The sequence below is a fragment of the Clarias gariepinus genome, chromosome 22, assembly GCF_024256425.1.
Source record: "Clarias gariepinus isolate MV-2021 ecotype Netherlands chromosome 22, CGAR_prim_01v2, whole genome shotgun sequence".
Taxonomy (NCBI): Eukaryota; Metazoa; Chordata; class Actinopteri; order Siluriformes; family Clariidae; genus Clarias; species Clarias gariepinus.
In genome coordinates, this window is record NC_071121.1 from 5,622,017 (window position 1) to 5,766,195 (window position 144,179).

A 144,179-nucleotide genomic window follows, 5' to 3' on the forward strand; every position below is an offset into this window, starting at 1 on the left:
ATATGTGCATTTTATGAGTTCTGCATTTTGTGCCGTCATTCCGATGTCTGAAGTCGTGTAAATAAACCTCATAAGCGGTTTAAAGTTGCTTTAAAAGTCACTCAAAAAGTCACTTTTTTTAAATCACTGAGTAACTTTCATGATGTTTCATTTCCACACAATGTGTTTTATGTCTTCACTTTTCCCTTTTATCAAGAATATATATCTTATTTTACAAGCTTTTTGGTTGCATAGATACTTATATATATATATATTAATCATTTATGTTTTTTATAGGTAATTTTGGTTGGTTTTTGTTTAACAATCTTTTTTTTTTCATTAACAGAAACCGGTTCCCCCTAAACCTGAGCCCAAACCCAAAAAAGCTGCAGTTAAGGTACCAGAAGAAACACACACACACACACACACACACACACACACACATGATTCTGTTTCAAATCATTTGCATGTGTTTTGCATGCAGCCATGTTGGATGTACAGTATGTAAACAAATCCCCAAAAAATGTAATTTATATGAATAAATACAATAAATAAATAATATATATAGTATAATAAATAAATACAAAAATAAATCAGTTAATTAAAAAAGGTTATGCCTGTTTTTGTGTTACTTTCGGTACAAGTTAAGTTTAATTTTATTGACCGTCAGAGTCAATAAAATTATTGTGTTTTATTTAAACCGATCGTCTCTCATTCACACAAATCCTTTTGACAAATCCCGACGATTCTTTCAGGATTTGATACACACTATTTGTTCCCCTCCCTCCCCACAACATGATTCCTTCTGTGATATTTTCTTGTTTCTTTATTTATTAAATTTTTTTTTTCCGTGTGGGTGGGGGGGATTTTCCCAGCTTTTCTCCCTAATTTAGTCGTGTCCAGTTGCTTTCTTCCTAATTTGAGAGCCAAACAGTTATGTAATCAGATGTGGTAGTTGCGCCATCGCCATGATTACAGCTATAAGGAAACTTTTTTACATAAAAATTTTACGTCTGGCATCGAGAAAAAGCCCCAATCCAAAGTCAAATCCTTCAACGCCAAACAATTACGTCTAACATCCTGTAGATGTTTAAACCTACGTTTATTATAGGGTTACATTTTTTAATTAACTGCGGTGAACCTTAGGTTACTTAAGTTGTTGGCAATACAACAAGCCAACCCCCATACCCCCCTCCTCCTCAGCTCTGACTCCAGCTCCTGGTCGGGTGTGTCGAACTCCTTAGCCGTGCTCTGAGCTCGGAACATAAAAGTTAAGCTTGAAGAGTTTTATTCAGGAGAAAATCAGTGGGTCTCAGACTGTGATCGTTACTGCTGAGGTGTGAGTGCAAGAGTTTTGGGTGTATTTGCTTACAGGAAGGAAAAGAAACTCACTAGTGCGTTGTGAAAAAGGAGTAAAGACTCAGAGAGGAAGCTTGCTAAAGCTGCTGAACGGATACTAGGTAGAGATAAGGTTAATTGGAGCTTAGGTCGCATTCACATCACCGAGCTGAAGTCACACAGTTCTGATTTTTTTAGGGGTGTCTGAATGCACTAATCTGATGTTTTGCAGATCGGATCTAAATTGCGTTAGATATGTGATAATCATGTGACTTGAGTGAGAACGGGCAGATCGGAATCCATGTGACATCAGCAGCAGCGCCAGGATTTCGTAGCATTACTAGCAACAGCTTCTAAAACAGCTAAAGCGAAGCGTCTGGCTTTCCTCCTTCTTCTGGATTTCAACAAATACAGTCGGCTAAACTGCTTGCTGTCCTCCAAGGCAAAAACCCCATGCAGATTTTTGCTAAAGTCGCATCCGTTGTGCGAAATGAACCAGCCGTCACACTAATATGACGCGTTTTATACCAGATGGCATGAGCAAAGACGTATCGATGTGCTGGTGTGGGCTGTTTTGGAGGACAGATGCATCCACATGTGGATTAGATAAAAATCACTTGTAGTTGTAAATCGTCATGACGTAATCTGACCGATCAAAAAAAAATCTGAATTGCACAATGTGGTGTAATATGAACACAGCCCTAGAATGCACCAGCCTCTCCAACAAGTCAGATTCATACACTGTATATTCTTTAAAACTTGCACACAGATACGTGTCAGCAACTCGGCATAGGTCAATGACGATGAAAAAAAGTGCTTACATAGAAGACTTTCTGGGGAGACTTTTATCCCACGGGGAGACTTCAAACCGTGTATCTGGGTTTTTGGATATGTCAGGTAGAACAAAGGTTATCATTACTTTTATAAAGGGTCAATTTTACAACTACCAGAATATGGGAATTAAGTTACAAAAATTTAGAACTTTCAAAAACAGCATATTATTATTATTATTGTTATTATTATTATTAATATTATTATTATTATTGGTGATAAAAACAACTGAACACAATTATAGAAACACGTGATTGTGTGTATTTGTGCTATTTCTGTACCTTTGTGACCCAGTTTCGAATTTTCCGCTGGGTTGTGTTTAGGAAAGTTAAGAACTAAAATTCAGTTCATCATGTTGCCTATTTTGTGCTAAAAAAAAAACAGTCAGTCTATACTGCACAATCCTTTGCCTTATATATGTTTATTTTAAAAAATAAAAGAAAAATAATGGCTAAAATGCTCTGAGCTTTAAGGGCTACTACGCTGCATGTGGTTACCTGAGTGGGATTCAAAACCATTTTGATCACCATGGAGACTACTGCTGAGGCTAATAACTCTACTGTGTTGTAAATAATGAGCACAGGAGCGGGGGGGGGGAAGTCCTCCATGTAAAAAATATAAACATTAATTCAACAAGAAGTAGAAAGAAAAAAAACTAGCATGGGCAGTACAAGGGTGTCATGAGTGTATTTTAGTTCAGAATAGCTTTTTTCGAGGTCGTGTGTTGCAACATTTTATCAGAGTGATTCTAACTTTCAAAGACAAAATTTTTTAAATAATTCCTAAGCATATACAGTACACTGGGAAAAGGTTTAAACTGTTTAGTTGTTGTGGTAAATTCCAACTCTGGTTAAATGTGGATCGAGTACGTGGACGTTTCACTGTGTGTATATGACTGTTAGAAAATGTTTCCAGATCTAAAAGCAAAATGTTTCATATTTTCATATGTTCGAATAATTTAAACACATTTAATTTAAAGTAAACTATTTATAAAAAAATATATTTTAACTTGCAAATAGGTTACAATTTAAACAAGACCCTATTTGCATGGAAACAAATTCCAGAGACTCAGCTGAGGCACTTTTGCCCACTTTGGGGCATTTATTTTTAGAAATTTGTTCAGATAATTTAGTTCAAAGTTGCATAATTGAAAAGGTTAATTGTGTTTGCCTTAATTTGCATTTAATGAAATGTTTTAAACCTAGTTAATATGCGAAGATTAAAATACTTGTGTGTGCGATTATGTATATAAAAATAAAATAAAATCAATGACAAGGGAGTATCAATGACAAGGGAGTTTCCTTCCTGTCATGCGCCCCAGTGTGAAGCACTGATCTGAAGATGATTACTTTTCCATAACAGCATGCCCTGACCTAAAGTTAAACCTCGATATACCATTTCTACCCCTTATGAATTTTTGCAAGCTTGTTCAGTCTGTAAAAGAAAGCTGTTTGGAAAGAGTTGACCCACGATACCAATGTTGCTTTTGGCGTGCTTTCAAAAGACTTTTCACGCGTCTTTTTTTCTTTTTTGGAATGAAAAAAAAAAAGAATGATCTGCATTATTTCTTACTGGAAAATTTAGCGAAATATCGCCTTAAGAACTTGTCTTAATTAAACATGAATTAAATTTGTATACCGAGGTATAATTATTTCTGACCAATCAGAATCCTGCGCTCAGGAAAATCATCGAGTTTTATCAGTAGATGTGTGTTGCAGTGAGGCCGTGGCTGCCAAGTCAAACCACTCATGTTTGTTTGGTGTTTGCAGAAGGCATCTGACGACAAAGCGGTGAAAGGAAAGAAGGGCGGAGCCAAAGGCAAGAAGGAGGAGAAAGATGCGGTGCCCACTGAGAATGGCGAGACCAAACCAGAGGGGGTGAGAGAGAGAGTTTTACATTCTTCTTCTTATTATTATTATTATTATTTTATAGCATGATTTATTTTTAAGTTTTGGATGTTGGAAATGATTATTCAAAGGACATATTTGTTTTGTAGAAGCCCTCTGGTTTGATTCCATGACTGGGGTGCCACTGCTATGATATAACATTTATTAGTAATATTAGGTAACAGATGTTAATGGTTAATACTGCGAAGAATATTACAGCTTATAATGTAATCGACAATTATGCATGTGACACAACTGTGAACTAACGTTAGCTTAGCTATCCTTCCTAGCCAGTAGGGATGTGTACGAAAATAATAAGTTCTACAAATAGTTAACAATTAGTGGAAATTAATCGCACACTCATAAGGATGTTTTAAAAATATGTACAGCGCCATCTATTGAATTTTACGTGTTTACTCGAAATGAAGGTGTGTTAAGTAGATTTCACTTGTATACTCATAAGTGCATATTAAAAAACATACATGAATTTTAAGATGAACTAATTATTTTTTTCGAAGGTTTATTTATTTATTTATTTTTTTATCAAATATGGGCGTTTCCATTTAAATTTAAGTAGCATATCTTTACTTCACGTGGGTCAATTCAAAAAAACATCTTGATGTTACTAATCTTACGTCCCCTCAAATTTTTATTTCACAAATATCTTCAATGTACAGACACGCCAATTTTACAGTTTTATTATATGGATAAATGAGCTGCTTAGTTTTTACTGAACATCTTTCAGAATCAGCCACAGTCTTTTTGTCACATCTGCTTCTTTGTTCAAGCAGCAAAACACAGAAGCTTTTTTCCCTTTGTTTTTTTACATAATATGCTACTTTCTTTTTTTGCCTACAGATATTTTCCTCTAAGATACTTTTTTTTTTTGCTGGAAAACTAAAGTTTAGAAATTACTTTTTTTTGTTCTGTTTTGTTTTGCTGACTTAATAATGAAGACATTAACAAAAAAAGACATGTATGACAAAGTTTGACTAAAAACTTTCGTAAAGTTCTGCAACTTTAAAATTTATTAAAAAAAAATTGATTTTCACACAAATGCATCATGATATATAACTGAATCGAGTTACCTCCCTGTCACTACTAGACAGGCTTCAGCTTATTCAAAGAGTCGGGTAACGATACACAGTCCATGTCCCCTTCAGCCAGCTTTATTTTCATGGTGAGCTCTGTTACAAAACTGATCGCTGCTGTTATAAAAGACTTCCAGTAAAAAAAAAAAAAAAAAAAGACCAATAGTGCGTTTGCTTAGTGTTGATTTACAACAAAGGTGACAGACTTTAAACCAATTTTAAATGTATACATAAAAAATAAATGGCAATCAGAATGGATTCATTATTTAAAGAATAAACTACATGAAATAAATCACAATATTGGAACAAAACATACATTTCCTTTTAATAATCGTTGGGATCAAGTCATCTATACAAAAGGCAGCATAGGACACTCAAAAGTCACACATTTTATTATCAAGAGAAAATTCACCACACTGTTCAAACCTTCTGTCCGTCAAACATATTTTTTTATTTGATTGTAATTCTTTTAATCCTGTGAGGATCTTTTTTTATTTGGTTGACCGTGTTGTTTTATTTCTGTTATTCTGTTAAATTCTTTTTCTGTTGAAATCCAAAATCCATATTTACTTTTAAAGTTCTTGGAAAAAAATTTATCTTAAAAACCTTATCTAGTTTGAATACTGTATAACAAAAACTGACTCTCGCCATGAATATAGCTGTAGAAGCTGGCATGGCGTTAATAAAGAAAGAAAGAAAGAAAAACAACAAAGGTGAATAAGAAAATCCCCCAAAAGTGCCTAAAAGCTTTAGAAGTCGACAAGGCCAAAATAATTAACAAAAATTCCCTCTAGCTAGTCCTGGGGTGAAATACCTAATGCTGCACCAAAAGAAAAGAAACAGAAATACAAACCATTACCTTCACTCCCTAACTAACACAACCAGGCATGAATTTTCTACCAAGCCACAATATACAAAATTATAAATCAAAGTCACCAAAATTAAGCAAGGGGTCAGACACAGTTTCTCTTTCACAACAGTTACAGTGTAAACAGTAAGTAAAGGCAGCGCTGTAGTCTGAGGGGCCCAAGTAGGTCTCTGGGGCTGCGTTCCATTCCGAAGTGCACTTTATAGGGTCCCTCGACAAAGGCTACGTTTACACTGCAGGTCTCGTTGCCCAAGTCTGCTTTGTTGGCTATATCTGATTTTTTGGACCGTCTGTTTTCTTTCAACTATGACTCATATCCGATACACGTGTTTACACTTGCCATGCCATCTGAAACATCACGCATACTTAAAGGGAGGTTCTTGCACTACACACTAGCCAAGATAGACGAAGGTGAAGTATGCTTGACACTCTGCGATATATGCAAAGTTCACGAAATGTCACCATGGTTTTAAAACGGAGGAGGGGAAAAAACGGCATAATTGGAGCCTGCGCATATGCTTCATTCACCAAATACTGATTTCTTAATTTTATTTAGCCCTAATAAGCATTAAAAGGGGGGGGGGCTGGGTGCTTTTCCTTTTTCATGTCACCTGCGATGTTATAATTCCACATGCGCTTGTGGAGAATAACATTACGTCATTAAACCGCAAAGAAGTCGCAGTTTTAATGACGTACAGAACGCAATGCCTCAGGAAATCCGATTTCTCTGTTTACACGACAGTCACATTAGCACATATCTGATTTATATCTGATTTATTTCCACATATGATGGAGGCCTGAAACCGATCTTGAAATATTGGAATGCATGCGTTTTTTTCCTGTTTACACGGACATATAACATATCCGATATGTGTCACATATGATCGGAATTGGGTCGCGTTTACCTGACAGTGTAAATGTAGCCAAAACGTCACCATTCAGAACACCCTGCAGCGCAGACGTCACTTCCTTCGTGCGTTACCATGGTGACATAAGCATCTCGGATACCTGTGGCTGCTGGTGTGCCGGGAATTTCACACTTCGGACATTAAATATTAAATATTTATTAAAAACAAAAACTGATACCATTATAAAACATGCTATTGAAACATATAACTTGTAAAAAAAAATCATTGTTTTTTTTTTAGAATATTAATAACAGTAAAAATAATAATAATAGATTAAAGATTTTTATCTTTAGAGTTTTTTCTTCTTTTTTTAAGTTTCCTAACCTATATAATACAAGGGATTTATTGATAAATGATTGTGTCCTATTAATATGATATCCTACATAATTTATGAGGTCTTTAAAAAAATAAGTTTTGTGCGTACATGTCTGATGCTTTCTCAAAAATCTGGAATATTCCATAAGTCACATGTTGACCAGAGGTCTCTGAATGAGAAATCCTCTAATTACGCTATAAACTGGTAGTGAATTAAGAATAAAAAAAAAAAAAAAACATTAGCATTCGTTCAAATGTTCTTAGATTCCTTAGAATGAATTCTGATTTTTAAACACATTTTAAAAAATCTCAGCCCTGTTGCTTAAAATACATCCAATTTCAGCAGAGACATAAAAATAGAAAAATTTTTATTTAGATTATCGCATTAGACAGGTTAAACTATTTTTCATATTGTTTGTCTTTAAAAGATTCATAAGCTACTGCACCACAGTCTTGGAAACACCCTGTGCATCAGTGTTAAACATCGAAACAGCACGTTAAACATTAAAAGGCATGTGTGTCATCAGTAGTTTTGCGACTTTCTGCAACAGCATTAACCAACGTCTTTTAAATCTAGATTAGGAATAAACCCAGTTCTAATCTGTCTGCCTTTCTGCTCAAGCAGCAGCATGAATATTTACTTTTCTTTAGCATACCCTCTGTCTAACTTTCATTTCCCTAACCCCTTTCTCTCATTGGAAACACACACACACACACACACACACTCGTAGATTTCCATCTCTCGTTCGTCTGTCACCGTGTCAGCCCCGAGAAGTCCCTCCGCCATCCTGCTGTCCGTCACAGGACAGAAGAAGACTGTGAGAGTAAAGGGTACGAGAGCGTGAAAAGTGGCAATGCAGTGTGTCTGTGTGTTCAGCTGTAAATCTCTAAATATGTGTGAGGTGCACTGGAGAAATTTCATATAGTTAGTTGGAACTAAGTCTTAGTTCTTTTTTCTTTGATCCTTTTTTTTGCTTTTCTGTTTTTCTTTTTTCATTAAAATTTGCTTTACATAATCCCTGAGGTACCGATGAAAAATTGGTGCTTCAGACTTCTGTAACTGTTGAACACAAGTGCAGTGTTATATCAGCAGGAAAAATAGTTTGGGTGATTACTTTCTTTGTAAAGTTTGTCACTTTGTAGAAAATTATAAAATGGTGATTAACAAAAAAATAATGATTAAAATTTAGTTAAAACTTAAAATAATCTAATTTGGGGTAATATTATACCATAAGTTTTGTTAATGTAATAAATTTGTTACTTTTTTATAATCTTTGTAAAATATTAATTGAATTATAAACCGATAAGAAGTAGATTGGTTACTGTTAAAACGTGCTTAAAAATACATTTTAACAGTAAACAATCTACTTCTTTTGCACAGTATACAGTACTGTGCAAAAGTCAGGCACCATATTATATGCTGTACCAATTTTGTTATATGTTTGCATAATTATGTTATATGTATGTCTGCATAATTATGTTCAAAATGATTTAGTATTTCCATATATAACGTAAAAGTTAATAATTAAATAATGAGTGTGACAAAGTTACCAGAACTCATTCTTCAGCAAGCTCAGTAAAACCTAACAACTGTTTTCTTATAAAGCTGCACAAATCTGTGTCTAAAACTCCTGATTTTAAGCAATGAGTTTTTACTCTAAACATTGACAGTTTATTTTATTATTCTTTATAAAAGTTTCTTTTATTCAGAAATGTTTTCGAAGGCATATTTTGAAAAAGAATACAATATAGTCTTTATAATATATATTGTATATTATATATTATATACTATATATTTATAATTTATAGTATTTTACAGTACTAAAGTAAAATAGTTTTTACTATATAGGATTTACTGATCTTGCTGGAGAATATGAGTTCTTCTGGTAACTTTGTCACACTCGCTCCTTTCTATTTTTTTGCAAATCCCAGGAGCGTACATTAGGTTTTTTGTTTCCGTCTGAAAATTGGTCTGTCTTATACTATATATTTTTTCTTTACAGCCATGCATATATTCTTCTGTAATGTTATTTATTTATTAATTTTTAAGTTAATTTTTATATGGAAATACTGAATGATTTTGTACATAATTATGGAGACATGATAAACATGTATAACAAAATTGGTACAGCATATAATATGGTGCCTAAGACTTTTGCACAGTACTGTTCATACAGTATTTGCACACACACAAACACAAGTTTGGGATCACTTGCAAATTCCTTTGTTTTTGTTTAGTAATTTATTTCCTACATTCTACAACAACACTGGGGATTTCAATTAGGTAATTATATAACAACAACAACAGTCAGTTGTTTTTTTAAGACACAGAGGTCAGCCTTTCTGGAATAGTCCTTAAAAGAACAGTTTTATCAAGTGTGATTGCAAAACCCATTAAGCTCCATGATGAAACTGTCTCTCATGAATACCTTCCCAGAAAATCAAAACCAAAACGTTACCTCTGCTGCAGAGAAGTTCATTTAGAGTCACCAGCCTCAGAAATCATCAATTAACATCACCTCAGATTAAAGCTGTTATGAAGCTTCACAGAGCAGAAGTAGCAGATACATCTCAATATTAACTGTTCAAATGAGATTATTACATTTTTTGAATAAACGCCTTCAGCGTTGTTTTACAGTGTAGAAAGAAATAAAAATCAGGATCGCCCATAGAGTTAGAAAGTGATCTCAAACACCATTAGGCGTTCTATGTTGGAAGGAATATGTAAATAACTTTCCATAATTATCTTCTATCAGGATATTCTTCCTATCAGGTTTCTTTAGATATGCAGACTTTTGACTGTGGCGTAAGTCATTCAGGCAGTTTAATACCACATCACCAAGGAAATATGTTTGCATACAGAGTCATATAACAGCTAATCGGCCATTTCATAACGTGTATAAATCGTAAATAAACCAGCTGCTGATGTTGGGAAGATCCAAAATGAATGTCGGTTTGTTCTTTATCCATCGCAGGGTCTGTTTTGGTGTAATAGAAGGTTGTATTATTTTATAATAAATGAAAAGGTCTGTCAGTGTTAATGGTTATAGCAGTGCTTTGCTGTGTATTCACATGTCACACCGCTGTCACATGTCCAAGCCAGCCTAATTATACCGTGTGTTGATTATTCATTTAGATGAAGATTTATTTAGATGTTGGCCAATACTTTTCTGATAATGGTTTTATTTTAGAAATGAAAATGAGATCAGTGCATGACTGGAATTAACACAATAGCTCGGTACTAAAAGAAACATGCTCAATATTCTCTGGAGGCCAAAAGCAGTCGGTTAACAAAGACGTGCTAAAACGCATAATGTTTTTTTTTTTTTTTTTTTTTTTAACAAGGCTACTGAAGTTCTTTCCATATAGCACTCATTTCCTGTGTTGTATTTAGAAGAATTTAAAAGTTACCTTTTATCATATGCGATGTAATCAAGATGCATTAAAAAGAAGCTACTAAGAATTAGATTGCTATTCTCATCGAGTTAATGTTTAAGACTCAATATTTTTAAGACTTATTAGACGATCTTTTGTTGACTCCTACTTAGGCTTTTCTCAAAATTTCTCTTTGCAGCATGTGTGAAGCTTAGTGGAAATGAGCACTAACACCCAGGACATTCTCTCTTTAAACCTTCCCCAGTTTGCTAAAGTGACCTTTATTTGAAAAGTAATGTTTGATATTTATTTTTTGCATGCAGTAGAGGTGTACAGGAGAACTGTGATTTTTGGCTCCTAAGAATCGGTCGCAGGAGTGGGTGGTTTCACTATCAAGTTGAAAACATGCTGTGTTTTAAATATTGTGAAACAAAGAAAAGTAGAGTTTATTAATATAATTAATCTGGGAGCGTATTGAAAGACATATAGGGGATTTATGCAACTTTAGTAAATGCTTTCTCCTGATGAGGGTTACTGTTGTTTAAGTAACTAACTGATTTAAATTTGGAAAAGTTTATGCAGATATACTTTGGGTAAGAATGGTCTGAATCGCATTTGGGGCAGATACCATTGGTTGTGATTCCTTCAGCGATTGGTGGAAATGTAGAACGAATTTCTATAAGTCATGAGGGCCATCTGCCAGAATTCCTTCAGGAGTGAATGGGATTGGACAGAATTCCTCCAGGAGTGAATGGGATTAGATCAAATTTCTCCAGGAGTGAATGGGATCGGACAGAATTCCTCCAGGAGTGAATGGGATTAGATCAAATTTCTCCGGGAGTGAATGGGATCGGACAGAATTCCTCCAGGAGTGAATGGGATCGGACAGAATTCCTTCAGGAGCGAATGGGATCGGACAGAATTCCTCCAGGAGCGAATGGGATTAGACGGAATTCCTCCAGGAATCCCTTTAAGAGTTGAAGGAATTGGTCAGAATTCCACCGGGAGTGTTCAGGATTGGTTATAATTCACTTAGGTGTAAGTGGGATTGGTCAGAATTCCTTCAGGAGCCAGTAGGATTCCTCAGAATTCATCTAAGAGTGTGCAGGATTTGGCGGAATTCCTTCAGAGGGAAATGGGATTATCAGAATTCCCTTTGGGAGTGTGCAGGATTGATTAGAATTCCCTCAGGAGTGAGTAAGATTGGTTCGAATTTCTTCAGGCGTAATTGCGATTGGTTAGAATTTTTTCAGGAGTAAGTGCGGTTTGTTAGAATCCTGCTTTGAATACAGGGTCAAAGTTTAAGCTGACTAGTATTTAACTTTTTTATCATTTTATTCTTTTTGTTTTTGTAGCTAACGTAAAGTTTTATATGTAAGTGAGTGTATCAGTGCGTCTTCTTTCCTACGTTTGTCTGCAAGACATTGTGCAGTAATGAAGTACTAACCCGTGTGGTTTTGGTTTAACAGGATTAACAACTAACTGTTGCATTTTTTTTTTTTACAGCAGGAAGATTCAATGCAATAAAGTGCAATAAAATGATCCCTCTCTTTTTTTTTCTTCCCCCCCATCTTGCTTCTCTGTTCAGGAATCCGCGACAACTGAAGCCGAGGCAGACGCTAAGGAGTGACTCTAGTTGGTTTTCTGGGCAACGGAAAAGACATTTTTTTATTCTTTATTGAGTATTTTGTAAGATGCTAACTTTTTTTAGACTTGTCATTGTAGATTTACTTAGCAAGCTCACACTCCTCCCAGAAGTCCCTGTTTTACTCTGTTATCACCAGTTCGGATTGATCTGTCCTTAAAAAAAAAAAAAAAAAAGGAAGAAGAAGAAAAAAAAATATTTTTATTTAATTTTTTTGTTCTTAAATATGTTTCACCAGCAGCAGCAGCAGCAGCCATATCAGCTCATAAGATTTTAGTCAGTCGGAAACCTGCGTCCTACATCCCCTCTAGTAACGTAACAACACGTGCTTGATGTTTGTACCACGTTGAATGAGTCATCTGGACACTCAGTCTCATGAGTTTAGTGTGTGTGTTTTGAGTCTTCTGGTTTTTTTTTTTTCTTTTTTCTTTTTCAATTATAATCTCTTGTATAATGTATAATAATAACGTCACTTAGTGACAAAGATTGAACAATTACGTTCCCAAATTATTTTTAATTCTCTTCAATGGGCAGATTGGGACTCATGGACATTTTTGATTCCCCAATAAAAAAAAAGGAAAAAAAATTGAACGTGAATATGACCTATAACGAAACGGCACATAACCAATAGCAATAAACGCAGGGTGCTGAGAGTGACGTTCGTTCTGAAACTGAACCCGACATGTTTCTGAAGATCCGCCTGCCTGGCTGGTTTGGGATATTGTCTGTGAAAATGTTTTCAAATAAAACCATAAAAGAAAAAGAGGAAAAAAAAGTGTTTGCATGTGTGTGTGCGTGTCTGGGGTTGCTGGTGGTAATAATAAACCTTTACGCTAAATAATAATAATTGCTTGTATAAAAGCACAATGTTTGTGTTTAGAGATTTAACCTAATGGAAAACTGGTTGGGATTTGACCAGCAGCAACAAAGGCCTTTCTTGTTTTTTTTTTTATATAGGTTTCTCTATATATAACACAGGGACACGACTCCAAACTGTCACTTACACACTTACACACACACACACACTAAATACAACTGCTGATGTCAGGAAATGAAAAGTCAGCAGTGGTACAAAGGGATGTGAAAACAAGGGGGGGTTTAAAGGCCTGGTTCATGTTGGTTGGCCATGAAATCAGCCAATAAACTCTTTTCTCTGTAAAGCATCGGAAACAGAGCTGCATTTACTTTGGCTGTGTTTAATTAATGTTTAAGAGGAATATAATATAGCAGGGGTGTGGTTATAAAAAGCAAGGAATTAAATAGTCCTGGGTGTTTAAGGGTTTAATTAAATAATAGTTAAAATGTTTATATACTGTACAATATAGATTTTTTTAATGGTAATTGTGTATAGTAAAGTTTTGTTTTTTTTAGCATTTTTGGAAGGAGTTAGAGCTTTCTAAAAATGACAGATAAAACTTAAACCAGTATTTTCTACCACAGGAAAAAAAAAAGATTTTGCCATTTATTGTTAACCTGACAAGATGACTAAAAGGTAACTTAAATGAACCTTTCCCCTTCAAACATAACTGTAAATCAGTACAAGTATAATGGGTCATATTATTAGTAATCTGTTGTGGCTAACAGGAAAAAAAACAGTACAATACAGGCTGTTATTGTAAAATAATCAATCGCACCAATAATAACTTAAGGATTGTCATGATAACTAAGCTTCAGGGCAGGCCTTATGGCCCCTCCCATTTCCTAAAACCCAAAATGTTTTATTTCACAATATATTCACCGATATTAATAGTGCATTTTTATCTTCTGTGCTCTGTGTCTTCAGATCACATAGGCCCAGTTTCAAATCCCCTAGGAGGAGTATATGAAATTCCCAATAATATACCCAAAACAAGTGACTTCCTTTTGAGTAGAGCCCATGACATATGCGAAGGTTGTTCAGCTTAATAAGCTCTTAATGTGTACTGGGTATCATGTGCATACATGCAAGTGTGTATGAGCTACAGTACACCTGGACAAAATCTTGTGTGAGGGTCCCATGCCATGCCTGGGGTCCCAGACTCTCAGACATCCTAATGGCAGCATATTCCAACCTGTGGGCTCATGTTCATGACTTTTTGAGCATGTTAAGACACAGATGGTGGAGAAAAGAAAATCCTTGGAAGGAAAAGAGGGCCCTTCAGACTATGACAATATAGGGCTGATGTCATAGTGCTTGAGCCCTAAATAATAATAATAATAATAATTGTAGTATAATTCAGTATATGTTAAACAGTGGCATTGTTAAATTGTATGACCCAAAATATACTAAAAAAGGTCATAGCCATAATGTGATAACCTGGTCAGTACATTCACCACGTCAGCTGACTTCAATTTATTGCCACATAACATAGCTGAGCCTAGACCTGATGCAACCCCAGATCATAACACTGTCTCCAAAGGCTTGTACGGTGTACACTAGGCATGATGAGTGAATCACTTCATGCGCTTCCACATGACTTTTTCCATCGCTCTAAAGTAAAATCTATGGTCTCTAGCAAATTTAAAGTGGTCTAAGTGGTTTTCTTATGGCCACACAGCTGTTTAGTCTCAATCCTTTTCATCATGCATGTGGAAATGTTCTCCCTTTTTTTTTTTTTTTACCATGCATTTTTTACTAAGCGTTTATGTTTTTTCTGACCACATTTCTTCCGTGATAGAAAGATCAAAACTGTCCTTACAGGTTTTAATAATGTGTTGGACAGTTCCTTAAACTAATTCCAGTAATTTCATATCTTTCAGATCTACTTAATTATCATAATAATTTGCCCCTCTTAACCCAGCAGTGCATTTCTCACTACCCTGTTCTAATATTTATGATGAACATGTTGGCTCACTTGCTTTTAAACCATTATGTGTTGTGTAATAAGGATGCATGCTGGGATGCATTCTCAGTGATGTTCCAGGAGGCTGTGGGTCTTTCAAATATTTTACTATCGGACAACCTCACCCACGTGCCCCAGCTGGTATGATCGGTCCCCAGAAGCAGTAGACCGCTTGCCTGCTCTCTTAATCTAGAGCCACTTTATGTCATTCTCTGCATTTCAATAGTACATTTTATGGCCCTTGTTCGTTTCCACCCCGACTAGCTGTGTCAGGACTTTAGAGAGTAAGTGGCCTGCAATCCCCAGCAGTCTCTACTGGTTTACAGCTAGTGTTTCAGGCCTGGTTCTTAAATCGCTCCACCAACTCTTAAAACTTAAAACAGATGCCTCCATAAGGTCTCTCCTCAGCACTTCTACCATGATTACAGTACCTGTCTGGGGCCTACTCTTGGTTTCCAATTAGCAGCGGACGCAAGGAAACACGTTGCTAGTCTTGTATGTGAGGAAGGCTTTTTTCCTGCCTTGACAAAAGTGATGTTGCCTACTGCCGGATGTTGTTTACAGTCAGTGTTGATGGCTGAGGGTACTATCTCAGCAACAGCTTTGAGCACCTGGTTGTGCTGGCAGTGATAGCAGCTTTAACCAAGGCCCTTTGGCAGCTGCTTAGAATGTGCTCTGGCGATCACCTTTCACAACACTTTAGATTCTTTAGAGTGTTTGGATTTTCCATACTGGGGAGCCTCTCTTGTTTATGACATTATAAGTTACTCAGAAAGGCTGCTCACTATGAGTTGCAGGATGTTGCCTCTGCTATTTCAGGCCATGTTGCTAAGTCTATAGGGAAAACCAAGCCACCTGTGCAGGTACCTGATGATTTCTCTCTCCAGGGACAGAGTTGTTATGGGGACCTCATAAACTAGCAGTGGACACAGAATCTTGCGGAGGTTGGTGTGCTGGTGATTTTAAGTATTAACTTTTCTGATAGGCCTGACTTCTGATAGGCCCTTGGTAAATTGCCTCAGTTATCAAGGTCTTTAAGGTTGAAGCCTTCAGTCTTTCTAAGATTTTTACCAGCTGCTTAGAAATAGCGGGAATAGAGACACCAGATAGTGGAAGGTGTATTTTTGTCCACCACCTTTCCCTTTTTCAGCACCAAGGACCTAGATTTGCAGGGTTTAGACCTCATCCTTGTCCATTAGATTCTCTAGGCCTTGGAGGATTCACCTGTTGGCAGGTACTGTTGTCGTGATGGTTGGGTCATCCATAACGGGTCTTGTTGTGGGTTGCCACACAACAGACTTTAAATGCAGGCCTCTGCACTCATCACGAAGGGCAAAAAGCATAACAGACATCCCCTGTCCAGTGCTATTTCTGTGTATCATGGTCACGTAATCATTGGTGAATTCCAACAAAAGAATGATCAGATGTTCTCTTTACTTCCACATGCTTCTCAAAGTGATATGACAGCACCAATTTGCTCCAAGCAGCTGGTAACGGCAGGAAACCCCCCCGGTACAGATGTTTTTTGAAATACCCATTGTGGAGGACAAAATCAGGCAGGTGATGTAAGAAGACAGTGAAAAATATCTTGTCTTCCACACTGAGAAGTTGCACATAGAGTAACTGCTGTATGTGTTTTGAGTTCTCCTCCTTGGGGAATCCAGACTCCATCTGCAAACTTGCAATGATTTGTGACATTTCCACTTAGAAAAAAAGCACTCTTTGAACTTCCAGAATTGGAAGTGGATCTTGCAACTCTAATCACCACCTGAACCTTCTTTATGCTAGGCTCTTTCAGCTCCCAACTTCAGGGGTGGAAGACTAATAAGAGCCTTATGTAATTCAGGCATTTGGTCTCTATCTGGGTCACTTAAGGCGTTCTTTAGGAGGTGATCGACTTCCTCTGGAGAGGCAAAAATGATGACTATTCTTGTCCCAAGACAATGTTTCACAAAGCTGAAAGGGTTAATGAAGAAAGAAGGAAGATTGTTTTTTTCCCTGTTATCTGTGTCACTAGTTTTTCGGAGCATTAACTGCTTCTTTTGTGTGATACTTTTTGACTACTAGTCACACTCTTATGTTGTTGTCTAAGCATCCATAACTCTTGAGGCAGATATTTTATCTAAGTGGCTCCATGGTCCTTGGTGTGGGAGGTCATTTACCAGATTGTTCTTCTCAGCATAGCCAAGTTTCTGTGTTTGGAGTTTATTAAGCATCTTTTGATCAGTCAAAACCAGAATTATTTATCCACCTGGAAACCATTAGTACATTTATTTCTAGCGACTTTTTGCATCGATCAGTCTTCCTGTTTCACTACGGTCATGCCTCTTTGATATGCAAAGCTTTCTAGTGTATCTGCACTTTTTTTTTTTTTTTTGCAAGGAATTAACTTCCGTGCCTTACCTAGTCATAATGTGAAACTGTAACTGCAGTCGTTTTAAGTTACTTGAAGAAACTGAGACCTGAAACCTTCTTTTGGAATTAGTGTTAGTTCCTGAGTGCAAGAGATATTACAGGGTTAAATGAAAATAAAGATGTCCCAATGTGCAAATAAAGGCCTCGAAACACCAGTTTACCAGGAAAACGCGAGTGTGGTGTATAATGTGTAACGAGGGTTGCTTCCAATTCGCTTATTCATAGAATTTGGTTTTCTCAGTGGTTAAAAGCGTAGGCATTGTGGAAACTACAATGGAACACAGTTTATTATTAAAACTTTGTACCATAGCATTATTAAATTCTCAAATCAGATTGGTTAAATATGATTGATCGTTCTTTTACATTAACTCACGTCTTTGTTATGGTTTTCTATAGTAACAGGCTCCATATTATCCATTATAACAATTTTTTATTTTACAAGGTTGTGCTTTCGACTGCTCTCATTAAGGGGTCACCGTAGCAGACCAGATTTGCACATTTAAATGGGCACTGGTTTTACTCCAGATGCCCTTCCTGACACATAACATGTCCAAAGTCCAAAGACATATATTGAGGCAGCACCAACCCAGATAGCACAAGACTCCGAACCGGATCCACAACGTATATTATGTGGACCAGAGACGAATCTGAATTGGAGTCGTCTGCTATCTGGGAAGGATGTTCTGCATCCAGTGGCTGGGTTTGGGCTCTGGCTGGGAATTAAACCCGACCTTCCGCATGGTAGCTGAATGGAATCATTACAGCTGTTATAACATGTTAACGTTGTTATATGTATATACATGGTGTTAAAAGAACAGGATCCACCACACTGTGCTGTAATATGACCCCATGTTACAGTTTGAAGCATGACTTCATATTGCATCTAAGCAACAGTAAAAAAAATAAAATAAAGCCTTTACATAGTTGGCTTGGTAACCTTTGACCTTTATTTGGCCTCTGCACTTTGGAGTGCTTCTGACCTCCAGTGGCTGTGCAAAGCTACTACAAATCACTACTTTCATGGAAAAAAAAAAAAAACAGTTTCGGATTGACTTGAATGAATTTCTCTAGAAGAGAAAGAATTTTTTAGAAAAAAAACCTTGTTGTGTGATATACAGTAAATGATAAAAGTGTGATCTGTATTCCTTTATTTTGATTTAAACAGTTGTATAGGATCTAAAAAATCTTTTATTGTCACACTAACACACTTTTTGAAGATCCTACCATGAACCTAATTTCTGAAAAAGTTTACTCTATTCACGTATATTTTATGACAAAAGATGTATAAAAAGATACAAATTATGTAGCAAAAAGAATTGATAGAACTTAGTACCTTTGTTTCTGACATCGTACGGTCCATGAAGTCTTTCGACAACTCTCTGTATCTGATCATGTCTCCTAACAGTCCTGTCGGGATGACACACCCCCGCTAGTGCATCCCTTATTCGTCTCGAGCACTAAACAATACTGTGACTTAGGCAGACCTTCACTGAAGAATGATGTAATACTTATATCAGGAGTGAAACTCAGTTCGGAGTCTGAGCAAGAGATATTTACATCCATGCCCATATGAGACAACGTAAAAATGAAACAAGAGCTTTCCTTCCTCTTTAGTCGAGCAGGCCTGACTTTCCACACACATCACCCGTACTTTTGACCTGAATTATAACTGAAATCAGACCAGAAGCCAGATTTGTAGAGAAACAGAGACATCAAAATAGTGGCTCTGAGTGAAGACAGTTCAATTATTCCAGAAGTAACACAGACAACAAGGGAGGTGGATTTGATTAGAATGTCTGGCCATAACGACCTATACGGAAAACACAAGGTGTGCTTGTGAGTTGTCAAATTGAATGTAATAACATGGTGGCAGAATGTACTCTACTATGTAAAAGACATGCATTGCAAGACATTGAAGTTTGGATCTCAGTTTTTTTTTCAATTCCTTGTAGATGAAGGCACAAATCTAAACGACATTTACAGAAGACTTTACGCATAGTACAGTGATGAGAATTTTTTTTACGGTGACAGTAAAATATTTATACAGTGCCAAAATTTTAAAGAAGGCCGTGATCATGATCATAAATGATGAATGGGATAGATTTTTTGCCTACTTGCGAAAGAGACACATCTGTCTGTGGGAACTTTACACACAATCATTCACCAACACCATGTTCACATTACAGGAATGCCTCTGGGAGTTATTGCCACATCCCCCATAGAGTCCGGACCTCGCTCCAAGCCATTTCCACATGTTTGGGCCATTAAAGGAGTTCCTGGGAGGCCAGCCTTTCAGGCGTAAAGCAGACAGTCTGATCCAGCTCTAGCATACTGAGAAAACTTACTACCTTGATGGTATTCAAGCACTAGTGAAACACTGGGATAAGTGCATTAGCGTAGCAGCGAATGACAGAGAGAAATAAAAGGAGTTTTTCCGCTCATAACTTTTCTGTTATTCTTTTCGATCAAAAGTCCCAGTTTGACTTGAACAAAAACACTTTTATTGAGCAGATTTACCCTACAATTGTGACAATCAAGCTAAAGTAAGTTACAATTACAAGATATTACTTTTATCTTGCAACTATGAGGTGTTTTTTTAATAGTTACATAATTACACGGGTAATATGTCACAGTTGTGACTTATTCACTTATTAACCCAAGTCCAAATGTTCAGTTGAAATGAAATGGCTTAACATGCTATTAATACAAGGCAATAAGATTCATTTTAGGTAGCTGGTTATCTACTATTATAATGTAGTAGCTTTATAACATATGTAATAACATGTAAAACCTTGAATCTAACAGCATTGTTTTTCTCAGGCCAAGTGCACACAGATGAGTAGATGACTTTCAGTAGATGACTTTTAATCCTTTTTCTTCTAATTACATGTGTTTTACTTAAAAATATTTTTATTAAGCGATATACTTTAAAATAAATGACTAAATAATGAGCTGGAACATTTATGAGTTGATTAACCAGATGAATTTTTTTACGCTGCTAAATCTTTCTAATATTTAAAGTCGGGTGTCATTCTATGGTCAATAAGAAAGTGTCTGATTATTTGAATATCTGGATTATAAAATGAATTTGTTTTGTGGTAGTATTTGGCTTTGGAATTTTTCCTTTAGCAACAAAATGTTGGAAAATACCTATATGAGATACACTACTACATTGTCAGAATTTACTTTTTTATTTATTTATATGAAAATAGTGTTAGACATGCATCATGTCTGTTCTCATCATTTTGGACCATTGCACATTTACTTTTTTTTTACCAGTGTGGACCCCAAGGGGTCTGTATAGCAGCAATGTTGCAGTATGGAAATCAGAACATTTGATATAAAAATTATAATAATAATTGTTGAGTTTAATTATAATTAATTATTTATTATATGGGTGATTATTATAATAATTAATTCAGAAACAGAGGATCAGATGATCAGATTAATAGTTAATAACACTATAACACACACACACACACACACACACACATAAAAACATGGAGCTTGGGAATTTCAACAGTCTATTTTTTAGCATTCAACTCTTAATCCCAATATTAATCTATACTTAATATGTAATAAAATAATATATTTTTAGAGATGACACACTTCTGTTTTCCTTTTGTGGTGCTGATGTTGGAAATAAAATGTGTAAAACACATAATTGTAACAACACTCAAAAGCATCTATCTATCTATCTATCTATCTATCTATCTATCTATCTATCTATCTAATAGAATTGTATTTTTAATTGTAAAACAAATTTTACTTCCTAACAATACTTTATGATTACACCAAATGTGGTTGTATATATCATTATACTAAGTTATTACTATTAGTTTATGATACTATTATGATTACTATTAAGTGACAGCATGGCAGCTTGTCGTTAGCACGGTCAGCCCACACCTACTGGCAGGGTTGGGGGGGGGGGTTGTTTCACACCTCTGCTCAGTGCACTTGCATGTTCTCCCCATGCTTGGTTGGTTTCCTCCTGAGACTCCAGTTTCCTCCCACAGTACTAAGACATGTCTTGCAGTTTGATTGGTGTTTCCATATTGCCCGTAATGTGTGACTGGGTGCGTGTGTACCTGCATGCACCTTGTGCCCTGAGTTCATTGGAATAGGCTCTCACATGATAAGCAGCGTGGAATATGTATGGAGGAAGGTGTTCTTAAAATCTCATTTTTTTCAATACAATGAATATGGAACAGTAGTTTCCGTCTCTGACAGAGTCAGTAGTTTATTTTTGCTAATTAAAAATGTATTACTATCTGGAAATTACAACACAGTAACATTTTTTTTTAAATATATGTTAATTAGACAATATATTACATTTCACTTGGATTGAATAAATTTAATCCCAACATCAATAACTAAAAAAAAGTCACAATATAGAGAGAGAAAAAAGGAAAGAGAAAAGGGGAAAAAATATCTAAATTTATACTAAACCCTACTGTATCAAATTGTTAAAGATTTTAGGAATTGTTTGTATCGTATGTAAAATATAATGTATGTATGCAAATGTAAATGGTGGTTTAAATGAATTGATTGTGATTCCAGAAAGTTTGAAAATCTCTGCAGTACACATCCTACTACATCCTATTATTTCTCCGGTGTACCGAGAAAACTTTGTACCTTGATGATTTTCAAGCACTAGTAAAACACTGGGAAAAGTGCATTAGTGTAGCAGGGGATTATGTAGAGAAATAAAGGTAGTTTATACTTTCATAGCTCTGACTATTATTCTGTATAATCAAACGGCCCAGTTTTACTTAAACACCCCTCGTATTAACCCCTCAGATTTACCTTGCAATTGTGACAGTCAAGCTAGTCAAGCGAATTAAATGCTGATGTATTCAATTGTTGAAGATTTCAAGAATTTGAAAAGGGTGTGCAGGATTGATTTTGAACTTAGATGAGATTGCAAAAAAGTTTGAACACCCCAGAAACACACATCGTACCACATCCTATCATGGTTCCGGCATACCGAGAAAACTTTCTACCTTGTTAGTATCCAAGCACTAGTGAAACCCTGGGATAAGTGCATTAGTGTAGCAAGGGCATTACTGTATATAGAGAAATAAAGTTTATACTCTCATAACTGAATATATGTTATTTTGTGCAATCAAAAGTACTGGGCTAGTCAAGCAAACTAAATGCTGATGTATTAAATCGATAAAGATTTCAGGAATTGTATGTAGCATCTGTAAATTGACGATAGTTTAAATTAACTGATTGTATTTAAACAGGGTTTGTGAGATTGATTTTGCACTTAGACAAGAATGCAAAAAAGTTTGAACACTCCTGCAACACACATCCTACCTGACTGTTTTAACACATGAACACATATCGATATTGCATACTTAAACCCAGATGTGGTGTTTCGTCCAGATGTTTGAGGAAATCACTAGCTGTGCATTTTTGTTTTGTGGGAAAAGATTTCTGCTATTAAACCCCTTGATGATCTTATATATATATATATATATATATATATATAAAGCTGCTGGGTAATCAACATCCTGTCCAGTATTTTCCCTAATTTACACTGACACAGTAGTAGGATTAATATGAATGACAGAGTAAGTGCTGAGGTCAGACATCTTGATCCATTGTGTGTATGAAAAACATCTCGTCTGTGCTCTTTGTCTAAGTCGTCCATGTTTTTTTTTTTTTTGTGTGTGTGTGTGTCTATTAGACGTGGATTCGTGTAAGTGACGAGCTTTAATTCATTACATCCCCCGTGTTTTACTACCCTTCCCCCATTTTACTGCCTGTTCCCATTTAGGAGAGAAATGGAGGAGAGGAAAATGGATGTTATGGATGTTATGCAACCTAAAAAACAGTTTTTACAGCAAAAAACGTATGCAATGTGAATAAAAAAGGAATAGTTTTAATGTCAAAGAGCATGACAGTAATGTAAAGTGGGGATTTTTGGTTAAAGACGACAACATGGCAGGCAGTCCTGTCGAACAAGGAAGCAACGTCAGAATGGAATTTAGTTTTTTTTTTTTTTTGTTAAAAAAAGGTCATAAATATTTAACAAAAAAAAAATTAAAACTGACTAAAACTTGATCTTATGGTATAATACATCTGTTAGTCCGTCCGTGTTTGTTAGCATTTTAGCTAAACGCTGCCTGGTGATATTGCTGCGCCGTGCACGCGAGTGAGTGAGAGCACGCGAGCTCGCGCGAGAGGGTGAGCGCGAGCTCGCGCTATTACATCGAAACGGAACCTAATAACGCGTTATAAATTTTAACCAAGGGTACTCCAAGCTATCGAGACGGAACCCAGTGAAAACCAGGATGAAATGCAGCACACGTAGGGGGAACGAAAGATCGGGAACTATATGTCGCGAACGCGCACGGAGACAACGCGTCGGGACTACTTTACCCTGTGTGAGTGTGTGTGTGTGTGAATGGAGGCGCAGCTCTTCCTGGTGGTGGCGAACAAACACTGACAACTACAGGGCGGCCAGCGGCACGGCACGGCCACACACACATACACACACACACACCTTCTCCTTCGCCCTAAACCGACACCAAAAACATGGCTGGTGACAGCAAACACACCGCGCAGTTGAAATCCGGTGAGTAGAAATGTGTCGTCGAAAGATTTTTTTTGTTATACACACACACAGACAGAAACACAAGGCGCCCTTCTTCAAAGCTAATGTTGCTACATTTGTATCTGTATGTATCCTTCCCTCTTCCTCGCGCAGAGCTCTACTTCCTAATAGCCCGGTTTTTAGAAGCTGGACCGTGCCAGGACTCGGCAGAGGTGCGCGGGTTTTATCATTTAACATTATTCTGTACATCCTTAGAAGGAAATCTGACACAATCCTGCGTTTTTGTGTCTTTTACAGACCCTGATTCGGGAGGTTCAGGAGAAGGAGGTAAGCTAGACAAGGCGACTTGGCGTTACATCGTACATACACTGCGCTGTAGTTTCCCTTCATCAGTCGCTCATATTTTTTAAATAAATATTTCAATTAAAAATCCTTACCTTGACCTTGTTAGAATGCAACCCGAGTTGAATAACACTCTTTCCCCCCCTTTTTTTTAGCTTTTACCCAAAAGGATAGATTGGACTGGAAAGGAACACCCTGGGAGTTACGAAAATTTGGTAAGGCATGCCCTATAACTGAGAAAAAGTTTTTGGAGAGCAAAATAAGAAATTGAATTTCCCGCAATTTTTAAATCAGGAAGAAAAAAAATCATCCCCCACTATATATCTGAGAAAAAAAAACAACAACCCCGAAGCAGAGAGAAAACTGAACACCCTGAAGTCTCGTGCTCGGGGTTTTCCTGACAGCTCTATGGATTAGGATTAGGATTATACACCGGAGTTGGGGAAATGTCTTAGAAATAAAGGTACGTCATGAGCTGCATGTGAGGACAGATAGTGGTGGGAGGGAGTGCAGCAGTTTGTGTATGTGTGTGTGAGAAAGAGAGAGACCGAGTGTGTGTGTGTAAGTGTGTGTGAGCTGGGCGGGATATGGAGGCGCCCTGCTTCATGCAATAAAACCACAGACAGTGTAAAACACACACGATTTATTTTATTTACTATCCAGTTTTTTGGGACAGGAGTTTACCAAAAAGAAAAAAACAACAACAAAACAAGCATAATAAGAGAAGGTAAAAAAAATGCGATTTTCTTTCTTTTTTTTTTTGTTCGGATTGAGAGATGGTGATGGGATTACCGGAGGACTTTTCTAATTGAAGGTAAAATCAGATCTGATCTAAATATCGATTAGAGGATTAATTGATGATGATTATAATTTAAAATGAATGATAGGAATAAACGAGTCGCTGAGACGTCGTAATGCTTTCAAGATAACTGCGGATCATGCTAAAAAATATTTAAAAATAATAATAAAAAAAGTTTAAGGTTTTAATCGCCCCCCCCACACACACACCCCGCCCCCCTCCTCGTTTGTAGCCACCCCCCCTCCTTCTCTCTCGGAGTATGAGTTACGTAACTGCCCCGACTCAGCACACACTGCTTCAGTCTCATGGAGGCGTGTTGTTCACGTCGTATCCACTTTTCTCTCGAGTTTATACCCCAAATATGTTTTTTTTTCTTTCACTTTATTATCCGCGTCCCAAACCGCGCAGTCAGTATATGACAATAGAACACCGCCTGTGGTTGCCGAGGCAACGCCGTTGAGTAAGACTGTAGACGTTTATTAAAAAGCGGGTCTAAACAGAGAGCGCGCGCCTAAACGGGCTATTATTTAATGACGCGGTTTAATAGTAGTCTGAGGAGAGGAGGCGCGCGTGATCGGAGCCTCGCGCTCCTCCTCGCGCGCGAGTGTGTGTGTGTCTGTATTCGCGCGCGCGCCGAGGCTGCGGCTGTAGCTCGCTCGCTTGGCCGCCTCGCAGCGCCTGATTCCCGGCGAGGACTCGGAGTCACCACCGCCGCCATCACCGTCAGCCAGGCTCGAGTGAGATTACTGAAGCTCGGCCATTAAACCACCTGCTGTGGGCGCTCTTTATTTATCTCTATTTATAAAAAAGATAATAATAATAATTGGAAGACAGTGGAGTTTATATTATATTATTAGATTAATATTAGATTTTGAATTTCGTGCATGGATAAATAATAATAATAATAATAATAATAATAATTACAGCAACAATAACTATATAGTTTCTCTGTTATTACTGCTACTACTACAAAATAGCATAACAATAATAAAAAATACAATAATAAATTAATAACCAGAATTATCAAAATCCCTTAATAACCCTTTAGTACTCTTCCTACTAAAGAAAAGTATACAGCCCAATACACTCAAGCAACAACAACAACAAAAAATGCAGTATAATACAAAGTAGTATATAAAAATTGACAAATTTTGTACAAGAACATTAAATATCACATCACTGTTAATATGCTATTTTAAAGTAGGAGTATTTAATGTCATTGTAGGCAATATGGCAAAATATGAAATTATTCTACAGTATACTGTATGTATCAATTTAAGTCTGCATTCAAATCTACAATAACCCAGGAAGCAAATTGCATTTTTTTTTGCATTTATTTAAGAAGGCCTGGGTTCAGTACCCAAATTCCAATACCCAAACTTCAGCCACTGGATGCAGTGCCGGTCCCAAGCCCAGACAAAAATGGGAGGGTTGCGTCAGGGAGGGCTGCCGAAAGACTAACAACAACTACTAATAATAGTAACAGTAGTAATAATAACAACACCAATAATAATAAATAATGAATAATAATAACAGAAATAATAGGCTACTAATCATCATCATCATTGTAATCACCCCTTTTTGTTAACTATTATATACACGAAATTAGTGCAACTTCTAAAACAGTGCAATTTGAAGAAACTATCAAAAACCTATTAATTAAAAATAAAATAAAACCCTGAGACAGCAAAACACAGACAGGCAGCTTGTGTATGGCACAGTAATAATATTGGACACGTGTACAGTAATTCTAAATATAAAATAAATAGAGAGACAGACATTATTAGTAGATTAGCAAGTCAGTGATGTGGCTGCAGAGACAGATTATTTCTCCAGCCATGACTTAGTGCACTTATCATGTAGTGAAATTATGATTGGTCTGTTTATAATTACACTAGCCCATGTAATGAAAAGGTAGTAAGTTAACGAATGATAGTAATGCTCAGTAATATTACTACTGTACTACTAATATCGATAATGATAAACATCAACATCATCATCTACTTAATGGCATTGTACTACTATTGACATTGTAATTACTATTACTACTACTATAATGATAATGATCATCAACATAAATACTAAGTGGCATTGTACTGCTATTACTCGTAGTAATACTACTAGTATTACTACTATTACTAATAATCATCATCACTTAATTGCATTTCCGCCCTTTTACTAACCATCATCGCAATCCCAACTTAATCTCAACTATCACTCAGTAACACTTATATTAACAATGATAACCATCTTCGTCATTATCACTTAAGGGCATGTTGTTACTACTAATCACCATCATGGTAATCACCACTTAAGGCCATTTACTCAGTGATACTATTAATAATAATAATAATAATAATAATAATAATAATATCATCATCAGTACTCAATTACATTGTACTACTATTTTTCACAATAATATTACTACTATTACTACTTTTAATAGCAACAATTTCATTATTCATATTAAACTGTCACAATAGCAGAACAAAAGCGGGGATAATAAAATATACTTATGTTAATTAACAATAATATATATTAATTAACAATAATTAATACACTGTGACATCACTTGTGATGAACTTCAACAATGGAACAGTCCGGTAAATAACACTAAAATAATTTTGTGATTTTTATACTAAAATTATATTAAAACAACTTTTTATTTTAATCACACTTTTCCCTAAGCCTGAATCATAAATTAAGGGTTCATGATTTTTATTGTTATTATTGTTTATTATTATTATCATTATTACTGCAGGACTCATTCGTCTCCATGTCATCTGATCACACGGTGATTTTATTTTACGGCACGCCAGCATAAGTGGGTTTAAGCCACAAATCATGCACAGTGTTCGTGTGAGCGGGTGTGGGTGTGCGTTTGGTTCATTGTGCATGCATGGTTATTTGTTGCCGTGTTTAAGTGTGTGTGTGGGAGAGAGATAGAGAGCGAGAGAGGAAAAAGAAAGGGGGCCTGTCTTGTGTCGCCCAATAGGACGCCGCTAAATGCAATTAAAGTCTCATTAATTGGTAGCTGGGCATGTGAAGAGGCTGCTGATCAGTGAGATAAAGAGCAGCGTGGACTATGAGGCACTACAGAAAGCGTCCTCTGTCCTCCTTCATCACCCGATTGGACTGATGTGTAAAGTCTCACATTCCCCTAAGCCTGGATTAACTCGCAGTCGAAAAAAACTTAAAATTCCTAGAGTCAACATATTAAGATCAGTCACATGTGTGTAATGTAGGCTTACGTCCTGTTTTCATAGTCCATGTTTTTTTGCTAAATGTTTGTTAATCGTTATTAATTGAAAGGTTTTGGTTAAAATTTAAATTTGGATTGGTAATGCCATTGTAAGGATGAATATGTGTGGGACAGATATTTAGAATGTAGAAGACTTTTGTTTCTGTGGTATACAAGCATGTCTTTAATGTGTACATCTGTATATGCATGTGGTTATGTGTGTGTGTGTGTGTGTGTGTGTGTGTAGGTGAAACTGTATAAACACACTACTCCAGATCATCTGTTGCGAGTCTGTGAGCGAGTCGGTCCTCTTTTGGAAAGAGAGGTTCCTGCCAGCGTGCCAGGAGTCAACTCGCTGCTGGGAGTGGGGCGCCAGTCTCTGCTCCGTACCAACAAGAGTGAGCTTAATTTCTTTTAACTAACACACACACACACACACACACACACACACACACACACACAAATGTCTTACTATCCTGGTGAGGACTGCATTAGCAGCTGATTAATGTTTTTCTATGAGCATTTAGTTGTTCTCATGGGGATCTACCAAATGTCAAGTCAGGTACTTTCCTTTTTGGGAAAGTTTGGTTCTCACCAAGATATAAAAAAACTGTTTTCTGTCCTTTTAAGGCCAATTATGTGTGTGATTAAATGCAACAAGGTTTAACTTTAAGAGTTGATTATTATTCCTTTTCGTTATTATTCTGTATAAATATTATATATTATTATGATGTTAGATTTTACTAGAAGTAGGTCATACAGTCTAATCTACTTAACGTATCTGTACAGATACAACACTCGTTTGAGTCAAACCAGGACTTGTGATAATTTCTTGTGCGTGAAGGTGTAAAATCGATTGACATTTACAGAAGACTTTAATCACAGTACGGTGATGAGACTCTTAGCCGCAGGAAAACATTTGAACGTCGCAAACATTTTAAAGGCGGCCATACGTCCGTGAACGACGAACCCAGCCGAGGTAGCTCGGAGCCCACTGCAGTCGTTTTCAGCGAGAGATCGAACGCCTCATTCTTGAAAAAACTCGTCTTATGGAAACTGTACACACACAATCGTTCACACCCGCCACTTGCACATTACAGGAACTCGGCTGGGAGCAATTTCCGCATCCACTGTACAGTCCTGGCCTCGCTCCAAGACGTTTTCACACATGTTTGGTACCATCAAAGGAGTTCCTGGGAGGCCAGCTTTTCAGACTGGGATTAGTTCTGAGGATTTTATGAGGAAATAAAGGGAGTTTTTACTCTCATAACTGTGTTCTGTTATTCGGCACAATAAAAAAGTCCCGGTTTGACTTGTTGTATAAATAGTTGGCAAAAAAAGGGAGAAAAATAGACAAATGATGTAATTAAAAGGAACAAAGAGATAATAACATGTATTTTGGTGTAGATATAATTAATGGATTAAAAAAACAGCTAAGCACACTGTTTTCTTTTTTTCTTTTAAAATAAAAGACTTTTTATTTTTAGAGTGTGTGAATGCTTGTTGGAATTTATAGGCATTTAAAAAAAAATTAAATCACATTTTATCCAACTGAACAAGACAGCCAGCAGCGAAATTGTCTTTTAAGAAGCCGGTCCAGCTTACAGGATGGTACATCACAGCGGAGAACTTTCTCATGCCGTGTGTGTTTGTTGACACTGCCGTGTGTATGTGTATGTTGACAGGTTGTAAGCACGTGGTATGGAAGGGTTCAGCCCTCGCAGCCCTGCACTCTGGCAGGCCACCCGAGCCGCCAGTCATCTACGGAAGCCCGCCCAACATCGGTAAGCCCTTCTCTTATTGGCTGGAGTCAAACTCACTGTGAGAAATGTAAAGTCACAGATTTAGTTTCAGCGAACAGCACAATAAGTGAGCGCTGCACGTTACTGTATATTCGTCATTTACAAAAATTAATTTAGTGAAAATATTAGCTTTGTATAATAGCAATGCTTTCCCAAGATGCATTTTTATTATTATAAATATGTAATAATTATATAAAAGAAATGTAACACTGAAATTCTGTCATAAATGAGTTTGTCCCACAGGGAAAACAGTGCTGCTCTGTTCAGCCCTTCTCTCTCTCTTTCTCTCTCTCTCTCTCTCTCTCTCTCTCAGCCGAAGAGAAAACGCAGGGAGTTTTTATTGCAGTAGCGATTAGTCAGTCTCGCAGGCAGAAGACTAAAAATTACACAATGGCCTTTAGATAGCAGGTCAACTTTATGTTTATTTGTAAAAATAGTTTTCGTGCTTATCTGGTTTTAAGGGTAGCATGGTAGGATGGTTGTCTCTGTGTGTCGCCTGTCAATCAGAGTGGCAGTAACCAATCACAGGCAACAAGGAAACATCTAATATACCTGATGAACCAAATGCCTTCAGTCATGTACGGGGGAAGAGGGCAGATTTGGCTCGTTATGGTGTGTAAGCAGCAGGTTGAACAAAAGGTGTGTGTTGGAGGGGGAGCATGTTAACCTTTACCCTGTCTGGTTAGTGAAGCCAGTGTGTTAGTGGAGAGCTGGCTAGAGGGTGTGAATTATATTGCTGTTTAAAGTAATGCCGCAGGGCTGTCATGTTAGCCGCCAGTAGTGATTCACGGGTCATGGATTTTTCATACCCGCACCCACACCGACCCTGGATCAAAGAGGTGGTCAATGACAGATAAAAAAAAAATAAAATAAAAAACTGCATATACAGAAGTCCTGCCGGTGTGTGTCGACGCTTTAGAAATCAAACTGTGCATTTGGGTTTTTGGATATGTCACTTAGAACCAAAGTTATTATTAGTGTGTAAATTTTATGGGAATGATGTCGCAGAAATATCGAAGTCACCAAATGCCCCTATTGTAATTGATCAAAGAAATAACGGAAAACAATAATTACAACACGGGATTATATCGATCTGTGCTATTGCTTTGTCTGTGTGATCTATTTTTAATTCCTCTGCTCAGTCATGTTTGTAAAGTTGGTTAAACTAAACTAAAACTAATTTCATCACATTGCTCAGGTTGTGCTGAAAAAAAGAATATGTCACTTGGTAGTACACAATGTAATGTAAATATTAAAACATAGTAATGCAAACAAAAATGTTTAAAAATGCTCTGAGCTTTAAGGGCTAATATGCGCAAATCAAGCACCAGCTCCACCAGCAAGAAAAAGACATGATGTACATTATTAGCACTGGACTGACTAATAGGACGGAGGAGCGCACTGACAGCAGACAGCGAGGGAGAGAGGGATCACTTTACTCCTTGTCCCTGCTCTCAGAAGAGGGAGAATCTAATGGAAATGGAAAAATAAAAGAATAACCAGCTCCCTCTTTATGATAAAAACATAAGAGTCTTGGCGCGGCGGTGTACGCGCATTGTTAAACAAAAGCTACTCATATCATGTAGGGGGGAAAGTGAGCCTTTAATAATAAATCTACCTGTGCATGTGGTGTGTGTAGTGAGAGATTGAAGACAAGAGAATGACTCAAGAAAGGAAAAGAAAGCAGAAAGTGATTTTTTTTACCCTCTGTGCATTCATTAATAATTAGGCCCACCCACCTGCAACCCGCAATATTTTACTCTAAAAAGCAAACCTGCCCGACGGGACGGTATTTTCACGGGTCACTAGCAGCCAGGGATCCAATGTATGCTAAAAAATGATCATGGAGTATTTGTCTAAGAAAGGAATATGACCTTAAAGTAAATAAATAAATGATCAGTGTTCAGTTGGTCTGGATCAGAGCGCCGATTTGAAACGAGCTGATGACGATGACATTAAAGATATTAGCAGAATACATCTGAACAATGTGGGGGTGTGTATCCATAAAAGCAAAGCCTGAGTGTTTCTTTTGTCCGCCGCTCAATCCGAGGAGAAATCGTCAACAGATTTGTCACCTCCATATACACACACTTTGCTGCGAATCACTGCCTGGCATCATTCCTCCCCGAAATGTCGCGCAAGCTCTTTCGGTGTCAAAACACCGCGCTCGTGCTATTTGTTCAAAGATCCTTCAGACGGAGCGCGTCAGGATTCGTTCCTGCCTGTTCCGCTCCAATCACCGACACGATCTTATCGGTATAAACCAAACACACACGTCAGGTGTAATAGCTCTGGAAAGCTGCCAGGTCATTACATTAAGCCTAAATGAAAATAATAATAGGAACAGTATGTTGATACTAGATGTTATTAGTCATTAATGAATAAATAATCATATTAGCTGTTATCAGTTAAATGTTTAGCTCAGACGATGCTGATTAATTTTCTAAAACAGCAGTTCTGAGAGTAGTTCTGTTAATGCGCTTGTGGTAATAGGCCTTATTTTTTTCATGCAGTAACTTGCATGAAATACAGTCTGTATGTTGAGATAAAAAAACTGGGATTTTTATAGTAAACTTTTTTTGCTGTTTTATTTAGTTTTTTTTTGGACGGAGTCTTTAGTGTCAGCTCTTAGGTCGCATGTTTGAATCTTTAGGAAGGTTTTTGTTTGCCATTGGGGTTTCTTGGAAAGAATTGTTTGTCTTAATAACTTACGAAGAAATCAAGAAAGCGAGAAGCTGGTGATGAAAGAGCTGTTTATAGATGATGAAATGGAAGCGATAACAGGAACTGACTAGTTTTGCGGATAATTACAAAGCATTAAATGTATATATAAATAGATAAAAACAAGTAAGAAGCTTTTTTTAATTAGAAATTGTAAGTGTTACATTGTCAATATAAAAATCTGTGTATAAAAATGTAGCAGCAAAGACACACCAGGATGTTCGTTCATCGGAAAATAATCAATTTCGGGATCGTTTACAGTACTGCGACGTACCTCCACCTACCGATGAAATGAATAGTATATTAATTTTAATCTAAATTATTTTGCTTCTTAGGTTAATTCACGTATAGCTACACTAAACAACAAAAAAAAAAAAACCGCGCATTTACTGTCAGTTTGAGTTTTGAGACTTTGGAGGCATTTAAGGTGTTAAAACACCGCAGTTTCTATATAATCCTACAGGTGGTACACTCTAAAGTATTCACACATTTTCATCCTGTGTGGTAGGAGTGAATTATTTGGTGCATTTTTTAGAAATAATAATTACGGGGGTTGACAAAGATACGTGCCGCATAGTTAAATGTAGCTTTTTGTTGTAATTTAATTTCGGAAGTTAAATGCTAAACTCTTGTATTTGAAGTTAGATTGTACTGTTCAAACACTGCGCTTGGTTTTTAAGTAAGAAAACTGTCCAAATTATAAGGAAAAAGCTACATTTAATTAATTCTTAAACTTGAGGGTGATTCCCTTCCCTAATGATCAATTGTGATTTTTTTTGGACCTGGCTAACAACAGACATAAATGAGGTTGTATTTAGATTTTGCATTTACACGTACTTATTATAACAGATAAGCTGTCCTTTTTTTTCTCAATTTTGGAAGCACTCGTGTTTTTGAAACAGAATCATTTCTGTTGATCTAAAAGTGCAATCAAATCATTTTGTTCCTAAATTGGCTTCATTATATAGATAAATACTTGTCATTGTCATTTTAGCCATCTGTTCCTCTGTCTGTGTGTGTGTGTGTGTGTGTGTGTGTGTGTAGTGGAAACAGCTTACAGCCGGAAGCTGAATGGTTCGTACTGTTTGGGTCAGCTTGTCCCCACAGCTGTTTACTCGCACATGAAGATGCACAAGAGGATTCTGGGACATCTGTCCTCGGTGTACTGCGTCGCCTTCGACCGGACGGGCCGCCGCATCTTCACAGTAAGTGTGTGTTTGTGTGGGTGTGTATGCAAAACACAAATAAAGGAGATGAAGGGAAACCGGGTTATTTATTGATTTGCATATTTTCCCACCCTGCCGTATGCGCTGTTCCTCGCGGCGTCTCAGAGCTAAAGCGTTTTCTGTAGCGGACTTTTAAAACGTAGCGCTCCATCCAGATATGGAATTTCTACGAGAGGACTCTAGCTACATAATATCCCAGGTTGCTCTTGATTTCTTTCAATTGTGTGTGCGCACATGTGTGTGTCTGCCTGTGGGAGAGAGGGAGAGACAGAGAGACAGAGAAGGACTCCCTTCACATTTTCCAACCACAAATGTTCTACTGGACCAAGGACAGGAAAGTAAATCAGCCAATGGAGAATATGATAAACTTAGTTGTCTACTTACAGTGGTTTGTATTTGCACTTAGCTAGGATAATCAGCAACCTTCATATCACGCTTATGCGATATCACAACACTGAAAACTATGGAAGCAAAATAGTCTCATTAGTAATTCCGACAAAAGACACGATGCACACATGCGTATCCCAATTCATATGTGTGGAACCCAATTCACGTGCAAGGAAAAAGTATATATTCACAAAAAAACAACTCAGGTACACAAAATAAATATATATATTATGAAAATTCGTAGATGTACAACTGTGTACAAAATTTTTTAATGTTTAAAATTCACGAGTGTATCATGGACTGTGAATGAGAAAATCGTCTTTCCCGTGTGAATCACCTGGATTTGTGTGTGTGTATTTTTGAGACTTTGCTGGCAGCAACGTGGGTCATTAGCCAGTCAGATGCGACCTCACCATTCGACCAATCACAGCCCTCCATGAGCAGCACTCAAGTAGCTCAGCTCCGGACTTTTTTTTATATTTATATTTGTCTGATCCACTGACGCTGTATGAGGTTGCTTAGATTTGTTATAATATCTTCTGGAATATGTATCATTTCATCCAGGGCACTAATAACCACCAGCTCCTGTCTGCAAATGAACTGTAGGTAGTTAATGTTGAGTGGCTGTCTCTCCAAGAGATGAACCAAACCAACATGAAATCGTTGAAGAATGTACTGCTGGAGAGATTTTTGAATTATTAAAAGAAAAGATATATTTCACTGTACAGACAGTAAGTTATACCGTTTAAAATAAATGTTTTGAATCATGCTGCATATCTTGTTCAAACCACATCAACATACAGTAGTTGCTACATAAAGTACAACATGTTATATGTTTTTATTGCTGTAAGTTTAAACGGACCAAACACCAGTTTAGAAAGTCATAATGAATCATCAATTGCATCAGTCACATGCTATTTTTACTATGCTGAGTGTTTGCTTTGTTTCATTTGAAAATGAAAAACTGCGACAAATACGTAATGTGTTTATAAAGATGATAAAGTGGTTAGCTGTGTTATTTCCAGCGAAGTTCATTAATGAAACATTATGAAATAAATGTATAACTTACGCGTACATCCTGTTCTTGGTTTGAGTTGGTAAAACTTACTCACACTTAAAGTGACCTGCCAACAAAGACTGCAGGGATATTCACACACGAAAGACGATTTTCACATAAACAATCCTTGATACACTCGTGAATGTTAAACATTTAAAAATTTTGTACAGTTGTACATCTGTTAATTGTGTTTTGCATTTGTGAAACGTATATTATGAATATACTGTATATATATATATATATATATATATATATATATTTTTTTTTTTTTTTTTTTTTTTGTTTATTTTGTGCATGTGAGTTGTTTTAGTTTTTTTCGTGCACGTGAATTGGGTTCCACGCATGTGAATTGGGATACGCATGTGTGCATCGTGTCTTTTGTGTGAATTATTAACAAGACTATTTTGCTTCCATGGAAAACCTTCCCTGAGTAGGACACACGATTTCTGCTTTCATATTCAAAAAAGAATCTTACCAGCTCGCCTTCACTGGCCTTCAGTCATATTATTGCAAATGTCAGGTGTATTTTTTATTTTTTTTTACACGATGACAGACACAGTACCAAAATTTTTGTTTCAATGCCAGTACCATCATAAATTTTAAATAATCTACGATATCTTGTCTCTGAGCCAGAGGCACTAGCCAGTTTTTACTTCCAGTGGCAGTTAAACTGTATGAATCTTCCCTGAAAAAAATGGCCATAATTATATATTTTCTCCTGATATGTACCTACATATAAAATACACACATTTATTTAGATTTATTAACAGTTTTACCACTTCTCACATGCAACCTTCTCTGTACAATTACTAGTGATGGTGGGGGAAAATCGATTCAGTTATGAAATCGTGATTCTTTCATATGGCGATTTACACATTGCCACTCTGACTTTAATATTGATTTTTTTTAAAACAATTTTTACATTTATAATAAAGATAAAACGGTCGATCGGCCAGTGACCGAGCTGAATGGCGCAACAGAAACACATTTTTAAGGTGTTACTTTATGAAAAACAGCGCGAATTAATCTCATTATACAACATTACACCAGTCTCAGAGTTCAAATTCGTCGAAATTCGCATTCGTTAAAATCTCTGGGTGAAAAGTTGCATGCTCTCGCGTTGCTCACAGTTACTCAACCTGCACGTTCCCTGTCAAGTTAAGTTTTAAGACTTTTTAAGCATTTAAGGCGGTAAAGCGTTGTTGTTTCTTTATAACCCTACAGGTTGTACACTCTAAACTGTTCACACACTGGTAGGAGTGAATTATTTGCTAATTTTGTTTAAAAATAATAATTACGGCGGATGACAGAGATCTGTGCTGCTCAGTAACGATGTAGCTTTTAATTTAATTTATTTTTAAGTTAAATGTTGAATTCTGGTATTTGAAGTAAAACTAATGTTATAAGAAGCGAGCTACATTTAATCAATCTTGAAACTTTTTTTGAAGGTTTAAAATTGTAACAAAATTGTGGAAAAGTCTAATATCAAATCGGGATCATATAAAATCATGATATTTATAGAATCACAGTGTTAATCGAATCTGCACCGAGGTGTCGTTATAATATCATCAGGAATTGACTGGTGATTCCCATCCGTAATTTGCCTTGCTATAGTTGTTCACTTTATGACTGTTAGTACTTTACAATGAATTTACAAAGAGTCTTACTTCTCACTCTCTACCCTAGGCTATTATCATTCGTAATATTTGTCTTTCCATTTCACTTCACGTTCACTCCGCTGTATAACACAGCTTTAAACCCCAATCCTCATTTTTACATTTTTCATTTTTTGCTAGCTTTTTCCTATAATTGCAGTCATGTCGAAGTGGTTCCTTTCTTCCTTTCCTTCTTTTTCAAACAGTGAACAACTATAACAAGGCAAAGCAAGTTCCCTCTGGGATTAATAAAGTTCGTTGGATCTTGAATTTTTTGAGACTTTGTGAAGTTGAAAGAATATTTTAGAAAAACTTCTGGTGATAAATGTGTTACAGCAGATGAGCCTAATTAGTTTATACGACACTGCACCTGAAAAAACATAATGCTGAGACTGATCAATAATCCTGGACTGGATTAAGCCAAATTGTCTGAAGATTTTTTAAATTACTTGAGTTTTATTTCTGGCAGCACAGTGACGTAATGGTTAGCCACATGACCGAACACATCCGGGGTCGAGGGTTCGAGTCCCCCCTCAGGTCTCTGTGTGGAGTTTGCATGTTTGGCTAATTGACGTTTCCAAATTGCCCCAAGTATCTGAGTGAGTGTGTTTGCTTGTGAGTCAGTGTGGATACAGTGAATACCCTGCCTCGTGACCTGAGTCCTCTGGGAAAGGCTCGAGACCTCCAGTGACCCTGTACAGGACAAGCGGGATAGAGAAGGAGTAAATGAGAGAGTTTTATTTCTGTTTACCTATATATAGTATGGAGATAAATATTTTCTGTATCCATTCTGTATCCTAACACTGCAATATGGTAGATATTACTTTTGTTTTTGTTGAATCTTACTCAGTTTTCTAAGTTGTGCATTTTTTAGACACTCCCTAACTATGTGACTTGTGTTTAACAGATTAGATTTAGCAGGGTTTAGAGGAAGAAAATGTACAAATGTTTCATTGTATTTATTTTCACTGCAAAGTAAGAAAATATAAAAGCTATATAAGAAAAGGAAGATACAGAAGAGAGAAGCTCAAATTATATTCCAATATTAAACCAATACTACCACACTTTAAAACAACTTGTGCACAGTGATGATGCTGTGATTGGGCACTCACAGTTTTTGACCCCTTCATAACTGAAATACCAGTACAGCATACGAACGTCCCACCTTCCTAAAAAACTGAAGTTTGCCTCAACACGCAAAGCATTTTAAGCATACGCTCGAATGAACTGAGCCCTGGCTTGTGCCTACGTTTTGCATAAGTTGTGTGCACATCCGGGAAAAAGCCAAGCTAAGTGATTTTATATATATATATATATATTTATTGTGTTTTTCATTTTGTAATAAAAGCAAGGACAGTAGCAAGAAGAAAAGGAAGCCACTTTCAGTTTAGTTTTTAAAGCACTAAGTCATAAACAAAGACTAAGTGAAGTTTAATGTCTATTTTTCAAAATATCTCATTTAATTCACGTGTCTTTTCTAAATGTTTTGATTGTTTTAAAACGCAAAAATTGTTGGAAGTGTTGGAAATTGGTAATATTGGCCATATTTTTGATTGGTTGAAATAGATGATCTGCATTTACATAATTTCGTATAGGGGAAAAAAAAAACCGGTTGTCCCTGACTTACAAACAAGTTCCATTCCGGGAGCACGTTCGTAAGTCCGATTTGTTCTGAAGTCAGACATAGTGAGTCTTAGACGCCTTTGGTACAAATATACAATGTAAAGCATACCAATCCACTTAACATAATATGTCCCCACACCGCTATCATGTGGCCAAAAACCATGACCTCGCCTTAGAAAATTTATCTCACACGTGTTGTCCCTGCACCATCAAATTGAGAGTGGAATTCCGGATGTCATTTTGTCACAGAGTTGTCTTCCACTGTATTGGACTGTGAACACTGTTTTGTTAAGGATTTTCCACAATTAAGGATTATTCACCATCAGGACAGTTTTACAGGACAGACATTTTCTGTCGTTGTGCTCCCACACCGCTTCATTGAAACTGGTGAGGCCGACTCATTTCTCCCCCACATGCACACACATACAATATACCAGATTTTGGATATTTTACACATTCACTTACACTATATTGAAAATATTATTTAGAATTGTGAATATTGGTATCTGGTGCCTTGCAGTGTCTATTTTTTTTTTTTTTTGTACAAAACATGTGAGTTTGTATGCCGAGGTACTGCTGTATCCCCATATTTTACTTTGGGTCTCCTTTTTGTGGTGGCCATCTCTTTAAGTCTAGTCCATAAACAACAACAACAACAACAACAAAAAAAAAACAGTGCTCTGGCTTCTTTTGCGATACTTGCAGCTCAGCGCTTTTTGCGGTTCATATTACAAACATCAGTCAGGGTTTTTCCCCTGTTACATCAGACACTCATCACTGCTGTCAAAGTCCTATTAGACAAACATCCATAGTAAAAGTATGAATTATTTTAAATAATTGCTGGTATAGTGCTGTTTTCTTTTAGTGCTTTTTAAGTACTGGTACTGTATACCATGCATATCTCAAATGAATGATTTGAGGATGAACATTTAGTCAGGCCCAACATTGGGTATTCTTGCTATGTGAGTTTCTAGAGTAGCAGTCAGAACAAACACAAATACCTTTTACTCAATTCATAGAAGAGGAACGGAAGACGTGTTTGTTAGCAACAGTGGTTCAGTTTGCCTTTTGCCGACTTTACCTAGGGCAACATTGACGTGGCAATTCACAAGCTTTGTGGTTTCTGGTTGTCGAGTGGTACAGCTGGGGTTTCTCCCAGTTACAGGTTCAAAGTTCGAGCATCTATTCTGTATCTTCACTGCTTCCTAGAAAGACTTAGGACCATGTAAGTAATAGTGTAATAGTGATGTAAATTGCTGGTGCATTGTTATTGAATATCATTTGGTAGGTGGATCTGCAAGCAAGTGGACGTTATGCTGCATTTGACGTCTCTGAAACAGGAGCTCAGAGCTCAGAACGGTGTCATTTTTGCACCACAAGTGCTTGCATGTTTGTTTTTAGTTACTGTGGTTAGTCATGCAGATGTTCCTCCTTAAAACCACAAGGGTGAAGGTTTGGTAAGCAAATAAGGCTCCGTCGTTATTGAAGTTAAGTAATTACAGGGTAAATATAGAGTATTTAAACTTGATATGTTCTTGATAGTTGGTTTTGTTGGTAATGCTTTGAGGACACGTTTTGATCTGATGTCACTCCCTGAATTTAGAGGAACTCATAGTTGACGAGATTAACCCGAGTTTCTGGGTCAGAATTCCATGTCAAAGGGATGTTTCTTTTGGATTTGGTTAGTTAAAGCTCAGGAATTTAGAGTTATGACCTCTAGATGAGTGTGGAATTATTTTTGTCGATTCTCCAAATATTTTAGCTACTATTTGGATTAATATGTGTTTTGTGATTGGCACTGGGTAAATGAAGTCAGAAGCAGAGGTCAAATCATCAGACATTTCCTGTCTGGTCCACGTTAAAGCTCCAAGTGTGCTTCCCGGTCCAGTGTTATGGTTATGGAAATCTAAGAGTCCAGACTGAAAGGGAAGTACGAGCAAGTTATCTGCGTTAATCACTAAGCCCTTATGTCCCACTATGAACTAATAGATGCTTAATTTTTTTTTAAGTTTAGACAGCAGCGCTTCATCTTTTAAATTTCTCAACAACTTTAATTATCGCATCGTGCTCCTGTGCTAATCAAGTTCCTCCAGGTTTGCGTGCTAATAACAGGATCATGTCAGATAACTGCAGCTGAGAGAGCAGTTGAAACGAAAATGAAATAGCAGTGTCGGTGGTTGATATTTGTAGTACCTCGATTGCATTAACTGGCACAGAGAGCTGGTTCGGCCTGTAGATGGATGTGATGTGATTTGCGTTGCAGGGGGAATATTATTCCATGCACGTATTTATTCTCCAGCACCGTCATCCGATCAAAAACCGAAGGAAGAAAGGTGTACATATCCATTACCGTTATACTTTATTGTCCTTTTAATACATCATGAGCGTTTTTTCGACTCGTTTGTCCAGACTGTTGTCACATTCGCAGTTATTTCTTGTCAGAAGATTGGCTGTGAGGAACAAAGATTTTTATTCATCTTATAGGAAAGAAATTTGCCAGTGATCAACTTTTTGTATCGTTTTTATTTAAGTTAGATTCTGTGAGCACTCCAGTTACTGCTAAGCTTGGATTGTGTACACCGTCCCTGCACCACAATTATAGGTGTTATAGAAAACTAATCAACACCTTGTGATGAATCAGATTTATAATTTTTTTTTAAAAGATAAAAATCTATTTTTCCAGGCTGAGTTTCAAATATTAGTTATGAAGTTGCTGTTTGCACATGATGTTATTTTGCTTGAAAATGACCGGCACTGCGTAATATAACCTTTAACCTGCTCACGCGTTTGTTCTTCCTCCGAGAGCGCGTCGTTACTCGTCGTTACTCCTCGCTGCGCATGCTCTCGGGTTCCATTTTCTCCTGCAATAGTTTTTAAATAACCAAAAATGGCTGAACTGCAAAAGATTACTCCCACCCAGCTCTCCCTCCCTCCCTGCTCTCCTTTCCTCCACTTCAATGTCTTTCTCCTTCTCTCTCCTGGTGCTTGCTCAGTGTGTGTGTGTGTGTGTGTGTGTTTGTGTGTGTGTGGTGTGTTTTGTGTGTGTGTGTGTGGGGGGGGTGTCTTTCTGTGTCCATTGTGGAGCAGTGTTTCTTTTGTAGCTCTTGAAGCAATGCAAGAATAAGATCATCATTATCATCGTCTCCTCCGTATCGCAGCGCTGTAAGCGAGCATGGCATTGGCATTCAGCATGTGTGTAACATGCGTCTTCGGGAATGCGCCCTGGCCCCTCATCTCTTACGGATAGCGACGTAACTCCTAACGCGCCGTGCATATAAAGCACGGACTAGCAGTCTGGAATTACAGTTTCACAAATGAGTGAAATGACAGAGTGTTGTTGTTGTTGTTTTTTTCCAGCAGTATTAAAGAGGAAGTGAAGTTGTAGCCTGTGTCGTGTGTTGGAATTTAGATTGCATTGTTTAAATGTCTTTTTCAAATGAGGAAAAAGCTGCTGGAGTGGTTCTCCTTTTTTAAGACGTCTTGCATGATGTCATGGGAAATGATTGTTCATCCAGATGACCTCATTATAAGTTTTGAATCCCACAGTGGTTAACTGTAGTGGACACTTTGGCAAGGTTTCTAGGAATTTTTAAAAAAGAAACAAAAGGTGTAAATTTTAAAGATGCTAAACCTGAACAACAGGAAGTTGAGATTTTCTTAGAATGATCAGGCATTGTATTCCTAATGAACAAATTCCGATTAAATTTGGAGATTATGGCAATCTGAATAAAATTACGTTTTATATATGAAATATTATATATTATATATATATTATATTATATATATATTTAAGTGAACCACCATTAAACACAAGAGAAAAATGAAGAGCAAGGCCTAATATTATTGATATTTCAATAATTAAAAACCTTCAATAGCGACACCCTCACGTCTTTCTAATTTATTAGCTATGGCTGTGTAGGTCAAAAGATGAGATTTCGGAGAAGATAGATGGCACTGATGACGTTTCTTCTATACAGCAGTCCACTCCCTTACTCTGGTGTGGTTGGCTTCCATATCTTATCCTGAGCCTGGAACGATTGTGTTTCACTGATTAAAATGAACCAGACTTTGGGGGTTCCTAATGTGAAAACACCTTTAGTGACACCAGTCAGCCTTCACGCATGTGTTTGGACTGTGAACAAAACCCCAATTACCCGAGGTCTAAATTCACATTCTCTCTCAAAGAAGTTAATATTTTATGTAATGATTGTTTTTAATCAGTTTAGTCTTGCCAATTCGTACCCACTCACTAAATTTAAGGTTTATTCTTAATAAGCAAGCCGGAGGTGAAGTTGGCAGTGAAAATCTCCCGAAGGAAGAAACCTTGAGAGGAACCAGACTCAAAAGAGAACCCATCCTCATGCGGGTGATACCAGAGGGTGTGACTTTAAATCATTTCTTTCTGTGCTGTAAAGTCAAGATGTCCAATTGTTTAGGCAGGAAAATATTTATTTACGAAATAGTTTGAAGATGATGTATATTTTGTAGAAGTCATCCACTCTTCACTCGAGTATAAAACTGTTTGTTGCTGCAATCGCAGTGTTTAAAGTAGTTTTGTCAGTTGTAGTTTTAAGCTGCTGTAGGAAAAGTGTTTGAATCATTTGCAGTCCAATACCATCTTCACGGACTCCGAGTGTATCTTTACGCAGGCCACATGGGCCATCCTCAGCAGCAGTGAGCGCTCTACCAAGTGATGAGAAGTAGAGCATCAAGAAGGATCAGGCAGGTCTGGAGAACAGAAGGGGTCAGGATCTCTCAGGAGTGCTGTGTGTAGCCTGACAGAGAGAGCGGTGTTATTTATTACACTCAGTGGCATAGAATAGTTAAAGGCAGGGTGCATTTTGAGTTCAAGACCAGACTCCAGCAGTAGGGTAGCTCTAATCAGGGTTTTTAGGCTTGTCACTGATCTCCGAGCACAGAAATCGGCATCGCAGATACCAATCACTGATCAGGGGTGTGTAGGGGTTTATTGCGATCTTCCATTTAAAAGTGTTCTATTTATTGTGTAGTATTGTTTATTTATTTACTATTTATAGCAGTAAAAATATGTGTTAAATTAATGAGCAATGCAGAAATATTATTAAGATTTAAGAAAGCATCATAAATGTTTAACTTTTATCTATATGAAGGCAACATATTTCATTATCTTATTATTATTTTATGTAGATTATAAAGAGATTTAAACCAATAGAATAGCCTATGCTCGACTAAACAGCTAAAAGATTTCTTAAGTAGCATCAGGAGACTCTTACACACGCCGAAAAGCTGATCTAAAATGTGACTGTTGTACTCACTAGTTATAACGTTCAGCACATGGGACAAGGAAGCGTCAATGAATAACAAATTGAAACTCTGCACTGAACATGTTTTAAATAAACACAGACCGTCACTTTGCATTTGGTGAACCAATCATGGCTAATCATTAGAAAGCAGCGAGGGCAAGCAATTTTTTATAAATATATTTTTATACAATGTATTCTTTATAAATATCAAAAAGAGACAATCTATTCCTCGTATCATCCAGAATGTGTGCAGTCATGCTGAATAGTCGCTCACTGTTGGCCCGCATACATGGAGCGGTAAGGTGAACCCGGGCTGGGAAACACTCTTTATTTCTCTCTGCATTATTATTTTTCTGATAGTTGGTTTAGTCTTTTCACTCTCTGCGCAAGCTTTTTGAGCACTTCTGTTAGAGGTGGTTGTTTGTGTGAGGGTTGACTTATAAGAGTTAATCGCTGCCATACTCAAATTTTTCATTAGTGGCTAATAAGGTTAGTTGTTAAAGCTTTTAGCAGATGTTCCTCCATGTGCTTTTGAAAAAAATGCATATCTTTTTAGGAGACTGATGGCATATTTTGCATCATCAAAATAGTATTAGTTGATGTGGTTGGCCAGTCAGAGACAACTGATCAGTAAAAAGTTAGGTGATTATCGTCCGGTCGAACTGGGAATAGCTACGGTAGTCTAACGACAAAAGAACTAGAAAGAAACACAAAAATGAGGAAGTCCTGGCAAGTAGTCAGCCAACAACTCTGTCAACAAAAGTGAACTCATCACAATTTGTACAATATCCAAACCATACTGGTTTACCATAACACACTACGCCCAAGAGTCCCCAAATCTGCTGATTTAGAACTTCTGCTACAGTCTTCGTTATACAAAGTACAAACAAATAGACTGCACCTACTGATTGAACTAGACATGGTGGATCATAAAGGACCAAATAATTGCTGCAGCACAAGACTTTATAGAACAATAGTAGTGTTTTAAAATCAGTGAACCCAGTACAGTGTGAATACGATAGGGGTGATGTGTTCATATCTTATGGTTCTGGTAAGGACTCTTGCTGGTGCATTTTAGACTAAATGGAGTCTGTTTATGCTCCTGCTGGTTGTATTTTTGCAGGATTCAGTCTCAGAAATGGCTTGCAACTTCTTCGTTTTACCACCCGCTACATTATGCCATTGTGCTTATTTTGTATGAGTGCCATAAAGCATCAGAATTAATCAGAATTACTTGACCATGAAGAACATCAGTCATAGTGTCAGAACCGTGCGACACTTAAAGGCTTTCATACTGGTGGAGACTCCTTTAAACTGCAGAGTGATCAGGTTTGGGCAGGGCATTTGCTGAGCAGCTCTTTACTCTGTTGCAGGGTTCAGACGACTGCCTGGTGAAGATGTGGGCCACAGATGATGGGAGATTGCTAGCCACACTGCGGGGTCACGCTGCAGAAATCTCAGACATGGCAGTGAACTACGAGAACACGTTGCTGGCAGCTGGAAGCTGTGATAAGATGATCAGAGTGTGGTGTCTACAGACATGCGCTCCACTAGCCGTGTTAGAGGGACACGCGGCCTCTATAACATCACTACAGGTACGCACACACATTAACTCGCAGACACAGACACACACTTCCAGGCAATAATATCTCATGATATAGATTTTATTTCACCATATTGCTCAGCCATACCATACATACACACACTCTTTCTGTGTGTGTGTGTAGTTCTCTCCTCTTTGCAGCGGTAATAAGAGGTTTCTCTCCTCCACCGGCGCTGATGGAACAATCTGCTTCTGGCAGTGGGACGCTCGGACGCTCAAATTTGGGTGAGCGCTCTTTATTCACTTTCCGTCAAGAGTCACAAGTACGTGACCCACATGTCTCTGGCTCATTCTCATACACACTAATTTTTCATTCTCATTTTCACGTAATGTCATCACGTAACAGAGTGTGTGTTTACGCACCCATGCAGGCCACGACCCAGCAAATTTACAGAACGGCCCAGACCAGGTGTACAGATGATCTGCTCATCATTCAGCGCAGGTAGGCCACGGCAACAGCCCTCGTGTCTGTCCTTCTTTCTGCCCTTCCCTGTCCTAGTGTGTGTCATCCCTGACAGACAGTTCATGATAAATATGCATGCAGCATTCCATACATAAGAATAAAGTGTAGAAAACTAACACGAGTCAAGGTATTGGTCATGTTTATATTTGCTTAATAAGCCATATTTACACCTCTCTTTGGTCCCTACTGGACTTTGGAAGAACAGTTTAGCAAATTTGCACAGTGTTTATATGCCAGGAACGATAAAAATATATTAAACATTATGTAGATGGCACGGTGGTGTAGTGGTTAGAACTTTCGCCTTGCACCTCCAGGGTCTGGGTTTGATTCCAGACCAAGCTCGATTCCCCTCTCTGTGTGCATGGGGTTTGCATGTTCTCCCCTTGCTTGGTGGGTTTCTTCCGTGTACTCCGGTTTCCATCCACAGTCCAAAGATATGCAGGTTAGGCTAATTGGCATTCCCAATTGTCTGTAGTGTGTAAATGACTGTGTGAGTGAGTGTATGTGCGTGTCCCCTGCGATGGATTGGCACCTTGTCCAGGATGTACTCCGCCTTGTGCTCTAAGTCTCCTGTGATAGGCTCCAGGTCCCCCGACCCTAAGTACAGGATAAAATGGTATAGAAGATAAGTGAGTGAGTAAACACTACGTGATTATGCAAGTATAGGAAGTCCCTGACTTAAGAATATTCGAGTGACGAATTTCCACGGATACAAACCGACCACGGTTCTACTACTGGTTCATTTATTTCAGTTCAGTTATTTGTCCGGTAGCTCAGTGATAGAAAATGTCTGTCCTGTAAAACTGTCTTGATTGTAAATAATCCTAATTTTGGAAACAGAGTTAACAGTCCAATACAGTGGAAAACAGCTCTGAGACAAAATGGTGTCTGGGATTCCCCTCACTATTGTAAGGCACAGAGACAACACTGTTACATTTATGTGAGATGAACTTCCTTATGTGCGATTATGGTTTTTGGCCACATGATGGCAGTGTGGGGAAAGGGTACAGAGATTTAATCAAGTGCATTGGTATGATTTGCATTGTATATTCGTGTGAAAGGCTTACAACACTCACTTTGTCGGATTTAAAGACAAATCAGACTTACGACGTGCTCCCGGAACGGAGATATTATATCGTAATATATATAGCATTTTCATGCACGAATTTCAGATACAAGGTAAAGTTTATGTTTTACATTGCTTGTCACTGTATACTACTCTCAGACTGACTTACTGATAAATCACAAATAACACAGCTGTGCAGATATATATATACTCGTTGTCTTTTTATATAGTTTTTGTCAGGAGCATTCCTATGACGATTAAAATGTCGGGTGACAAAACGTGTGAAAAAAATAAAAATAAATACCGGTTTTACACAGTGAAATTCCTTTGTTGATGTAAAATGTTCTATAGGGATATTATAGTTTAGAAAATAATATATAAATACATAAATAAATCACCTGGGAAATTCTCCTCTTCTGTGTGAAGACCTTTGCACCCAATATTGACATTGCAGGGGCAGCATAACACATGTAACGGAAAGTATTGCTATCTGCCCTCTTCCACATACTTAGGCAGTAGGTTTTGGAATCACACATAGATATATATGATAGATGTATCATGTCAGTCTACAGATTTAGGGTTAACAAAATTATATTGTATGCAGTATTAATAATAATAATAATAGTAATAATCTGCTCAAATCATAATAGTCTGCTTTCTGACTGTAAAGCAGACCAACAGGACATCATATTTCTGATGAATCTAAAGCTGCATTCACACCACAGGTAAAATTGGCCCAAATCAGATTTTTTGGTTATTCAGATCTGATATTTGCCATAACTGCAAATATTGGTCCAGACACAGGTGTGATTTTTTTATTTATTTATTTTTTACATTTTTTGCGGTCAGAATCAGAATTCATGCATGGTTTTATGTGATTCCATATGGCAGCCATGGGAGAAACTGCCTGATGTAAATAACGTAAGGATGCAAACCAAAGACGTGACCAACTTGTCTTTTTTACAGTGTGCTTAATGTATCACACTGGTCAGTTTAGAAGCTTAATGTCAGATGCCTGCTGTCTGGCTGAAAAAAAAAATCTGAAAACATTTAATGCATTATTAAAACATGAAGGTTTAGTGCTGAACCATCAACTCTGTGGAAGAAATGTGGTCAAAAAAAAGAAAAAAATCATTAGAGATCTTGTAAATACTGGGTGAAGTTGCATCATAAAATTGAACAGTTGAAGTATGAAATATTTAATAGTGAAACTAAGAGCATTTCCACACACACACACACACGCACACACACACACACACACTGTAATGTGTGGTCATGAGGAATCTACTTGTTAGTGAGACTAATCAGAAAAAAAAGGCTTCAGTTTGCTAGGGAGCATAAAAATTGGACTTTAAAACAGATGAAGCGATGCACACATCATGCATAGTGTCCACTGTACAAGCCTCTGGAGGTAGTGTTATCTTCTGGGGTTGCTTAAGTTGCTCAGGTCTAGACTCAGCAATGTTATGTGGCAATAAAATGAAGTCAGCTGACGACCTGAATGTACTGAATTACCAGGTTATCAGATCTATGCAGTTTTACTTTCCTGATAACACAGGCAGACATATTCCAGAAATTAAATTGTGTAAGAGTGGTTCTGGGAGCATGAGGAATTAGTTCCACACATGAACTGGACACCACATTGTGCGCCACTGCCAAAACTAAAGGCGCTCGAACGAAATATTAGAGAGTGCAAAATTTTTTGGCCAGGCAATTTTTAAGAATTTGGAGTAAGACAGACTTTTATTTCATTGTGTTGTCACGTGTCCAATCATCACACAGTCTCTTATTGCAGATTTAAATTTGCTTCGTTCAGCCCTGGCCTTACTTATACTATATTGAAGTATCAATTGATTGATTAATTGATTAAAACAAATCTGACCAATGAAGTTAGCAACATCAGTATTCTTTAATCTTATTTAACAACTCAATTATCAAATCCAGATTTTTTTAAACATTAAAAAACTATTTTAAAAAATCTAAAAAATCAAAATTAAATTTTAATATAAATGCGTGATTTTTAAACTCGGGGTTGAATTGTAAAATGTAAATTTTGGACCACTGAAGTGAAACTGAGACTTGAGATTTAAATTGGTTTATTCAAAACAAATACTTCTAATAATTTAGGGTCACTACAGTTTACAGGTTTAAACACAGACTGTGTTGCTACTTCACAAGATAAATTGATTATTTAACGGTGAGATTCAAAGCCTGGTTTTTAAAGTCATTTATTTCTGTACTGTGCATTTAGTGGTGTTTAAATTTCATTAACAATTCAGTAGCATTTAAACAACTTAAGTCTTATATTTGTTTTGCATGCAAGTAAAACATGATGCAGTGCAGCAAAAGTTATGAAAAGTCCCTTCCCATGTTGGTATAAATAGCATTTTTGTACCAGAGAGGGCAAAATTTCTTTACATTTTAATGTTTATGAATAGTTTTAATTTCATGTGGGTGTTTCCTTTATTTTATTTTCATGGTTAGTGAATCAGTTCTGTTCATGGTTTTAATATGAACACGATCGGACACAGATGTACCGGATACACGATTTCCTCTGGATAAGTAAATTCGTTATATCAGAGTTATATAATTCTCATTTGTATGTGCAAGGCATATTGATACTTATATAAAGCTCTATGCAAGTGACCTGAAGGTTGTGAGTTCAATATGTAAGCCACTGAAGGACCTTCAGCTGCTAAGCTTCATGCTTGGACTGGATTTTGCCTCACTTATGAGTTGCTTTGCATTACGTGTCAGCTAATGGATTAAATGTAATGTAATGTAATATAACAAAATCTAAATATAGTAATAACTCCTGTGTTTCAGGTGGAATGTTTTTGGCCACAGGCAGCACTGATCACATTATCAGAGTTTACTACTTTGGTGGAGATCAGCCAGAGAAGATAGCCGAGCTGGAGTCGCACACTGTGAGTGTAGTCTATGTGTGTGTGTGTGTTTGAAATAAAGACACTGTTTTTTTTTTTTACAGACTGGTTGTAATGCTCTCTTCATGTTTGGATCACTCTTTTGCAGGATAAAGTCGACAGCATCCAGTTCTCACATGGAGGAGACAGGTGAGATGAGTGTGTGTCTCAGTGTGAGTGTGACTGTGTGTGTGGGCATGTCTGTGTTAACTGTTAAAGGAATTTGAGCTCTGATTAAAATCACCGACAGGCTCTGATGTCACGAACTGATGTCAGCAAAAAGAAGCGAAAGAAAGACATTCAAAGCCTCATGCCAACACCTACACAAGCACATGTGTGGTTTTAAATAACCGCGTACTCAAACCCACACATCTAGACACGCATGAGCATTTACAGTGCTCCCCTTGTGAATTTTCCGTAAAGCACAATGCAAATGAGATCCTATTTCTCTCCGAGGATCTCTGTGTATTTCCCTCTGTCACATTCATTTTAATGAGGGGAAGTCTGCCAGAGGGGGAAGCTGAGAAAAACAGAACGAGGGATGAGGGCAGAGTGGGAGAGGTATAAACACCGCACAGGGGTATTATAAATAAATAGACTTACTTGCCTAAGGATTGTTTTTAAGAAGGCAAGGAGGAGTTGGTACAAAATAACTTGAAGGAAGTAAGGGAAAGGTGGAGCCGAACAAAAAGCTCCTTATTCGTCTTCTAGGAGTCAGTAAATTAATGAAAATGCTATGTTCCTGGAAAAGGAATAAGCCAAACAATAGCAGAATGTGGAAATATTATATGCACATTGTGGTGAAAGTCTGAGCTTGGAATGATTTTTTTGAGCATTTGAGCTACAAAATGAGAAAAAAAAAAACTTGGACACACGGTTTAAGCCCAGTTACCACTTTCAAAGTTTTTGCTACGAATCACTACAGTTTAAAAACCGTGACTTGCCGTGCCTCCGACACCATCTCATGTCATTAACTGTGGCGTTGTAACAAAGCACCAAGGCAGAGCTAAGTCGAAATACGGTGGTGCTACCGTATGATTTGATTTGATAAATCCACAGATAACGTATATATATATACATACACACCCAGGATTGAAAAAAAGGATTGAAATATTTCAGTTTATGTAATGAATTTAAATTAGGGTATTTCAAATTCATTACATGGAAACTGAAATATAATTTCAATACTTTATTTTTATTTTTATGATGATTATAGCTTACAGCTCATGAAAAACAAAAATCCAGTATTTAAAAATTTTAGAATGTTTCCTACGATACAGAATTTCTGAAAATTTATATTTACTTATGCACTTGATACCTAATTTGGAGCTTCTTTAGCACAACTTAGTGCATCAATTCGGCATTGCATAGGGGCGATCAGTCTGTAACACTGCTGAGGCATTACTGAAGACCAGGTTGCTCTGATAGCAGCCTTCAGCTCGTCTGTATTGTTGGGTCCGGTGTTTCCCATCTTCCTCTTAAACATTATGCTATAGACTCTGTAGGGAGTCCGGTCAGGCAAGTTTTTTGGCCAATCAAACACAGTAATATCATGACCAGCAAACCAGTTAGTTGTCGTTTTGGCACTGTGAGTAGGTGCTAAGTCCTGCTGGAAAGGACATCGGTATCTTCATAAAGCTTCTCAGTAGAATTTGGTAGACGGCTTCTTTAACTTTAAACTTGATAAAACAGTGGACCATGACCAGCAGATGACATGGAACCACTTTACACATTTCACACTGGGCTTCGAGCAACCTGGATTTTCTGCCTCTCAGAGTTGCTTGATAGTAGGAATGCAACAGTTGTAGCCCCTTTCCTGAAGACATCTGTGAAAAAGATTATCAATAAAAAATAAATTAAGGAATAAAATAAGAAATAAAAATATAGAAATATATATGCTATGAATTACAATTTTGTAACAATTGATCCCAATGTCCTCATGAACGGTACTGGTTTTACATCACAGTTTACAAAAATTACAGAAGAAATATTGAAGTTGACCCACCAGCGATATCTTCCTGACACTTAAACCGCCTTGCTGTCACATAATATTGCCTCTTAACGGCTGCCTACAATTTGCCTGTGAAGGGCCATAAATGATTATGGGTAGCTTACGGAAACAAACCCACGTTACACCTACATATCATAAAAATGCCTAGCCCCTGCCAGCAAGCAGCCGATCGCTATGGGTCACCCCGCACCCACCCATAAGCCATGATCTTAACTTACATCTATCCATGTCTAATTATGATTTGTTAAATTGTATGGATCTGTAGGAAAAGCTGTAAAAGTGGAAAGTGTGCTGTAATCAATCAGAGATATTACTTTAGCTTGAGCGGTGACTTTTTCATGGAAAACCTCTGAGCACCACTTGCTTAATGTGAGCCTCGATTCTTAAACAGATCTGCAAACAGTTCAGGAAACTTTTTTTATCTGCATGGAGGAGACAGCATCTTAATCCAAGACATTCTTCATGTCACACGGTGAATTTTATAAGGATCAAATTATGTTGTTAAAGTTAGCTGTAAACAGATGAGAGCTTGGTCAGCGTATCCTTTAAAGCAGAACTGCTTTTACTCTTTGCATACATTAGCATGCATTGGAAATGGACCGTCTAGCTAAATATCAGTGACTAAGAAAACATTACTGTGGGTAATAACACAACCTCCGGAGTGTTCTATTAAGCGATGCGAATCCAGACTAGTTTACACGTTCATGGTGTGTATGTGCAGGTTTGTGAGTGGGAGTAGAGACGGGACAGCGCGGATATGGCAGCTGCAGCAACAGGACTGGAGAAGCATCCTGCTGGACATGGCCACTAAACTGCCAGGGTAACACACATCTCCATACACATCTCCGTTATTATTCAATGTTTGTTTTTACATGATTTAATTCAATAAAATATTATAGCGTTGTAAGAAAATAAAGAACAACAGAGCGGTGTGGTGAAGCAGAACAGTCACTGTTACCTCCTCAATTGAATTTTCCAATTAAAGAATAAAATTAATTTATTTCTCCTTTCACTTATCACTTTGCCAGTACAGTGGCACCTCGGCATACGAACGCCCCACCTCACGGATTCTTTGACTAGAACTAAAATGTCTCAAGAAATTTGCCTTAACATACATAGCATTTTTGGTATGCGAGCAAACAAACCGCTTACGTTGCACGTACACCGGGGAGCCGTTCAAACTTGTTTGCGTCATTAAAAAACTAAGCAAAGCGAGATTGCATACTTTTTATGGTTGGGTTTTTAGCATTTTAAGATTTAGTGAAGACAAGAGGAATCATAAAAGAAGCTTAAGTCAGGTTTAATATCTATTTGTGTAAATTTTGTACATGTTTCTTAATGTTTTGATTGTTTTTATATACGTGAAAATATGATAAAAGCGTTTGAAATTGGTAATGTTTTTGGGTGGCTGGAACGGATTATCTGCATTAACATTATTTCCTATGGGAAAATGTGTTTCGCAATACCAAATTTTACTTCAAAGAACTCGCCTCCAGAACAGATTAAATTTGTATGCTGAGGTACAGCTATAGTTTTAATAGACTATAATATAATGTATATTTTATAATATAATAATTTGTGGAGATAAGGCGAAAAAGTTTATTCTTTTGTGTGGCAATTCATGTATCTTTTTTTTAAATAAATAAAAAATAAATATATATATATATATATTTTTTTTTTTTTATAAATAAAAAATAAATATATATATATATATATATATTTTTTTTATTGATATATGCTTGCATTTGAGATAGTAAAATGTTGCAGTTCTTTTATAATTCTCAAGTTCTACAAAATCTGAAAAAAAAAAGAAAATGCATACAATATATAGAATCGGGATATTTATAAAATCTGATATTTACAGAATTGCAATACAGATTGAATCAGCACATAGGTATTGGGATAATATCGTATCGGATAGTGTTTGGGGATTCCCATACCTAATTAGTAAACATATTTTGATGTTATTTGTAATTTTCTCGTGATGGTGAGTTTAAAAAAAAAAAGCTGTTAATTCCTTAGCTTTCTTTGTGTGTGGTGTATTTTATTCTTGTGGTTTAAAATCCCACCCCACAGATGGATTGACACTTTCTGTCATGTTTATTTTATCATCTTGTTGTTTTGTTTTTTATCTGTTAGGAAGTATAACCCTCCACCTCTGGAGGACAAAGTGACCAAACTCAAGGTCACCATGGTGGCTTGGAATCGCCATGACAACATGGTCATCACCGCCGCCAACAACCTGACCCTGAAAGTGTGGAACTCGTACACGGGCAACCTCATCCACATCCTCATGGTAAGAACGCCGCTTCAGTGTCAGCTTGTGTGATTAGTCGTTCCAGCGTCAGCTTTTTATCATCATCATCATCATCATCATTATCCATTAACCTTCATGTTCAGTCAGAATGACCCCTCGTGCTAGACGATGCTTCTGTAGGAGCGCATTAAACTGGCTCAGGTTGTATTAATGAACAGGAACATGTTTGTTATTACAGCAAAGTAGTACAGTCTTTTTATTTATTACTCCCAGTAATTCAGTTACTTGAATCAGACAGATCGTCCGTTGTGGCTGACTCAGTGTCTCTGCAATTATTTCAGCTATTTAGCAGATTTTCACTGAGAAAGAGGAGTGTTTTCATAGTATATCATCTAATTTAACCAGTCTAATTCTATTAGTGATTAAATAGTATTTAAAGGTGACTGGACAATCCTGAGACTCTGTCTGTTTGACTAGTTTCGGAAAAGCAGCTGCAAAACCAAGTATAAATATTTCACATTAGTGTATGGCTATAAATAAGACGATCATGAAACTGTGACAACAGAGTACTGCGGTGGGCCACAACAGGTTAGTGGTTAGCACCGTCGCTTCGCACCTCCAGGGTTGGGGGTTCAAATCTCATCTCCGGTCTGCGTGCATGAAGTTTGCGTGTTCTCGCAATGATTGATGGGTTTCCTTTCACAGTTCAAAGACAAACACGCAGTGTAGGTTGAATGGTGTTTCCACATAGCCCGTAGTGTGCAAGTGTGTGTGTGCGTATGTGTGTGACCTTGGACAGGGACAGTGATAGTATTGCTGTAACATTTAAACATATCTGTAACATTTCACTAGAGAAAAAAAAACTACGTAAAAGTAGGAAAAAGGAAACAAAAGACAAGGAGAGAGACTGTTCATCACACTGCCTCACCTGTCTAGTGGGACGGCTAAACTTGCATTTCCGAGCATGGCTTTTTAAAGAAAATGTCAGCGAGCGTGTTCGAAAGGACGTATCTCTTTTCAGCTTCGAATGATACTTAAGGAATAACACACTGTGGGTAGTGTTATTGGAATATAATCCATGACAGGGTGGTGTCAGTTTATACCTGAGGCATGACTGTATAACTGTGCAGAAGCAGCGGCAACACAAGAGGCATTGTTCACACACTCGCACAACTGCGTATCTTATTGTAGATCTATAGAATTAAACGTGACAGTGACTAGATGGTACGTCAGCACCAAAACATCCCAGTCCATCTGGTTCCCAATTCGAAATGTAAAACGTTTTAAACTGATTTCATCCACAGCAATATTGCACACACCCTCATCCTCTGGAGCTCTGGTTATCTTCCCTCTGTGATTTGAGACACAATACTGGTTTGTTTCAGAAAGGTAGACCGACAGGGAAATCTACCCATTTTATAGTTAAAGTTCTGTGCTTAGTGTTGCATGTCAGGATAGAGAAGAGACTAAAATTGCACATACACTCTGCATTTAAACGTGGCTTGTTTAAACAGTAGCATGAAACCTGTCATCATAATCAGAGCGATGGACGGATAAAATAAATAAATCAACAAGTGACCATGTAATAGCATGACCCCCGGTTCGGCAACCCCTGTATTTATTAATCAGCCAGGCTTTTATAAGCAAGGACTTTTTTTTTTTTTTGGTAAGTGGACCTTTACTTTAGTTGAATGGCTTCCGATTGGATGTTGAATGAATTTGTCTTGCCAAAAATAAAAAAGATAATACGGCTTATTGTGGTTGTGCAATGAATGAGATTTTATTTTTAATGATGATTTTTAAATTCTAAGGATTATATAAGGGCAATTCCATGCGAAGGTCATCCTTGGTCAACAATGGGGAAAAAAGTTGGCAATTACCAGAGGTGGAAAGTAATGAATTACGTTTACTCGCGTTACTGTAATTTATTATTTTTTTTGTGTACTTCTACTTTTTTCCCCTCGATTTTCTAACTAATTTAGTCGTATCCAATTCCTCCCGGTCACTAGAGGGCTCTCACATTAAGGCTACTACTACCACTCAGTCCGGAGGTTCTAAAGAAGACTATCACGTGTTTCCTCTGAAACATGTGATGCCAGCCGACCGCGTCTGTTCGAATTGCTCACTCACGCACCATTGGGGGCGGCGTAACACACTAAGAGGACAGCGCTATCTGCTCCTTCTGCTTGCGCAAGATCACAAACACTCCTGATTGATTGTAGAGCCGTGATTAATGTGGGAGCACTAAGTAACTCTCATCCCTCTCCTCGGCCAATCAGCTCTCTTTAGAGACCTCCGGCTGTGAGAGGTTACAGCGTCACTCTAAACAAACCCCTGGCCATATTTAAGCGACCACTTTGATTTCAAGCGCAAAAAAAAGCGACAGCTTTATTATGCAAAGGTGTTCCTTCAATTAAAAACAACTAGTTTAAAATTCATATACGTTTGTCATTTGTCAACTACACTAGAATCCCCCATCCCACCCCTGCTGTTATAAAAAGTAACTTAAAGTTAATTTTTAATGAGCTACTTTTTACTTTTACTTGAGTAGATTTTTTGACTGGTAACTTTACATGTACTTCAGTAAAATTTCACTGAAGTAACAGTACTTTTACTTGGAGTACAAAAGTTTATTACTCTTTCCACCTCTGGCAAATACGTACAGTGGCAAATACGTACTAAAATGCTCCATCTGCTTGTACTAAATAAACCGTTATTTAAGCACTAAAGTCTAATGCTTAGCATCAAAAATAACAAGTAGGCTGAAAAATTATGAAAAATACAAAGAAAAAGAAAGAAAAATTACTAGAGCGAAAAGGGCAAGGAAAATATATACGTGTTATCAATTATTCACAATTTAATAATTAATTATACTTAGGTTTTTTTTCCCCCTCATAATTACAGTCCATACTAATAAATAAATAAATATACTTGCTCACTGTTTCTTAAAAATCCATCTGGGAGAATGAGCCATTCGCAGTCGATTAACTAGTAGCAGACCATTCCCTCTCGCGTTTCCGCTCTTGCACCTGTTTATTCTTCTAGTGCGAGAGCGGTGTACTGAAAGGCAGTAAATGCAACCGATGCCAGCTGCCGTAAAAGAAACAAGAAGGGCGTATTGGCGAAAGGGTGAAAAGACTTCTTTTTTAAAACTCCAGGAGGATTAACTCGTTGACCTTAACCGGCACGGATCTGTGTCGGCAACATACTACCCAGCCATTGCATGCAGTGCCAGTCCCACGCCCGGATAAAATGGGTGGGTTGTGTCAGGTAGGGCATCCGGCGTAAAATCTGTGCCAAGGTTGTGTGCGGAGTGTATGGTTTGCTGTGGCGACCCCGTGATGGGAGCACCCGAAAGAAAACTTATTTAAAAAATCGAAATATTGTGTTAACGGTCGTAAGTATTTATTGTTTGTTGAACTCTGGTACAAGTGTAAAGTTTTCCGCAGTCATCTTCACAAAATTTAGAGCGTGTAGAAAACCTGTACAGAAAAGTGTGTAGAAAAGTCTGCTTATTTAATGGAACATCCATAGCTCTAATAAAACGCTAGATATTTTCATGAGGTATGTGATTATATGAATTTTGTGGATTTGTTTAAATTAATTTACTGCTACTAAGCTTGTCCAGCTTTTTTGCCAGTAGGAGTCCAAATGTCATATCCATAACACTGGAATTGCCTGAAAATAATAATAATCATAAAAAACAATTGAGATTAAACAATTATTGTGCCCCATTCCGTTTCACAATAATGTTCTCATTTTGTGTTATAGCCTAAACCCAGCACATCCATTTGCTTTACAGCGCTGTGCTTTCGACCCTCACTAAAAGCCCAAGCTCACTCTCAGCCAGCTGGGTTTTTTTCCTATTACTGTTTTAAATGTTTTAAATTCTATTTAGTTTAATTAAAGCATAACACTTGTAAAGTCAATAGGTTCATTTATACAGACCTTAATATTGAACTAATAATCAAAATAAGAGCTCGATTAGATTAAAACCACATCATGTGAGCACGGAACAGTCTGACCCGGTCTGGCCCGATCGGAACGAATTTTCAATCAGAGTAAAAGTGATGGTGTGTTAACCTTTTGATTATCCGTTTAGTAGGTCCTGTAAATATTAGCCATGGGAACGCCTGATCTGATTGTTTGTTTCTTGGTGAAATAAATATATTCTTCCTGTGCAGGTTTGGCCCAATTTTGCTTCCATTTATAGTCAGTGAACTCAACTCTCTCTCTGTTTATTTCAGATTTTCATTCACTGAATCTCTGGCTAATGAAGGGGCGCTGATTCGCTCACACTTCACACATAGTATAGCATCTAACTAATCATAGCTGAGACTGAATTCTTGTAACCTGTCGTAACGCAGATGCTGGAATTTATCAGAAAATATATAAAGACTAACCTATTCTTAAGGTTGGAGAAAAAAAATCTTCTTCTTCTGTAGTATTAACACACATGGCAGTTTGGGAATCTTAGCCTAATTTGTATGTTTTGGGATTATGGGAGGAAACCCGGAGGAAACACAACAAACACAGGGAGAACATTCAAACACCGAGGCAGGAATCGTATCCTGAACCCTGAAGATGTAAGGCAACAGTGCTAACCACTTTGCCACTGTGACGCATTTATCAGGTCTACTGTATATGTCCGTGTGAACAGTTATGCTGGAATTTTCTAATCAAAATGATTTCAAACATTTTGAAGAAATATTGTCCATGCAAATATAGCTCCTGGATAATCGTCTTAAATTATTAAATTTTATTTGTATAGCACTTTTAACATTTGTCATTATCGTAAAGCAGGTTTACACAGTCAAAAGTAATTACGGAAGTTTATATAAAATGTCAGTGTGTTATGAATCAAAATGATTAGATAGTCACTAATCATCATCAATGATCATCTTCTCGATTTTAACCAAATTTGAACCAAAATCAGCATTTTTGTCATAATTAAGCAGCCCTACAGCACGTTAGAACAAAACCAAGTCAGGTCTTACTACATGACTGGACAGTGCTCTTTTTCCCTATGATAAGCTGGTGAAGTTAATGTGTGCCTACAGTGCTGAATAAATTCCCTTAATGGAGTTTGATGTTAGTAGTTATCACTGTGCGTAAACCACACTGAAAGACAGCAGGTGCCTCCTACAAGTATTACATTATTATCTGTTCACCAACACCACATTATTACCTCTGGCTGCCAGGTCCACTTAAACCGGCAATAAAAATGAAAGTCACAGGCCATGGTTATAATCTGGACTAAACAGAATCAAGACCTGACATCATAAATTAAATGCTTGGGCTCATGGTTACATCCTGTATCCATGGATCACACCAATACAGTCTGCGATTATGTTTTTATCGTGTCAGCACACTACAGAGTCATAAGTGTACAGCTCAGATCAGCAGTAAGACACCTGCACATCTCTGTAAGGGTGAAATATGATCACTTGGGCATGGTGTAGCCGGGGATTTTGGCAAACACACCACAATCTGTTTTTATGGACTTGCGTTTGAGCTTTTTAATCCTTAAATTGATCTCATTTAACAGTAATTTACATTTCAGATTTTTAATAAACAGAGGTGTGTATAGACAAGGAGAAGATTTGAGAGTGATGTAATATGAGGATACTTAAGATCTTTTCATCAAGCAGGACACAATCTGATATTTAATTTGTCAGTAGTTTGCTTAAATCAAGATGAATGTCTGTCTAAAATTTTAGGCAAAAAAAGGAAACCAGAATCAGAAACCCACACTAAAATGGCAAAACCTTATAAATCAATGTGATCTCGTATAAATACACTGAAGGAGATGAGGGTTAACAGGAAGCAGGTGAGTTTCAGAAAAAAAAAGATAAAGAGAGGGAGCGCGAGAGCGAGAGAGAAAACCTGGACTGGATTGTGGTGATAAGGTTCTACTGTGATTGTTTTAGAACTTTGGTTGCATTCCTTAAAATTCCTATCGCAGTGTGACAAACATTTCAAACATGTGAATGGTGCAGTTAGAGCTGCGTGATTAATCGTTATTATCGATTAATTCGAATTTATGGTTTAAGTCAATGTTGAAAAATTATTATTATTTTTTTTTACAATTTCACTTTGGTATGGCACCGCGAGCTTCCGTAGTTCTGCCTCGATGGAAGGATATTTCTGATGTTGTGTCGTGTTATATCGCTAAAGACAATATGCATTGTAACATGCCACAGGGCACGTCTCAAGCCTGCTGCAGTGCACAGTTCAATTCAATTCAATTTTATTTTATTTATATAGCGCTTTTAACAAAGGTCATTGTCAGCTTCACAAAAATGAAAGAAATTCATAAAATAATAAATAATAATAATAATAATTAAACATAATAATAATAAATTGTGTATGTGTGAGAAAAATGTGTCTAGATAATAATGAGATGAATGAATGAAACGTCTCTGATGAGCAAGCTAAGGGTGACGGCGACAGTGGCAAGGAAAAACTCCCTGAGATATCAATAGGAAGAAACCTTGACAGGCTGGTGTTCCTTTGCTAAAAACATGTAAAATGCTGTCAGGCATTTGTTTTTATTTAGCATGTAAGTTGCGTGTGGTTTACACTTTATTAATCCCAAAAGGAGGTATGTACAGTATGTTGTACTGATAACTGTTTTTCTAAAATAACAAGAAACCCTGTTAGTGAAAGTAAGCTTGAACTTTTAGTCCAAATCTGCAGTTCATGTTTGGTTTTATTGTGTTGCTTAAACAAACAAAAAAAATCCTATACCCTCTAGTGTTTTATTTATTTTTATAAAATAAATGGAATTTTGTTTTAAAAAATCGGAGATTCAACCTATAAGGCATATCGCCCAGCTCTAGATGCAGTACGTTGCTCAGGTACAATTTTTTAAGTAAATATCCTATGACATTGTATGATTGTGCTGTTCTCAGGGCCACGAGGATGAGGTGTTCGTGTTGGAGCCACACCCCTTTGACCCCAGAGTGCTTTTCTCCGCTGGCCACGATGGCAACGCTATTGTATGGGATTTGGCACGAGGAGTAAAAATACGCTCGTACTTTAACATGGTAAGCACACTCTATTGTCGGCTTCTCTTTATACACCGCATTCTTGTTTCTTTTCTTTCCTTCCCTACCCTCTTATTATTCAGTATGTTCCAATGTTAAACATGTTAAATGTAAAGGTAGTATTTCCTGTATTCAGTTCAGGTTTTGGATATGTAGATGGAACACACTGTCTGGCCAAAAAAAAAAAAAATTTAACACACACTGATATTTTTTCTGGACCGCCTTAAGCATTGATTATTGCATGTTTTCATTGCGGTATTTTTTCAACATCCTTCGGCAACATCACATTTATTTTGGACAGAGTGAGCTGATATTAAACCACGGCTTTGTATTGCTGATGGCGGAGTGGAACCACTCTATGAAATCTTCTCCATCACGTCAAGTATGGGATTAAAGTCAGGATTCTTTAGTGGCCACATTTTCATGTGTGAAAATGATTTCTCATGCTCCCAGAACCACAGTTTCACAATCTGGAGTCCTGAAATATATCTGTACCATCAGGGAAGAAAAACTCCGTAGATGTGATAAACTGGTCATTCAGTGCATTCAGGTCGTCAACTGACTTCATTTTATTGCCACATAACATTGCTGAGTCTAGACCTGAGCAACAGATCATAAGACTCTCTCCAGAGGCTTATACAAGGGGCACTATGCATGATGTGGGCATCGCGCCATGCACTTCCCTTTTTACCCTGATGCGCCAATCACTCTGGAATTGGGTCAATCAGACTGGACTCACCACACCACTGATCTTTTTCCATCGCTATAAAGTCCAATCTTTATGCACCCTAGCAAAGTGAAGCCTTTTTTTCTGATGAGTCTCACTAATGAATGGACAGTCTCACTTCCTCATGGACACACAGCTGTTTAGTCCCAATCCTGTAAGCTTTCATCACATTATGTGTCTGGAAATGTTCTTATCTTCACTATTAAGCATAGTTATTGTTTCTACTGTCTGTTGTTTATGATGTAACTTCACCCAGATTTTAATCATATTTAAAATCATATTTCTAATCATATTTCTTCTGTGTCGTTGACAATTCACCAATATCCCTCCCGATTTTAATGTGTTGGACAGTTCTTAACTCAATTCCGGTCATTTTAGAAAACTTCTTAGTTGTTTTCTTTGCATGATGCAGGCCAATTATAATTTGACTCTTTTAAAACACATTAAAAAAATTCTTCTGAACATGGAATCCAGACTGTGACTTTTTTTTTGGACAGTGTATATAGCTTTTAAATTCCCCGTTTCATAACAGCATGTGGCACTTCAACTGTCTCTTTTTTTTGGCTAGCTTAATTTTGTATTTGAGTGATTTTACTACTAAACCACCTTAGAACATTTTTTTGTACTTTGTTAAAACTGTACTGAAGATTTACTTCCTTTAAATCATAAACAGCCCTTGTACATGCTGTGTGTTTGATGTGTGTTGGTTTCAGATCGAGGGTCAGGGGCACGGTGCGCTGTTCGACTGTAAGTGTTCTCCAGATGGCCAGCACTTCGCCTGTACGGATTCTCACGGACACCTGCTCATCTTTGGCTTTGGTTCCAGCAGCAGATACGACAAGGTACTGGACTTTATTTGAACGCATTGCTCTTTTTACATTGATCTAGTTTCCAGTCTCTCTCTCTCACTCTCTCGTTCCTGCCTCTTTATCTAAGTGTAGCTGGCAGGGAAAATGTTGGGAAGTACAACAATTTAATATTTAAACAGAACGATCCTGCCTACCCCTACATTGATAACAAAATCTATTCATTAGCTTTTCTGCTAGATTCTAAAGAACTATAAAGGAAAGTTTTAAATTAGGTAATCAGCATCACCCACACCAGTCACCGTGTCATCACCTGGGGTAAAAGTCACTTGCTGAAATTAAATATGAGCCTCATCATTGTCTCATCATTGCACTGGAAATAATCACTGATTAATTCGGTCTGTTCTGATAAGTAAATTTCCTGGCTTTTTTCTTTGTTAAATCGTTTAAACATTTTTTAAGCTCTTCTGTGTTTTGATGATGTGACAGCGCAGGAGAAACCCAGACAGCCAGAATCTGATTACAAGCTGAACTGATTATCCAAATTCCAGTTTTGTTTCAGAACTTTTTAACAACTTTTTCAAAGCCTGTCTAAGGATGTCACACTTAGCAGTAGGAATGTTAAAGATTGATTAATATCCAATTAACTGCCATTAAAAATGTAAACGATTAATAAAATAAGTCTGTTAACCTATACTGTTTTTCATAATACTTCTCTGTAGCTCACATATCTCTTAATTTGTACACCTCAAGAGGGTGCACAAACTGCAAGAGGGTTTTTACCACCGTGTTTTTCAAATATAATATGATTTAAAAAAGAAATTAAAAAGGAAGTAAAAATACTTCCAATTTATGGTTTCATATAGCACAGCCTTGGATTGCGAGTAACCTGGTTTACGAGCGTTCCGCAAGTTGAGAAAAATTTCTAATCAGTTTTGGCTTGGCTTGATAAAAGAGCGAATCTTGATATACAAGTACCAAGTATCATCGAGTATCATGTGGCACGCATGCACTTTTAGTTTTAACGCCGAGCGTCACGTGATCACAACTAAGCCAATAGGTTCCTCTCTCGCGCGCGCTGCGAAATGGTGGTTAATCATCTTCCATAATCGGTCTCAGTGCGTGTGTATCACTCGTATAGTCAACATCCATGTACGCGTGTACTGTTTACTATAACACTCTAACTACGTGTGTGCGCATAAAGCATCTTTTATTTTGTATGTGTGTGTCTGTGTGTGTAGGATGACTTTTATATACATACTGTACACACACCAGTTTACCAAATAGAGATTCAAAGGCACGCTTGTGTATGGGTCTTAATCACTATAGCCACGATTCTTTTCAAAGGTAAAATGCAGGTTAATTTTTATTTAATTTTTTTTACTTTATATTTTATCTGAATTATTTTTATCTGAATATTTTTTGGTTGTGGAATGAATTGTTTGCATTTCATTATTTGTTATTGGGAAAATTTGCTTTGCTATACGAGTGTTTTAATATTCAAGCACACTTCTGGAACGAATTATACTCACAATCCAAGGTTCCACTGTATATGCAGCTGATTGCACTTTTCCATCTGAGCCCCACACATCGTATCGTGCACAATACCATGGAGTAAAGTGCTATCCTCCACTTCCTCCTGCATGAGCTCACAGACACCCATAATTGGTTAGTTGATGTAGTTGATGTGGGAGTGCCAGCATGCCCATATTACCTGAGAATTGAATTTCCAATTATGGGCGATCCATGGTTTCTTAAAGCTGCAGCATAAACATATATTTATTTATTTATTTTTCTTTCGCTGCTTGCCAGAATTCAGTTCTTCCCAGACCACCTAAGCATTTCTGATTCCTCATTTTTTAAATAATGTGCACCCTCACACTGCTCTGTATTTGTATATTAATAAACAGTTGTTTCTTTTCATTTAAAACTCCAGCATTCAAGACCGCTGTTCTAATTTCAAGCTTCGCTCAATGCACCAGTCAGTGTTCTGTGAAGTCTGGATACTTGGATCTGTTCAGTTCTGAGTGGCTCTGTTTGTTGTTCACGTACGCTGATCTCCGCTCCAGATAGCGGACCAGATGTTCTTCCACACCGATTACCGGCCGCTGATCCGTGACGCCCACAACTACGTGTTGGACGAGCAGACGCAGCAGGCCCCCCACCTCATGCCCCCGCCCTTCCTGGTGGACGTGGACGGGAACCCACATCCTCCTCGATTTCAGCGCCTGGTGCCTGGGCGTGAAAACTGCAGAGAGGAGCAGCTCATCCCTCAGATGGGTCTGACGTCATCAGGTAGAGTACACACAAGCAAGCACGTGTGACAGCATAGGGTTAGACATGAAAATGGATATGTGCAGCAGTATGAGGTATTAGTTTTTTTTATTTCACATAATGTTTGGTGTGATCAAGCAGGGGCCTGTAGATATATTAGTCTAAATTGAAACACTGGTATATTTAGAGATTATATACATACATATTATATCTAATAATGATTGAGATTTCTTTTTAAAAAGCTATATGGCTAAAGAAAGCATGGTGTGTGTTATATAACTCTTTTAAGTACAGTATATAAGTACTTTCCTCTCTATGGCTGTCCGTCTACCCCCTCCCTTCCCTCTCTTTTCCTCTTGCTGTTTTAGGATTAAATCAGGTGTTGAGTCAGCAAGCAGCAGAAGGCTCCAGTCCCCTTGACAGTATAATCCAAAGACTGCAGCAGGAGCAGGACCAGAGACTAGGCTCAGACTTCAGAGCTGCCCGAGGTCAACACAGTGCTTAACAAACATGTTCTCTGTGTTTTAACTATATGAATATTTAACTTAGAGACGTGTTGTGTCTATATGTATGTGTACAGGGTCTGTGAGCTCCCCTACAGAAGTGTCGTCTCCCCCGAACGTGGGTTTGAGGCGCAGCGGTCAGATCGAGGGGGTCAGGCAGATGCACAGCAACGCTCCTCGTAGCGAGATGGCCACCGAGACTGACCTGGTAGCCTGGAGCAGACGGGTACTGGTGCCTGAACTCTCACTGGGAACCGCCAGGTATAATTTCTTTAAGTATTTAGGCATTTAAAATAATTAGGGAATGGTAGCTCAGGTGGCTAAGGCTCTAGGTTGTTGATTTGCGGATCTGTAGATCCAGGTTTGAGCTCTGCCCCCCCTACTACCCAGACCACTGGATGCAGTGCTGGTCCCAAGCCCGGTTATAAAAATGGGAGAGTTGCGCCAGGATGGGAACCCGACATAAAAAACCTGCGCGGAACAGAAGGTCCGCTTTGGCAACCCCTTGACAGGAACAGTTGGAAAAAGTTTTAAAACAATTATTTAGTTTGGTTCAACGGCCTTGATTTAGTTTATCTGCATATCAAATGATATGTATAATAAAGTAGGCTTTTTGTTGTAAAATACGACTTATATCACATAAGGAAAATGAACTTTAAAACTTAATCAAGCCCACACTCTTGCCTCAGGGGAAAAAAAAAAATCAGCAGAGGCTATAGGGTTTAAAAAAAGCTTCACCTAAGCATACATTTTCATCCGCAGCTTTTGTTCTGTTATGTAATAAGAGTCTGAGTAGATCAAATGAACATTGCCATTAAGTTTCAATAACTGTACTTTTATTATGTTGAATGTTTTAATCTGTAACCTTAAAGCACATTTTATATATATAGTGCTTTATTGAGAATGCATCATCATCATCATCATATCAAGACACATCTTTAAATATGGTCTGTTATTACACCTCTGAAAGTTTAGTTTCTACCAACACTAAAACACAGGCCACAGATCATCAGAGAGTGCCAATTCATTCATATGCTCGGTGTGACATAAAGAAAGAGTTGCGTGGCCCAGGATGAGAATTAATGCACATTATTTATATATACATTTAAACAAATGGATAATCTCCTAAACATAAACTGCCCTATGTAATCCTTTGATTTGTTAGTGAAATGTTTCCCAGTAGCTAAAAGATTATGTGTTTCTGTGTGCAGTAAGCAAGAGATCTGGAGGACGGCTCGAGGAGAGGAGGAGATGAATGTGTACAGGTCAGAGAGGAGGAGACGCAGTGTACACAGCCAGTACCACAGAGAGAACAGGGTACAAACACACACATATATACACACATATACACACACGCACACACACATATGCACACATGCTGCAATTTCACTTATAAATTGGGGTCAAAGGGTGTGTGTTAAGGTCTGAATTTTTCAAAGCAGCACGCAACAGAGAACACGGTGGAGGAGGGGCGCCGTCACCAAGGCAACCAGCACAACTACCACACGCGGCTGGCCGTGGAAGAGACGAGCCGTCAGAGCGAGGCCAACGAGGAGGAGCCTAGTGCTTCAGAGGTATACACACACACACACACACGCACCAATTACAGTTACTGTAAGATGTATTCAGTTTATATTTTAACTTGAAGGATTTAAATAACTGTATCATTATTTAAATGGCTGAATGTTTAATCAATAACTGGAATGTTTATTTATTAAAAAAACGTGTATAACATGAGAAACCGCTTGATGTAAAAGACCAGAAAGTTGTTTAGTATGCACTATAATTTTTCATGAACCTTTCTGAAGGGTGTACTTAGTCGCATGACTAAGTAAAGCGAAGTTGACTTTGATTAAATAGACAAGTTTGCACAGGCCAGCACTATGAATGATAGCCATTATGTCATTTTTATGCACTACACATAAATTTGCGTATATTTACTTTTTTGCAGTACTTGAGCTTTTATCTGTCTACATCATATAAAATCAGCTGGAGTCGAATCGAAGGTTTAATTCCTGCCTTGGGTCTGTGTGCATGGAGTTTCCTCTGGGTACCTTAGTTCAAAGTCATGCAGAGTAGATTAATTGGTGTTCCCAAATATGTGTGTATCTGGGGGGTGGCTTATGGTTAAAAAGGCAGTACATAATAAGACCAATGATACAAGCAAAGATAAACAGCAGAAACACTGCAAACAAGAGCTCAAAGTAAACAAAGCTCTGACTAAGAGACCAAAATGTCAAATCTTCACAACCAGGCATAAAAACACTGGGAAATAAATATGCAAACTGAAGGTAAAAAAAAAAAAAGAAGCTACAAGTGATTACAATCGGGCGTACCATGCAGTGACAAGACGAGGGCAAATACAGGACAGAAACCGAAAGCGAAACAAAAAGTCACATGGACCTTGTTGCCATGGGAACCGCGGCACGATTTGTGGTGCCAGGGTTGTTCCAAGTAAAAGATTACATCATAGCTTTATTTTATATATATTAAAATGTCTGTACACTTCATTGTGCATAAAAAAACAAATAACAATAGTTAAATGTAATAGTTTTAATACACATTAATCATTTTCCTATTTCTAAGATGTGCTGGTGCTTCGTGTGCGCTCTGTGTGTGTGAGATCACCCGGCATAGACAGCGCTCCACTCACCAGATTTACACTCACACACATAATTCAACCTTCTTTAAGCGTGCACGTGTGTGACATGTATTTCTGTGGATTTGAACAATGGAAGATCTTTTTGCTTGATTTTTTTTATTAAACGATTTTTATATCAGCTGTATCGTCTACAGCTGAATGTGTTTGTTTAGCCGTCTATTTATTTAAATTGATTTTTAAATGGATTTATGAATGTATTTATTTGAATATTCAGTAAGACATTTAGTTATGTATTTAATAATGTATGCAAATGTTAATTTGTCTTTGTATTTATTTCAGCATTAGTTAGTAATTATCTTTTCATTTATTTCATTTTTTTATTAACACACCTGTTTATTATTTAAATGATCTATTTTTGTCATCATTTATTTATTTATTGCAATAGGCATTGCATAATTTGCATGAAATTGCATTATCATATAAAAACGTTTTTTTCTAAAAAAAAAAAAAGAAAAGAAAAATGAAACCTGTTTGATGCTTTCGAGTCAAGTTGCCTGAAAAAGAAAAGTCACTTTTTTCTTTTCGATCACCTGCATTAGACATAAAGACAATGGAAACTCAATTATTAATAATAATTATTGAAATGATTATTGTGTATTTATATTTATATTTATATTGTTTTTACTCATACAAATTTATGATTTGTTAGTTCTAAATTAAGGTCATAAAAAACCTACGCTGTTCTACAGTGTCAGTCGGCTGCAAGCGGAAACATGCTACAGACTTTTTCTAAGCTGGTACATTTTACCGAGATAATTATTTCTCCTTAATCGAGACATTAATGTTTCATATAATTGCAGATACCAGTTTATGATTCCCCCGTCATTTTAGCCGCACCTGCACAAAGCTTTTTTTCCTCTGCCGAGTCCTTGTTAATCTGCTGAGTCAGCGGTGCTCATTAATGTCCTTTTAAATGACAGTGAATCTTCATGTCGTTTATCAGGGTGAGGCAGACGTGCGTCCTCCCAGCAGAGAGTCTTCCGATGAAGAGAGAGAGGAGAAGGAGCCCTGGCCTGATGATCACAGCAGCTCCAGGTACCTTATAGGCCATCAGATCTCTCGCATACAACAAAAAGTACCATTTTTTTTCGAGATTCTTGAACAGTTGGAGTTGGAGTTAACTTATATCTGCAAGTGGAGTCATGATGGTGATGGTGATAGAATTCCAGAAATGTGTAGAAAAGGTTTTGTATGTATGTGCCAAGGTTCCCTTCAGCCATAAGATAAGGTTTACTTTTTTAATGCCAGACATTCCGGTTCTACCTCTTTTATAGCACCACAATAATTTTGGACATGGTGACCTTGTCAGAATACCTCCCAACTTATCAGCATGAGAAAGCTGGATGCTGCGTCCCACCATTTGGACATGATCAGAGTAAGCTCAGTGTTACTGTAGCAGCTGATCAGAAATGGGTTGTCAACTGGATCCAACAGCTGGATCCAAAAGCCTTACAAACAGAAACATGTCTGTGTCTCAGCTAGATTAGTCTTATTAAAAGTGGTGTTCTGGCAGAGAGTTGTAGTCCCCATAATTAGGCTTTCTCTACACGTTGGAAAACAGTGTGGTGCTGCAGAGGCACAGGTAGTGATTCATGAGCTATCTGTATAAATAAAAGAAAGGTTTTGTTTGTACATTGGTCAGAACTCTGAGCTCTGATGTTTTTACGTTTCATACATTTGGAGGACCTAAAACCAGTCTCAGGAAATTTTCTGTCTGTCTGTATTTCTATTTGTCCTGCCTGATTTGGTCACAGCATCACACAAAACTAGCTGAACAGAATTTAATAAAACTTTGGCACCATTTTGGTATTCGCCTTAAATTAAACCTGTGCCATAAATGAAATCAAAATGTTAAGTAGAAGTGAAGTTATGAGCAGTTTCGTGCCAGATTACAGCCAGAAATTCTGACAGCACACTGCACGTACAATAAACTGGGGGCGCGTCTTAAATCCACCACTATACAGAATTTAATGAAACTTTTTCAGTACTTAGAAAGTTCAACCTGCAATGTAACTGAAATCAAAATGTTGAGTTAAAGATATGTTAAGAACAGTTATTTGCAGAATTTAATAATCTACTTTAAAGTAATCTACTAATGCGCTACTTGCTCAATGTAAACAAACACCTGCACCAATAGATATTAATTAGAAAATCTAAACTGAATATCTGTACTGGGATTAGTTCATATTTTTAACACTGAAATGGTATAAGTGAAATTTAACGAGTCAAAAGACAACACTTCATCATTATCCAAGCTACTTTTTACGATTTCTCATCTGGGAATTACTCTCTGATTACCATGAAGTGTATTTGTGTGACGACGAAAGAAGTTCACTTAATGTAAACAAGGCGTAAGATATTTAACCTTAACAAAATTCTATTTCTTTGTATTAATAAGCTAGACAGAGAGTTCTGTGGTACAGAAAGACAGACAGACATGTACGTGGGTTTCAACTAAAAATAATAATATTACTGATTACATTAAAGCTCATCAGATTATTTTGGACTTTAACCATTTAACTATTTCTGCAAACACTTTTCCTATAGACGATGGTTACTTCCGGTTATTTTTTTACTTAAAATATCCCATTTTAACATTTAGTTTCGATCAACATTAAGTCATCCCTTTGTGTGTGTGTCGATGCACGTGTGTCTCCGTTTTAGTGACTACTCCAGCGACTACTCGGACTGGACGGCGGATGCGGGCATTAATCTAGAGCCACCCAAGAAGACAACTGTGAAAAAGAAGAAGAAGACCGCCAGCAGCTCTGAGGAGGACGGAGAGAAGAAAAAAGAGAAAGACGCCAAGAAAGAGAGGAGGAAAGAGAAGCAAGACAAAGATGGAGCACTACCAAAGAAGAAAAAGCCAAAGGAGAAGAGGAAGGTAGGAATGGGTTTGTCAGTTGAGTCAGGAGAATAGTTATGCTGATAAGACTTCTGATTTTGGAGTAAGTATACTTTAAGTATATGACCTTGTGCCTGTGTGTTTTTTTATAGAGATTACCTGAGTTACAGGAACAGGGTCTGACTCTAGAGGAGTGGCTGCCCTCTGACTGGATCACAGACACAGTGCCACGGAGATGCCCCTTCACCCCTCAGATGGGCGATGAGGTACTTTATACACACATGCACACCTTCACTGGGTGAGAGTGTAAGATTTATTAAAACATTTTCTCTAGATTTAAAGGGAGATGAAAATACTTGAGGTCAGTAATAAAGGCATCAGTCGACTAGTCTGTGAATCTCCTCGAATGCTTACAGTTCACGCTTCTTTATTTTATTTCACCGTACGTTTAATGAACGGACAAAGATTTTGTAAGCTTACTGTATATGATGTAAGGATGCTCACGTGTCGTGTCTGCACAGGTGTATTATTTCCGGCAAGGTCACGAGGCGTATGTGGAGATGGCGAAAAAAAACAAGATCTTCAGCATCAACCCTAAGAAGCAGCCTTGGCACAAGATGGAGCTGAGGGTACGGCTTTCACACGTACACCTGAATCTAAAAAAGATTAACGTATTTTGTGTACGTAAATGATGTACTAATCTGTGTGTTTATGTTGGTGTACAGGAGCAGGAGCTGATGAAGATAGTCGGTATTAAGTATGAGGTGGGTTTGCCCACTCTGTGCTGTCTGAAGCTGGCCTTCTTGGACCCAGACACGGGCAAACTGACGGGCGGCTCCTTCTCCATGAAGTGAGTGAAGAGTGTTGCACGACTTACGCTCACTCCCTCAAAGCCGTTTCTCCTTTTCAAGCTTTCGAAAATCTTCTAAACGACTGCTTTGGCTTACACACGCCTTGCTTCACAGATACCATGACATGCCAGATGTCATCGATTTCCTGGTTCTCCGTCAGCAGTTTGACAACGCAAGGCAGCGCCAGTGGATGATAGGTTTGTGTTACAGTGCATCTAAATATTTGGATTTCTCAGTGAATATATCTGTGTGTGTTTAAATCCAAGTGTTTGTTGGTGTTTTAGGTGATCGATTCCGCAGCGTGATCGATGATGCCTGGTGGTTTGGTACGATCGACAGTCAGGAGCCGTACCAGACGGAATATCCTGACAGTCTCTTCCAGTGTTATAACGTTTGGTCAGTATATACGCTAAATATTTGGTTTATACTTACAGTACTGGTGCAAAAGTTTGAACCAGTTGATTAATATACTGGTGATGCTGAATGCTGAGTGGTTGGAACAGACGAGGGGAAAAAAGGTCACTGCTGAAGTCTTGCTGTATTGCGATTATGTATGTATCACGATTTTAGAAATTTGATCTAAATTGTTCTACATTTTGTTGCAATTCAACAAACTTGAACAAGTAAGTTGCTCCAAACACACCAGGTGCTGTGCTGCCTGCTAATGTGAGAACAGTTCAATACTTAGGCCACCTGTAGGATTATAGAGGAACTGCAACATTTTTCCATCTCAAAAGCATCAAATACAGAGGAGCCCAAAAAATGAATACAGACTTCAACAGTTGTTATCTATGCGATGATTTTAAACTCAGATTGAATTATGGCAGCAATGTGTAGAATTATAGATTCCTCTAAAAATGTCAGTTGTTCCACCATCATTGATGTGATCATGTGATCATCAGAAGAGAGGCATATATATATATATATATATATATATATATATATAGTAGTACATGTTGAAGTACGGCCTTAAACTCAGTAATGGCTGTCTGGCGCCTATTTAATCGGTTCAACTCGGGGGCAACTCGGAATGTTTGAAGCTCCAAATACTGAGGGGCACATTGTACGTTGTTTTGGTCAGATTGCTTCATCCTAGTAGGAGTTATTACAGAATATTCAGGGCCTATATATAGGGCTGGGCGATTTGGCCTAAAATCAAAATCTCGATTAATTGAACATTTTAACTCGATTACGATTAATGAACGATTATTTTATTTATTTATTTTTTGCCCTCATAACACGTGATTGTGCTTTAAGTGTTGAAACAAACTGGTGGTGTTACCTTTTGGCGTCGAAACTGTTTTTCTACAGTATCTACATCTGACTTTTCAGTGTCATCCTTACTGAAGCCAAAATGTGTCCAAATAACGGAGACTGCATTTTTCTTTGGTACAAGCTTCTCTTGTTGCTCAGTTGTTTCAGTGTTTAAGCTCTCCATGCTCGACATGTTGGCGAAATAACATAACGGAGCGGGGTCACGTGACTCCACACGCAGTAATGTTTTTAAAGGGAAAGTAATCGAAATAATCGACCTGGAAAAATTTAATCGATTATAGGTTCTAATTGTCGATTTCGATTACTTTTCGATTAATCGCCCAGCCCTACCTATATATCCATTCTATCAGTGGCATACTGGTTATCACTGTCTTCCCAGACCTTCATGGTGAGGGGTTTGAATTTCACCTCCAGTCTGCATATGAGAGCTTTGCGTGTTTGTGTTGCATGTCCGGTAGATATGTTCATTTCCAACAATTCAAGGACATGTTCAGTATCCTATTTTCCTATAGTGTATGCTTGCGCACGAGTGTTTCGGCACCCCATTCAGGGTGTAGCACCATGACCCTACACTTCACGGATGGATGGATAATAATGTATAATTTTTGGCTGTATCACTTACTTTGATTGGGCTGTAGGCCATGATGAAATGCTATCATTAAGGATATTAAGTAGTTTAGCACGCTGCTAGCAATAATCATGTGTTACTGAGGTATGACCAAATGTTAGACTCTATATTTTAAGATGCGAAATCTAAATCTATCCTGTATAAAATCTCTAAGCATACGTAACATGTGAGATACAGTTAGAATAAATGTAGATGTGTGTGTACTTGTGTGCTTTGCAGTTGGGATAACGGTGACACAGAAAAGATGAGCCCCTGGGATATGGAAGAGATACCTAATGAAGGTACACACACGCGCTTTACACACGGTACAAGATATATATTTAATATCACTTTTACGGTTTCATGAAATATACTTTGTTGCGTGTGAATGAACACATTGATGACGTAATATTCAGACCAGGGTTATGTTTTAGATTTAAAGTTTTAGTACTGGTTTCGATTGGACATCCTTGTCTCATGCTTCCTGTCTCCCGCCCTCTTTATAGCAGCGTTTCCTGAAGTCTTGGGTCAGAGCGTGCCGTTGACCGCAGAGGAACACAAGGCCTTACTCTATCGTTCTCTGGATGGAGAGTGGGGCTCAGGGACACGTGACGAAGAGTGCCAACGCATCATCACTGGCATCGACCAACTGATCACATTGGGTAAAGCACTCTTATTACCTGGTGGTACTGGGATTTTATTTAAACTGTATACAGAGAGCATTTGTTAAACGGGGTGCAAAGTATTGGTTAAAATCAATACAAGTAAATAATTACAAAATTATTATTATTATTATTTGTTCTTCACAGTGGATCAAAGAAATATTTCAATTCATTCATCAGTTAAAAGAAAGAAGAAACTAGGATTTTTTCTAAATAAAATACATGAAAAACAGTAGCCGCATAGGGTTATTATTACTCAATCTGCTTACAGCTTTCACTTTCGCTAAAAGTATTAGACCCACAAATTAACTAAATAAGTTTAATGAAAGCTACAGCCTTTATAAAGCGTTGCTTGATAATTACATATCAGCGCTGTCGGCTTGAAATGACAATTTTTTTCTTTTTCTTTTTATAAATCATAAGTGGTTTTGGTCAACCTTTATGTGTGTTAAAGAATTTTATAGATAATTAAAGAATAAGAAGTATTAAGAGCTTGTGATTAAATATTGTAACTCCACTGAATCCTTCCTACTTTCCAAAAGGTTTTTTTTTTATTCTTGAAAAGGTAATGGTTTTGGACATGCAAGGTTTTTCTCCTGACTGTTACAAAATGCCACATCATATCTGTTTTTGGTTAATAAATTAATTGTTAATGTGCAAATGTTACTTGACAGCATGGTAGCATAGTGGCTAACAATGTAGCCTCGGACCTTCAGGGTTGTAGGTTCGAGGCCCCCGCCCTTCCAGTGCTTGTTAAGTTTCCTCTGGGTACACCAGTTTCCTCCCACAGTCAAAAGACATCCAGAGTAGGATAATTGGTGTATCCAAATTTTCAAGAGTGAGTGTATGAGTGTGTGTGCTTGTTTCCTGTGATGGACTGGCACCCCATCCACCTAATGCCCCGAGTCCTCTGGGATAGGCTCCAGGCCCCCACCGAACATGTATAGGATAAGTGGTGTGGAGAACGAGTCAGTGAATGAGAGAAATTTACTTATTTGTGTTTATGCGAAACATTTATACATTTATAGAAATTTAAAGTGGTAATGAGGGGCAGGGGTAACTCAGTGGTTAAGGCGTTGGACTACGGCCCAAGGTTAAACCCCAGCACCATATTGCCACTGTTGGGCCCTTGAGCAAGGCCCTCAACCCTCAACTGATCAGGTGTATAGTAAGATAAAATGTAAGTCACTCTGGATAAGGCTGTCTGCCAAATGCCATAAATGTAATTCATAGCTGGTGCTTTATGACTTAAAGTGACCTGTAATTTTTTAGTTATTAGACATCTCTAAGGGAAACAAATAAAAATTAAATAGGTCTACCTCCATAATTATGACAGACGCTCATCTGTCAGCACAAAGCTATTAATATTCACATATCGATCGTGTCATTAAATCATTTTGTGTCCCTCTTATTTCCCATGGCTCTTTGCATCTCAGATGTAGCAGCTCCGTTTGCGGTGCCCGTGGATTTGCAGGCGTATCCCACTTACTGCACTGTAGTGGCTTACGTCACAGACCTGAGTACAATCCGGACCAGACTGGAAAATCGCTTCTATAGGTCAGCACACACACAAAGAGACACACACTCATAATATTTAAATGTTCATCCTGCGTTGTTACAACTTACACACACATACACACATATTTATCTCTTAAAGCTTGCATAAAAAACGGATTGCTCTATATTATCGTAAACAAGTGTAGACATTGTTCAGTGACATAGATAATCATATGTATATATATTCTCATTTGTCCTCTATTGGCAGGCGAATGTCCTCTCTAATGTGGGAGATTCGCTACATTGAGCACAACGCACAGACTTTTAACGAGCCCGGAGCTTTCATCGTCAAAACGGCCAAATTTGTATCAGACCTACTGCTGCAGTTTATTAAGTAAGTCATGTTTAAACTCCAGATACTACAATAATAACTCAAAGTTAAGTGCATTCTGTGTATCACATACCTCGATATGTGATTAACGACCAATAGTAGGATGTATTTCATAACATACTTTTATCCCTTTGCTGGCCAGTAGTTGACATCCTTTAAGATTTTTTACATAGTCTCTGACAATAAACAATATCTACAGTACTCATTAAAAAAAAAAATCCAGATTACAGCGGTATCCCAGAGGCGAGTTCTTAAGATGAAATTTCGTATTGCAAAATGCATTTTCTTATAGGAAATAATGGCACCTAAAAATATTACCAATATTACCAATTTCATATTCGTCATATAAATATGAATAATATTTTTGCGTATAAAAACAATCAAAACATTTAGGAAAGACATAAATGAAGTAAAGTATGCAATAAATAGATACTTAACCTTAATTTATGATTCCTCTTGGCATCAGCTGCTTTCAAAACAAAACTGAAAGTGGCTCCCTTTTCTTCTTGCTGCCATACTTGCTAACAGCGTTGGGACCCACAGTGCTGTGTCTTCACTAAATCTTTCACAAAATGCAAAAAAACCTACAAAAATATATGTAAAGTTGCTTTGCTTTGGTTTCCACGAACGTACACGCAACTTAGCCGGGGTTCGGTTCAGCTCAGTTCAGTCGCTCGTATGCCAAAACAAATTTCTTTAAAAATTTGAATTCTTAAGACGAGAGTTCTTAAGGCAGGGTGTCGTATGTTGAGCTTCCACTGTGTATGAATGTGCAAAGTAGTAAATACAGTATAACTAAATAAAACAAGGGCAGACAAGGGACGACTAGGTCTCAGAGCATCTCTAAAACGGCAGGTTATTTAAGGTGTTCCTGCTCGGCAGGTCACCAAAGTGATTGAAGAAAGGACAACCAATGAACCGACAAGAGGGTCATGGGAATGTGCGGCTCACTGCTGTGTGAGCGAAGTGAAGTCTAGGCCAATCCAACAGGAGAAATACTGTAGCACATACTGTATTGCTGAATAAGTCAAAGCTGGCAATGACAGAAAAGTGTCACATAATGCATCACAGCTGTCCTTGTACAAGGCTGCCTTGCCGCAGAGTGCCCATGCTGACCCCTGGGCTGATGTGAGCATCAGGACTTGACCACTGAGCGGTAAAACAAGGGTGCATGGTTTAATGAATCTGAGTCTCTTTCATATTATGTGAACAGCCGGGTGTGTGTGTATGTGTGTGTTGCTTACCTGCAAGTTTCAATGTGTCAGGTGTTTTAGAGTCACAACGTGCAACTACACAATATTAGGCAGGTGGTTTTAATGTCATGGCTGATCGGTATATGACATATAATAATAAAGGTCTTTCAGTATCTAACATTTAGTTAACTACTTAGTAATTGTTATACAAAATACTTACAATAGTTTTGATATCTTATACAATGGAACGTCGGCATACGAATGCCTGCCTTAAGAATTTTCACCTTACAAACTGAATTTTTGCAAGAAACTTGCCACAGCATACGTAGCGGTTTCGGCATATGAGCAAATCAACTGAGCCAAACTGAACGCCGGCTAAGTTGCGCGTATGTCTGGGAGCAGTTCAAAACTTGTTTGCGTCAGCAGAGAACCAAACTAAGGAAGTTTGCATATTTTTTGTGGTTTTTTTTTTTTGGCATTTTGTGCAAGATTTAGTGAACCATGGGTCCCAAGAATGTTATCAAGGACTGTAGCAAGAACATAATGAAGACACTTTCAGGTTGTTTTATAAAGCACCTGTGCCAAGAGGAATCATAAATTAAGGTTAAGTAAGGTTTAATGTCAATTCATTTTATATTTTACTTCATTTACATCTTTTCTAAATGTTTGGATTGTTTTTATATGGAAAAACATGAATATAGTGTTGGAAATTGATAATGTTGGTAATACATTTTGGGTGGCTGGAACGGATTATCTGCATTTACATTATTTCCTATGGGAAAATGCATTTCACAATACAAAATTTCGCTTTAAGAACTCGCCTCAAGAATGGATTAAATTTGTTTGGCACTGCGAAGTTTATTTGTGTTTTTGCAAATAATTTGACTTGGGTTTCTGATCTGAAATTGAATTGTAAATTTTGGTGTGTATTGTAATACTGCCCTGAATGTTGAATGTCTTTTGTACACTTTGAATAAGTCTTATTTTAATTCTTTCTGTTTTTAATAGGGACCAAAGTTGCACTGACATTATTCCACTGTACAATAGTATGAAAAAAACAGCTTTCTCTGACTCAAGTGATGTAAGTAATCAATATCCACCCTCTCCGTCTTTAAACACATACACATGCTAACTTCACAACAGGGGACTATTACACTAATAAGCAGGCGTCTCTCATGGTTAATGGCTTGCAATAAATTTATTAGCTGATTGCTTTCTATGGAAATGCAGGATGAAGAAGAAGAAGAAGAGGATGAAGAGCCGGAGACTCCCGGTACATCTAAGCGCAATAATAAGGTAAGAGTTTCTCACTTTTTCAGTAAGGAAGTTGCTTCTGTGTTTTATGATATTTTTATATGGAGGAATTGTGTGCATTGGTGGTGTTTTTTTCATAAATCACAGCTGACACTTCTTGACTGGAAGTTTCAAGTAAAGAGCATTTCTTTAGAACTCCCTCGTCCCTTCATCGGACACTACAAGCTTGTACAGAAGTTCAAAAACTAGGCGAGTGTGCAGCGTGAGAAGGCCATACATTTGGTTACGGCCGAGCAACCAATGGTCGCTTAGCGACAAGTTGTCCGGCGCTCTCAGCTCCCCAAGTCGCTCAGGCTGATTTGGGTCCATGCTCTGCAGCTTTGAAAAGAAATATTGTTAGGAGTTTTCAGTTCATGGGCAAATATTCTATTAATGAAGTTAATTACTTCATTAACTCAAGTCACGATTGAGTCAGATCCACACATTGAGTAGTTGAGTAGCTAATAGTGTGTGTTAGTCAGATCCAGCACATTAGCATGCATTAAACTGATGGAAAGCATTACAAATAATAATAAAAAAAAGATTCAGAGACACAGCATTCTGGCCTGAATTGCTGAACTGTCTTGGATTGTCAGAATTGACACATTTTCAGGTTAAAGTTGCTGAAATATTTAATATTTAATATTTTATTTTCATATTTAAAACCGCCTTAACATCTGGTGTTATGGACATGTGACACGTTTTGCTTTCAGTTTGACTTTTGTGAGAATCCTGTAAAGATCTTGAATTTCAAGATTGGGCCTGATATTTTATTGTGTTGTGTTGTGTTCAGGGCAAGCAGAAGCCTATTTTGAGAAATCTGAGAAATAAACCTGCATCTGTAGACCCCCTTGCCTGGAGGGGGCGATGTAGAGAGCTGCTAGACCTTATATTCCAGTGTGAGGACTCTGAGCCATTCCGGCAACCCGTGGATCTTGAAGAATACCCGGTAACACGCACACATACCCTAACCCTAACCCAAACACACACTAAATACTGTATTCCTGCCAAAGTAATGCACTATTATATTAAATACTGTAGTGTAGCTTTAAATATACAGTTGTCCAAACCCATACTAATATCATATTAATAGAAATACCACTAATGTTTAACCAAAAAGGACATGAAAGTGTAACAACTTACCCGTCAGTTATGTTGTCATTTTTTAAAAGATACTGATCTGTACCCGTATTTTTTCAGGGTATGCAACCATTAGCATATTGTGGCCTAAGGATGTCTATATAGTTGTTGCCCTATTTATTCTAATCAGATTTATACTACTGAGTGAGTTTTTGCTTAAAAAAAAAAGACTACCTGATGTAATTATTATGTACTATTGACACAATTTATTAATTTAAATTGTATAACAACGTTACTTGAATATAGACCATTTATTGTTTAAAATGATGTAATTAATTCTGGAGTGAGTTTACATTTTGTATTGTGATACAGTAAGTCCCCGACTTTTGAGTTTATGATTTACGAATTTTCATACATAAACACACCGAGGTTGTACAAACATTCGTACATTCGAACAAATCATGGAAGTAGTTCATGTATATTGTACAAAAAATAGACACTTGCAATGCACCAGATACCAATATTTACAATTATATATAATATTTGTATACAATGTAAGTGACTGTATAAAATTTGACCAAAAAAGTGCGGTACATTGTATGTGTGTGAGTGTGGGGGTGCAGAAGAAATGACTCGGCCTCCTTGGTTTCAATGAATTAGCACGGAAGCACAATAATATAAAATGACTGTCCTGTAAAACTGTCCTGATGGTAAATAATCCTAATTTCAGAAAACAGAGTTCACAGTCCAATACAGCTCTGAGACAAAATGGCGTCCGCAGTAAACATCATGAAGCTTTGACCCTCCCTTCCTGGTTAAATTTAAATGAGGTCAGCTGACTCGTTAGGCATGTTCAAAAAGGCTTACCTGCGGTTGCGAATTTTGCCCACGTGATGGCAGTGTTGGAAAAGGGGACAGATGCATCGCTCAGATTTAGCCAAGTGGATTGATGTACTTTGCTTTGTATATTCGTGTCAAAGGTGTAATTACTTTGTCGGAGTTAAGAACAAATTCGACTTACAAACATGCTCCCAGAACGGAACTCATTTAGAAGTCGGGGACTACCTGTAACTGTTGTCTAGCTACTGATGATTTTTTTTAAATATTTTGCTATTAACACTAGTGTTGCACAACTAATCACATAAAAATTGAATCCGTAATATGGACCTACAGTATGCAGTTATTTTATCTTAAAAGTTTGCAGTTTATTACAGGTAATATATGCGTCATCTGGAATTTGCTAAGAGTTTGTCTATAATTTAAATATTTGTTTATTTTTAAGTATATTTGAGGTGATAACTAAATATTAAAACACTTTTTTTAATCAGATCATTTGTGCGATTGGTTTTACTGTTAGCCTAGATTAGTCCGTTTGAATTCAAAGTGGTACATTTAATAGTTGAATTTCACAGTGTACGTAGCAGTTACAATATGTGCAAAAAAAAGTATATAAAAAAAAAAAGTTATTATATATATATATTTTTTAAAGACATGCAGCCCATATAATAACCTTATGAACTAGTTACCAACCCTTTTCTCTGTTAGGATTACCTGGAAATTGTGGACACCCCTATGGACTTCGGGACAGTCCAGAAAACTCTCCTAGCAGGAGAATACGAGTCTCCGATGGACTTATGCAAAGACGTGCGACTCATATTCAGCAATTCCAAAGCCTACACACCCAGCAAGAAGTCCAGGGTATTTTTTTTTATAATATTCATCCATAGTTGTCAAAAAGAAAAAAAAAAAGCAGTGACAAAAGTGATGATATATATTTTTACCTTACATTATATAATGTGTGTGTGTGTGTTTTGCTTGTAGATCTACAGTATGAGTCTTCGCCTGTCTGCCCTGTTTGAAGAACACGTCAGCTCGATCGTAGATGATTTCAAAGCAGCTCAGAGCAGACAAACGGAGCGGCAGACACGACAGCGTCTGCACCGAGAGCGACCGACCAGACAGACCATGAAGAGGAGGAGGAGAAGCTCTTCCCCTTCTAGCTCTGCCTCAAGGTGCACTGATTCATGGGAACATTGTGTCCTTAATGATGGGATTTGTTCATTCTTAAATTGAGTACTTGCTCTTGTTTGCTCACAGTAGACTTCAAATGTCTAGTAAAAGCACTAGTAAAAATGGTTGTATTTTGCATTCTATTCTAATTTATTGCAAGTTTCATTATAAATGATATTACCGAGTGAAACAGAGAATCATTAAGGCGTGTGCATGAAGTATTTGGCGCATCACCTTTCTGAAATGGGCTGGCACAGACTCTGCGAACTTTTTAAAATCAAATATGTTGGCACGTCATACGAACACACGCTTCAGTAGAATTAAATTAGACATGAGGAAAATCTAAGTTTTTGTTCAAAGCAGATAAAACAGTCAGTATCACAGATCTCTGTCCAATTATGGATTTAGACATAGTGCAGAAATTAAAATATTAAATATTTAGGATATTCAATAATTTCCTCTCTTTGTGTTAAATGTTTGAAGCTCTTTTGTTGCTTTCCAAATGTAAATGAAAAAAAAAAATCTAATATTTCCAAAGGGCCCACAATTATAGACCTCACTGTAAGTGCAACAATAAATCACACACTAGCTTTAAAATATGAAGTTGAAATATGTACAGTATGACGCAAATGCCAAGTCTACATGCGGCGCGGGCTAAGACTGAAGTATCATCAGTTTCATGTGGATTTCTTGCAGGTCTGATGATTCTAGCTAACTTTTTCATTACTAGATGACAGTATTTAGGATAAGATTAAGGGGAACTTTAAATTGCTGAGTAAGCTCACTGAGAATGCTGAACACTTTGCTGAAGAAACTTCTGATTTTCATTTTTTTTATTCTTTTTTTTTTATGTATATATATATGTAAAAAAAAATGGAGTAGTGGTTAGCACTGTTGCCTTGCACCTCCAGGGTCCGGGTTCGATTCCCGGCCAGGTTCGATTCCTGTCTCTGTGTGCATGAAGTTTGCATGTTCTCCCCGTGCTTGTGGGTTTTCTCTGGGTACTCCAGTTTCCTCCCACAGTCCAAAGACCTGGAGATTAGACTAATTGACGTTCCCAAATTGCCCGTGGTGTGTGTGTATATATGTGTGTGTGCCCTGCGATGGATTGGCACCCTGTCCAGGATGTACCCCATGCCCTAAGTCTCCTGGAATAGGCTCCAGGCCCCCCGCAACCCTGTATTCAGGATAAAGTGTTATAGACAATGAGTGAGTAATTGAGTGATATGTGTAATGAGTACTAAGTTACTTACTTGACTACTTGTCTATTCTGTAGCTTAACAAAGTGGTTTTCGAAATGGGGTTGGTGAAGCATAGCCAGGGGGGGTCCATGTTTTTTGATATAGTGGTGCTCCCCTGAAATGAATGCCTATAATATAAAGTAAGCTATAAATTATATCAGTCTGCTCCTAATTTGTTTAGCAGCAAAAAGCTCTTTGACTCTTATAGATAAATATAATATCATTATAGGGTCCCATTTTAAAAAGTAGGTTTTTAGGTTGATTAAAAAAAAAAGGTCTGTTTAGGGGTATAAAAAAAAACAAAAGACCCTAGATTAATTTACAGTCACAGGAAATGATATGCTGAAATGAAGTCAGTGAAATACATTTGTAGTATTTGACTTTCTTATATATATTTTTTCTCCAAAACCCCAAAACATGCCGTAACCATATTGGAGCACATCCACATAACAAAAATTGTCTTGTAAATCCACATTAATTCTCCTAGGTAACACGCTTTACCCTTTTTTTCTTTCCCATCAGCCCTGAGAGGAAGAAGCGTGTCTCCTCTCGAGCTCCCCCCCGCCCTGATGCAGCAGCTCCACCCACACCAGCTAGCCACTCACGTCCTGCATCCTTACGACAAACCCTTCCTCAGATCAACGGCAAAGCGGAAAACAACGTCGCCGCTGGACGCACTCGTAGCTCCACTCGTTCCGGCGCTCATTCCACAGACCCTCCTCCGTCACGGTCGTCTCCACCCCCTGCCCCCACCCACAGTAAAGGACCCGAGTCCACGTCCAGGACTGCCCGAGCGCAGAACTCTCAGGCGTCTCCCAGCATCTCCAAGGAAACGGAGAGTTCCAACAACACCGACAGCGGGGGCAGGGAGTCGAGGCGGAAACTTCGAACTCCTGTTAAGCACACGCCAGGTTTGTAATTTATTATATTTTTCTTTGTGCATGTGAAGAGGTACGTGAGTGTGGATGCACTGCTTGAAGATGTCTATCACTCCTTTGTGCTCTGCAATATAGGCAAAAGTCTGAGCATTACACTTGTATAGGCTTTTTGAACATCATCACATTTTAGAAGTGCAGTTTATCCCAGATGAGTTCAGTGGGGTTGAGATGCAGGATATTCCACTTCATCCACTCCAGACATGTCTTCATGGAACTGACTTTATCCTCTTAGTTCCAGTGAAGGAGAACTGCAATGCTAAAGAATACAGAGACATTCTATACAGTTGTCTGCTTTCAACTAGTGTTATCACGATACCATAATTTGTCTTTTTGCCATCATGAATTTTGATACTTTTGATACCTCACTGAGCCAGCAGTACTTGTACGTTGGAAGCTAGTGTTGCTGTATATCATGTAGCACTACTTCCAACTTTGTGGGAACAACTTAATGGAAGCCAAATATGGATCTGAAGGTCAGGTGTTCACATACTTTTGGTTGTATAGGTTATGTTATGTGTTTCAAGAGTCTCAGTGGAGAACAGCATTTTCCTGTTAGATTCAGATTTATATATACATAAAGTGGAACCTTGAAATGCGAGCATAATTCATTCCATCAAATTTTTCCATTAGAAATAATGGAAACTTAAATTATTCATTTCACAGCCCCAAAAAAATAAATAATAAAAATAATTAATACAAAAAATAAAGTAAAAAAAAAACAAGTTAACCTGCACTTTACCTTTAAAGTACCTTAACAGATAAAACCCGACAGATAAGTGTTTCCTTTAGTGTTTTGCTGTGTGTGTGTGTGTGTGTGTGTGTGTGTGTTTGTGAGTGCAGGCACTGTGTAACTGTGTGTTTGTGCGCTGTGTGTATGTTTGAAGCTAAAGTGAGAGGAATGAGACCCTCTCCCTCTTCTCGTCTTACACAGTAACCCTTCCTCCTCTCTTATTTGAGTTTCACACACATGCACACTAACGTAAACACAGTTTTATCGGGAAAATAAACAAGAAATCTTTCTAATGACACTCGAGTGAGCAAAACACTAATGGAATCACTACTGTAAAGTCAACATAAAACAAATTAACCTTACAAACCTTATCGACTATAAGTTGATAATGATCATGATGAAGATGATAAAAACGGTCATGACTCCATGTTAATAATTACCCCTGTTGTTACCCCTTCATTTATCCACTCTGTTCTTCTGCCAGGTCCAGTGGATCATCCTCCTCTTCCTCCCAACAACATTCATCTGAACAGCCACAGCAATCAAACGTCATTGGGTGTTGTGAAACGGGGGCGGGGCAGACCCAGACTAGAGTCTCAGATAAGGACGCCGGAGGTTGTTGAGCCACCCTTGTTGCTCCGCCCTCCTGGGAAGCGGGGCAGGAAAAGTAAAAAAGAGCTGGAGGCTCTGCGTTTAAACTCTACTAACGAGGAGGAGCCCGACCAGTCCACAGGTGACGAGGGCGGGGCTTCATCCACCGCACAGGATACTAGCCTGTCAGACTCGGGGCTTCCACAGCAACCAAAACGTCGTGGAAGGCCACGGTTAGTGAGGACAGAAGAGCAGGCTCCTCCGAGTCCCAAAACTGTTAGAAGGAGCGGTCGGCGTGGCAACGAACAGAACACATCTCCTGCCCCGAAAGAGGAACCAGAGGAGGTGGAGTCTGGAGGGGGCGGGGACAGTAAGGGGCCTATGAGAACGCGCAACCAGGGCCGTAGGACAGCGTTCTACAACGAGGAAGACTCTGAAGAAGAGCAGAGACAGCTTCTTTTCGAGGACCCCTCTATCACGTTCGGCACATCGAGCAAAGGCAGAGTTCGCAAACTTACAGAGAAGGCCAAAGCCAACCTGATTGGCTGGTAACATTGCCAATGCTATGGTTCTTTGTGCCATCCTCTATCTACCCCACAGCGCACTGGGGTGACACCATTCCTGCTGCTATCTGACTGAGTTTATGTGAATCTGATCCTGACTCTGTACTGAAGGGCTTCTGGCCTTGGAGTCGTCCACCCCTTACCCCACACATGCAGTTCAACTTATCACTTTTTTCACACATGCAGTTCAACTTATCATGTATTTTTTTTTTTTCATTTCCAAGTGCACTGTTTGAAATCCAGCGACTCATGATCCTTCAGTTTGACGAACTTAACACGCACACATGAACATGTTTTTACACAGTAGTAGTTGCTAATAGCAACAGATCAAAGCATCCTTCAGAAATCACTTTTAAACACAGAGTGCTTTGAAAGTGTAAGTGTGTGAGTGTGTATGCGAGTGCGCTTGTATGTGTGTGTGAGGGTGTGTGTGTGTATGTGTGCAGAGTTTCAGAATAGTATATTTGGTGGTTATGCAATGATGGACCTTTTAAAACTGTTCTTATTGTCTTTAAATGTCTCACTAAGTCAAAAGAAGAAAGACTGGTTTTAGCATGTTTTATATGATTAGCAATACCTTGTGCCTTTTGATCATTTAAATACATTGATATTTCTTTGTACTCCACACTGTGTAGTATAGTGTGTGTGTGTGTGTGTGTGTGTTTAATGCTTTTTTATCGTTGAATTATTAATAACTAATTGTGGTAATTGATCGGTTTTGGAGACACAGACTAAGTCAGTCTGAGCGCTTTTTTTTTTTTTAATTCCTTTAGAAATTTGGGCTTCCCTGTGGCTATGTAACTGTTAAATGGCAAGTTGTGCACAGAGGTCCAAATAATCATAACTGGTCCTTTTTTTAGTGAGATAAACAGCATTAATATCTCTATCTCATGGATACAGAAGAAAGAAAGCACTTAGTGTCTTCATCAGCTGCCACGTGACTGCTTTTCTGAATGAAATCCTGCTTTACCCTTTACCCTTACTCACTGCTTACTGTTGTGTAACAGGGAAGAGCTAGCTGCTGGGAGGGGAGTGTGTTTAAAATAAAGCATTTAATTTAGTGCACTAGAATATTAATATTAATTCGATAAAGTGAAAAATGATCCGTAAACCCTTTTTACAGTCTGGGTTCGTATCACATAAGCTACAGTATGAAATGAGAAACCCAAAAAGCCGCGGAGTCATCATTTTAACATAAATCGTAACAAGTAATTTTTATTCATTTAACCAAAGCAATGTGTTATTGATTAATTGATTGATTGATTGATTAATACACTTAAACATGGCTTCCTAATCACTATATACTGTACACTCAGTAAATATAGTATAACACAGTGCTGTTGTAGAACTTCAGGCTCAATACGTCGAGGAGAATTATTCCAAGATAAACATGACATTTAATACGTATCTTTGGAAATGATTCGCTTGTTACAAAATGCACGTGTCATTAATTCATACGCTTTCCTTTGCCTTAACTGTTTAAGAGACTTAACCCCATAGTCATTGTATGAGGACACCACATTTTCTTGCTACTAAACTGGTGTGTATAACCTTTTAAGATCCTCACAGGAGGACCGTAGGGTATTAATGTTTTGCCAAACTTTTTTCTGTTCAAATACAAGTTCAATTGTTATCAGGTGCTAATAAACAAAAACACTGAGGAGAAATTGCAAGGCACGCACCATTAGGGTTGAGGTGTGAGGAGGTTATTAACCAGCAGCAATCAAATCAGGTCAGATTGTCGTGAGTAGATTCACGTATCGCCACACTGACTCCAAAATCGATTAAAAAAAATAATAATTTAACGTTTATAATGGAGATAAACCAGTCAATCAGCCAGTGACCAGAATTAGCTGTTTTTCATTTTGATTGGACGTGACCGGTGGGTGACCTGCCGATCAGCCTAAGATATAAACGATTCTGTCAAGCACAGACGTATTTGGCAAGTTTGTTTATCAATAATAATTATGGCAGATGACAGAGATACGTGCTGCTAAGTTAGATGCTAAACTCTTGTGTTTGAAGTTATTTTGTATTGTTTAAATGCTGCACTTGTTTTTTAAGTAAGAAAACTACTGCTATAAGTAACGGGCTACATTTAATTACTTAATATGAACTTTTTTTAATGAACTTTTTTAAAGGTTTAAAATTGCAACAAAATCGTGGGAAAATGTAATATCGCACTTTTAGTAACGCAATTTTAATCGAACCGGCACTCGGATATCGTGATGCTATTGTATCCAGGAGGTGACTGGTGATCCCCCCCCCCCTATAAAGGAGGCAGTTGATCTAGAGCAAAAGGGTGCATATAAGTATTTCAGTGTATATTGGTTCGATAAGCTTTTGACAGGATTGAGGTACAGAATTTGATGGTATGATTTATCCATGTGAACCCTACAGTCATCAGAAGATGGGGTGATGAGGAAGTGCTCTGCTTGGAGTCTGGACAAAAAACAACCATCTACTTTGATGCCAAGTCCAGGTATACTTTCGTCCAGGTATGCAATAGTATCAGAGTGGGACATTCTACTGGTGGAAGTCAAACAGTAAATGACTGACAATTTATCCGAGAAAGGTTGCCACTAAATATTAAAATTATTATGCTAATAACATTTTTGCATTTGAATTAAGTTCCAAATATTTAAACATTTCTTTGAACAGCAGCGTGTGTGTGTTGTAACAGAGTCGACCTCTTGCACATGCAGTCTGTAGACATGTATTTGTAGTGACATTATTTCCCCATCACACACACACACATCTGGAAAGCTCTGTTTTGTTTTATTTTTGTTTGTTTTTTTTGCCATTCCACCATTTCTGCACTGTACTTTGGGGTTCATCTCGTACTGTAGAGGCGCCCCACTGCTATAAATCCTGTGCTTTATGATAGAGTGTAGGATTTATTCTGTAAACGCAGAGTCAGTCAGGAGCACTGCAGGGTTCTCTCCACATCCAGTCATTCGTGCAGAGAACACAGAGGCGAGAGAAACAGCCATGCTCCTTACATATCATGTTTCTTAGGGTTTTTTTGTGAATGACAGAAACACAGGCACGTGCTGATAAAATAAGGAATAAACTCACAGCAGGACGATGTCCGGGTGTATTTTATTCTTTTAAAACAGCAGCAGTTTAAAAGCTGTTACAATTTTGTTAATGATTGAAGAAAAAGTAAGAAAAAAAAGGAAAAAAATGAGGGCGTGGTGGCTCAGTTGGCTAGGTTGTTGATTGGGGGATCTGAGTGTCCAGGTCGGTGGGTTGCCAGACTCCATACTACCCAGCTATTGGATGCAGTGCCAGTCCCAAGCCCAGATGGAACCCCCTGCAGCCAAGTGGTATTTTTTTGTTTTTTAATTGGAGGAAAAAAAAACATGTACGTTTGATTAGTTTAGTGTACATTGTATGTGCATTGGATAGTTCCTCCTGACCTAGGGACAGGGATAGCTCAGTGCTTAAGGCAGTGGATTACTGATGGGAAGGTCACAGGTTTAAAACCCCAGCGCCACCAAGTAGCCACTGTTGGGCTCCTAAGCAAGACCTTTAACCCTCAACGGCTCAGATGTGAAATGAGATAAAATCTAAGTTGCTCTAGATAAGGGCGTCTGCCAAATGCTATAACGTAAATGTACTCCGGTGTCCTTCAGAAAGACGCTGCGCTGAATGTAAAATCCAAAAATTGGGTGAAATGAGGACAGTTGCCCTTTCAATATTTTATCCAGATTTTAAGGATCACTGCCTTTGTGTTTCTTCGCCAATGCGACCAATTTTTAAATATCGCGCCTGGTCGTGTTTGTATAGTTGGTTAAAATTAAGTAAAACTCAGTTCATCATATTGCCTAGGATGTGCTGAAACAAAGCATATGTGACCGTGTATTGGAAAATTCTGACCCATATATATATATATATATATATATATATTTAAGGTTAGTTAGCACTGTTGCCTTGCACCGGCAGGTTCTGGGTTTAATTCTGGCCTCAGTGGCTATTTACCCTTCTGGTTAGTGGGTATTTAATACTGTTGTACATGTAAATGATTAAAGTAGGCAGATGAGTTTAAAGCCATTGCTGATTTTTTTTTCTTTTTCCGAAAGGATTTTAAAATAAATAAACACACATTTGATTTTAAAAGTAAGTTTGGTGTTTTAGGAAAGAAATGACTGACTAGCTCACGTAAACCCAAAGATGAGTGGATGATTGTTTGACACATGGAGAAATAAAATTATACTATAAGCACATACCTAGCAGTGATAGAAAGTAAAGTCACAACGAGGATTTAAATGGTTTGTAAATGTCTTTTTTTATTTTTTGTACTCCAAAACTGTTTGTTGGTTAAATTCTTTTTCATCCTGTCAGCTGTTGTGGTCTGGTTAGCTCCTGCTGCTGTGGTAGGATTTAGATCACAGCTTTAAGCCTGGTTCAGTGAACCAAAGCCCCTGCACAGGTGTGTGTGTGTGTGTGTGGGAACTGTACACACAATCATTTACCAGCACCTCTTGCATATTAGAAGAACTCGGCTGGGAGTTATTGCCGCATCCCTGTACAGTCCTGACCTCGCCCAAAGACATTTTCACATGTTTGGGCCATTAAAGGAGTTCCTGGGAGGCCAGAGTTTCAGACGTGAAGCAGGTAGTCTGATCATGGCTTGATGGTATCCAAGCGCTAGTGAAACACTCTGATAAGTGCTTTAGTGTAGCAGGGGATTATATAGAGAAATAAGGGGAGCTTTTCAAATCATAATGGTACATCCAAATAAGAGCACTTAAAAGTAATCATAACATGTTTAATGTGTAATGGTATCTTTCTTGACATTTACATTTTGAGCAAGTGGTAATCTGCATTTAGAGCATTTTAGAGCAATAATAAAAATTTCATAGAAAACATAAAAAGCATTTTAGATTTTACACCAAAGTTGGGCTGCTTGATTAGTTATTTCCTAAAGATGGACCTGTTCTGTAATTATTGACCTGAGTATTTAGGTGTGTAAGTTATTATTATTATTTTGTTCTATTTTATATATTTTTTCTATTTAAAGTTATTTTAGCACTTAACTTTTAGCATCAAATGTTCTAGCACTACTTTCAAAATAATCATTTTAGCACTTTTTCACCAAATGTTCTTGCATTACTTTCAAAATGATCATTTTCAAGTGTGTGGGCTGGGATGCTTGAGATGCCACCTAATTTCAGACATGTCTTTTAAATGATAGAGCGTAACCTTGGTAACATTTTGAATGCTGAATTACACCCAGGTTTCTTTCTTTAGATTTTCTAAACAAGACAAACACACACATCATTCCTCAGGAACCTGTTTTCTCTGAGCTTTAGTACTAAGTATCAGTATCTCTGGCTTGTTGCAAAAGGTTTCTCTCTCTCTCTCTCTCTCTCTCTCCCTCTCTTTCTCTCTCTTACTTACACACACAGTGTATAAGTCCACTGGAAGAGCTTTAACTTGGAACTTAAGCTGGAACAGAAATGTACAGTTGTCGTATGTTTCCTGATTATATTTCATAGAACCAGGAAAACTTAGAAGTGCAGTGGTCCTAAAACTGAACCCTGTTGAACTCCATTGGAAACATTTCCCAGAACAACCTGAAATTAGATTAGCCTCATGGAAAAAATTATTGTAGTGCATCTTTTGGAGAAATGGCTGAGCCCTGAAGGTTAGCAAGAAACCAAATAAAGCCCTGGCTATATCTGTCTACAGATATGACTACACTGTCACGTGCATAATTTCACATTTGATCATATTATATTCAACAAATGCATTTTAAAACTGAAGGCTGCATGGAACACAAGGTTGTATCAAAATGTTTTGAGACTAGTTGTTTTATAACTTTTATAAGTCAGCGTAGCAAAAGACATAGTTCTGTGTTTGCCAGAAGCCGTGCAACCGGTGTTAATTACCAAATTAAAACAAAGAGCAAATGTGAAAGTCCGCATGAAGCTCCGCCACAGATGGTTGACATGATTCAACAAGTTTACGGTGACGCTACAGTGAGTCGTTGGAGGTGTTTTGAGTGGCACGCGTGCCTCTAGAAAATTGCTGGAAGACGACAAGAGATCAGGAAGACTTTTAACAAGCTCAACCCCTGAAAATGTCAGAACCATTCAGCAACTTGTGCGTGATGATCGTTGCAGAACAATCCTGCCATTATCAGCGTATCATACGTAACAGGGCAATCCTCACGCTGATTTAAACATGCGCTGTTTTGCTGCAAACTTTGTACTCTGGCTGCTGACCCGGGAGCAAAAGGAACATCACGTTAATGTCTGCCAAGAACTCTGCCAGCGAGCTGTGGATGACCCGTCCTTCATGTCAAGGATCATTACCGGTGATGAAACTTGGGTGTATGTGTACGACCCTGAGAAGAAGAAAAGTCTTTACAGTGGAAGTGCCCATCTTCTCCAAGACCAAAAATTGTGGCAGGTCGCAGCTCGAGTAAGTGCTACTTCATCGTTTTTTTCGAGAAATCGGCCCCATGAAAAAGTACCGACTTTTACTGCCAGGTTTTAAGGCTTCTAAGGGAGGACATTCTGTGTGACACAAATCTCGAAACTTTTTGATACCTTACACTCACACCAGCATCACCGAATTGTCCCTTCTATGCTGAGAATAAACAAGCACCTAAATAAGATCTGTTCAAATAGTACCAATACTTATTTAACGAGTTTACTGGTTAAAATGGTGGTTTAGTGTTTTGTGTAGCGTAGGGCTGCACTTATTAAACACACCACTGAGGTTTATGGAAGTGTGTGATTGTGGGGGTTTTAAGGACGAAGCGGTTCCTCTTTCAGCAGGTCTTGTGGCTAAACATCGCCCTCTACCGGCAGACTTCCGCCTTCACCGAAGCACATAAACGCAAACACGTCCGCGCGCGCGCTACGTGGCGGAGCGCGAGTCGCACGCGTACACCTTCTTCCTTCCCGCGTGGGCCTCGTCTATTGGCCGCGCGTGCCTGCGCGCGCGCCGACGCAGGTGCCCAAACCGAAACTTTCGCCTTATGCAAATATTAACGACTTGTTTAAGAGAGAGCGCGCGCGCCGCCGACACGACACGACACAACACAACAGAAGAGGTTCACGCGAACTTCGCAGTTCCGAAGCGCGCGTGCGTCGCATCCATGGTTAGAAAGCTTACGACATAATCTGTCTGTGCGCTCGCGCCGTCACTGCAGGTGAGTGCAATAAATCTGTCTTGGAATCTCGTGACTCGCTTGTTGTTTCTTAAAGTTGTTTTCGGGTTTGTTTGTTTGTTTTTTTGTTTTGAAAAACCCCGACTTAGGTTATACATCAGTTTTTGTATATAGTTTGTGAACAGCTGCGTTCGATACCTCTTTTTGTTTGCGTTGAACTGTTAGGTCACGTGATGCCGCAGGTGACGGGGCCGGTGCTGGTGCAGCTCGCGCTGCTCCTGTGCGCTCTGCCTGTGCAGTATCTCATAACGGAGTGGAGCAGCGGGACCGCCGCACAGCGCAAACTGGCAACTCAGGGGTATATGCATGCACACGCATTCACACACAAGCTATTATTGCCGGTCCACATTTGGCATGCTTTTGGGAGTCTGTAAAACTCCAGAAAATCCCAGCACTCAGAACAGTGGACATCCTGAGCTCGGGATTGAACTAGAAATCCTAGAGCATTGAGCAAGACAGATAGACATATAGAAACAATCATTCAGACACGTATAGAAGTACTTTAAAATTAAATAAAAATTATGTATATTATTCATACACAGTGTGATATGCAGTGAAATGCTTATATGACTGCATTTTTATCTAAAAATTTGTGTTTTTTTTTTTTTAAAGCATCACACTATGATGTATGACTAAAAAAAGAAAATAATTAGAAAAACAATAGGGGTGTCGCACACTATGACATTTGTACTATGAGACATCAACACTATCGTAGCGAGGCGAGGAATTCATTACTATGATCATGATATGCTCATAGTCCTTGGGCCCTAAAAATAATAATCCTTACAAAAGTACTAGGGCCCGTGCCACAGTATGACGTAATAGGGCTGATGTTACGGTGCTTGATTATCTAAAAATAAAACATTCAAATAGAGGAATAGGAATAAGAAGTAAAAGAAAAGTATACATACTGTAGAAAACTTTAAGCTGAAAAATTTACAGTATGATCAAGGTTGCCTTGATCTCTTGAGCAATATTCTAGGAAAAGTCTGCTGTAATGTCATATATTATTTGTGCTACATTCTATATTTTGTTGCAGTTTTAAGAAGTCTTGTCTTTACCTCCCATGTTCAGTTAGGGACCCATATAAGATGCACACACTCACACACAGCAAATAGACTGTATAGGGAGTCAGTATAAATCCCTTTTTAAAGCCTTTTCCTAGAACGAGTCTTGAGGGACCACCAGGTGCTCCACAGTTTTGCTGTTTTCCAGATCCCAAGACACTGATCCATCAGATTGTGTAGCTGCTGTGTGATGCGTGATGGGAGTTGAGAGACAAAAACTTTGGACAGACTGGGATTTAGGAAAGTCTGCTGTATAGTACAGGGCTAGTCTTAATACTGGTGTTGGTCTTTCTTACTCTCTTTCTCTCTCTCTTATTCTGGGTAAAGCTTTAGTTGTGCCAAAACTAATGAAAAAATTTAATGTATGGAGACATATCAATTCATAATATATGGAATTTATAAATGCGTCACATATACCAACTTTTTTGAGATGGGTCATATTTTTTATATATAGGAGATATATATATATATACAGGACTAGTTTGGATATTTTCTGCATTCTAGAGCAATACTGTTTTTTTTATTAAGGAATAAAACATATGGCATTAGGTAATTAAGTAACAACAACAAAACAGTCACTTTTTATTTTAAGACATAAGGGTCAGCTGTTCTGGAATAGGTCTTGCAATAACAGTATTATCAAGTGCATTTGTAAAACCCACCAAGCAGCATGATGAAACTGGCTCTCATGAAGACCATCCCAGGAAAGCAAAACCAGAACGTACCTCACAAGATTTAATTCCCATTGAGGCATTTTAGGTATTTTTTTAAAAGTTGATCTTAACGCATCATTAAGCTGCATTTACTTAAAATAGGTGCACACACACACAGCTGCACTCCTGGAGAGCTTGAGTTACAAAAGTGGGTTTCTTGAAAAAAGTACTACAGTAGTATCATTAGTTCCTTTTTTTCATTTACTGTAAGAGTCATGTAAGCTTTTTCTTCCAAGATTTTCACCTCTTTTCTTCCTTGTAGTATTTTTTGATGGTTACTGCTACATAAATGAAAATCCTTAACTTATCACCGATGTTTGTTGTTGTTGCTTTAGTTTTGCAGTGTTTTTACAGACTGTATTTCTGCTTCTCTTTATTCAGGGTTCTTGATGCATGGAACGGCATGAGGAAGTCCTATCTAAATGTGACAGTCTGGGTAGACTGGATCAATTCCTGGATGCCCAAACTTCCGTAAGCTTTAGATGTAAAAAAAAACAACAACATTAAAACCCTTCACATGTATGTACCAGACATGCAGCCTTGTGCTCATACACACACATATACAAACACATGTAATATACTGTACACACAGGCTGCTGGGAGCAGAGGAGGAGCTGGAGATGCTGCATGAAGATATAATGCCACTGGAGTTCCTGATGCATAGTAATGAGCACGGCTACTTCGGAGGCAAGAAGCACATTACCTAGCATGTCATGTGAAACATTTGTAACAAATCGCACAAACACTGTGGGTTTCATTTAGTCACCGTTAGCTTTGATTACAGCACTTAATGTAGTGGTGAGTTATTTTGTAAAAGTCATTAGCCAATCATAGGCACCTGAACGAGGAAGGATGCACTGCCCATTGGTGCACATGTTGAGGAGACAACAGAGAGAGAGAGAGAGAAATAGGAAGTACATGACCATAAGTAAATATTTACAAAAGATAAAATGAATGAAATTTGAATTAAAGATTAGACCATATCCAAAGTATAAACAAATCTGAACAATATGGCAAGTTTTTTGCTGAATTGGTAGCTATAAGGTCCCTTTACTTACCCACCACCTGCACACCAGAGATGATTCGGTTGATCGCCCAACTTGGATTTCTGGCTCAACTATTTCTTTAATGCTATAAAAAGATTTTTAGATCTTATTGTCAAAAATCACTCTGAAACTTCAGCTAGTGAAGCTCACAGGCATGAGGCGTGTATTACCGTAGAAATGCCCAAATCATGCTCGAATGATGCTGTTTGAGTTCTGAAGAAATACAGTATTTCTACAGCCAACTTACATTTTGCATGAAACTGAGACTCCCTGAGGAGCGGCTGTGTTAGCGCCTGAGTTTCCTCCTCACTCTCTTTAGTTTAGAAAGGAGGTCAAGAGCAACAATTCACATTTTGGTAAAAAATTTTAATACCATCCTAACAGATGTGCACATGATCCAAACGCTCAGAGGGATAAATCTCACAGACTTCAAATCAGAACAAACAGATCAGGTCAAATGCCGCTGGAGATCATGTCAAGATGGCGTTTTCACACGAGGACAGTGTGAGACAACCTGACAAATTTGCGGCAAATCGCTGTAGCATTGAAAGTGTCTAACACTTCACACTTCCCTATTTTCTCTGGTGGTAGTACATCATTTGGATACGTTTTATCTAGCTGAACTTCCCATTATGAACACTCCGCTCACGTTTACTAAACTGAGATTCACTATTGCACCATGAGACTGTGTGAGCTTTATCCATCTCAAGCTCACAAGTAGATAAATAGCTGCTTGTCATTAACAAGTATCACAGCATTTCATTTGGCAAGAGTTCAACTTTTTTATGTCTGTGTGTGTGTGTGTGTGTGTGTGTAGCTTCAGAGGTGCCACGCAGCCCCAGGCCAGGGTATGTGCTGCACCGTGTTGGGGAGGTCGTCATTGAGACCCAGAATCACATGGTGGGGGTAATAGTGGGCTGGGATGAAGGACTCCGTGCTCCCCCAGAGTGGTTAAGAAGGAAGAAATACACCGATGCAGAGGTCTCAACACACAAACATATATGCAGTACTGTGCAAATGTCTTGAGCCACCTCTCCTTTCTTCATATTTTATTTTCAAAGAGATAGACTTTCGTGTATTTTTAATGCAGTCCCGAGGGGTAGATCCCCAGGACTTTTGTGCCTCTCATGTTCAGTCCAGGCCCTGAGCAGTTTCAGAGGAATGCTTTTTTGTTTAAGCCACACAGTAACCTATGAATTATTCAATCATAAAAAAATAAAAAAAATGATTAGTATACTGCTGATGCTGAAGGGTTGAGAATAGACGAGAGGGGAAATGAGGTTGCTGCCTAAGTTGTAAACAATTAATTTTTTTTATTTGCAGCTTATCACAGTAAAACAGTTGTTCCGATTACTTTTTAATCAATCTACATAATTTTCTTGTATTTAATATGAAGAGTTAAGGCAGACTTGAGACTTTCTAAAATCTCAGAATATTAAATGTTCTATTAAAAATCAACATCTATTTCTGTATATTTATGTGTAGGTGAAAAAATTAGAGGACACCCCACACTACAAAATCTTGTTCCGTGGACCTGATCCGTCCTCTCTGATGATTGGATACCTCCCCCAGAATGTACTCCAGCTCTTTGAGGGATACAGGGTACGTAGAAACCCGTTCCTCTCACCATCATCGTCATCCGGCTCAAAGTCAGCACAAATTAGTTCATTCTGGGTTCATATCCAATTCAAAACAGCATCTATATTCTTTCTTCTATCTTGTTATGTAAGTTATCAGGTGATAAGGAATTAAGAACAGGTGACCACTAGCAAGTTCTAATTAGTAATGTATTATTGTTTGAAATAATTTAATTAATATGCTTTGTAATTATCAAACTAATATATTCTTTTTCCCATAAGTCACAGTAAAGGAGGTGTGTGTAGAAATTCTGTGCACATAGAATTTGAGTGCATAGACACTATCAGTGCCTATCCGTATCCTATCCGTATCCCTATCCTATCAGTATCCAGTGAGAGGCGTGGCCTCCGTGCCTATCAGTACCAGTGAGAGGCGTGGCCTCCGTGCCTATCAGTAACCAGTGAGAGGCGTGGCCTCCGTGCCTATCAGTAACCAGTGAGAGGCGTGGCCTCCGTGCCAATCAGTACCAGTGAGAGGCGTGGCCTCCGTGCCTATCAGTATCCAGTGAGAGGCGTGGCCTCCGTGCCTATCAGTATCCAGTGAGAGGCGTGGCCTCCGTGCCTATCAGTACCAGTGAGAGGCGTGGCCTCCGTGCCTATCAGTATCCAGTGAGAGGCGTGGCCTCCGTGCCTATCAGTATCCAGTGAGAGGCGTGGCCTCCGTGCCTATCAGTATCCAGTGAGAGGCGTGGCCTCCGTGCCTATCAGTATCCAGTGAGAGGCGTGGCCTCCGTGCCTATCAGTATCCAGTGAGAGGCGTGGCCTCCGTGCCTATCAGTATCCAGTGAGAGGCGTGGCCTCCGTGCCTATCAGTACCAGTGAGGGGCGTGGCCTCTGTGGCTAGTATTTTGCTGTTACCATAATTATTTCTATTTTTACAGTAGGGGTAATATGTTATTTTCTAGTCTTTTCTCACTACAAATGAAATATTAAATACATTATGATCAACATCAAATACTGTTTTATTTATTTTTATCTTGAAAGGTGAAAACAACCCCCCCCCCCCCAAAAGACCACTGCATTTAAACTTCTTACTAAATGTACATTGTAATCTTAAGACACACATCATCTTGATCAGGACTTATTGACACCTTTATATCCTAAATACTTTGTCATATTCTGTGTATTTGTATTTGTGTTCCAGCCAGAAATCCCCACACTGGATCATTATTTCTCTCACTTTGATGGGAAAAGATTTGTGATGCTCGACTGGCTGCAAGAGCTCTACCCTGAAGACTGAGAGAGAGAGAGAGAGAGAGAGAGAGGACACACCAGAACATCGGATCACACCAGCACTCTGATGTACTGTAAAGGTGTGGACGTCTCTCTGTTGTGATATTAGCACTTGTCACTTTCTGCGCAGCTCTCCTCACAGTCGTGTCTCGGAGTCTCCCGGCGAAGTGCGGATGTGATTCAGGCTGTTAGCACGATTCAGAGCTTTTCCAGTTATGACTGCAGATTCAGGGATGATTATTAACACAAATGAATAAATTACTGTTATGTGAATGAATCAGGTGAATGACTGGCACAGAGCCGGACATTTTATTTTTTTCTATTATTTAATTGCCTGTGTTGATTAAAAATACACTGGGGTTTTCATGAATGTAACGCAAGACTGTTTAAAGAGTCCTCAGTATTGTGCAATGGATTTTAAACATGCCTGTAAACAGTGTTCTCAAGTAAATGTCAACTAGAAGTGAAACTGTAATTAAAGCCACTTATCTTTTTTAAAAAAATGATTTGCTTATGTATGGCTCATGTTACAGCTGCTCGGCGTGGATGGAATTTGCATTATTAAGATGGAGAGGGTTTAGTATATAAACTTTTGAATTAAATAGATGGTGAGCACCGTGTGGACAGTTTGTATTATTGAAAAAAGAAAGGATAAAGTAGGACAGGATGAACTAGCCTTGAATCTGTAGGCAGCAGAGCTCAGTATCGTTTCTACTCTTAAATTCAACAACGCCTTATGAAATTCAGGGCAGATTGCGTTTTTTTTTTTTTTTTTTTTTTTTTACTCTAGTCTCAATAAATCCTTGAGATTCACCTTGAATCTGAGTATTTTTTATTTATGTTTGGACTCAGCGCACACACCGTCATTTTCCATGTTTACAGTCTTGAACCTTTTCTTGATTTCAGTCTTGATTTATTTCCTATAACAGCAGCTTTTACAATAGTGCTGCGTGTAATTAAATTCACAGGTTTAGATTAATACGCTCGCTCTGATCCGTTCTGCGTGCCATAGTAATAGTGCATTCACTGAGACTTGTATGGTGGACAGTTCTTATAATCTGATCATATAACAGATGAAGAAGAAGTGCTGTAAGGTAACAGATTTCAGATGTTTAATTGTTGAAATGAGGGAATATATGGAAGGAGTCTCCAGTGTCAGCACTTTGTAATGTTGAGTAGCTCATTTTCTGTCGAGACATTCTGCAGAAACGAGTCTTACAATAAAGATGCCTTCACTGCTCTAAAGACTTTGTACTACAAATACAGTGCTGCACAGGTAATTGCATAAAAATCGAAATTGAAATATAAACCCGTGCAGTTATCTACTTGCAAAAAGAGGCAATTTATTACAGGTAATGTACGCATAGCAATAATAGTGAACTAAGACTCATCTTAAAACTGTCCAGTTAAAACATTATTCATCAGTGCATTGTATATTTTAAACTAGTGGTACTGTACATGTGTGTGTGTGTGCGTGACTGTGGTTACCAGGAAAGGCGAATTTGATGGTTTTTGAATATTAAAATAAGTAAATAAATTTGAAGCATTTGCAGGCATCAGGAGACAGATGCTAGTGACAGATGCTTTATGTGGTGTCAAAATAGTATCAAAATAATCGCATTTTAAATTTTCAGTCAAATCGTGCATCCCTACAAAAGTATTTTACATTTCTGTCACTTGTTTAGATTCTAATGTGATCAACAAACATTCATTCTTAAGATATTGTGTTAAGAGATTCCACACTAAAGTCACATGCATGCGGGAACGGATCTAAGATAAGGGTTCCTGAGTCTACATTGTGTTGCTGTATGACAAACAGGAAGGATGTTATTAGGGAAAATAATAATAAATTACTTTGACCTTGACCCTTTTTGAATTGACTGCATTTATTATAATAAAAATTTAACATAAATCCCTGAGAGATCATGCTAATGAGAATCACAGATGAATGGCAACCTGAAATCATTCAATTCAATTTTATTTCTGTAGCAACTTGTTTTGTGGATATTCCAAAACATGGAAACTTACCCGCTTTATAAACATACAGAAATACAGTACTTTACAAATAAGTTTTGACCCCCCCATTTCTTGATACTAATTGAATGATGTATATTAAATGAAAGAATTGGGAACAAATGTTTTACTGCAACAGGCTGCAAAGTGCCTACAGAATCTATTTAAAAATTGATTGTTTATGTAACAACCAGAGCAGCGACCTCATTTCCCCCCTCGTCTGTTCCAACCCCTCAGCATTCAGCATCAGCAGTATACTAATCACCAGCCTGATCATCTGCTCCTGTTTCTTACATGTTCATGCCTTAAGTTGGATATTTGTTCTGCGTAAATGCGTCACTGTGTGGCTTAACAAACAAAAACACGTTCATCTGGAACTGCTCAGGTACAGGGACTGGACGGAAAATAATGAGAGCCACAGAAGTCCTTCAGAAAGCCTGGAGAATTATTTCTCAAGACTACATAAAAAAAAGAAGAAATTCTGGCTGTTTGAAAGCAAAATATGAAGAAATAAGGGGTACTAAGTTTTGCACAATACTGGCCTTTTTATTAAAACATTATACATTTATAATTTGACAAAATATTGCTGTATAAAAGGAATAAAAACACTTTTGAGTGAAAACAGTAACTCTGCTGTTGTTTCAAGTCTGGCTAATCCAAATGTGGAGATGTGCCATTTCAACAGGTTGAGAAGTTGGCAATCTGTTGGCCCCTGACCCACAGCAGTCACTTACAGGATTTTAACTGTATTAAATAATCCGGGCCGGTCTTCATAATCTTTTCCTCGTACTGTTTTTGGGCCGCAGCTCAAACGTCACAAACACCTGCGATGATGCGGTGATGGACACCTGGCCCACCCTCTCTTGTAGAGTCTGAGTGCTGGCCACGCCCTCTTGCTGCCCAGACTTCCACTCCCGGGACTCCTCCTCCCGTACCAACAGGGGCCGTCCTAAACCCTGCCCTAGCAGGTTGCACACCTCGTGCGCTTTAAGGCGAGCGTTTTCCACGGCTGCTGCACACACACGCCTTCTGCACATAAGCACCAGATGGGCTGGTTAATCAAGCTGGATATGTGCGTAGTTATTTGCGAGTGTTTGTATTGCAAAATGATGCGTTAAACCATGTTCAGGAACATTTCAGGCTTACCGTAACACACTGAGGCTTTCTGAGCTGTGGGAGAAACGTGCATCTCCAACACACACGCTTCTGTCCAGCTTTTCAATTAGCACCGAGCGAACAGACTCCATCTTCACGAACTCTGAAAACACCATGATCACCTATTCCACACACACATACACACACACACCATACTCATCATTGCTTTATTAAATCCTGCATTAGTGTTGAAGTGTTTAACCGTGACCCACCTCTGCCTGCATGTGATACAGCTCTTCCTCTCTCTGCAAGTGCTTTATCACACTGATGTCCTCCTCCTGACAGAAAAGATTCAAACATAACAGCTTTTATCTTCGCTGTCAGTATACGGAGAATTAATACTGCTATTACAATAAATCATGTCTCAGTGTTTCCTCAGAAACATAACATTGACCGACTACACTGTTCCTCTTGTGAAGCTGATTTGATACTGAACTTTATTTCTTGTTCCTTGTTTAAACAATAGATTTTTTTCTAGACAAAAACATATACAGTACTAGGGGCATTCAAGTCAAACCGGGACTTTTGACTGTGCAGAATACAGTAAAACCGCCTGCTCCACTAATCCCCTGCTCCACTAATGCACTTATCCCACTAGTGGTTGGATACCTTCAAAGAAGAAAGTTTTCTCAGTACGCCAGAACCATGACCAGACATGTCTGAAACGCTTGCCTCCCAGGAACACAGCCTTTTTAAAAGTGTTTGCACCATTCAAATGTTTTACTGCCTTTAAAAGTCTTAAGTCTTTTACAAGAAATTTCATTAAAACTGCCAGTTTGTCTTGAACACCACTCGTATATGTGTATAAGTATTCACACATAAACACACACTATGTAATGAATCCCATGCATCAAAGAAAATGTATGTCCCATATATTTAATTGCAATTTGCCACATATGGCACATTTTTTACAGTATATATTGACATACTATTTTTTTATACTACCTGTAAAAAAAAGTCACTACCTGGATTTAACCAAGCAAATAATTTATAATAATATGATTAATATATGATTTAGCTATTTATATGGTTCAGTTGGCAACAAGTTATTTACTGTTATATAACTGATGCAGCGAGTCAACAACTGTGTCAAAAGACACTGCATCAAAAAACAACTAGTGTGATTGTTGAAACCACCAAAATTGGGCTAATAACTGAAAATAAAAAACCCTGAATCATTACAACATGGAAGGATAGTGATAACGAGGTCAGAAAAACATTCTGAATGAGCATCATGGGAGATCACTTAAACATTCAGTGAAATTAAATCATAAAAAAAAATAAACAAAAACAATATTGGGATTAGTTTGGATAATCGAGAAAAAAAAGGCTTCACTTTTGCTAGGAACCATAAAAAATGGACTGTGGAGTACTGGAAAAGGGGGATGTGGTCAGATGAGTCCCGATTTACCATGTTAGAGTGATGTGTGCATCAGGGTAAGAAGAGAGCGAGACCCATCATGAATGATCCATCATGAATAGTACCTACAATACAATACCACCATACATGCCTGTATGGCCAGTGTTATGATCTGGGGGTTGCTTCTGTTGATCAGTTCTAGGTTCAGCAGCATTATGTGTACAAACAACATATTGAATGACCAGAATTTCCATCAGTCGATTTTTTCTTCCCTGATGGCGCAGGCATATTCCATGCCAGGATTCATCATCCTCAAATTGTTAAAGTGTGGTTCAGGGAAAATGATACAGGATTTTCACACATGGATTGGCTACCATAAAGTCCAGATCCTAACCTAATTGAGAATCTTTGGGATGTGTTGGAGAAGGCTTTGACTCTTCCATCATTTATATAAGATCTTGGAGAGAAATTCGACTTTGTATGAAAATAAATGATGTGACATTGCAAGAGCAAGGTAATCCAATGGAATATTAGTGTGTGACTTTTTTTTTTTCTTTTTTCGGACGGGGGTCATGCATCACATGTACTGGAAATTCATAAATGTCCATGACATACCTGTCCATATATTACATTTCTGTATGGATAATTTTGTTATAACTAAAGCTTTACTCAGAATATGTTTGACGTCAGTAAAAGTGTTTCTGTATAGCTTGTGAATAAATAATGTAATAAAGGGTGCAAACTATTGCAAATGCTCATGAAGTCTTAGACCAAGTCTTAGTAGCCAGTTGCTGTAGTGTGTAAATTATGTAGATATAAGGGGGTATTAAAAAGTTTCGAGATTAGCTCAGTTTACAAGCTTTGTTTTTTGCTGCACATAAGTAAAATTGGCTATTGATGGTCTGGTCCCTGGGGACGAATTCTTGATGCACAAGCACATTTCGAAAAAGACAATGAGCATTCACTTGGCGAGCTGCGGACCTGCCTATCACTATCAGGTTTGTACCCATACACCCAATTTCGTCATGGTAATGATCCTTGACATGAAGGACGTGTCATTCACAGCACGATAACTCTTGGCAGATTTGATATGATGTTCTTTCTGCTCGCGGGTCAGCAGCCTGGGGATAAGCTTAACAGCAACATGGCATATGTTCAAATCACACGTGAGGATCGCCTGGACTGTTCTGTATGACACATGTCCTCCTGTTCTTAAAGCATGTGTGCCACTCAAAACACATCCGACGACTTGTTGCACCATAAACTTGTCAAACTTTGGCAGATTTGCCTAGTTCCTTCATGCAGGATGTCACGTTTGTTCTTTGTTCTAACTTGCCTACCAGCACCACTTGCACAGCTCCCGATGTAAACTTGTACAGGTCGGTGCTCCCTGTGACTGTGTGCTGCCTTGTGCTGCCACCTGCTGGCGAGTTACTAAACTAGTCTCCAAACTTTTTGATACCATACAGTAGAACTTTACAGCGCAGAGTAAAAAAATAGTTTTTTTTTTTTTTTGTGTGTGTGTGTGTGTGTGTGTGTGTGTGTGTGACCGCACCCTGAGTCCATGCTGGCGGCCGGTGTGTAGGATGTAGTCCAGTCTGCGCTGCACGCTGTCCGCCGCGTCCTTCGCGCTCTCCTTACTGCTGCACACGGAGACGGTGAGAGCGGCCCGGTCAGGCGGCACACACACCTCCGCGCTGCCCGTCACCTCCACCTGCCTCCCGCCGCCAGCACGCCGCCTGCACCCGCTACACCCCGCCTGCACATCCCGCTTTAGCTCCGGCTCATTCACATCACCGCTAACGGCGCCGGCAGCCGGGATCAGAGAGGCGAAAACTCGAGCCCGACTGTGCGCCATCTTGTAAACCTGTTAAGCGCTATGGCAACGCGCGCTGAGCATGACGGGTAATAAAGTACGACGGGAAATGTAGTCGAAAGGGGAAGAGGAACGCTACACTGGTGTGTGTGTGTCTAAAGGACTGTTAGATTTTACATAAAAAGAAAAAAACACATCTATCTATCTATCTATCTATCTATCTATCTATCTATCTATCTAGACTACCGTTCAAAAGTTTTGGAACACGTTCTAACTCCATAACTCCATGGTTCCTGATTTTTCTTTCTTTCTACATTGTAAAGGAATGCTGAAGGCATCCAAAAAATGCATTTATCTCCTTTGAACAGTTAATGGTGAGATGTTTCTGCTACTTCTGCTTTGTAAAGACTTCATAACGCCTCTAATCTGAGGTGCTGTTAATTGGTCATTTTTCAGGCTTATAACTCTAAATGAACTTCTCGTCTGCGGCAATCACTAAACAAAAATAAATAAATAAATTTGCAAGCGTTCTAAAACTTTTGAACGGTAGTGTATGGAAACATTTGGAAGGCAATACGTAGTTCAGTAAAACTTTTTAAAATAAAAAAAAACAAACATATTATCAAGTAAATAATTTTTAATTAGTGGACATTCTTTTTTTCATTTCTTTTTCTTTTTGTTTAATGGTCATTTTCTTTTCTATTGGCTACTTTGTATACATTTTGTTTACTTTTCCATTTACTTTCCTTTTTTTGCACTACCTTACAGTATACTGTTATAAGGAAAAGGAAAACAAATGTAGTACATTAATTTGTTTATTTATTTATTTATTTTTTATTTATGTGTTGTCTGTTTGTTTGTTTACTAATTTGATTTAGCTGGACATTATTTCAGTTGTTGTCAATTGTTTTCTTGTTTTCAGTTGAAAGTTACGTGTAACTTAAGATTGATCCTAGCCATGTAAAGTGACAAATCAAATAAGCCTATTATCATAATAAATAAGTGAATAAATAAATAAATAAGTAAATAAATGAATAAGATTAAAGAGGGAGAGAGAGAGAGAGACCAACACCAGTATTAAGACTAGCCCTGTACTATAAATCAGACTTTCCTAAATCCCAGCCTGTCCAGAGTTTTGTTGTCTCTTAACTCCCCTCACGCATCACACAGCAGCTCCTCAATCTGATGGATCAGTGTCTTGGGATCTGGAAAAAAGCAAAACTATGGAATCAAAATGGGATTTCACAGACTTCCTATATGTCATATGCCTTACATCATAATAATTCAATAAATAAATAACTGTAAATGTTGCTCCATTTTATGAGACCTACATATACAGAAAATGCACTAAGTGAAGGTAAAGATGAGGATGTGGATGAAGGAGTGCTAACAGTAGATGTCAGTAGAGGCTGTGGAAGTCTCTTCAGTCTGAACCCTGAGGCGCTGTGGATCGACAGCAGGCGGGTGAAAAAAAGAAAAAGCACTAATGAATGAAACAGCTGCATGAGAATCAGTTATTAAACTCTAATCAGCAATAAAGATAAATAAATTAGAGTAGTGTAGCATATGTTGTTTAACTGAGTGATGTGTTTTTAATCTTTTTTGCTCATTAAACAGAAATTACTTGCAATTTTTATTACCTATACTTACTCCCAGGGTTATAATCTAATCACTGTATATGTACATGACATAAAATACATGACACACAATCTGTATTTATTAAAGGTTTCATGTTTTTATTTATTAAAAGTTTCACACATGCACAGAGTTTATGAAAAAATATGATGTTACTGTGTTTTCTTTTTCAAATTGCTGGGATGAAAAGTTCTTTCTTCTTGTAAAATATAGTTCATGAATAAAAAACAAACATACAAAGGACATTTTATATACATTTATTAACCAATTCTCTATACTGCTTATCCTATTATGGGAGGCCTGGAGTCTATCCCAGGGGACTCATGGAACTATACGGGGTACACCCTGGACGGGGTGCCAATCCACAAGCATACACACTCTCAAACTTCCTCACACAATTAGCCTAATCTACATGTCTTTGAACTGTGGGAAACCAGAGTACCCAGAGGAAAACCACAAAGACCAGGGAGAACAAGCAAACTCCAAAAACACAGAGCCAAGGACTTGAACCCTTAACCCTGGTGGTGCGAGGCCACCGTGCTAACCATGTCATCACCGTAGTGCCATTTACTAACTATTAATTTTTCATGTTTATTTAGAATCATAGTAACACACCACCATTCTGTTTCATAACTGTAACATTCTTATAAATTGGTTACATTTCATTTTACACAGAAAAGTAAAGAACACTTACATTTGTACTATTGTATTTTATTGTGTTTTATCTGCAGCATGGTGGCATAGTGGTTAGCACTGTTGCCTTGCACCTCCAACTTCAGGGTTCGATTCCCGAGAACATGTAGGCTCGTGTTCATGGAGCCTTCTGTACATGTTCTCCTCTTGCTTGGTTGGTTTACTCTGGGTGCTCAAGTTTCCTCCCAAAGACCTGCAGTATGAGAATAAGACACCTGTCCACAACCTCAAACAGTCACACTCCAAACTCCACTATGGGCAAGACCAAAGAGCTGTCAAAGGACACCAAATTGTAGACAAGCAAAGGCCTGGGAAGAATGAATCTGCAATAGGTAAGCAGCTTGGTGTGAAGAAATGTTTGCTCTTTGCCAACTGTGGGAGCAATTATTAGACCACTGATAATCTCCCTCGATCTGAGGCTCCACGCAAGATCTTACCCCGTGGGGTCAAAATGTTCGCAAGAACTGTGAGCAAAAATCCCAGAACCACACGGGGGGACCTAGTGAATGACCTGCAGAGAAATGAGACCAAAGTAACAAAGACTACCATCAGTAACACGCTGCGCCGCCAGGGACTCAAATCCTGCAGTGCCAGATTTGTCACCCTGCTAAAGCTAGTCCAGGTCCGTCTGAAGTTTGCTAGAGAGCATTTGGATGATCCAGAAGAGGATCGGGAGAATCTCATGTGGTCAGATGAAACCAAAATAGAACTTCGTGTTTGGAGGAGAAAGAATGCTGAGTTGCATCCAAAGAACACCATACCTACTGTGAAGCATGGGGGTGGAAACATCATGCTTTGGGGCTGTTTTTTTACAAAGGAACCAGGACGACTGAACCGGATAAAGAAAAGAATGAATAGGGCCATGTATCGTGAGATTTTGAGTGAAAACCTCCTTCAAGCAGCAAGGGCATTGAAGATAAAACGTGGAGGGTCTTTCAGCATGACAATGATCCCAAAAACACCGCCCGGGCAATGAAGGAGTGGCTTCGTAAGAAGTATTTCAAGGTCCTGGAGTGGACTAGCCAGTCTCCAGATATCAACCCTATAGAAAATCTTTGGAGGGAGTTGAAAGTCCATGTTGCCAAGCGACAGTCCCAAAACATCACTGCTCTAGAGGAGATCTGCATGAAGGAATGGGAACGAAATACCAGCAACAGTGTGTGAAGACCTTGTGAAGACTTACGGAAAATGTTTGTTCTCTGTCGTTGCCAACAAAGTGTATATAACAAAGTATTGAGATAAAATTTTGTTATTGACCAAATACTTATTTTCCACCATAATTTGCAAATAAATTCTGTAAAAAATCCTACAATGTGATTTTCTGGATTTGTTTTTTGTGTCTCTCATAGTTGTGGTATACCTATGATGAAAATTACAGGCCTCTCTCATTTTTTTAAGTGGGAGAACTTGCACAATTGGTGGCTAACTAAATACTTTTTATTCTATTCTATTCTATTCTATTCTATTCTATTCTATTCTATTCTACTTCCAGGCACAATATTAAAATGTTTATATCTCTTTAAAATTACATCAGGCAGATGTATAATGAGATGGATAAAGAGATATAATGTTCTATCTTGGTTTCAAGTACAGCATTGGAATATTTCAAAACCAACTTTTAATTGTTAAATTTTACCTATTCTATTCTATTCTATTCTATTCTATTCTATTCTATTCTATTAAAGTACACTTTCAGAATATATCTATACATATATATATATATATATATATATATATATATATATATATATATATATATATATATATATATACACACTATTAACATTTATTAGTTTAAGTAATACTGCTACTTTCCCATGTTTTACTATTGCTTTAACAAGTTAACAAGTCAGTTTGAAATTCCCTTCAGATAATGCATTTCTCATACCTCAAACCCCATTTATTTCTCTCCACCTCCAAATGTGCTGTTTCAGTGTCTAGGTACAGTGAATGAGCTACTGCTAAGCCACGCCCCTCCAGAGAACAGCAGAGCTGAGCATCAAGCCATGGGAGTGGTATCTACTTATGAGTAGAAAACGTTTTTTGTTTTTTCATCACAGACACTGGAAATCAATCTGAATGTCTAAAATTACTAAAAAGTAAAATTAGCATAATATGTCTCCTTTAAATACATGTTTTGTTGCATACTGCTTTCCATAATTTATTACTTCTTAAATAATTATGAACAAAGCATTCACATACACAAAAAGTTTATATTGTTTGTGCAATTTAAAACACACTATCAAGATTGTAGCATTCCTCTCCGCCAAAACCAGCGCTTTTCTGTAACTGACAATGTTTCATTTAAGCCTGCCTAGAAAAAGATTCGATCGGGCCAGTAGCAGCTGTAGCTGGCGGGTTTCAGAGACCTGGTCTCAAACGGAGCATTTCTCCACACAGCACTGTTTGCTTGCATTACTCCACACATTAAACTGCAAACCCCTTCTTTCTAATCTCGGTCCGAGCACGAGGACGACGAGTTTGTTGATATTGTCTCGGGTTGCACATATTTCCATGTTGGCTTTCTGAAACTGTATATCTGATGATGAGCCTTTGCCAAGATATATGCAGTGGGCTCTTTTATTTGCTTAGCCGTGTGGGTTTGGACCCTGGACCTGCGCCATTCCATTGAAAGAGCGGATATTTTAATTTTGCAAGCTGGGAGAGAAAGCGCGAGAGAGAGCCCACAGATATTAAAACTGACTTCAAACAGAATGATAAGGGTTCACGATAGCTGGAGCAGAAAGGCGTATAGAGGCAACTGATCATTCAGCAAAAGGATATGACTCCTGACACAGATATAACACTCACACAACCCTAAAATAACCTTGTTCAATGTGTTAGATGTGCAAATAACCCACATTATATGCAGGATATACTGATATTAAAATAAGCACTTTTATTAAAACATTCATCTACTGTATTGACCAGAAAAAGGTAGTTTTTTTTTATGACATCACTTCCTGATTTAAATCTATTGGTATGATAGCAACAATGTTGTCTTGTACACTTCACATAAACATTTCTAAGGTTTAAAAAAAAAAAAAAAAAAAAAAAATCCTAAGCCATCCCTGGAATTGGGAAATGTTCTGTACTGAGATTTTATTTAGCGTTTTTGGAAGGAGTCCACAGTGTCAGCACTTTGTCGGAGCCAGACATCTGTGGGAACGTCTTCAGGACAGAGGGAGATGACAATGCAAGAACAGAACAGCAGCTATGTTTTGTTTTGTTTTATTAACCTATTAACTTTATATCATGTGTTATTTATACCATTGTAATATTCACTTCATATCATGATGCTCCCATGGGTTTACATCAGTGTGAGTTTGATGGTCTATAAATCATGCATGCAAACCTTCTTTTAACAAACATGACAAGCTGAATTATTGACAAGAAAAATTTCTTTCTTTCTTTTATTTAGAGATATGCTAGACTAGCCTGATCCAAATAAGTATTCAAATGCTTTTAGACTGTTGGAAAAACTTTTGGATTTTTTTTTTATTGTTCCTGCTGCTTTCACATTGTCTTGTGAATATTTTCAAGGGTTTTCTAGCTTCTGTTTTTCCTTCTCTTATGAGAGAATGCATTGCGAAATCTTGTGTGGCACACCTGTCCGGATTCAATTACTCAGCAGCAACCTCATTTCCCCTCTTGTCCATTACAACCACTTAGTATTCAGCATCACCAGTATACTAATAAACAGCCTGATCATCTGTTATCATCTGCACCTGTTTCTTACTGGGTCAAGACTAAAATTAGATGGTATGCTTTGTATGCTTGAAAGATTTATGGGTAACTGTATGGTTCACTCACTCATTCATCGTCTATACCGCTTTATCCTGTATTTAGGTTTGCAGGGGGCCTGGAGCCTATCCCAGGAGACCTAGGGCACAAGGCGGGGTACACCCTGGACAGGGTGCTAATCTATTGCAAGGCACACACACATACAAGCTCATTCACACACTACAAACCATTTGAAAACGGCAATCAATATGCAATGTTTTTAGACTCTGGGAGGAAACCGGAGTATCCGGAGGAAACCCACCAAGCACAGGGAGAACATGCAAACTCCATGCATACAGAGACGAGTCTGGCTGGGAATCGATCACAGACCCTGGAGGTGCAGAGCGACAGTGCTAACCACTACACCACCGTGGTGACTGTGTGGTCTAACAAACAAAAATATTCCTCTGAAACTGCTAAGGTACAAAGACTGGACTGAAAATGAGAGACGGAAAACTGTTCCTCAGGACTACATTAAAATTCAATAAAGTCTGGCTCTTTAGAAGAAAGAAAAGACATGAGAGGGGCTCAATGGTTTTTGCACAGTACTGTGTTTGTTGTGGCTCTGCAGCCTATTTAATAATGTAATAATGTTGTCTCCGAGAACTTAAGGCTACATTCACATAGCAAGTAAAAATGGCCCATGTCTGATTAAATGACCGAATCCCTTTTTTTTTAGCTGTTTATTCTATGTAATAATGTGACCTGTGTCTGACATTAATCTGTGAACTGATCACACTCCTGAACTGACCCGCATGTGCAAAGGCTCAATGTGATCCATGATGCATTCAAGCTCGCTTAAGATTACTTATTTTTTTTCATGGTCTTTCTGAGTTACATTTTGCTGTTAGGCTTTAGTGCTCCTTTGGCACTGCAATTAGGTTCTCCACTGAAATCCTTCGTCACTGAGATGCTCTAACTTACTTAGCACAAAACTATGATGCATGTACTGTAAAGTTGGATTGGAGGAAAAGTAAAAGCAAGAAATTCCAATCAATATCTGATTTAGGACCACAAATGGATGTGATCTAGATTCCAATTGAAGTGAAAAGATCACACTGTTATTTAAAAACAGACCTGAGACATTGTTGCCTTAGTGTCCTTCCTTTACTTTATTGCAGTTATTACATCATTTGTTATTTGTAAACAAGCATTTATTATTATTATTATTATTATTTTTATTATTATTATAAAGCAATAAATACAAACCAAATTATTTTCACACAAATTACTGTACTTTAAGTTCCAGTTTTAAGGTTTAAGATTTTCAGTAAAAATATTAATGTACAATAATGAGCGTAATAATAAGTCAATAATTAGCAAAAAAAAAAATCTGCATCTCATCTTTGTTTTTCTTTCATTTTTTTTTATAATGACCTGACTTGTCCACCTGCGTGTGTGATGTAGACTAACGCACCTCTCCACCTGACCTCTCCTTCTCTGATTGGCAGCTGCAGGTCAGAGCACTTCCTGTGTGCCGGGGGGCCCTGGGAAAACGGGGACTGGACTTTTCCCTCTTAAAAGAGCTTCTGCACATGATTATGTAGATCAACACAAGGGTATGGGCCTTGCCTGCAGGCATAGTGTGTGTGTGTGTGTGTGTGTGTGTGTGTGTGTGTGTCAGTCATTGTTTGTATTTTCCCATGTTTCATCCCTTTGGCACTGCTGTGATCGTCAGACTGTTACAGTGGCTTTTGTGGTGTTTTGATAGTTTCAGATGAAACCCACTACACTGTGTGTGTGTGTGTGTGTGTGTGAGAGAGAAAAAGAGAGAGAGAGAGTGAAGCCTTATATTTGGCTATAAATGACTGCTCATTAGAAGGTGAGATTTCTATTTAAGAGAATGATGAAGATAGAGTTAACAGCTCCCTGTTTTGCTTTATTCTCGTCTTTCTCATATTTCCCGTCAGACGAGAGCATGACAGATTATCTGTTGCTGGCATAACAACACGAACAACGTTTAAATAAATGGAAAAAAAAAAACCCTCCAGCATGTTAACGAGACCAACGCAGTGTTTAAATATTCTATACTATTATTTATGCTCAGGCCTTTCACAGTCTAAGCTAATGTCTAACCTTTGGTTCGTACGTCGACACAGAATCAGAACAAAGGCTTTATAATCCCTCGACACCCTGCAGAGTCAAACTGAAAAAGTCTTCCGTGTCCTTCTCCAGCTCCCCGTCTCTTTCAACACATGTCAAGGCAGTAAACATTTAATAGCTCAAATAAATAAAAAGCTCATTTCTGCTGCCTTTTAGCTTTTCCTAAACCTGATCTGCACCTCTCATTTTCCTTCTCTAAAGATTTACTTAAAGATTAAGAACTAAATATTGTTTCAATTAGAAGTTCCCTGACAGCCGGTGCTACGTTAATATATTTTATTTAGACTATACATGTGAATAATATCAGGTTTGGGGTGGCGATGACTGGAGGATTTGGTTTCGGAGTGGTGAAAGTCAGGAAACTGATGACGCTTAATGCACGGCTCATTCCGTGATAGTTGTTCTCGTTTTCTATGCAGTATAAAATGCAGCTAATTTCATGGGTTTGAACGTTTTAACTGCTGTTTTAACCCGTTATAAAAACAAGGAGAAATATGGAGGTTTACTTTTCAGATGGTAGTGTTGAGTTGGATGGAATTTAACGACGCTGTTCTCAGGAAACATTTGTAGGCGGGGATGGGAGTGGATACGTTATTTATTCAAGTTGAATAAAAGTTTCAAAGTATGAATGTTTACACTGGATTTTTCACATGAAGCGAAGGACAATTAATCACAGCAAGCATCAGTTAATGAACAATTAATGTCCAAGCATGGAATCATGTTTAAAACATAACTAATATTATGTGACATTTCTACCTGCGCAAACCTAAAGTTTGTACAAATAGATGAACCAAAGGAAACTAAATATATATTAAATAATTTTTAAAAGATAGTTTTTACAGATGTATTTGGCTGAGCTTAAGGTAACATATGTGGCTTGTTTAATTACAATCAGCCCATGGAAAGAAAAGATACGCTAATTTGTCATTTAAATGGAAAATGCCCTTATATCATTAAAAAAATTGACCCTGAAAAAAATCATTAGTTCGTTCCAAAAATTAACAGATGGCGCTGTATGTTTTTAAAATGTTCTGGTCAGTTAAAGTATGTACGTAGATTTGACAAACCATTCCAAAATTCCACGCGACAAAGTCGCAGACGCAGCTAGTTTACTATAACAGCAGGTCAATAGTACTCTATAAGAGTAGTATTTGAATACATAATTTTTCCAAGGAATCACTTTTGTCGCAAGGACTTGAAGTTGTATAAATACAGTATATTATAGTCTTGGTTTGGAGGAGACTTAGGACATGAGGCGGGGTACACCCTGGACCTCGTTTTTTAGGAATGGCAATTAAAAAATATCAAAACTGCCCCTTTATTTTTAATTTATTTATTTATAGTTTGTTTCTTTTTTCTTTCTTTCTTTAAACTTTGTTACAAACTTACAATTCATACACAATACAATGTGTCCTGTAATCAAAGCTAAAGGTGATTGCATGAAAGCTTGGAGTGTGTGACTTTTATTTTGTAGTCAGACAGTGTATTCATATTTGATCTTTCTATCTTCTTGATGGATTTTTAGCAACAAGACAAATGCATTATTTTTGTTAGTTTTTATTTTCCTTATAACAGCACTCTGCTAAGTATTTATTCCATATTTAATAAAATATTTATTAAACAATCTTTTGAAAGTTCAGAATACACATTATATAAGTGTATAGTGATATCAACGTATACCTGTACATGAGTGTGTACGAAATATAATCTTGGTGGAAATATAATGCAGCTAATACCAGAAAAAAAGGCTTATAAACTTGTTAAACTCTGACCCTACTTCTCTCTCGAGCAGAAATGTTTGTTTAAGCACTGCTTGAATTTTAGAGCTCCACTAAAAGTTCAAAGTCGCAGTTTATTGCTGTAACAAGAGCTACTCCTGCTCTACAGACACACTCAGCTAATGAGGAAGAGGACTCTGTACTGGGAGACCAACTTCCACCTCCACCTTCACACTGTAATCATGTCACCGCAGGATCAGAGTTATCACATCATTGTGTTAAGTGCATGCGCTCATTGCGCAACGATCTGATACATTTTTCACACTATATTATTATATTAGTGCATCTCAAAAAATTTGAAAATCATTAAAAATGTAATTTTTCTCATGTGATTTAATTCCAAAAGTGAAAGTCTCATATATACTAGATTCATTCCAGATACAGTAAAATATTTCAAGACATTTTTTGTTTCATTTTGATGATAATGGCTTATAGCTTATAGCATAGAAATGAAAAATCCAGGATCCAAAAATTTTTTAATGTTTTATTTTGAGTTTAAGTAAATTACTGTTTATATAGTATAATCACTGTGAAACTCTTACTCTAGTTCAGTACATACATGGGTAAGACAGTGGATAGCTGACTTGACAATTGTTTAGAAAATGATCAATGACACCCTTCACGAGAAGGGTAAGCCACAGAAGGTGCTACTGTATATCAAAGCATATTCATAGAAAGTTGACTTGAAGAAAAAAGTGCACAAGAGAATTGCACAATCACAAGAGGATGGTCAAGCTAAGACGATTCAGAAGAGCCCTCCAGGGAGTGGAGTGAGGCTGGAGTCAGTGCATCAAGAGCCACCATGTAGAGACGTGTTCAGGAAACAAGCTACAACTGTTGCATACCTACTGTAGTATCAAGCCACAACTAAACCAGAGACAACATAAAAAATGTCTTTCCTGGGCTAATGAATAAAAGAACTGGACCATTTCTCAGTAGTCGGAAGTATTCTTTTCAGATGAAAGCCAGAGTCTGGAGGAAGAGTGAATAATTTAATTTGCTTGAAGTCCAGTGTACATTTTTTACAGTCTGTGATGATTTGTGGGGCCATGGCATCTGCTAATGTTGGTTCAGTTTGTTTTTATCAAGTCCAAAATCAACACAGTCATCTACTAGGGGAATTTAGAACATTTCATGCTTCCCTTTGCTGACCAGCTTTATGGAGATGCTGATTTCCTTTTCCAGCTGAACTTAGCACCTGACCCCACTGCCAAAACTACCAATAACTGTTTTTCTGACCATGTTATTTCTGTGCTTGTTTGGCCAGCCGACCCGCCTGACCTAAACCTAATAGAGAATGTATGGGCTATTGTCATGAGGATGATGAGAAACACCCGACTCAATATAGATGAGGTAAGGGCTACTATTAAAGCAACGTGGTCTTCAATAACACCTCATCAGTGCCGCAAACTGATTGCCTCCATGCCAAGCAACAATGATGCAGTAATTCATGCTAAAGTAGCCCCGAATAAGTATTGAATGCATAAATTAATGATGCATTTTGGAATTTTATTATAATTTCTGTAAAAAATTCTTTTATTAAAATATTCCAATATTTATTTTGAAATACTGGATTTTGGATGTAAGCTGTAATCATCAAAATTAAAACAAAAATAAGAATATTGCAATTAATTAAAGTATATGAGACTTTTACTTCGAGTTAAATGTTTTATGACAACTTTTTCATGACAATCTAAAATTTTGAAATTGCACTGTATATTATATGTATATGTGTGTATATTATTCACAGTATATCAATTATGTTTTACTGCAAAATATAATGAGGATTAAAGTGAGAATGCCAAAAAAAAAAAAAAAAGACAACGACATGGTCAAGTCATTTCGGACTAAAGGGCATAGCGGACAGGATGTTAGAGTTTTAGTTTATTATGCTTCTCCACTTTATCCCACTGAGAATTTATCCAATTAACATTACAGAGGTCACACCTACAGTATACGTATAAACACTCCTTTTTAAGTGATGATGTACGGTATGTGAAATACACTGTTATAGTTTCATTGTGTCCCATTATTCAGTAAATACAGTAATCAATGATCTACATATTTAATTTAGATCGATGGAAACTCCTTTACACAGGCCCTCAGCGCTCGGTTGTAATCTAGCATTGCTTTTTTTTTTACTGCTGCTTAGGCACAGAACACGGACTCGTCTCATTTAAAGGCCTTTTTTCGTTGCCCTGTTGAGGCCGGTTGGCTCCGTATGAGCTGCAGATGCCGGCACTAAAACACAGACCTCCACGAGCTGCAGGAAACGATCCCAGCAAAGTGGAGCCAACATGGCACTGCTGGGAGACAGGCTCGGTACGAGCCAAGTATGGCACCAGTACAACTTCGCTAACAGCGTCTCTTTTAAAAGATTTCTCCTGGGTCACGCAGCAGGAACAGGCAGGACGACCAGAGCGAGTGCGAGAGCGAGAGCGAGAGCGAGAGCAAGGAAGAGAGAGCGAGAGCGGGCAGAATGGAACAGAACTGTGACTCGAAGATGCGAATGGAATAACGGTTATTTTTATCCTTAGTTCATTTCAGCAGAGAGCTTGCGGTATGTGTGTGTGTGTGTGTGTGAGAGAGAGAGCTCTTTTGCTGTGCCGTGTAATAAGAGCATTTGTATGAAAGATTAATGTGTGGAGTTATTGGTGTAATGATGGACTCAGAGCTCCATTCTGCAGCTCTCTGTGGATCTGTGGGCTTTAGCTCCGAACACATGAAATTAATGAAGAAACGATTCGAAGAAAAGAAGAAAAAAAAAACACACACACACACACACATGGGAAACCATGCAGACAGGAAAAGGGCTTTCAGAAAGACTGTGTGAACTGTGTGAGTGTGCTGGTACTTCCTGTCTGGGAAATCTTTGGAAAAAAAAGTTTATGAAAAAAGATCTTCATGCTTTTGTCATACTGTACGTTTGGTAATGAATAGTTCAAGTGTGTAAATATCAGAGTGTGTGTGCACGCAAGGTGTGTGTGTGTTTTTATACCAAGCAGGTGTTGTTAGAAAGAGGCATCTTCTTCTGGTTCATCTCTAATTCACTTCCTCCATCCATGAAGCCTGCAGCATGTCACCTGGTCTCTGCTGGGGGCCTTTACTTACGAGTGATTGACAACGCAGCTCACAGACTGAGAATTGAAAACAGTTGGAGGAGAGAGAGAGATGAAGTGTGCTAGGGTTTTACAAGAGAGTAATTCAATAAGTAGTGTGTGAGAGGGCAGTGTGTATTTCTGGTGTGGCGACCATCAGTGGAAACTCCGGTCATTCATCGTTTGCCCTTTTTACTAACGAGAACCCACCTTTCCCTGAAAAAACATATAATGTTAGCAATGTTGGTGGGTTTTTTTTAATGGTCGCTGGTGGCTTTGAGCTTGTTTGACCTCGGGTTGTTTTTACACCTCAGTGGTTTTAGGAAAACTCAGTTGTACCGGTGGATTAAATTCACAAATCTTATGAATGGGAAAGGCAGCGGGAATACGTAACAGAAATGCACGTCCAGTAGCTGTAGCAAATTCTTTATGTTTTATTTGTCTATGTGGATTTTACCACTTATTCAAACATAATCTAATATAAAAAAAAAAAAAGAAAAACACTACGGTCCTACTAGCTAATACAGCAGGTAAATAACACGCTGAATGCTTCGTTGAATAAATACTCAGCACGTCCAGATCAGTAATGTGTATGTGATTATCTCAGACTGACTCTAATATACTCGGTTAAGACCGCTTTTTAGGAATTCTTCAGTCAACAGCATCGTAAATTAAAGTCTGTAGAATTAGTCTCCTCTGAACTGGGATCACTTCTTCAAAGTAAGAATGTGTGGTTATGACTTATGAGTATATACAGTTTCTGCTTGATGCTGCAGGGATACCGCAGAACTTCACAGAAAGCATACGCAACCAGAATGATTTTACACCAGCTTACTCCAGAGTTGGAAAATTAGGGGAAAAAAAAATGGTAAGAGTTTTTTGGTGTGAAATTTTGAGGACGGGAGGTTGAGAGTTTCCCTCACCGTTCTCTGATTGGATGATTTATCCTTCTGGTTTCTGCAGGCAGTGAGGAATTAAAGGAAACTCCAACAGAAAGTGTCCTAGAAAGTGATTGGGTCACCGCAAGACGCCAGAACCACCTTGGATCGATTGTACAAGTGCTTGCAGGGATGAAGACAAACGTTCTTTCAAAAGATATTTCCTAAAGTCGTTTTTTTTTTTTGATGGTGGTGAAGAGTGCCGTTTAAAACATCACTCCAAAATGGGACTTTAAAGAGAATGGTTCATGATTTCTATGTATGATATATTACAATATATTGGCATTTTATTTCATTATTGTTTGCCCAAAAGTCTGTGTGTAGGAGTATGTTAAATACAATCATTAAAAACTTTTTAAACATGCTTTCTAACATTGTTGCTTTCTGAGGGGCGTTCAGGTCAAACCGGACACAGATTTCTTGTGAATGAAGGAAAATCATTTAAGCACAGTACAGAGATGAGACTCTCAGCCTGTAAAATTGCATGGAACCCGGCATGGCGGTGTAGTGGTTAGCACTGTCGCCTTGCACCTCCAGGGGCCGGGTTCGATTCCTGGCTAGGCTCGATTCCCGTCTCTGTGTGCATGGAGTTTGCATGTTTTTTCCCGTGCTTGGTGGGTTAACTCTGGGTACTCCAGTTTCCTCCAACAGTGCAAAGATATGCAGGTTAGGCTAATTGCCGTTCCTAAATTGCCCGTTGTGTACCTTGCCTCGTGCCCTAAGCCTCCTGGGATAGGCTCCAGGTCCCCACGACCCTGAATACAGGATAAAGCGGTATAGAAGATGAGTGAGTGAGTTTCTGGGAGGCCAGTGTTTCAGATGTGAAGCAGGCAGTCTGATCATGGCTTCAGCACACAAAGAAAGCTTTCTACCTTGATGGGATCTAGTCACTAGTGAAGTGCATTAGTGTAACAGGGGATTATATAGAAAGTTAAAGTGAGTTTTACTCACATAACTGTGTTCAGTTATTTTGCACAATCAAAATCCCAGTTTGACTTGAGCACCCTTAAATATTTTTATATATTGTTATATTATATTATTATTATTATAAGTAATATTAAAACCTGCTGCAGAGTTCTAAAAAAACTGTCATGCTTATAACAGTAAAGCTCTTAAATATGAATATACTTCATTTGTATTCTCATCAATCCATTTAGTGAGCCCTCAAGGGGATGTGGGTGGAGCCATCCTCCACGCCCACTAGGATGAAGTTCTTTATAGCATAAAAGCATATAAGTCTGATGTACTTTATATTAATCAGCAGTAACAGTTCATTTAGTCTTAGACGACTAGTAAAACTGAACCATGATAAAAAAATATTAAATAAATGAACAAAAACATACAGAATAACAGAATCACCATTTGCCTCCAATTTGTCACCTTTAACTAGTCATTTGCTTATTAATAATGAATTAGGAAAAAGGTTTTTGTAATCTTTTTTTGCATAGTTAATTTTGGTTATGTTAGTTATGTTAGGTTGACCTATTTAAGAAGCAATAAAAAATACAGAACAAACTAAATTCTGGCATTTTTTATTGTATATTATTTCTTGTTAAGCTGTTGGTGTGCAAGTGAAATGAGGTCCTGCATCTTAAAGAACCCAAGTGGAAATCTACTGCCCGGGCGCCAGCCTGGTGTCAGCTTTTCTTTGGCGATCAATAAAGTTAATTTAAAACATTCACGCTCTACCATCTGAAATCAACCATTTAATGACTCTCTGTTCTTATAAAAATGCAGAAAAGCTATTCAGATTTATAGCAAGGATACGAGTGAAAAGTGGAGGGAAACGACAGAATGTGAAGGATGGGAAAAGAAAAAAGGAACTAAATAAGAGCTAATGAGACAAATACAAAATAAAATGTGGTTCTTTATTTTGCAATGTGCAAAAAGAAGGAAGAAAAAAAAAAGTTAAATACCAGACAGAGAGCATGAACTTAAATTGGAGATAGAAGAAAATGTTTCGGGGATTTTATATTATGGTCTTTAAGCTGAACACAGCATGTGGAAGGCAACTGCATGTTGTAAACAGGGAATGTGCACTATGAGTCCTGATTGTAAATCTTTTCATTGGAATAATATACTGTTTAATTCTCCCCCTGTGATCTTTTGGTCCTTATTTTTTCCTGAGAGAGGTAACCAAAAAAAAAAAAAAAAAGAGAGAATCATTAATATTCATTATTATTCATCAATATTTCTTACTCTTACATAAACAAACTACTACAATTAGTTATCACTTACAATTTTATTTCACATAAATGCACTTGTTATTAATCTGAAAGAGCTCTTTAAGCTCACAGTCCTGCTACTGTGTCTGGTGTTATGCATATACTGTACATACAAGACAGTAGTGAAAAGCGTGCCATAAAACCCAGTGGTTTTCAGCTCTGGTCTTGGAGACCCCTGCCCTGCACATTTTAGTGTTTTCTTAGCTCTCAGAACACCTGATTTAAATAATTAAAGTAGGTGTGGTAGAGCAGGGAAAACACTAAAATATGCAGGGAGTGGTCCTCCAGGAATACAGTTGAGAACCACTGTACAGCGGAACCTCGGGATACAGATTTAATCCATTCCGGAGGCTGTAGACGAAATTTGGTATTGCGAAATGCATTTTCCCATAGGAAATAATGTAAATGCAGATAATCCGTTCCAGCAACCCAAATTAATACCCCAGTTCCCAACACTATAATCATATTTTTTTAATAATAATTATAAAAAGAAAGAAATAGACATGAAACCTCACTTGAAATAAATTTATGATTCCCCTTGGCACTGGCTGCTTTAAAAACTTTATTGAAAATGGCTCCCTGGCTCGGTTGCCTGTATGCAGAAAATGCTTCAATGCTACAAACATTTGCAAAATTTTATTTCATAAGAAAATTTGAAAGGTGGGGCGCTTGTATGCATATATATATATATATATATATATATATATATATATATATATATATATATATATATATATATACATATATATATATATATATATATACACACACACACACACACAAAAACAAACAAAAAAAAACAGCATCCTGAGGTTTTGTCCTAAATTAATTTCTGACTACTTAAGTCATGTGACCATTACGGGACTCCCAACATGCCATGCCAAAAATGTTTTATTACAATTTATTGGATCACTACTTTTTAATTAATCTATGACTTAAATGACATATAGTTATTCATTAAATGACATATAGTTATGTGTAGTTTTTATTTCTACAAAAATGCTACTTGAGAAAGATCCAAACTGAATGTGGCATAATAAATGAAGCTGATAAACAGAAGTGAACATTTTACAAAGAGTTAAGACTACAAAACCTTAATAAACAGAAGGAAACCATTCCCTATAACCATTCCGCACTCCCGATCCACAGCCTCGCTCAAGATGAATCGGTATGGAGAGCTCCACTAGGAGCCAGTAGTGATACTAACAACGAGAAGCACACATTATTATGATGACGACGGTTACAGTTGTAAAAGAGGACCCTCAGGAAATAAAAAACAAAAAATACTATGTTAATAGCATTAATATAAGAAAATAAAAGTGTGAAACAGTCCTTTTTAAGATTTATTGCAAACTCTAAAGTTGTACTTCGGTATTTTGCATCAAGGTGTTCGCAGCAGTTCCTTTAAGTCCTAATTTTACCCTAAATGCCAGGCTCTTTTTTAGCAGAACATTGCCCAGAGCATCACACTGTCTTTTCCAGTCTGCCTTCTTCCTATTGTGCACCAGCAATCCACAACATGGTCCATCAAACCAGGCCACCTTCTTCCACTGCATCATGGACCAGTTTTGATCTTCACATGCCCATTATACTGTAGGAACGATCAGTAGTGGAACAGTACCATTAAAAGCAACAATTAGATTAAGCTCATTATAGGGCTTAAAAACAAGAGGCATCTTATACTGTAGGTATTAAACTAAGTATGAGAGTGAGATTATCCACACTCTGATTATGTTAAAACATTCTCATTAAGGCCACTGTCTCCCAGTCACTACTGTCCAGGTGTAAACGTGTTACATTCGTTCAGTTCTAACTGCGGTGCGAGCAAATATGGAGGCCCCGCTTGTGATTTGAACGCAAGAAGAGCAGCATGCAGTAATTAGTTTTTTTGTGGTCTGAGGGTGTACCTGGTGTTTAAACAACTAACAGAGGCGTATAAACAGAAGCGTTTGGATATCTGAATATGGAATTTGGACTGATACCCTATGGAAGGTAAAAGTTTCTTAAAAAGAATTATTAGTAGTAACAGGACATGGATTCATCACTATAAGCCTAAGAGTAAATGAAAGTATGGAATGGAAACATTCTCAATCTCTGACCAAGGAAAAGTTAAAAGGCCACCATCAGCGGGGAAATTGATGCTTACAGTTTTCAGGGATTCTCAAGGGCCAGCATTGGAACTTTATCAGGAAAAAGTTCAACAATCAGCATGCTTGTTACAGTGAGACGATTATTGAAGAGCCGAAGTCTTTAAAAAACTTTGAACTAAACGCGCGGGACAGCTATACGAGGGCGTCGTGATCTTACATGATGATGCACGTCCACACACTTCTGCCCACACTGTTGACACTCTGCAAAAACTTAATTTTGAGGTGTTAAAGCATCCTCACTATAGTCCTGATCTTGCTGCATCAGACTTTCGCCTGTTTGGTCACCTGAAAGCAGTCCTACGGGGACGAGGATTCACAATTGATGAAGAAGTGAAGACAGCGGTGCATTAGGCTTACACCTCTGCCTAAAACTTTTTTTTCAATAAGGGAATACGAAAGCTTGTTGAGAATTGAAAAAAAGTGTATTGAAAAGTGTATGTAAAAAAAAATCATGTATTTTGTTAATATTTTATATAACAAATATAAAATATATATAATATTTCGTATTTTATATTAATTTTAGGTAATTTAAATAAATTCTTTAGGCAGAGTGCAGATAGTTTTGACTCACCCTTGCTTAATAATTACATTTTCAATTAATTTGTATTCTATACAAAGTTTATAACAATAGACATTTTTATAAAGCAGCTTTCCAGAAATCACAATTTAGATCTAGATCCCTCAAAGTACTAGTAAATTTAATTAAAGAAAAACATCATAATTTAGGATGAACATTTATGACACGCAGCTAATAAATGATTAAGATTTAATATTAAAGGGTAGGGACTGCATTGCATACCAAGGGGTTAGAATGGTAAATAAACATCATGATCAATTATTTAATAATAGAGATATGAGGGCTAATAACACATAAGAATTTATAATAAAATGTTTGCTTGTATTTCTTCAGGATTAAATTATTATAAAAAATGTTGATGTGGTATTAATCAAAGTTAACAGAGAAAGATCTGGTGTGAATTGCGCCAATGAGTTAATTTAATAATGTAGAAGTAATCAAATAGTAATTATAATAAAGTACTAATAATACTTGTAAATTGGTCATCATAACCTGGAGCTGCTCCAGGACTGAAATGGATAGGAAGAAATCTCATCCACTTTGGTAATAGCAGGTTAATTAAGATATAATTAGTGCAAACAGTGTGTTCATCTGGATAAATAAATGCGTCAAATAATAATGAGGTAATGTAGGTCAGTGTTAATAAGGGGTTTGGCTCGAATGAAATTAAAAAGGAGTTACTGTAATAATAATGTATTATAGGACTAATCAATAAGTTAAAGGTTTTATGGGCTTTATAAAAAAAAGGGAAAAAGAAAAATACGAATGTGAAACATTTTTTAATTCAAGAATTCAAAATAAAAATGATCCATGAGGTGTAACCCTCTCCAACCTTTTATTTCTCTAATAATATTCAATAGTTTCATGTATACAATTTGTATTAAACATACATATATCCATACACTCATCAATTAATCAATACATACAGTACGATAACTCCCCGTTTGTAGTTCTGTGTAAGGATTTGTAGTTTATTCTCCCTGAGGATCAGGCCCTGTTTGCTGCCTACTGACGCTCGTCTCCACCCCGACAGACTTATTTTCCTCTAGAGGACACCTTACCTCCTGCAAACTCTCCTCCTGACCCCAAATATTACACGCCACGCGTCATAAACACTCGTTACACCATCCATCACGCTCTCATACACACATACACACATACTGTATGCCAGAGACGGACCTGCTCAGTGACTGGGTGATGTTTATGAAGCGGATCTGCGGAACTTCCCGTTTTCACCCTGACAATTAAATTAGGCGAGCGAGGGATGGAAGAGGAAAAAAAGGGGAGTGAAGGTGAAAGATGGATGATATCATCCTTCTCCTGCTCTTCTTTAACAGCGAAGTCTTACATTTGGGATAAAGTGTTAAGCAAAAAATCCTTTTAGCAGCTGTGATGTAGTTTTTTTTTTTTTTTTTTACCATTATTATTATTTTTTTTTATGAGGCAGATTTCCAGGGTGCTTGATCTGGAATGGATTTTTCTGAGATAGCCTTACTGACTCCTTTTATTTTATGTGTTTGGAGAGAAAAAACAGCATGTCCTAACTAGGGAGCATGGAATTGATTAGATCTGGGTCTCTCTCTCTCTCTCTCTCTCTCTGTAGGCCTGAAGTTAAGCTCTGAGCCAGGTGGGCTGTGGACAGACCATGTCTCCACTTTCCCTGGTTGAAGCCGCTGCACCATTCTAGAAATTTCCTCTAAATAGATGTGCTCGGATTTATTTTAAGAGGTTCTTGAATACAGCGAAAGAATAAACATGTTTCCATGGGGTCTGTTTATCCTCTTAATCCAGTTTAACTTGATAACCGCTTGGCAGATTTGTCCGAGCTTACCGTGGCCAGGAGTATCTGCTTTGTATATTTTGAATAAACAGGAGCAAATTCAGACCAGACTTTTAGCACGTCGCCATTTTCCAGGCAATCCGTCAAATAGTGGGATAGAGCTCAGCGTTTAGCAAGTCTAATAACACCTAATGGTTGCTTTCTAGTGCTAATACAGGCCCACATATCACCTCCTAATGCTTTATCCTCATCTCGTTATTCTCCTTCTTTATTTCAGCCGCGATGCTGAAACACACATATCCGGCCTCAGCAGAGGGGGGCCTTCAGAGCTGATGAGCGTTAAATAAGACATTTGGAGATGGAAATAAAGTAGAATTCATCCCATCAAAACCACAGCCCTATAACATCTGGAGAGAGAGAGAGAAAGTTTTAAAAATGTCCCAGCATCTGTTTCACATTATTGTCCACCTCACTCAAATTCACAACAGTGAGTTTCAAGCTTCAAATCATCTGCTTCCTCCGTCCTCTGTGCTGGGCCACTGATAAATAGAAAAAAGTTTAAAATCTCTGAATCTCTATTTGACATTGTTGTGATTAATAACAGGATGACAGTGATAAATTGGTTAGATTTTTCCTGGTTTCTGTATTAATTAGTATTTGTACAAGACCAAAAATATTAGAGGATAAAAAACATCTATCCATCTATCATCTATCTATCCATCTTAAAATTAATCGAAATAATTGTTGTCTTTGTATTTCTATTAGCCCCTGAAATTTTTTTTTTAATTCTAATATTTTTATATTCTAAATTTATAAACTATATTTATTCTTCTAATAAAAATGAATCCAGAATGAATTTGTTTTTCCTTTTATGGCATCATAAATTTTAACTCCATCAAAATACCTCTGCAACCACATTGCATTATAAAAAAAATAGTAATAAAAAACTTATTCATGTATGAACAAATGTATATAAAGGACAGAATTTCCAATAGAAAATATGTAAGCAAGTAAAATATGTAGGCTTAATAAATAATGGTAAATAATGGTATGTTTATGTTAAACTCATTAAACTGAATTGTGTACAATTATAACCATAATTTTTGGAGCACAATATATATTATATTAATATATAAAGGAGTTATTTGTGGGTGGATTAACTGGAACAACACTGAACTACACTAGGTTGCAATGTCCTGAAAACACAATTGTTTTTATTATTTTGTGTACCTATACAATTTATAAAGGATGAAAAGAAATGTGGAGTTATGTATACAGGATATGATATAGTTATCAGTTAATATAATAGTAGTAATAGTAATATAGTATATTATATAATAATGTTCAGTAGAGAGAGAGAGAGAGAGTTGTTGTTGTTACTTAATTATATAACGCCATGTGTTATTTCATGGTTATAAAAATCTCCAGTAATGCTCTTTGTTTTTGAATGTAAAAAATAAATCCAAACTTTTTTTTTTGTTTTGAATGTAAAAAATAAATCCAAACTTTTCACCTGTACTTGTAAGGAATGCACAACATTCCTTATACATTATACACAAGTAGACACACTCCCACAATCCTGTGTGTATGGGTATATACATGTATGCATATGTGTGTATGTGCATATGTAGATATATGTATATATATGTATGTATATATATATATAAACGTATATATGTGTGTATATTTTGTATGTGTATATGTGTATACTTATGCTCACTTTTTTATTTATTTTTTTAATTATTATTATTTTTTTAATAACACTTGCACAATATTTAACTACTGTATTATCCATATGTATATTTATTCTTATAATTGTACACCACTATTGCTTGTGTAGCTTGCACATAAGAATTTCACTCACGTGTACGGTACCAGTGTACCAGTAACGTGATGTGACAATAAAAGCGACTTGACTAAATTTTTCAATGATAGGGTTAAAAGGTTTTGAATATTTTTTTTTATTAGAGGATCTCCCATAAAAATATTTTATGTTGTATTTAGCAATTTTGGAAGGAGTCTCCAGTGTCAATGGTTTGTTACAGCCACAGAGGTGAAACGTGTTTTTCCCAGGACTTTTTCCATTTTCTGTCTTATTAACTTCAAATAAGATAAAGCTGAGATAATATCAAGATGTACACCATGGTATGGTATGAATACACTATGATTTACACCAGGACAAACTCATTATTTTGAATGTAACCATTTACAATATATTAACAGATGAAGATCACAATCACAGGATAATAACAATTTGTTTCAAATTTGACCCAGAGCATGACATTTAACTGTAAATATATAAAATGTATAAAATTCAAACCAATGAAATAGAAGAGGAGCAAACACAACGGTTATGGGTTATTCTGTTATGGAAAAAAGCAACTTTGCTTCACCACTCATGTTGTTGACATGTTGTGTGTTATTCCTTATTGTGTTAAAATGTCAGGTAAAAATATTGGATAACGTTTCAAACCAACCAACCAACCAACCAACCAAACTAACAGCAACGACGTAGAAAACATGTGGTCTTCATTGTGGTAGAATAATTTTGGATTGTTTAGGATAATTTCATTTTGGAATTTCTATAGTATTTTTATCTATAGTAATTTATTATTGAATAACTCTTATTTGATTTATGTGTAACACATTCTTCCAGGATATGAATAAGGTGTGTGTGTGTGTGTGTGTGTGTGTGTGTGTGTGGTCTATGTCATTGATAGATTCTGTCATCCTGTTTAGGAAGTGGACTCAGCCCGTTTCCTCCGGCTGCATTATTCTCTGTTGTGACTACATTACAGCTCCTGAGAGTATACAGAACACAAATCATCAGTTCATACTATAGTGAAGCCGCCAGAGAGACTTTTTGCCCAGAGACAATGATGGCATTTAACAGAAAGGTTGCAGCCCAGTTATTTTTATTTGTATTTTTTTTACTTGATTAACATTGCTGAGAGTTTAACGCACACCAGATCCAGCATTCATGCTTTATAATATGCATTTTTTTTAAACTTTTTTATTATTTGCAAACAGCCAACAAACAGGCAGAAAAATTCTGCAGAGAAAATAGTGTGACAAAGTCATAAGTTCTCTGCAGTTTCACTGAAAGCCAATTTAATCTTATTTACAATCATCTGTATGACATTCAATCTCTCTCTCTTTCTCTCTCTCTCTCTCACACACACACACACACACACACACACACACACACACACACACACACACACACACACACACACACTTTACCCACCCACATATAATTGAGATGCCATTTGTTAGTCATTCTCTCTTGGTTCTCTTGGCTGACCTGTGACTCAAACTCTCCACACCATTTGGTGCAAGTGTACTGGGGGTATCATTGCTTGGACACACAGACACACACACTTGCACATACACACAAATGGAATGCCGGAATGACTCACCCAACAAATAATATTCGGACATTGGTGGTCCTCTAGTGCTCCCTTTATAATCCTGCGGACAGAGGGGGGTAAATACATTGTGGACGGCAATAGATAAGCTGTGGTCACTCAATATGTACCTACAAAGTACTGCTTAATTAATTAAACCCAGAACACTTAAATAAATAATACAGTGTGGTTTAATAATTTCTCTACATATAGTATCATACTTCTGAAAATAAAATAAAATAAATAAAATTGGAAATAAAATAAAAAGTAAACTGATATTATATTATATATTATATTAGTTATTTATAATAAACATTTTATTTATTCATTTATAATATAATATAATATAATATAATATAATATAATATAATATAATATAATATAATATAATATAATATAATATAATATAATATAATAAATAAAGAAAATGTATTGACAGCAGTATTACTTGGTTAATAAACAAATTTATAAATAATACACCTTAACTTTGCTTTATAATATAATATAATATAATATAATATAATATAATATAATATAATATAATATAATATAATATAATATAATATATATCATTCCTAATATAATAAATACAATATTAACAATAAATAAAAATAAATGTATTAACAAATCTATTATAATATTATAATATATAATATCAGTTTTACTTTTTACCTTAATTGAATTATTATTTAGTTTTTTTGGAAAAATCATTGACAAATATTACACCTTAACTTTGCATTATATTATATTATATTATATTATATTATATTATATTATATTATATTATATTATTTTATTTTTAAATTTAATTTTTTACCTATTATTTATCATGAATATTTGATCGATTCATTTATTTATATTAAAACAATATATGTTTATTATATATCACGACTATTCAATCGTGATTATCTATTCTGTCCCTCTTTCTCATCAATAATAATAAAATGGTAAACAGTAGTAGTGGCATGCATTTGCTCTCTCTCTCTCTCTGTCTTTCTTTCTCACTGACTCATGCACAAGCTCTCATCTGATACATATGGATGTTTTTAGAGATAACACTTGATTTCACCGTAAATGTCTCCATGGTTAGTGTTAACTCACTTTGACTTGCTTCAAGGCCCCTGAGGTAAAGAGCAGCAGGACACACTAGATCTCTCTCTCTCTGTCTGTCTCTCTCTCTCAGTGTGCGTGTGATCGTCATGACTACAGACGCGACCTCGTTTCATGATTGTGCCACTGTGGTAGATATTAAACCGTGTATCATTAAAACACCTGGACAGAATAGAAAAAGATGAAATGAACATACAGAAAAGCCACAGAAGAAAAGAAACAGTGAACAAAAGACCTTAATAAAGAGTTAGAAAGAGAGAGAGATGAAGAGAGAGAGAGATGAAGAGAGAGGGAGAGATGAAGAGAGAGAGAGAGAGAGAGAGAGAGAGAAAGATGAAGAGAGAGAGAGAGATGAAGAGAGAGAGAGAGAGAGAGAGAGAGAGATGAAGAGAGAGAGAGAGGGCACACCCTGGTGATTAAGCGCTTGGCTGGTGCAGGGGCTTGCTATGGTCCACTGCACACACAAAATCCACACATACTCACTCTATACCGAGTGCACTTTATGAGGGAACTACAGAGAGAAGGAGTTATTGACAGCTTCACTAGAGAGTGGAAACATAAGACCACACTGAGGAAAAGAGAAGTAGAGAAAAGAAACATGAAGAAAAGAAGAGAGGGAAAAGAAACTAATTCCAGTAAGCCAGAAGGATATTACAATGGCAGCAAGGGATGAAATATATTTTAAGCAAGAGGGTTCACAAACTTTTTATTTTGGTTAAATGCACATTTTGCCTCAGGTTCCTGAAGGTATTTTCAGTAACTGTGAACTTTTAATGAATCTTATACAGTAAACCTCCAATGTTTGTCAGTCATTCATCATCTATTTCACTTATACTGTACAGAAAAAAAAGACTGTTTTCACATTAAACACATTAAACACATTATAAAAACCATTAACATCATAAAGAAATATGGTTTGAACAAAGTATATATGACCATGAGGATCACTTAATCCTTTGGTAAATTTGCAACACAAAAAAGGACAATAGAAATCAGAGCTATGTACTGTATAATAGTGAAAGTAAGAACATTTCCACAAACACAATGTAACGTGAACCCAGGATTGGGACTAACCAGCTGTGTGACCATTAGTGAAATTAATCAGAAAAAGGAGCAATGGAAAAAGGTCACATGGTCTGATGAGTCCAGATAAGAAGGGGGTAAGAAAAAAAGCACATGAAGCAATGCATACAGGACTGTACAGTACATCATGCACTGTGTCCACTGTACAAGCCTCTGGATGTTAGCTAGTGGCCTGAATGTACTGAATAACCAGGTTATCACATCAGGGGAGTTTTCTTCCGTGATGGCACAAACATATTCCATGACTAAAAATAAATAAATAAATAAATTACGGAGTGGTATGACTCCTGGTGTGAAGATTACATCAAAACTGGACAGAAGTTACAGTATCTGTTGGGGGCCTCCGAGTGGCACAGTGGTAAAGTGCTCGCCCTATCATCCGGAGATCGCTGGTTCGATTCCTGGGTGATGCTGTAACCTTTCGCAGCCGGAGGTCTATTGGGGAGGGGTGAGAGAAACTTTGTGCTCCCACATTAATCACAGCTCTTACGCAAGCGGAAGGAGCGGATAGCGCTGTCCTTCGAGTGTGTTACGCCGCCCCCAACGAGTGAGCGAGCAGTTCGAAAAGATGCTGTTGGCTTGCGTCACGTGGTTCGGAGGAAACACGTTATAGTCTTTGGCCCTCCTGACTGAGTGGTAGTAGTAGCCTTGATGTGGGAGCCCCCTAGTGACGGGGAGGTATTAGTCACGACTAAATTAGGGAAAAAATAAAAAAAAATGATAATAAAAAAAAAAAGAAATACAGTATATGTTGTGACACTGCATACGATTGTCGAAGGAGTTTTTAAACAAGTCAAATGCATGCCTAAATTAATGTTCTGGCTAATGGCTAATGGCTAATGCATGCCTAAATTAAAGTTCTGAAATAGTAGTTTTTTTTGGGGGGAAAAACAGGTTGTGTGTTAATTTTATGCTGAAAATAAAATGTTTTTTAATACACTTGTACTCATTTAAGAACAAAATTGGTTATATACAGTATATCACAGTACAGTGTTCTTTAGAATCATGCAGATGGTTAAACGATTCATGTTAAAACAATGAGCAATTTCTAATATCATTTCACCTTGCTCCATTCTCTTAATTATTTTTACTTTTGTCTCCATTGTTATTGCTTGGTGCTACATAGCAGTACAAACTTCATTGCCACTGCTTTTATGCTTGCTTCCGGACATCCTGGGCTTGTACTGCACTTGCATAGTGCAGTACACACATGACAATGAACACTGAACATGTGATCTAACATCCACAAGTGAACATAGGCGAATGCATGTTCGTATCTTTGAAAACTTGTAATTCAAATGTTCATATTGTATGTAGGGGATTTACAGTAGTCAGTAAGTCCACCCTGACACTTTAGAAATGGCATGCTTTCTTGGTTATGTCTTAACGTTCACTGATATAGAGATAAAAAAAAACTGTTCTTGCTTTGATGTTATGGCTAAACTCATAGCTAATCATTAGCTAACACTCTGTCTATATACTTTTCACATTTATTCATTGCACAGCATATTAACCGCTAATTGCCAGTAATTAAAATTACACTGACTGACACCGAGGTAAAATGCAAGGCATTTATTGGCAATTTGCTGTTTTGTGAGCTTCACAATTCTTGCAGACTTTTTACACCCTGCTGATCTCTGACCTGCAGCTTGATTCTACAGACATAACTCCATTTTGTTCCTCTGCCAGTTCTAGTTTCCTGCAGCTCCAGATGTTCAAGGTGTTGATGGGTCATATTTGGCTCACACAGGCCTGGCATTTCTCTCTTTTTCTCTCCCCTTCGCTTCCCCACACCTGCCTCTCCCGCAGCATTAATGGCTGCTTAGACACATGGAGAGAAACGAGCGGAGATGAAATAAAAAGAGGAATGGGGGAGTAAAAATCACAGAGTCCTGAGGGCAGAACAGACCTCGGCTGGCTCTCGCTCACACGGCCCAGTTTAACAACCGCAGAAAAAGACGTCATAAAAACTTTCATGGGAAGCCAGATAAAATTAAATATATATATTTTTAAAAAGATCTGGGTTCTAAGTATTTTCTCGGAAGAGCACATGCACCAGTGCTGAAATGCTAATGCTGATATATTACCATATGTGGTAAAATGCTAGCCACAGCAGTACTGATTATTGATATTATCCTGGCACAATCTATGAAAAACACCACTCATGCTACGTTGGTCTGTTGATTTTTAATGGAACATCATCTTGCCACTAGGATAGGCTCGAACTCCAGCTAATGTAATTTCGCTTAACCCTCAATTTCATGCTGTTTGTTTCTCTCCTGTCGTTTTTGTTTTTATTTTTTACATGTGACATTGAGCGCGGTCACAAATGAGGCGGATGTTCAAACAGAGGGCACAAGTGTGTTTGGTAACACAACTAGGTGGCTGTAACCACAGGATGAGCCATGCTTGATCAAGCTTTAGCATAACACATTAGCATAATCCATTAGCATAACCCATTGACCAACAAGTAGAGCGTTTTGAGTTTGGGAATTGGCAACCCGAATCTCTTTTACTTGGCCAGTTGAATCATTTGATGGACTCAAAAACATCCATTATACACATTATGACTATCGTTTGTAAACTCTGGTTTAAACATTAAATTTTTTTAAAAGCGCCTCATGTAAACTGTTTGAAACTAATCCAGTTATTTTCTGCTATTTCTGCTCTACTATTTTCTGAATGATTTAACTAACTGGCTGATTGATCTAAGTTTGTTTGTTAGTTCATAAAACAAATTATTATATTTAAATACTAATGTAGCTTTTTTAGTTTTATGTGCAGTTTTTTTCTCTGGATGTCTGTTTAAGGAAACCGCTAATACATCATATTTATTTTATTTCTTTTTATGGATGTTTATAGAGACGTTTGTCATAGTTTCAACTATGAATCTTTATAGATACCTTAGAATCACAGAACTGTAAGCTACATAAAACTATAACATGCTAACAGGATTCGTTCTACTTTCACGGTATTTAAAGTAAAAAAAAAAAAGAAGGATTTACTTTTACTTATTTTTACTTAAAATTGTTAAAAGTAAAGTGTTCTTTTTTCTTTTTTTTCCCTTAAAATACCAATAATTCCAATAGTATTTATAGATATAGTTAGTAAGATTTCTGCCAAACCTAAACAAAAAAAGTCTCCAGTAGCTGTTTGACATTTTTCCCACTTTTTTTATGTTTAAGGTTTGTTCATGTCTTGTGCAGTGGAATTTTTTTATAGTTCATATTAAGTGTTAAATCAAAATAGTTCCTATATTTATATCTAGTCATAAATATAATAGTTATAGTTAATGCAATGATTGTTATGTAAATAATTTTAGTTTGATACATCTGCTGTCGATAAAACAAGAAAACCTGATATTTTTTAATGATACTGTACACAATACTTTGAATAATGGATTGAAAAAATATTACAACTATTTTTGATGCACACTCTTTCTATCTATCTTTGAAGCAAACTCGAGCATATTTGATATAGCATATTTTGATGCCAAAACAAAATGTTTTATATGGTACATTTATAACTCAGCATCATGGCAGTGGTGTTAAATATCTGTAACTTCATCAATAATGATCTTAAATAAATAAATAAAAGCAGATCACAATCTCCAAAAGGGATTTCAAATACATATACAGTACCTAATGTGGCATCTACATCAGTGTTTTTAGAGCCTTTTGGTCATTTCACTCTGTATTTTTATACTCATTTATTATTTTTTATAATTAAAATAATTATATCTATCCATCCATCTAAGAACCTCTGTAGTCCAACTAGGGGCCGTGGAGGCCAGTGGTGACCATTGTATTGAATCCCATTTGAGAGAAAAACGGAGGAAATCCACCAAGCATGGGGAGAACATGCAAACTCCATGCACACAGACCTGTTGCGGGAATCGACCCCGGGACCTGGAGGTGCAAGGCGACAGTGCTAAACACTAAGCTACTGTTCCGCCAAATAAGGCTATAACTAACCAAATATAACATTATTAGGCGTATTCCTAATTACATTTTTACTAAGATGTTAAGTGAAAATGTCTTGTTCTATTGGTAGAAAATTGCTATGTCTATATGGCTCTCAAGTTATTTCAAGTTGTGAAAGTTTTTTTAAATCTGTGAAAGGTTATAGATTTTATAGTTTAGCCTAAAATGAGCAACAATTACTTACTCTTTACTTATCATTTCTTTACTTGTCAAATATTAGAATATCGCAGAATCATAAAAATCATATAAATTCTTGTGTTATGTAAATATAAAATTAGAACATTAAATCTACTCCATTTAAGTAAGATACATATTTACATTAAGCAGACACTCTTATCCAGAGCAACTTACATTTTTTTAATTTTTTTATCTCATTACACATCTGAGCAGTTGAGGGTTAAGGGCCTTGCTCAAGGGCCCAACAGTGGCAACTTGGTGGTTGTGGGATTTGAACCTGGGATCTTCCGAACCGTAGTCCAATGCCTTAACCACTGAGCTACCCCTGAGCTATTTAAATATAGAAGAAGTAGAAGAACACTTCTAAAGGCTTATCTAACAGGTTCTATATAGATTTTATATGACAGCACTTATAAAGGCTTGTAAGGAGGTTTGGAGCAAGTAAATAGTTGGACTTTTTTGCTGACACACAAGCTCTGGAAGCCATAACAAACAGCCTCATACTGCGTTTGGTACCGAGTCTCCAACTTGAACAGACAATAAGATCTGGATTTTTCTCTGAAGAGGACGAATAGGTGCTTTGGTTTGATTGTTGTAAAGGAAAAAAGTCCCACCCTGAAAGAGATGTCAGCTATTGGTACCATTTGTGGGTGTTGTGAATGAGAACTAAAGGGCAGTGTTAACTCTCTGTCAGTTTGACACACACACACACACACACACACACACACACACACACACACACACACACACACACACACACACATATGGACCTGCTTGCTGTGTGTTCTCTGCAGGATGTAGAGATTATTTTATCACTGCAGGAGTCCAGGACATTCCTGCTGGACTTCCGAGCGTTGGTGGGATAAAAGCGAGGTGTGTTTGTCATGACTCCAGTTTCACTCTGCGTTTGGGCCACAGGTTCAGGGCAGCTCGATCCGGTCCGGAGGCTTTTGTGGATTTATAGATTTTTCTAACAACACCAAAGCTTTCCTGAACAAACACATTACAAATTCACACTCCCGGTGTGCTGTACACCGCTGCAACACCCCCAGCACTGCCTGCGGAAGAAGAGGAATAGTGTGTGTGTGTGTGTGTGTGTGTGTGTGTTTGGGGGTAGGAGGGCAGCTGATGTGGAGACAGGAAGAGAGTGCGACTCGAATAGTGAGAAATTCTGAAACCCTCAATGGAGTCTTATAATAATAACATATAACGCGTCGAGGCTCTGATCATGTTCCCTTTTCACATCAGGCCTTTTCAACTGGGTAAAGTGAGTCAGCTTCAAAGCACAGTGCGGATAAATGGAGTCACACACACAGAGTTCACACACTGACAGTGTGATCGCCTCCACACTATACTTTACCTTTGACTCAGTTCAGGTCAACAGAGTTCTACACAGTACTTCATTAAAGTAGAAGTACAACACACTACTGTTTTTAGTGATATTATGATGTCATGCTCTGTAGTATGGAGAAGTTTAGTGTGCCAATCCATTAGTGTCTTATGCAGAGTGAGACTTAAATCCAGTGCTTGAAAAAGAGTAGAGATTCTCCAGGGCAAATATTATCTAAGTAAAAGTAGAAGTCCTTCATTTTATAAGACTTAAGTAAAAGTACAGAAGTACTCACCTTGAAATTTACTTAAGAATCAAAATTACATGCTGCAGTTGTACATATTAGTAATATTTTAGTTTATTTTTGTGTGGGGGGGGGCGGGGGGATGAGTCAGGGAGGGCTATTAAGTGTTTCCTGCCATCTCACCCCTCTGAGAGCTTGACTCCCTCTAGGCTCCTGGCTGCGAGAGGCTACAGCATCACCTGAGATTCGAACTTGCGATCTCCCGGTGATATGGTGAAGACTTTACCCCATGCAGAAATGTAGTTACAGATATGTAAAATACATGCCTAAGTACAGTAACGACGTACATGTCCTCAGTTACGTCCCTCCTCTGGCTTTGTACATAACCCATGCAGTCAGGCCTATTCTAGTGACATTAGCGGTGTAGCTCATTTTTGGCTGAACCATCATGGCAGCTAGTGAAAGCCCACTCTAACACTTTTACTGTATGCTTTATTTTTACTATTACACATTACTCTGGTTACTAGCCATGTGGGATTCCTTTAGATCCTGCACTTTTCTTCCATTTCTCAAAACATACCAGTTGGTGAAATGCCTACATTTTACAACCATAGTGAGCAGACAGGCATTTCAGAAAGCAAAACATGTCGACATTTAACGCGGATGTAGCCTCAGAATTCTGTATGTAGAATTCGGACTTTTGCCGTTACTGTAGATGTTTTTCGCTTTCTCATGACCAATCTGGTTTTCTCATCAAGGTGTTTTCACACACATAATTGCTCATAACTGGATGGTTTTCCTTTCCTATTATTATTTTTAAATCTAGAGACTGTTGTAGGTAAATATTTTTTTCAGACCTAGTGCTCTATATCTATTCGTTTCTGAAATACTTAGACTAATCCATGTAGCAGCACCAAACATTCCATGATCAGAATAACCTTCTAGTATGTAACATAAAAATCTCTTAACCTGCAATTATTTTTATGCATTGCATCGCCGCCATGTGATTGGCTGATTTTATGATTGCATTAACAAGCAGGTGTACAGCTGTTCCTAATAAAGTGGCAAATGTCTATACACTGTTTCTTATTATGACCTAATTTGTCATTTTTAGAATGAACTGGGATTTGTGAAGGCATTAAAAGTATATATTAACTGACTAGGAATTACAGATAAATGTTAAGCGTGTGTGTGTGTGTGTGTGTGTGTGTGAGATAGTGAGAAAGACCCTTAATTGATTGTTATGGCCAGTTGACTGCAAAAAGCATTGTAATCTAGCGGTCAGTGACACTTTCATCACTTTCTCACAACACACACACACACACACACACACACACACACACACACACACACACACACACACCACTCCATGTACAGGCGTTTCAACAGATGAAAATATAACACATGTTCAGAATGACATGCTTGTTCTCTGTCTTTCTTAAACAGACACACACACAGACACACACACACACACACACACACACACACACACACACACGGCTGTAGTGTGGCAGTTGCTGGGTCAGAATTACACACAGTAAAGTTTTACAGGTGCAGCGAGGCGGGTAATTGGTGTGTTAATTCGGCCGCGAGCGCTCAGCGTGCTCTAATGAAATTTCCACTGGTGTTCCCTTACATCCTGCAGGTCAGGAGGCAACTTCCTGTTTGGATAAGGAGCACTTTAAAGAGAAAGAGAGAAGCAGGGGAAGAAATCAGGAGGAAGAAAACGAAAGATGGAGACTAAGAAAGAGAGGGACAAAAAAATGGTAGAAGAAATGGAGAAAAAGTGTGTGTGAGAGAGAAAAAGGGGTACTCTTTGGCTTTCAGCTGTGCTGGTCCGGACTGGGGCGGAGGGGGGTAAAGGGGACGGATGGAATTTCAATTTGCTGTTAACCACCCGCATAACCACCTACACACACTCTCTCACTCGCACAGTCACGCTCACACTCACACACCCCAGGTCTTGTGGTGGTGTTCTGAGGACGAGGAGAGCAGATGGACAGTTATGGAATGTGTGTGTGTGTTCGAATTATTGTTGAGCCTGAATGCTGAGCCTGACTTTCCAGATATGATTCTTGAGCGAGACGATTTTGTCTCTGTCTGAGAAACCTGTGTATTCACACACAGGATCTTGAGGGTAAACTGACTGAGTATCTGTCAAAATAAATGCCATGTGTAGCAGGAATGTGCCTCTGGGGTGTGTCTGTGTGTGTGTGTGTGTGTGTGTGTGTGTCTTCTATGGGTGGTAATGGACAAATGGCATTCCCCCCAAAAAATGCCTTAGGCGAGGAAACCTGCAATGACAAACTAATAAACGAGCGAATTCCTTACATCAGGAAGTATAGGAAGATGCACAACATATGTGTATATATCTTGTTTTGCCAAGAAATTTCACAAATCATTCCAGACACTCATTAGTGACATATCTATTAATATACTAGTTAGTGTTTTAGAATCAAAATTAGACTATAGAATGCTAGACCATTATTGGATCAAATTTGATCCACTTCACTGATGATGTAAACAAATAAGGTCACTATAGTCCACTAGTGCTTGGATACCATCAAGGTGGAACGTTTTCTTATTACTCCGCCGCCATGATCGGTCTGCCATCTAAAAGACTGGCCTCCCAGGAACTCCTTCACTGGCCCAAACATGTGGAAATGGCATGAAATGTCAGGACTGTACAGGGGATTTGGCAATAAATCCCAGCCGAGTTCCTGTAATGTGCAAGTGGTGTTGGTGTATGATGGTGTGCACAGTTTCTACAGACAGATGGGTCAAGTTCCAAGGATCAGGAACTCGCTGAATGTTCATGGGAATGACTGCAGTGGGTTCCGAAGCCACCTCAGCTGCTTTAACCCATCTGTAAATATCATATCCATGTTTTACGCCTGAGAACTTTCATCACAAGTCCCTGTTTGACTTGAACTACAATGTTTTAGTCAAATGTTGGGGGACCACAAGCTGTCAGAACATCTTCAAGACTCAACATCAACAACTCTACGAGCATCTGAAACTGTTCTGGAGCAACACGGAACGTTCATCCAAAGGATACTCCCTCAGCTGCTGTTTTGATGATGGTGGTGGAGAGCGCTCCCATACTGTAGGTGTTTAATTCACCATTCATCATTTTTATCCTGATTTAACTCTTCAGTGAGCCAACGTGTACTGTGGACTGAAAGAGGACGCTTTCCTGGAAGAGATCACAGATAACTGGATTGAAAATCCTGGTTAATATACCATATGAACTCTGATTCTTTGGAGGATTCCAAGTAGAACATTAACCGTCCAAAGGAACACTGTTCCTGGAAGAAGACTTTTTTTATAGGAAACTTTGTGTATATATATCTTTGCTTGAGTGTATTTATGTTCGATATTAGTTTGTTGTGATTTGCTCATCAGACCTGCAGCTCTGTTCAAACACATCCTTAGTTTATTTAGCTTTTTCTTCTTAACTTCCTTCAGGAGGAAAGGCTCCTGCTCTGTCAATACCACACTGAACAGTGTGTCTAAACAATTCCGTCACCTACTGTATGCTGAGCTGTGGAGGCATAACAGCTCTGTACATCTACCAATTCCGGGAACTGTATATCACTGGGCGCAAGGGGGTACATCCTGGAAACACAATGCACTTTGTGTTTTTTTTTGTAAGGTAGACTTTTCCGTGGACAAATTATGTACCATTCATGCAATTATGTACCATTCATACTTTTTCTCCCTACTGCTTATCCTGTACAGGGTTGCAGGTGGCCTAAAACCTGTCCCAGAGGACTCATGAGGGCATGAGGCGGGGAACACCCTGGACGGGATGGCAGTTCATCACATGGCACAAACACACACACACACACTTACACACTGCAGACAAATAACAATGACTATTTATTTTTAACACACAAATTGTTAAACCAATTGGAAACACCAATTATCCAACACTGCATTTCTTGCATACGCTGCATACCGTAGGAGAATGTGGGGGAAACTGAACACCCAGAGGAAACCAACCAAGAAAGGGGAGAAGATGAAAACTCCACCCACAGAGACCTGATGGTGAGACTCGAACCCTGAAAACTGGAGGTGTAAGGCCACAGCGCTAACCATTATAAGCACGCATATACCGTACGGTATAAGACGATTGTTGCACATACTTTTAAATATAGTGTTTATACATTTTTGGATAAACAACTGAAATATTGCCAGGAACAGAAAATTGCGTAAAAAAATTTTAAGCTATTATGCTAAATTATTTTAATCAACATTTAATCAATCAATTTGTAAACATTCTCCATCACAACAATTTGCAAACTATTGTTAGTTCTATAAACATTATTTCAAACATTATTATTTAAATAGCAGCACATACTTTGTACAGTATCTACAGGGTATATCGTATCTATTCAATTTGTATAGAGCTTTTAAAAATTTACATTGTTGCAAGTGACATTGTTACAAAGCAACTTTATTTGGGTGATAACGGATAGCAGGAATTGATCTGCAGTTATACTGTGTGAGACTGGAAGTTCAGTATAACAGGAAGTTAATATGGAGTCCAGTTCGTTATTGGAGGCTCAGGTAGACTGTAGGAAATCCCAGTCCTGAACTATCAAGCAACTGCAGTCACAAGTCACAAAAAACAAAAAAGTCCTAATTTCCCCAATATATGGAGACCTTTAAAACAACCTGTGATTACAGTTGTTGTATTGTAACATTTACAAAACAAATTAAGTATGACTTACTATCACATAGTTATCACAAAAAATGATATCATAATTGTCTATTCATACAGTACTGTGGAAAAGTTTTGAGCGCCCCCCTCCTTACTTTATATGAAATAAAATTGATTGATGTAGATTATATTAAAGAAATGGGAAGGAATGTTTTACTGTGACAGGCTGCAAAGTACCCGAAGATACAATTTAAAATTTGGTTGTTTATGTAACAACCTCAGCAGCAGCCTCATTTCCCCTCTCATCCGTTCCAACCGTTTAGCGTTCAGCATCACCAGTATACTAATCACTGCCTTGATTCAAGCCTGTGTCTATGGGGAGTATCTTTGTACATTGTTACTATAGAAAATATATCTATGATTTGTACACCTTAAAAAATGACATCAAAATCAATACATGTGGCAAAACCGGCTGTGTGTGAGATCCTCAACTGTGCCTGAGAGGCTCCTTTTGAGAAGACGTATGTATAAGAGCCTGATGCGTGCCCTCTGATCCTGACATTGGATCCTTGGGATGGAATTTACACACACACACACACACACACACACACACACACACACACACACACACACACCAGCTGTTGACAGAGCTCATCGTCACACTTACACAGCCTGTCTGTTGACTCTGACTGATGGTTCTGCAGTTCAACTACCACGAAAACACACACACTCTCATACACATGCACATCAGACTCTCAACACCAAGACTTCATTTAACAGAAAGATTGATGGGTGTGTTCGTAGAGAGATGAGAGGACCTGCTGAGAGGACACTAACAGTCCCAGAGGGACAGAGATGGGACACGGGCGAATGCTCTTAGTGAAGGTGATAACAGAGTGCTGATGGTTTTTCACTTGTCTTGACTGTTGGTGGCCGCATGTGACTCTGTCATGGCTAGTTAAAGGTCCTGTGTCAGGAGTGTGCATACTTGTGTGTGTGGGTGTTGGCAATTCTCAAACCAAATGCTTAGCTCATTTGTATACTTCTATAATCTGGTTTAGAGTCCATGACTCTCACATGAGGAATATCACTATATTTTAGAATACCTCCTGGTTGAGTATTTTGACTCAACCAGGAGGTATTCTAAATATATATATATATATATATATATATATATATATATATATATATATATATATATATATATACACACACACACATTGTACAGTATTGATAAAGATAAATGTATTACACTTGACCTGATTATGCCATCTCTACCATTCGGTTTATGTATAGGCTAAACAAAACCACTAAATAAATAGTATGTTAAATATTTATGTTAATAAATATATTTAATCTACTCAATGTGAATGCCTAAACCATTTTATGTGACTTCTTCCCTTTTTTGCTATTTGGGAATGTATTGATAATGCTTTTACAATGAATCTCAATCATGTGTAAGAGGCCTATATTGGAGTCTTTAAAAAAAAAATATATATATATATATATATATATTTTTATATAATGGCCCAGGGAAAAAAATCCAATTAAAAGAATTCTTGTTTTTTTTTCTTAGTGAGAATGATAAAGGGTTAATCAATATAATTATTGGTGTTGCTAAAAGTACATGAGATCGGTACAGCCAATAAACTGCACATTTATAAGTTGGTAAGGCTGGAACTAACCCTGGTAATAATTACTTATTCATGCTGCTGTTTTGTGTGCAATTTTTGTTTATACTGCAGTGCTACTGGATTTTTAAATCAGGATTTTGCAGAAGGTGTTGATTCATTTCCTTTCACAACGAAGTGCCAGTTTACATTAATGCACATTTTAATATATGTTTTTGTTTCTGCAGTAGCATCTTACTCAGGTTATGACATTATATACCAGACCTTATTATGT

General features: G+C 37.7%; 4 protein-coding genes across 6 annotated transcripts in view; 3 read left to right on the top strand and 1 right to left on the bottom strand.

Annotated features, from left to right (window-relative positions):
- hmgn3 (high mobility group nucleosomal binding domain 3) overlaps positions 1-13,011 on the top strand; it is a 20,819-nt gene extending 7,808 nt beyond the window's left edge. Inside the window, exons 4-6 of one of the 2 annotated variants that reach the window (XM_053483268.1) lie at positions 326-376; positions 3,918-4,025; positions 12,180-13,011. In XM_053483268.1, the coding sequence (XP_053339243.1) occupies positions 326-376; positions 3,918-4,025; positions 12,180-12,221 (201 nt within the window). In that variant the 3' untranslated portion in view covers positions 12,222-13,011. The remainder of the gene's footprint in view (positions 1-325; positions 377-3,917; positions 4,026-12,179) is intronic. The other variant, XM_053483269.1, reaches the window with a different exon arrangement.
- A 10,635-nt stretch (positions 13,012-23,646) lies between these two features.
- Positions 23,647-86,908, top strand: phip (pleckstrin homology domain interacting protein). The gene is made up of 39 exons (XM_053482375.1): positions 23,647-24,062; positions 24,195-24,253; positions 24,339-24,368; positions 24,539-24,598; positions 28,671-28,821; positions 30,109-30,207; positions 33,991-34,151; positions 45,550-45,771; positions 45,904-46,004; positions 46,151-46,221; positions 50,135-50,235; positions 50,342-50,382; positions 52,965-53,063; positions 54,383-54,539; positions 61,415-61,549; positions 62,990-63,118; positions 65,152-65,377; positions 65,725-65,844; positions 65,937-66,120; positions 67,071-67,176; positions 67,302-67,433; positions 69,465-69,556; positions 71,186-71,405; positions 71,519-71,632; positions 71,888-71,995; positions 72,092-72,216; positions 72,332-72,414; positions 72,502-72,613; positions 74,340-74,401; positions 74,606-74,761; positions 76,198-76,318; positions 76,527-76,652; positions 78,851-78,923; positions 79,073-79,138; positions 79,929-80,084; positions 81,761-81,913; positions 82,037-82,227; positions 83,989-84,377; positions 85,619-86,908. Exons 1-39 carry the CDS (start codon positions 24,023-24,025, stop codon positions 86,275-86,277), a joined length of 5,430 nt encoding a protein of 1,809 aa, XP_053338350.1. The 5' UTR covers positions 23,647-24,022; the 3' UTR covers positions 86,278-86,908.
- Positions 86,909-93,197: 6,289 nt separating this feature from the next.
- On the top strand, positions 93,198-99,942 carry si:dkey-261l7.2 (uncharacterized protein LOC569751 homolog). Its single transcript, XM_053481847.1, has 7 exons — positions 93,198-93,456; positions 93,640-93,772; positions 95,636-95,725; positions 95,847-95,941; positions 97,118-97,281; positions 97,786-97,902; positions 99,082-99,942. Exons 2-7 carry the CDS (start codon positions 93,648-93,650, stop codon positions 99,175-99,177), a joined length of 687 nt encoding a protein of 228 aa, XP_053337822.1. The 5' UTR covers positions 93,198-93,456; positions 93,640-93,647; the 3' UTR covers positions 99,178-99,942.
- Positions 99,943-101,718: 1,776 nt separating this feature from the next.
- On the bottom strand, positions 101,719-105,568 carry irak1bp1 (interleukin-1 receptor-associated kinase 1 binding protein 1). Of its 2 annotated transcripts, none has more exons than XM_053483242.1 (4): positions 105,254-105,568; positions 102,551-102,616; positions 102,330-102,460; positions 101,719-102,209 (listed from the first exon to the last, which is right to left on the bottom strand). In XM_053483242.1, exons 1-4 carry the CDS (start codon positions 105,554-105,556, stop codon positions 101,954-101,956), a joined length of 756 nt encoding a protein of 251 aa, XP_053339217.1. In that variant the 5' UTR covers positions 105,557-105,568; the 3' UTR covers positions 101,719-101,953. The 2 variants fall into 2 exon arrangements, with proteins under 2 accessions (XP_053339217.1, XP_053339216.1); XM_053483241.1 differs by having other exon boundaries at positions 101,719-102,212.
- Positions 105,569-144,179: the final 38,611 nt, after the last annotated feature.

Coding starts and splice junctions, on each gene's coding strand:
- phip (XM_053482375.1), top strand. CDS start 24,023: ATGGCTGGTGACAGCAAACACACCGCGCAGTTGAAATCCG. Junction 65,845..65,936: donor AGACTTCAGAGCTGCCCGAG/GTCAACACAGTG, acceptor GTATGTGTACAG/GGTCTGTGAGCTCCCCTACA. Junction 72,217..72,331: donor GGCGGCTCCTTCTCCATGAA/GTGAGTGAAGAG, acceptor CTTGCTTCACAG/ATACCATGACATGCCAGATG.
- si:dkey-261l7.2 (XM_053481847.1), top strand. CDS start 93,648: ATGCCGCAGGTGACGGGGCCGGTGCTGGTGCAGCTCGCGCTGCTCCTG. Junction 95,726..95,846: donor TCCTGGATGCCCAAACTTCC/GTAAGCTTTAGA, acceptor CTGTACACACAG/GCTGCTGGGAGCAGAGGAGG. Junction 97,903..99,081: donor AGCTCTTTGAGGGATACAGG/GTACGTAGAAAC, acceptor TTTGTGTTCCAG/CCAGAAATCCCCACACTGGA.
- irak1bp1 (XM_053483241.1), bottom strand. CDS start 105,556: ATGGCGCACAGTCGGGCTCGAGTTTTCGCCTCTCTGATCCCGGCTGCC. Junction 102,461..102,550: donor TGTATCACATGCAGGCAGAG/GTGGGTCACGGT, acceptor TGTGTGGAATAG/GTGATCATGGTGTTTTCAGA. Junction 102,213..102,329: donor GAAAGCCTCAGTGTGTTACG/GTAAGCCTGAAA, acceptor GCTTATGTGCAG/AAGGCGTGTGTGTGCAGCAG.